A 134376-nucleotide genomic window follows, 5' to 3' on the forward strand; every position below is an offset into this window, starting at 1 on the left:
TTTCAATTTAATCCTTTTCAATTAATTAGCCATCCAAGCGTTAAAATTTTCTAACTAAACTTTAATACTAACTCAATGACACTCCATAAATATTTATAAAAATATTTATAGCTCGATTTTCAACTTTGAGGTCTCGATACCTCATTTTTGACCCGTTTGACCTAATAAATTCTTTTAATTCACTAATTTCACCATTTCACAAATTCTTCTAAATTCTTACTTGACTCATAAATATTAAATTACTATCTTGTTCAATCTTATTTGTCGAATTTAGTGATCTCAAATCACCATTTCCGACACCACTGAAAATTAGGCCGTTACAATGAATCCTCTAAACAAAATTACCATTTTACCCCTAAACTTTTAATTAATGACGATTTCATCCTTAAGCTCAAAAATAAAATTCTTGCAATTTAATCCTTATTTCCAGCCGTTATTCTCATACAAATTAATAACAACCCATGAATTCTATAAAATATCAGAATTTTCCATAATTTCAACACTTTTCAATTTAATCCTTAAAACATATTTTTCCCCGATCTCGAACTAAACTAATAATTTCATTCAATTTTGTAGTTTCAAATAATAAAATAATCCATTTCATGCAAATTGGTCATTTTTAACATTTCTACAAAATTACCCATAAAATTTTAATTTTATTCAATTTAGTCCCTGAGCCTAAAACATGCAAATTAACCATACTAGCTGAATATTCATACATATTTTCCTCCTCCTCCTCTCCATTCCACATCCTTTATTTATATAACATGCTATAAGTAACATTATTAATAATTTCACTATTTACTTATATGTATATTCAAAACTGTCCATTTGCGTCATAGTCATTAAATTATTTATATCTTGAGCTGTAGAACTCAAAATTAAGATCCGATAATTTTTTATGACACTAGACTTACGTATCTTCTTACCATAAAATTTTCAGGAGTTTTGGTTTAGCCAATAAGTACATTTTATTCTTTAAATTCACCATTGTTCTGCTGTCTGACAGTTCCGACCCTTATTTACTAAAAATTAATTATCTCATTGTACAGGATTCAAATGATGTTCTCGTTTGTTTCTATTGAAAATAGACTCATTCAAGATTTTAAAAATATAACTTTAAGAACCTAATTATTTTTATCCAATTTTTTTATGATTTTCCAAAGTCAGAATAGGGGAACCCGAAATCATTCTGACCTTGTCTCACTAAATTTATTATATCTCACAATTCATGATTCCATTGCTTACATCGTTTCTTCTATAAGAGACTAGACTCAATAAGATTTAATTTTATATTTTGTTCATCCTCTAATTAGATTTCACAATTTATGGTGATTTTTCAAATTAACCTACTATTGTTGTCCAAAACTGTTTTAGTGTAAGATGTTTATTTACCATGTTTATAACACCCTTATTTTCTTTCTCTACACTATTTCTCATTACCTTCTCTTATTTTCTCTTCACTAACATATCAAGAACATATGACCATATATAAGAAAACTCTACATTAACATCAATTTCATGCTTTTTCAATAATATTAATCTTAAAAATGTATCGAAATCTTGGTGTTCTTACCTTGTTCCATTGATTTCAATCTTAAACTTGATTTTCTCTCTCCTCCAGCTTCTATTTCTTGAATCTAACTTAATATTCTAGCTCCCCATAGCCTCCTTGTGATCTTTCTCTCTTGATGGCTATGGAAATTCTTTTGATTTCTAGGTAAAAATGGTAGATTTTCGGTTAAAGGACCAAATTATAAAGAAAGTAAAACATTTTTTCTTTCTCTCTTCTTCTCACGTTAGTTTGCATGGGAAAGATAATGGATGGTGTGTGTGTTGTTGTTATTTTTTTTTCCCACACACACACACATATATATATATAGACTAAATAAAATAATAAAATATCTTATTAAAATATTAAATAAATAATAATTATCTAATTAAATAACTATAAAATATCACCAACATCATCATTACTTTCTAGATTTCTCTCTCTTCCAATTGACCATTTTGCCCTTTGTGATTTTTTAAAACTCTATTCTTGTGTCATCACTTAATTTGGTAAAATTGCAATCTAGTCCCTCATAATTCTTCACCTATTTAATTTGGTTCTTATTTATCAATTTTCCTTGGTTTCTAGATCATTCCACCCTTAAAATATTTGCACTATTAGTCCTTCAACTTTTCATATTTACACTTTAATCTCTCAAATTTTGAGTATTTACTCTTGGGCCAGAAAAATTTTCTCACTTTTACAATTTAGTCCTTTCTTGAATCAATATGTCATAATATACTTCCCAGTGACATAAGTCAATTTTCCTCTTCTTGTCACTCTATTTCCTTATTTTATTGTATTAAGGATAATATCTTACTGTAAAAATTTTCAGGGTGTTACACTTGGCACGTACTCCTACATCGTGGCTAACCACCCTTCAAATTTATTGTATTACGCACCACAATCTCTGTACAACTGCTCATTGGTAATCGGTTTAGCCCATCATGCTTTCTTGTAAGACACTCTATACTGAAACCAACCTTGCATGTCGACAATGAGGACCAATATAGGAATGGTTGTCATATCTTTTACCAGCGGCATGATGCAGTTACAAATTGTTTTCACATCAAGTTTGTTATAGTCTTGCATCATATGTGCAGTAGTGAAGGTATGAGACCCTTCAAATCTTCAAATTTTCCACAATTGTGACCTTTCAATAAATGCAGCTCGTACCCACCAATTGCACTCTTCTGCAAACCTTCAACATTCCCCAACATATAATGTCGATGTAGATTTAATAACTTTTTAATCCACCGACACCTTTATGCTATATCGCTTGATGGAAACTACACAATTCTCCTCCTTCACAATTTGTTGGCCTACATACAACTCTTCCAATTCAGAATCTATAACCAACCAATGAGAAGGTATTATATCTGGTACTCAAGGAACTTGGACGGATGCGCCGCATCGAGATCTACGCTCAATATATGGGTCCCAAGGTCATTGCGTATGACAATGCCACGACTTGAGTTATCGATCGAAGGGGCATGTACATTTTCACCCTCATCCGCACCTTCATCATCAATAGCTTTTATTTTAAGAAAATAGTAGCTCCTACTAAAACAAATATAATTACATACAAATACATACAAACTAACATTATAAACTCCAATTTGATTTTTAAAAAACTTGCACAATTCTTCTTCTTTGTTTTTTCCCTTCCTATTAAACACATATCTTCCTTCTTCTTCTTTCTTTTTTTTTAATTTCTCTCTTAAATAAAATAAAAAACTTCAACAAAATCCAAAACATCAACAGATATAATCTTTTGGTTGAGTTGGGTTTATATATTTTGGGTGGCGGGACCACCGGTGCCGCATGACATAACAGCGACATCGCTAATAATTTTTTCCAGTCTCTGTAAAAATATTTTTTCCCCAAAAAACACACTGGTGTCGCCTGACACACTGGCCACACCCATTAATTTTTTCTTGACATTCTGCCTCCGGTGTCGCTTGATAGCATGGCGGTAACAACTAGAAAATTATATTTTTTAAACAAAATCACTGGTGTCGCCTAACACATCGACATCACCCATTAAAAAAATTCTCTGACAACCATCAATACTGCTTGACACGACGGTGGCACAATTTTTTTTCCTTTTATTATCACTGATAGAATTTTTTTTTAAAAAAATACATGGGTGACACCAAAAAAATCTTTTTTTTTTAAATGATAATTGTGTAATGATTAGAGGGAAATGGGATGGTGCCACTGATTGGTCAAGCACTGGCTTCCATAGTAGCAAATGAGTCATTTTCATATATAATTTTTAAGGTTATTTTCGTAATTAATTAATTTTAAGATTATTTTTATAAAATGTAATAATTGAGTAAAATTATCAAAAATACCGATTTTAAGAAAACTGATCGGATTGGGCCAATTTTTTTGAAAAATTACGAGATTAGGCCGAAAAAGAAAAGTGCTTCTAGCTAGAAGCATTTTTAGAATATTGGTAGGGAAATCCCCGATCAGCTTTAGCAACCACCTCAAATGGATAAGATTTCATGATTTATCAGGCATTAGGAGACCCTCGATGATCATAATGATGTACGCCCGAACGTGTTTTTTTTTTTTTTTCAATTTCACTCAATTCCACATTGAGCCCACCAACAAATTTCTTTTCAACCAATTCATATCTATCTTGGCTCCATAAATCGTGTCTGAAACCCTCCCTAAAAGTTACTTGCATACATCACTTCAATCGGGTGCGACAACTGACCAATCACTATCGGCCCATTCACCAATAACCCGAGTTGTAACTGCACATTTTCGAGTGTAATAGTACACTCGCCGCATAGAAGATGGAATGTGTGTCTTGAGTCTCTACCTTTCCAACAACGCGCTTACAAGTGTGGGTTCCAATTTACACCCCCTACCCATAAGGGTCACTTACAAAAATCTCACATCTCTCAAGTATTATTCAATTAAGGACAATGGAGGAGTAGGTAGATTACGAATATACGTTTCCAAAATTCGATCTTTCGACTATATACAAAAAAATACAAAATATTCAATTTTAGTATAATAAGAAAATATTTAAATTAAATTAAATTAAATGTAATAAAAAAATTCTTATTATTTGTAATTGATCAACCAAAATATATTTGTTATCCAAATGAATTAGAGATTTTGTCATTATTAATTTCAATAAATACTAAATAATTTGTAATAAAAATAATTTAAAATCTTAATACAATTTTAATTAAAAAAAGAGAGTTGAGGAGGAATAAAATTGAGTGAGAAATTAAGAGGGAAATAAAAGAGATTTGAGAGAGAGAGAGAGGGAGAGAGAGAGGGAGAGGGAGAGGGAGAGGGAGAGAGAAGGAAGAAGGGAGAGAGAGATGGAGGGAGAAGGAGAGGGAGAGAGAGAAAAGAAAGGAGAGAGAGAAAGAGAGAGGGGAAGGGAGAGAGATAGAGAGAGGGGAAAATGGGGAGGGAGAGAGAGAGAGAGGGGGGGAGATGGGGTAAGGAGGGAGGAAGAGAGGGAGAGAGAGAGGGAGATAGGGAGGGAGAGATATGAGTTGAGATGGAATGGAAAAAGGGTTTATATAAGAAAAAAAAGTAGTCATTAGTAGGGGTTAAATGGATAGAGAAAGGGGGGAGAGAGAGAGATATGAGTTGAGATGGAATGGAAAAATGAATTGAATTAAGGGTTTATATAAGAAAAAAAGTAGTCATTAGTAGGGGTTAAGTGGAGAGAGAGAGGGGGGGAGAGAGAGTGAGAGAGGGGGAGGGAGAGAAAGAGGGATATAGAGGGAGAGAGGGAGAGGGAGAGAGAGAGAGGGAGAAAGGGGGAGAGAGAGGAAGAAAGAGGAGAGAGGGGGAGAGGGAGAGAGAGAGGGAGGGAGGGTGAGAGAGAGAGAGAGAGAGAGAGATGAGTTGAGATGGAATGGAAAATGGTTTATATAAGAAAAAAAAGTAGTCATCAGTAGGGGTTAAGTGGAGATAGAGAGAGAGGGGGAGAGAGAGAGAGGGAGAAGGAGAGAAAGAGAGAGAGATATGAGTTGAGATGGAATGGAAAAATGAATGAAATTAAGGGTTTATCTAAGAAAAAAAGTAGTCATTAGTAGGAGTTAAGTGGAGAAGTCGTTATGAAAAACTCTTTTAATTAGAAATATTTTCCTACAAATCCGCTAGAAACGGTTTTTAAGTAAAAACTTTTTTTTTGTTATTTTGATCTAATCCTATAATTTTAGAAAAAGAGGTGATTTTTTTTTTTGTATTTTACCCGTAATAATTAGTACGTTAGAAAAAGTAATGAATGAAAAATGATGAATCGGACCCAAACACAGACTATGAGCCATCTTTTATCATTTCAACATCAAAGTGCCTTTATTTAAAAATGAACCACTTACAATAATTAGCTATCATGTATCCTACACTCTCAACATTATTATGATATGAAGATAAGTAAAAAAGGACAAAAGAACATAGTTGAAATGTAAAATATTCCCCAACTCTAATTTTCTTCCCCCATTTTCCCAAGAAACAAACAATTATTCTCTCAGTTTTACTTCCCCCCACCGCCATTCCCAAAAATTGAAAAAAAGAAAAAGAAAATACATTTAAAGATCAAATATGGAACTTATAGATGATTTGTTTTACTATATACATAACTGTGGTTTTAACCCTAATCTTTGGTTCCTCAAATCATATTCCACGTAATAATTCTGCATCTGAAAACTCCCCAATACTATAGCTGGTCCGCTATGCCCCACTACAGCCTTTCCTCCACCGACACCGCCATCTGTCACCACCGTCAAGCACGCCATCCCTTCTCCAACCACCGCGAAATAATTCTCCAGCGGCAGTGCTATCTCAGCACCGCCTTTGAAATGCAACCTCAACTCGGGTAACTCCACCGGTTTCCCCATATCCTTCACATCGAAACAAGGCCTCAACCCTGTTAATACCTCAACATCACGAGCTCTACTGTAGTTCTTAACTTGCTTCACAAATTCTACAGCTAAGGGCTCGAATATCTCACGAGCCATGAACGTGAAAGCCGAACCAGAATCCACGATGGTGCCACCATTACCATTTTTTCCAGGCGAGAGAAACTTGTGGGGAACCTTAACGCGGCGCCCACCTACTGTTATCTTCCTTAAACCAACGTAGTAATAAACTTGGAAAGCTTCTTTGCCACGGACAATGGGGTTTTTAATAAACGGTGTGTAGATTAAACCATTGGTTTTCCGATCCAAATCGGAGGTGCTATCAAGTATCAAAGTGCTGCTACTAGGAGAGTCATCGAAGCGGCGAGAGATGAGACAGTAAGAGAATTTGTGTAGCTTAAGTTGAGTAGGCAAAGAAGGAAGGCCACGGCCGAAGCCGGCAATGCCGGCGGGTTGTCGGGAAGAGAAAATAGAGCATCCGACTAAGAAATTGGACACAGTTCTATCACCGAGATTCAGGGTTTCCGATAATGCAACCCCGGCAGTGGTTCCCGAGCCATAGAGGAGGAAGTAAGGGGGACAGGCTTGAGTGCAGTTTTGGGGGGTAAGGCTGTTTCGGCATTCATCGCATTGGGTTTTGTTGGTGTGGTGGACCCATGAACACTTGGGGTTTCGGCAGCCGACGAGTCTGGAAGATGAAGATAGTTTAGGGATGAAAGAGGGGATAGTAACGTTTTGGTCGGAGGAAGGAGAAAAGGAGCAGTTTTTGCAGACATAGCGATGGGTACAAGGGAACCAAACGAAGTCACTGCCGGTGTCCATGACGAAAGGGAGGATTTGAGGTGGAGTGCCAAAGCTGAGAGAAATGGAGTAGCCTCCATAGCTGTGGGAAAAGAGTGGGGTGGTGGTGGTGGCGTCGCTGGTGGCAGTGGCGGTGATTTGGGGGTTTTTGAGGTGATGGGCTCTGGCTAAAGAGGAAGAGGCAAGGTAGCTGAGGATCTGGTACGGATCTCGAGATGGGTCATTGGCATCGAAATGTGTGAGTGTTAGTGGTAAATGCAAAGCAAAGGCGATGGCGGGGAAAATACAGAGCAAAAGAGATACGAAGCAGAGGACACGAGAAGACATGGTTTACTTGTTTTTTCTTTTTTGGCAGCAAAAAAGAGAGATTATTGTTGAAGATTCTTTTATTGGAGGGAGAGATGAGATGAGATGAGATGAGATGGCTTTTAATAATATAAGAAAGCTTGATGGCGTTAGGTTTGGGTGTTAAATTTTGGCTCAACTATGTGCGAGTTTGATGAAATAGGAACCGTGGAAGAACAGTGCATTGAATATCATGGGTGCATGTGCTGCGGCAAGTGATAGCGAAATTGAAAGCTCAGAACAATCTTGTGAAGAATGTCACGCTGGCTTTAGCTGTCTTTTTATTCACTCTCGACCTCTGTGTATATAAATACATGTACAAATATTGTGTGCAACCCAAGCACGTGGTTATAGAACGAAATCCAGACTGGGAACTTATATTTGTCACTTCCTTAAATATAAGACGAAATATTTATACGACACTAATATGACTATAATTAAGAAGAACATGTTATGTTATCATAATATATACCATTACTTTAAATTTTAAATACCATAATTAAATCGTTAACAAACCACCTGTAAATACACAAATCACAAAATCTAGCCACTATCCCCCAAATAAGCCTCAACTTGGAGCCTTGTCATAAATTAAAATCTTCTTTTTTCCTAACTAAAATTAAGATGGCACCAACCCAATTAGTTGATATAATCACCTTAAATTACGCCAAAATTCCAACTTTGACATTTACAATCCAATTTTCGCTTTGTATAAGAAGGAATTAGATAAAATGGGAAGTTTTCTTGAACTTGTTTCTAAATATGTAATATACAAACGGCAGCAACAAGGATTGAAGTCTTGGGATTTTAGTCTCTTCCCAATGTAATTTGACTCCTTGTAAATCCATCTTTGGAGAGAGGTAACTAACCAGATCATTGCTGTTTAGCCCTCTTGCGTGGTAGAAAACGTTCTCTACCTGCAGTAACTGCATCTTCACCTCTTTTATGAGGGTCACGCTTGGGTTGATCAACTGATATTTGTTTCTCCAAAGGGATTTCTTGCACTGCTGTGTCCGGAAGTGTATCAATGGTAATATTTGGCCTAGAATCTTAGAAGCGGGACTCATGGTTTTGTGGACAACTTGTTTCATCCTGGTTCCAATCAGTCATCCTAGAAGACTCCAGAGCATTTGAGTCAGGCAACGGCTCAACACTGTTGGACACATCTATCTCCTTCTCATCTCTCTTCTCACTCTTCCTTAATTCAGTATTAATTTCTGGTTTCCTTTGCATGGCCTCATTCGCCCCAAATGCAACCATTTTTACCAAGGTTGAAGTAAAAATCACTCAAGTCCCTCTTCCTGGTAACCTTTAAAACAACAAAATGACCATCAATCAGGCAAGTTAAAACATCAGTAATCGAGGAGCTGTACCAAATCAACCACAACTAGAACCAAGAAAAATGAATATTACAAAAATCATTGATGCCAAAGAACAAACACTCTTTTAATTATTATTATTTATACACAGACACAAGGGCCAAAATGTAAATCATGTGGATCAAGATTTGATTTCTTTCATTGAGTCAACTGTGAAAACTGCGAACTTTATTATCCTTTAAAGAATTAGCATTCTAACCGGTGGATGCACATGAACAACATTTTCACTCACGAACTTCAAGTTAAAAATTAAAAAAGAAAAAAAGAAAAAAGACATTAACCCTTTAAGCTAATGCTGACTGCATTTTTGCTTGTTCTAAATTAACAAAATAAGTTAAACGTGTCTAAAGAAAGTCTTGAAATTCACTCTTTAAACATCAATTAATGTTAGTTCAATGTTACAATAAAATATACCAGCATAAAAATATATACAATAATGGAAAAAGTTTTTCAACCTAACTAATTCGATGGCCCTAGCAAAGAAAGCAATTTGAATGAATAAAGGCTCTAATATTTTACCAGATGAATTTATGGTAATATATGATAGAAAACCAGCACTGGCATGTAAGAGTTAAAAAGGTGAAGATTAAAACAGTTAGATTGGAGTTGAACCAAGGTAAACAGTGATACTAGCAAGATGTAACAAATATATGAATGATAAAATTAAACACACACGTAGGCAAACAAAATAACATCTAAAGTGTGGTAAGTACTATAAAAGGTTTCAGATTTTGACATGCATTGAAAGAGGAACACTTGAAATGCGAGGATAGAATGAGGTAAATGCTGGCATGAGGGAATCTATTTTCTTCGTAGTCACGGATGTATGGAGAAACAATATGACAGAGAAGTAGAAGGAAAGCATCACATGGCTAGCAATGTTCAAGAACACTAGACCTGTAAAGAAACCTGAATCCACCTTTCTTGATCATAAAGGAAGAACAAAGAATCTAAACCATGAATTCCAGTAAATATTGCAATTCACACTCACTAAACATATGGACGGTAGGATACCTGTCTGATTAATGAACATTCAAGTTGCCCTAACTACAAGAGAAAAACAATTTCCTAAAAATGATATTACCCTAGCAAAGTCAGAGTAACACCATTATATGATCTGGAAAAGAAAAACCAAATTAAAGCTATATCTGTTCCATAGAAAGGAATAAGCTTCAAACCTGTAACTCTCAGAACAGTCGGGCACTTGCTCAGGATGCTTATGAGAGGAAAATGAGATGTAAAACAGCATATCACTTATAAGAGGAAAATGAGATTTAAACAGTTTATCACTTATATGAGGAAAATGAGATTTAAACAGTTTATCACTTACAAGAGGAAAATGAGATTTAAAACAGTTTATCACTTCAGCAATTATTTAGCTTATCAATTGGTGTCAAAATATCATCAGGTAGAACTTTTCTAGATCATTGGAAACTACTGTGAAAATAAGATGCCAAAAAAGAAAAAAACTAGTCCTGAAGCTTCTGTTTCAAAGATATACGCCCATTAGCAAAAGCACCTAAAATAACTTATTAATGCAATACACATGAATCAACAGATCTAGAACTACAACAGTTATGCTACACACCGCCAAATTTGTTAACAATTCAGTACCCAGATCTAGAAGTGACAAGTAACATTAGATGAAGCTGAAGGAAAGGCTCAACTTACATCAAATTTCTCCTCTCGAAGTTGAGGTAAGCACTCCTCTTCCATCCATTTAGCCTGCTCAGCAAGTTTTTTCTTGTAGGCACTGGTCACAAACTTATCTTTTCTGCATAAAGGTGATCCTCTTTACTTTTCTCTTTCACAAGCTTTCTCTCATACACTATCTCCTGCTCCCACTTTCGTTGCTCCACTTTTTTAACTAAATTATGAAAATATTTTGGCTGCAATAGTAGTAAGCGTTCTCATCAGTGATTAATCAATCCTACATTATATTTTAAGCAATTATTTGTACAAATTTATGTCTGTTATGTTGGTATAAAGATTTACATAAAAAGTCAAGTAAATAAACGTAATAATTAAGGTTATTACAACCGAATAATCCTAGAAACTAGAGGGAAATTTCAAATTTGTTAGAAAAATTACCTTTCGCTCCTCGCGATCTTGAATGCAGGGACGAACAACCTTCTTTGTCATCTCATCTAAACTCCATCGTAATCAAACACCAAGGGGTCTTCCTCTAGCGCTTTCTTATGTTGCTCCTCAATCTTTGAAGAGAAAGTAAAAGATACAAAAGTCTGTTAAGTTATAGATATAGCTCTAATGAAATAGGGGGAAAAAGGAAGTCAGGTGAATCTCACATCCTTGAGTGATTTGTTCTTCCTAGCTTGCCGGGAAATCTCTCTCCACGTCGTCACCTGAAACCGAGAGTGCGGGGGAGCAGCGACCTTGCCGCCGGCTTTTTCTGCAGAGACGGGGCAACTTTGGATCCTAAAGTTAGCCGGGAGTTTCATTTCTTAATCTACCTATATAATATTTAAAAGGGTAAAAGAACCTGCTCCTATCAATTCTGATATTGACTAAATTAGTCCCTCTGGAAAAAAAGTTAGATCAATTTAGTCCATACCAATTTTGAAAGTAAAAAGAATTAATCACAATGTTAATATGTTTCATCAATTGTACATAACTTTTATTGTTTAGCCCTCAAAATTTACACATTCTATTAATTTGGTTTTAATTTAATAAATTCAGTTTGTAACATTTACACAATATATAAAAATATTAAGCGGAAAGTTGTTATTATATCAATCAAAACAATTGGTGGAAAGCATTAATGCGTAATTAATTATCTATGGTTGCTTATTTTCTAATTTGAGAACATAAACTAAATTTTTCGATATCAAAATTGGGAGGGGTTGAAAAGGTGTTCTTACCTATTTAAAAGGTGAATATATATGAAAGGTCACTTTATTATAGTCATCGAATTAAATTAACCGCTTCACTATTAAATATATTAATTTAATCTTTTGTATTGTTAAAAATCAAATAAGGATAAATTTCAACAGAATTATCATTTATTGTTTAAACAAATAACATTTAATTTTTAATTGAAGTTTTAAATACTTAGAATTACTTTATTTTAGATAAAAACAACTTAATTAATTCACTTCAGAGTTAATATATAATCAAATTAAATATAAGTTTAAAATATTTAATTTTATACTTTCAAAAATATTTAATTTTTATTTTATTAAAATATAATTTAATATTACAACAATTGAAGACAATTTTAAGCATTATTTTGGAATGAATTCTTTTTAATATTAATCTCATAAGTATTTTTAGGGATTAGTGTATTTTATTATAAAGCTATGGGATTTGCTAACTGTACCATAATATATTATTAATCAAAAAATAAATATATTTATATGAAGAATTATTTTGTAATTACTTTTCTTTTTTGAAAAAAAATTTGGGTTCTTACTGTTACAACTAAGAAAGTGAAATCCAATTGGTTAATTAAATTAAGCTTTTTTAATGAATTTGTTACATTATTTTAAAAGTTAAATTCTATAATTCTGTTTTTTATTTCGTTAAACCGATTTAATAAAATGTGTTTTTATTTGTTAGAGGACGTAATTTGGAAAAAAATATTAAAAGTAATTATTTTTATATATAAATATATATAAGCATTAATAAATAATTACTATTTAAAGAAATTAAATTACATAAAATTGCAGTACTCCCAATAGATATACATAATTAATTAATTGAACATTTTTATACACATAATGAATTAAAATATTTTATATTCCTAAATTAAAAGATTTTATCAGATTACAAGGAAATTTAAAACACTAGAATTCAGAGTCTTTAACCGATAGACGTCATCTAGAAAATCTCTTATGAATATACTTAAAATCATAAAAAGATTTTATTGAATTTTCTCTTAATTATCACTATAATAATCATCAAGTTTCACAGCATTCACTTTAAAAAGTTTCAATCTAAATCGGTTTGGGTGTAAAGAGCTACAGAAGCAAAATCCTAATCCAATAGCTTTTTAAGGAAGAAATCAAATTACAGCATGTGTCTTCCTTCTGATTTAGGGTTGTCATTTATTTTATACAAATCATCAAAAGATTCATCGATTCGATCTAGAAAAAAACCATTCGTTTCGTCATACATATCATTGAAAGATTTATTGATCCCATCAAAAAAAAAGTCATTTGTTTCGTGCACATCATTGAAAGATTTATTGATTCCATCGAGTAATATGTCGAGAGAGTTTAGTTGTCGAAGGTTGAAAAATTCCAACCCTTACCCAAAAAGATTAACGGTTCAAGCAACCGAGATTCCGTTGACCAACATAAAAGAAATTTTAGTTTATTTGCAGCCACTTGAATCAAATTCCAAGGGAAATCGGTGTTTTTGACACATTGGGGATGAGATGAAATCTTAAATCCATGCTTCGTTTGGGTTTATTAGAAGGAATATAATCAACAAGATTGCTGCTGGTTTGGATGAATTTCATGCTGAAAATAGAAGGTTAGATTCAAATATCATTTAAATTTTCAGAGTGTATTAGTTGTTTAAGTTTTCTTTTAGTTGGAAATTAAAGGATTCCAATCACTCTCTCAAGAGTAAGGAAAATAATGTGTTTTTTTTCAGATTAAGTTTTTTAATAGGAAGATTAAGGTAGTAGTGATGTCAGATTTTCGAACTTTATATCAATATAAAAAAGTTATGGATGTTGTTTGGATTTTACCAGAAAATTTTCCTTTAAAGATTACAAAAATTGCTTTTAAGTTAATAAAAACACTAGTGGAGTGAATTTCAATGTAGTGTCGTATTGTTATCCAACCATTGTATTTTCACCGAGAAATAGTTGATATATGAGATATCTTGGAACCAGAGGTCCATTGCTTTGTTTTCTTATCACATTGTGATATGTTCAATAAGTATATTGTAGTGAATAATATTTTAAAGTGAAGTAGGTCGCTTATATTTATTGGGTACGCCATGGTAGGCCTTGCATTCTGGCATGGTGTTGATAAATGCATTCGCTGCTGATTTTTTTATTTATGAGTGGATGTTTTTACCTAGGACCAACAATCTGCTTTATTCTTTCTGAAGAGACGACAGTGTCTAGGTATAAAAATATTATGGCCCCACAATTCGATATATTCAGCCATGCCACTCAACTGTAGTAAAATATTTTAGAGGCACTCTAACGTGATTTTGTTTGTACTTCAATATTTGAGGCACAATTTTCTTTTAAGTAATCATTACGTTACTTCAATTGTTTTAATGGAACCTGGTTGATGTATTGATATTTGGATGTTTTTAAGCCCATTTTGAATTCCCATACGATGTTTTCTTCCTTGTTCAAGCTATTCAACAAAAAAATATATGATTTTCAATATTCTATCTAATTGTAGCAGCGTCATTGCCATTTTTCGAAACTCTTTTAACTTTTGTTAAATTAAAAATATTAATGTACAAATAATTAACATAAAAAGTAATAAAAGAATAAATGGATAATCATCATTCAAATAATTTATTATTTCTCTAATATATGAATTTATTTACTATAAATAAAATAACTAAACTAATAAAAAATACAGTCCCAATTAATAATCTAATCATTAAATATATTAAATAACAACATATAACAATTAAAATGAATTTCCTCAGGATGAAATTAAGGTTAGTAATTGCGAGAGAAACAAAGAGGATGAGGGAAAGATAAAATTGTTCTTTAATTAAAATTTAAAAAATAACATAATTTTAATTTTTTTAACCCTTGGATTTCAATGGTAACGAAAATAGAAATTTAAATTAAAATATATATATTTTTTTTTTATAAAAGAGGGTTATGGTATATAAAAATCAAACTTAAGACCTAATGTTAATACGAGTATTTAAATTGAACTTCTTTAAAAAAATAATTCCCTTAAGCGAATTAAGTTGGGTTCGGTCAATTTAACTAAACTAAAATGATAATGTTAAAGGTCTTTTAGTTTTAAGCGTCATATGCACTCTCACATATAAATTGGATTTAAGCTTCTTCTTTTTTGTTCCATCCAACTTCTGTACATATGTAATATTTATTATTAACATTTTTGGTTAAGTTAATTAATTATTTTTAGTTAAATTAATTGATAATTGGAATTTTAAAATTCTTTCTATTGATTTCTAACTGAATTAATTTCAATAATTGAATAATTAACTAAATTGATTAGATTTGATCAAATAATTTGATTTTAATTAAATTTTTATATTTTTAGATATCATTTAAGACTTCATTTCAACAATTTTTTTCATTATACCACAAACTCATATATATATATATATATATATATATATATATATTGCACGTAAGGATGACAAAATCTAAATCTCTCGTGGATTTCAAACTGTCTCGATCTGGATGGAGGAGATTTTTTTTGAAAAGTAGATGCAGGCAGAGTCGAGTGGATCTTTTCTTTTGGACATTGGGTATGGAATGGTTTTGATAATGACTTGCCCTATTCCACTATATAAAATTATCTTTTGTTTTTATATATATAAAGTAAAAGGAAAAATGTAATATAGAAAAAAATATATTTTAAGTTTAAATTTTTTAAGGGTTATGTTTAAATATTTATTTGATTTTAAAAGATTAAAAATTAAAAATAACTAGTAAAAATTAGATTGAAGTGGAGTGGGTGGGGTGAATCAAGATAAATGCATCTATAGAAATGACAATAATTTTAAGATTATATATCCATAATAGAACAAGACAGTAAGAATATGTTGTGCAATGGTAAAAGCTTAAGTGATATTGGCTAAAGAACTGAAGCACGCTCCAGTTAAGGCAGAATATGTTGGATAAACTGTACCTGTATCTTATATTATGATCCTCAACATAAAATACAGATATGATTTTATTATAAAACCTTAAATTAAACTAAGCAAACAAATAAACAAAAATAGCCTGTTCTATGGAAAGAAAGAAAAAAAACCTAGATAAATAAAGCGGAATTGTAGACCTTTTTTTTCCTTTCAGTTGCTTGCCTTTTTGGCGTTGTGTTGGCTAAAAAGATCAAGCAAGACGGTGCTCTTGCACTTGGGGCACTTAGGATCCACTTCCGATAGCATAACATACATGAGACATCGAGGACATCCCACCAGCACCATCGACATTCCTTCAGGACTACTGGGATATGGCATCATCGTCGTCGAGTCATCGGTCGGCTCCGAAGACACACATGAGCTTCCGGGTGACGAAGAAACTGATGTGTTTTGCGACACAATAACTGGTTGGTTAGCCGACCTAGGTGGTGATAAATTGAGCTTTAAATCCACTTTTGGAGTGTTGGTTCTTCGACTCATTATGTTTTCAATCTCCTGCAATTATAATCGTGTATTTTACCTGTTTGATAATTGTTCGCATCCAAAGAAACACTATCAGTTGAGAAATCAATGAAACAGTTGTCTGAAAATTAGAAAGAAAAAGGAAATGGAGAAAAAACGGAACAAAGCATAAATATAAATTCACCTTTTGGAAAATTGTAGATAACAAATTGAAGGGTTTAGAAACAAGGATGGATTCAGCTAAAAATATGGGATAGGGGAAGTGAAAGAAAATGAAGGTTGGGATTTGGATTCCCTGGAAACTAGTCCAATAATATAACATCAATTTTTAAATGAAGTTTGGGTTTGTCGAGCAGATTGATTTTGGGACCGCTCTTTAGTTATAGAGTTTAGACCTTTACATATGCAATGATTTTCGGGGATGATGATAGCCAGACATCAGATTTGATTTTCTTTATTTCTTATTTTCATCGTGGGTAGGAGAGTTTAAAACCTAAATATATGATGAATATGTTACAGAATAAAAATAAAAAGTAAATTTATGTTTTTGTTGTTGAATTTTATAAAGTCATTGAATTATTTAATTTTTTTAAGTTGTTAAGTTGTTAAAATCGTTATCATATGGTCATTTTTATTTATATTATTGTTTGCACCAATCAAAAGTTGTTCTTCTCTTTTTCTTTTTCATGAGAAAGCTTTGAATTTCACGAATATACGAATTAAAATTCAAACAATTTTTTCTTTGATTTCTGATATTTACTATTAGAGTCATTTGGATTTAAGGTATGTTTTTTTGCTAATTGATTGGGATTGATCTACTGTACGAGTCATCAAATCGTCGCTTGAAGTCTGCTACCCTAAGTTAAAAGAAGAAAAAAAAAAATTTGACAATCCAGTAACTTAAATAAAAAATTTCAAATAATTTAGTGATTTAACTGAAAACTTTAGAATAGTTAGAAACAAATTTGTAACTTAAATGGTACAATAAGAAGATTCAAATGAATAGTTTAAAATTTGTCCTAATTTATCGTATACCAATTTAAGTTAAAACTATTATTATTTATTTAAAAATAATAAATATTATTATGAAGATATATTTTATAAAAATTTCAATAAATGCAAACTGAATAGTAAAATACTAAATCTAAAGATTATTATACGAAGTAACACAGAGTCAAAAGGTGAAAAAAATATAGAATAGTTGGGTGACGAAGATTGTGAATTGGTTCCATGAATTAAATTAATAAAGAAAAAAACATTTCAAAAAATAGAAAAGGGCAGAGATGTTTGGTTGGGAGACACTAAATATTGCCTTAAATAAGGACCGGAGGAGCTGGTTTCAGTAATTTTCATTGCAATAATAATTTCCAACTTTATATTGATTTTGCAATGCCTTTATCACCATTTCCAACTTCAATTTCAGCTACTGGATTAAACAAACCTACTACTACTATAATTTCATGCTTTAATTTTATAGATGATCCTTTTTAAAATAATATTAATTTCCAAACTAAGTTTTTTTATTGAATTGATGTACCCACTAACCAAATTTTAACTCTGATTGAAAAATATTTAAAATTCATTTTTTCTATTTCTTCATATTTTGATCTATTTGATTTGCATTTTAGAATATAGATTTAATACCTCAATTTTCTTTGATCGGATCTTGACTTACTCTTCATTATTTTTTTAACGATAATATATATTTAACTTGGTATGTTTGCTGATCAAACTTCCTATGATTCCCACATTTATAAATATAATATTAATTGAAAAAGATGTGGCAATCACGAAATTCTACCATTTCTTAAAACCTTAGTCTAAAACTTTTAAGTGGAATTTAGTCATCTCCTTGAAATTATATGGATTTAATTTATTTCATTAGGTGAATTAAAATTGTTAGGTAAAGCTCCAAAAATATTGATGTTATTCATAGTGATGCTCCAGAATTGTGTAAACCCACAAAATAATATATATATATATATATATGCAAAAAAATGTACAAATATTCTTCATAATAATAAAAAGAGCAAAATATAGTTTTTTTTTTACATTTTAATTTAATGTGATGAAATTTAATTGAACTCAAACTTTGGAAAACTTGATCCTCTATATGTATATTTACGTACCAACGTAAAGCCCTTTAATTAATCAAAAAAAAAAAAAAAACTTACCATTACTTTATCTGAAGGATTTTTCTTTTCTCTTTATTCTTTTAATTTTCAATTGCCTGCTATAGATTCAAATTTTCCATGTTAATATTTAATTTCAATAGAGAAGAATATGGACCAATTAGAATTTTGACTAGCTTTGAACATTCAAAACTTGGAATTAATTATCATTAATGTAGGTTGATTGAATGAAAATGTGGCTTATGATTTTCTTGGCTTCTGAATGCAATTTTTCTTTTTCTTTTTTTTTTTTAAAAAAAAAAGAAAAAGAAGAGGGTAGATATGTAAGATGATTTGTTTGAGATAAGTTGCTATCATGAATTGATATATAGCTATCCATCCACGGGTTGATTAGTCTACCAATATAAGCAGTGTTTGAAAGCCTCCCCATTTGAATCTAACGAAGAAACAGTGTTTAAATTCCATGTGAATGTATTAAATTTTAGCTAACAAAGTCACAAGCATTACTATCATGCACTAATAGCAATCCGGTCATCATTGCTAATCTATTTCGTTTATATAATAAAATAAAATGACCAAAAGATACAATAGAGAACTCAATTAATGCACATTTTTGGTCCTCTTAATCTTCATCCAGATTGTTACATAGGTGAATGAGAGTTTATGAGAATGATTAGATTAGATGCATTATAATCATGCTTCATGCAAATGGACAAAATAAATTTGGAACACCCTAAGAAAATTGCTCATAGCATCATAAAGAATCACATCCATTCTCTGTTAAGTTCAGAGTTCTAAGTTTGGAACTACATCTTATGCAAATTCCCCTAATTTCCAACATGTTATAACACCAGATGATTAGTTAGCGTCAAAGCAGGTAAGTCAAAGAACTGTAGTCATTTAAAAATTAGGATGGACAATCTATATTGTTCAAAGCTTCAATGCTTCATTTTAAAAGAGGTGGATAGGATAAGAGGGGTTGAAAGAAGCCATATAACTTACAACTTCAAACTTGCACTTGCATGGGTAAACAAGCATTTTACAAACACCAACACACCGCAATCGCAACATATGTTTTGAGATATCATAGTCTAGTCCTCCAAGATTTGCTGCCTCTCGAGCTCAAGAACATGTTCAGTTAAATGGCTTATAGTGTCATTTGTCTTGTTATTGCCCTTGCACTGCAAAAGTTGCTGCTGAAGGCTCCACACAAGTTCCCGAAGTCTCTGAATGTTCTTCTCTTGTGATAAGATGATCTGCAACAAGTGAAAGATTAGAAGTTAATCACAAGTAGAATAGCCAGCAAAAGATATGTATCATACCAAAAATATAACTTCATTATAACTTGCCTTTTCCCAGTAGCATATTGTAAAGGAAATAGCAATGCTCATTCATGGATAAGTGAATATGTGGGACTAGGACACCATAATTAGTTTCAAAATGAAATCAAGACTATCCAACAGATGCGACAATAGATAAAAGCAAGAATCATTTTATCAACAGAAATGGAACACGCTATGTCACATTTATGGCTTTTCCTCAATGAAAAGCTTCCCACGTCAACTATGTCGAGCTTTGAAGGTAAAACCTGTGTAAAATGCCAGGTTAATCACTAAACATAACAGGTTCTCTTGAGGAAAAGATGTAGACCTCAGCAGGAAAACAAGAAGCATCAGCAATATTTCCAACAATTTATTTACTATAACAGCTGCTAAAGCCCATTAACAAGAAGTATCGGTAAACTGTCTGGATATAATGGATCATATGATCTTGAACATAAATCCTGAATATAAAGATAAAACTCAAAGAAACAAAGTGCAATGTTGTAGAAAAGAAATTGCTAAATAGGGATGGAAAAACTTTATATTTTACAAGAACTAACCTCCTACACTAGAATAAACCAACATCAGCAAGCTGATAAGAAAATGAATACAGAAAAAAGGTTTTGGAATTAAGCATATAGTAAAAACTACACATATATTACACCAATATAAAATGTGTACATTTGAAAGCAATTAGTGTCATTATCCAACTGTTTTCTATCAACAACACATAAAGTTCAAAATTTCACTTACGAACCAGAAAAATGTAAGAACTTGTTACCTTTTCCTTCACAGCTTCTTCCCTTCTGGAAATTTGTTGCTGCTTCCGAGTAACAATAGGGGTCATGTCAAAGTCGACAATTTGATGTCTCCACTCAAACTGGGAGGTCATTATGAGTATAAGCAATAGGAAAACAAGTAACATGGGTCTTGAAATCGCCATGTAACTCCCTATAAAACCTGTAATAATTAAAGGAGAAGAAAAACTCACAATCAGATTTCGTTAAAACCATATCATAAACACCCCTTCAATTAAGTGACAGTGGGAATACCGAAAATTCAACGATCTATACTTTGTTCAATCTAAGCACTTGATAAATCATGAGATGGATATTCATATAGAATACGCAGTAATTTCATAATAAACTAAACCCTAACACCTAAAAATTACCCGAAAAGCAACTCTTAACGGCCAATTTCAGCTCAAAACCTCAACTTTCTGCTTGGTTGCTGAGAAATTTAAGGACAGGACAACTCAAGCAAAAGAAGAAATTCCACTTCTACTTTTTCTATCATCCATATTAGCTAAGGGAAGTGAAAATTAATCATTTATAAGAAACTCCAAGTAGCATAAAAAAGGAAACCTTCTCAGTAAACGGCATTTCGCTTTTCCTGAATTTCCTTAACAACAAAAAGAGAAACCTAATTTTAGTATCGTCGATGAAAATACGCGACTAATTGAAAAAGAAAAAAGAAGTGAGAACAACTTACAAATTAAAGAGGATAAGAAAACCCTAAATCCATGATGGATCAGCACATACCCGATTCCTCCTGTGGAAGTTTAAGTGATATATGAAGGATCAACACATATTTTGTTTTTGTTTTTTTTTTCTTCTTTTTGAGTTTGATTTTCCTTTTTCCTAGTAAAGAATAAAGCAACTGTTAATGGCGCAAAATTAGAGTTCCATAAAGAACGAAAAAAGTTTCCGTTAATTTAGTGTTTCATATATCACTATTGTAAAGCACTAATATTAAGATAAATTGGTAAATTCAACATATAGCCATTCAACTATCAAAATTTTGTTACTCTCATTAAAAACTTTAACTGAAATATGATATGATTTACACATATAAAAATCGAAACAAAATAATAGAAAGGTTAATATATAATGTTAGTCCCTGTACTTGTAAGAATTTGAGATTTGGTCCTATACTTCAAAAAAGTTAAAAATCAATTCTGTTAAATTTTCAAATTAAAATTCTAGTTCAATTATTATTATTGTTAGTAGTGGTAGTTTCTATTAGAATTTGTTAATTTAATATCTTTATTTTCTATCAATCATATGCTATGTCATATGAGAACAGTTTAATCAAAATTCTAAGTTGTCAAATTTTGAAATAAAACACTTCTGATTTTAATAATTGAAATGAGATTTTCTAATTAAAAATTGAACTTAATTTTTAACTTTTTTAAAGTACAAAGACTAAATCTCTAATTTTGTCAAAGTAGAGGGACTAATAACAAATTTTAACCTAATAGAAAACACTAAATTTGGGCCAAATCTCTCAGGCCCACCTTTACATACTTTTAATTAATTATTAGATTTCGGCAAACTAATTATGGAGGTGAAAAGAAAATTTTAATATCAAAATAATATTTATAAAAGAAAATTTTAACAATTGAATTTACAAGCTACACATAAATAAACTTTCATTAAGTCTCAAATTCAAAATCAATCCATAGATATTTAATTTTTTATTACTTCATTTAAAAAAATCATATAAAAGAATTCCATTGAAGTTTGTCTATATTGGATGACAATCCATTGCCCCTTATTTGTGCCATTGTGTGTGCCGCTCCAATCATAGTTTGACATGTGGGTTATATTAATATTTCATTAATTATTAATTATTAATCATTATAAGTTCTGATTATATATATTTTTTAAGTGTCTAGAATTATTGATAGCACATTCTCAAGTATAAATAAGAGGATTGTGTGTTGGAATAATATCTATGCCAATCAAACTAAGATTTAATATGCAAAATAGTCCGAAAAATTGAAAAGTAATTTATAAGGCAAAAAGTTTTTAGGTTTCATTGGTTGAATTCATTGATTAAGAAAATCATCATTGTTCCCAATTATGTTCAAGTTTTGGTATTTTTTATATTTAATCTGATCTCTTTTGATTACTGTTTTGTCGGCTCCAGATGTTTGTTCATATTTCAAGAAGATGGAGAACTAATAGACATATGTGAAATGCATTGATCTTCAATATAAAAGTTTCTTTTGGGATCTTGCTTCCTGTTTTGCTGATGATGCCATTTTATTTGAAGGTGGCTGTCATGCAGATTAATGATTCGTGTTGCGAATAAAACCATGAGTTTGTTGGAGCTTCAAATAGGATTGACAAGTCTTCTTGCATGAATATCAGACTCATCTTTTTATGACTCTATTTTCAATAGTATGAGTAGACCTGTTTCTGTTACTTTGATTCTTTGCTTTTCCTGTCTTTGTTCATCATCCCTAATAACATTTCCCAAGGTTCTTCACAAAAGTGTCCGAGTTTTCCTGTTATCATAGCAGATAACATTTACTTCAAGCAAAATGTAAACTTTATCTTGACAGGATACCAGCTCTGTGTGCGTAAGCCATCTAACAAAATTGAGTAAATTGTTGAATTTGTAATTTGACCACAACAAAGAGTTGTTGTACATTCGAGAGCCTCTCACCATAAGTAGCAGTATCAGGAAGGAGTCCCTTTTGAGTCATTTCATTAGAGTTTTAGTACTTCATTTGTCCTATAAATTTTTGTAAAAATCCATTGTAACTAAATACTTTAGGTTTACAGCCATCAAATCAAAAATCCTTTCTCACCCCATCCATTTCATTCAACACCTCAATAAGCCATGAGCTCTCCTTTCAACTATACCTAGAACTCATTGTTGTTTGAGCTCATAAATATCACATATTACAAAATCCTGAAGATACTTAAAAACATTGTGGTATAAATTGATGGACAAGTCCAGAGTATTACTCTCAAGAACTCTGTCTACACTGTTGGAAATGTTTGAGAATGAAGCTATCTGCATATAGAGAATAGTCTTCCTTTTTTTTATTAGGCCTTGATGAATTTCAAGTATGAATTAAAAAGTCGATCAGTTCTCCATCTTTCTGAACTATGAACAAACATGGTGAGCTTTCAAATGAGCAATACCAAAACAAGTCAATTATTTCTCTATCAAAAGAGATCAGATTACAGAAAAAAGAAAAATAACAAAACTTGAATATTGTTGGGAACAGGATGATTCTTGATTTTTGGATGACAAATCAAACCCAGAAAAAGAAGTTTGAAAATATTTTTTTTGGCGAAGAGAAAGAAATCGCACCATCCTCTTTTGCTCTTCAAATTTGTAGGCAACTTATAATAAAATATTAATATAATCCACATGTCGAATCATGATTGGAGGGGCACACATAGGGGCAGGGGATTTTTATCCAGTTTATATATATATTTTTAAAAAAATATGTATCTGCAAAATTAAATCTCCGTAATCGAATTATGTGTCAAAATTGAACATTTTAGAACATAAAAGATGGAGGAAATATTAGATGATGCATAAGATTCAATGTCACAAGTTGTTCAACAAAGTAGCATATATCTGAAGCTTTTTACAGGCTTGGAACCCTCCTAATAAAACTGTAAGAAACAAAGCCACCAAAGTAAGGATGACAAAAGTTGCATAAATGAAGCGGAGATTGGCAGTCGACGGTGAAAACAAAGACAACAACCATTTTGGTGAGTCCCCAGACTTGGGAGATGTTAGTTTCTCAATTGACATCTCCCCAACACCCCGTTCTAACTCTGTCGATCCTTTTGCAGCCACCACATAGTCTCCTGCTTTAGGCTTCCTCAATTTGATTCTCCGGTTTGCCGTGCCCTGTAAATGGGCTACGTGGGGTTCATTCTCTTTCCTTGGCTGCTCACGTCTCCTCTGACCCGTGTCTGAACTGCTCGCAATCCTAGGCGAGATATCTGGTCTAGCTGACAAGGGTGTTTCATCAAGCTTGATTATATCATCTTTCAGTATCTCAGCAAAGTAATCTTCTTCAGCATCGGAATCCTGGAATTTTAAGCAAAAACATATCAGAATCCCGGGGGGTTTCCACAATCAAAAGTACGAAATTGAGTTCATATGCATGAATACTATGTGGTACCGGGATAACTTCTTATGAACAAACCTTCTGAGGTGTAGAAGAGTCTGTTGGTCCGATTTCATTGGAAAGTTTTTGCTCGGATTCGGATGCGGAATCGAATTGCTCAATAGAATGAGAATCGTAACTACTAGTACCCTTCTTCAAATAGGCTTTGTCCCCTTTGTAAGTGCCAGTCTGGTCAGCACCACCATTTGAGGTAGCACAGTTGCTGTCATGCATAGGTGACAACTGCGGTGCAGTCCGAGGAGCCCGGCTTGATGTGTTATTCAGACGAAACTCACTATTCTTCCTGAGGCGGCAAACAACTAGGGAATCCTACAAATTCACAAAGCAAATGTCACAAATAATTTCAAGATCAATTGATGACTAAATATCTTTCCATCAAAAACCCCATAATAGCAATCGAAATCAACCCAGAACTGCATGCATCATTAACTGCATAGATATAAGCATATTGCTTGACTACAAATATGAACTTGCGACATATTTCTATGAACTTGCGACATATTTCTCCCTGATACTAGTGCCAACCATTGTCTTCGAGTTAATTACCCTTCTTGTCTTGTTGTTAGATTATCCGACTAGTCTATTCACACAGTTTCCAATTCGAAACAGCTAGTAAATTTTGCTGTATTCGGGAAGAAAAAATGCTTCAGTAGGATAGGTTCTACAGCTTCTAAAACATATACTAGCAAATTTTGTTCATAACTTCTAACTATGTTTGTTCATTTAACTCGTCATTTTCTCTTAAGTACTCACATCTATGTCTGACAAATCCAAACATGAGCATAGAGGTATGGTCTTTCAAATATATGAAAAGATAGAACAAAAATGCAACATCTTGAGTAAATACCCTTAGATTGGAACCATCAGACATCTAATAATTATGAAGATAAATCACCTGGGACTTCCCATTCATGCAATATTCATGCATGATCCATTCTGTTCTTTCCCCTTTTGGTGCACGACCTGTGTGGAACACTAGAGTTCTTTTCGTACCAATCACGTTAGAACCCGACTTGACATTACGTTCTTTCCCTGTGGCTTTCCAGTAACCCTGTTCGGTTGCGCGTCTACTTTGTGAACCGTTTGGATACTTCCTCCCACGAGCACAAAAGAAGAACCACTCGTTATCCGACTTTATGACAGATTTGTCTGGATAGAGAAAAACTTCCAGAAATTAGTGACAACAACCTAAGGAAAAAAGAAATCTGGAAATAAAAGAACTCTACCGGAATGTAAACAATTATCTGCAGCATGCAAAAGATAATCCAGATGCTAATTGTGTAATTGCACAACAGAAACACAGCCGGATAGTGGGCATCTTAGATATCCAAATACGTAACCCAATGAAGACATTTTACCTAAAATTAGGTAATTAAGATACCATTCTCCAGACAAAAGTAGAAAACATCCTACACTTAACAGCTGCTAGCCTTGTTTGCAATTAACCAATCTCTATATCGAAGCGCAAATTAAGGTTCCATTCTTCCTGCTACATCAATTTTATTTGTGTTTTAATCAATTAATGGAAGTAATTTGAGAAATTTCAGTACATCAATCAATCCAAACATTAACGAAGAAAAAAAGTAGACTGTGCATAACTAAAAGGAAAAGTTTGAACTTCTCTACATTAAGTAAAACAGGATATGAGAAACAATACAAGTTTACAACAGACTCATACATCATAATATTGGTGAGACATCAATAAAACTCTCTCAAATTTTACGGCCACACATGATCTAAATTAGATGACAACTTGGGCCACCTTGAATTCTAATTTTGAAAACAGTGATTTTCAACTGCTAGGAAGATAAGGTGATAGTCACAGAAAGCACTCAATTCATTAGGTAAACCTCTCAAAAGTCAAAACACAGGTTTCAATGCCAGGGCTAAATTGTTTCCACACTACTTTCTACCCTATAGGTTTCATTAAACTTATGCAAAGCCATATTTTCTAAAGAACTAAAAACTTAAAAACCAGAAACAGTAGCATTGCTAATTTGGCATCAATGTTCAATTTCCTATTCATCACTTCCTCTCTCTGTGTCTCTCTTTTGTTTTTACTCTGTTCCTAATTGAAAAGACAAATTAACTCAACTACAAATTATAGGTTTACACTTTTCCTTGTTTTGCATTATGTTTTAAAAGAAAGAGAAAAGCAGCAAAATGACAACCGCATAAGTTTTTCAGTATCAGCTCAAATCATGTCTGGGTTTCTACAGAAGGAAATAGCTTTAAAAAGCAAAATTAACAGTATTAGAGTAGTGCAGTTTTCAAACATCTTCATCAACATACAAGCTTCACCGCAAGGGGCAAAGAAGAGCAGGAATCTGTAAGACTCCAATATGTGTGTGATTCTAAAGTTGTGTGAAGTAAGGAAGCAAACCTGGTAAGTCCCAAGGCTCATATCTACAAATTTCAATCTCAGGAATGACCTCAACACACTTCTCATAGCCCTCCAGCTTCTTTGTCAAGTAGTAAGAAATCAATTCAACATCAGTTGGTGAAAATCTAAACCCTGGAAACATTGAAGAAGCTTCTATAGACATCTGGGTTTCTCTTGAAACTCCTTCACCTGCCATCACCCTACCTATACTAACTTATCCTTCTCCTCCCTTTCTTTTTTTACTTCTGTGTTTGGCGTTTACGTTAAAACATTAAATGGAGCAATTTTTTTTTTTTTTTAAAAAGGTCTTGTTTCTTGGACTTGTTCTTGTAAGTCCTGTTGAGTTGAGTAGGACGTTGTTGTTTTTGGGTTTCTTTTGCTTTTTTTTTTTTTTTTTTGCTTTTGGTTTGGATAACTTTCGGCTTTCAATGAAAAATAAAGGGCAAGTTCGGAGAGGTGGTGTGCTGTCTGTGCTTTGCCTTTGCCTTTTTGGGGGGTTTGGAGGGTTTAAGGGTCTGTCTGAGTGTGGTGGGATGGAAGTGAGAGATATGTCTGATTGTAGCAAATGTGAAACTTGGGGCCGAAGTGAAAGCCACGTTTGACAGTTGGTACGGACGGCGGTCGTCACATGACATCCCACGTGGTTTTGGACTCATTCAATTTCCATTACTTTTTCCGCCTTTATATAATGTTTTTTATTTTAAATTTCCATAAAAAAAAAGGTTTAATTTTTACTAAATTTCATTATTTTTAATATAAGAATCATACATACAAGTTACGAAATTATATGGGAAAAAATAGATAATATATTGAAATTTTTATATAAAAATTTAAAGAAAAGAATAATTACGAATTTTAAATATATAAATATATATATAATAGGGATAACAGCAAATAAAGCAGTAACTGAGATTCTTTTTACTGCTCACACAATCCTTAACAATTAAGTAGTAAGTAGTGTGATGAAAAGGGTTGAATTATTTTTTATATACCGAAGTTAAAAGATTCTTCATAACATTGTGTAACTTACGAAAGGGTTGGTTCAATTTGGGGAAAGCAAGAAGTAGATGTTATATCTAAAGTGGAGTTATTTGCAAAACAACAATTAGAAATGGGTGTGTAGGCTGGATATCGGCAGGATCCAAGCTGTCCCCAAAAACAGTTTTGCAGAATTTACTCCCTATTGATTTAGTCAACTGTCACATTTCGGTTCCTAAAACCTGCCTACTTGCCACCCTCGTAAAACGTGACTTTATTCAATATCAATTTTATTGAATAACTTAAACTAAAATAATAAAAGAAATTTCAAGATTGATGGTGCTCTCTTAATTTTTATTTTGATTGAAATGAAAAGTTTGAGGGTGTAAAAATTTTGTGAGTTGTATGGATTAAATTGTAATATTAATTTTATTTTTAAAATTTTAAATAAATAATATAAATTAGAATTTATATTATAAGCTTATGCATGTAAAAGTTATAAATTTTTTAGAAAATTACATTTAACTTAAGAATAAAGAGATTTCCTTTAAAAGTTTTTCAATATTATTAAATTTTTCTGTCTATAAAAAGTTATTTTAGCTATGCAATCAACGTTCTTATTACTCTCTCTAGGAACATATTGTGAAAATCAATTTTTAACCTTCTTCAACATTTAATGAATCTACTTGATCAGTACAGAGTTTAATGATGTCATGGAACAGTATTCAATAGCCTTCTCTACTTCCATGCTATCGGTCTGGATCAAAATTTTCTCAAAATTCCTACCCAGCATAATATTCTAACCATCTAAAGTTCCTCATAGTTCAACATAAAAAACTGAGCACTTTCCTAAGCACCAATTATATCCCAAAATCCACTTTCCTCTTTGATCACGCAAGACTCTTCCTAAAGCAGCATTATCAAAATCCACCTTAATAGTACCGTCAGTATTTAACTGAACCCAATTATTCGTCCAAAGGATTACAGTTCTAACCTGTTGCCACTTGATTCCTTATGAAAGGAAGCATACAGTTTAGCCCAACTAAACGAGACTTTGACAACCTCATTCGCACTCTATTGTTTACCTTGAAAAACAAAGAGATTCTTTCTCTTCCAAAAGCGCCATGCAATAAAACCGAAAAGACTAGGCCACTCCACATCACTCAACACCAAACTATGTTGATCTTGTAGACTAATTTCAAGCCATTTGTTTAAGCTATTATAAAAAAAACCAACCTTTTCTCTCCAATGGAATTATCTGTCCCCAAACTTTCTTTACCACAAAACAATCTTTGATAGCGTGCAGAATGTATTTTGAATCATGTCCATATAATGGACAACAACCATCAATCCCGATCCCATGCCTCACATGTTCCATTTATGTGAATAACTTTTGGTTAAAATCATAAATTTAAATATAAGTATGTGGTTAAAAATAATATACAATAAACAATAAAGCCTATGATTTGAAATTAATTAATCGTAATAACATATAAAATTGATAACGTAAATATATCAAATTATCAATACTAAATCAACTACAATTATTTATCATGATGTTGTAATCAATTGTGAGTTTGTGTCAAATTGACATGTGAAACCAACTCAATTAATAACATTATACATATATACAAATGGAGATAATAAATTGTACATATTAAAATATAATGTATAAAAACATTAAAATAAAACTTTAGTTAACGATAGATTTAAAGTTTTACTAATTAAATTAGTACAAATTCAAATCTTATTATATACACATTTCTATTGGTTTTAAGAATTATATTTTAATTGATTTTAAATTTAATTTTTTAATATTTAAACAAATTTAATTTAAACATTACATGTTTTAATTGGTTGATTAATTTAATTGGTTCAATATTATATATTTTCTTGAGATATAAGAAAATAATATATATATATATATATATATATTTTAATTGGTTGAATATTTTTCTTAAAATAAAAAGTGATTTATGTGGTAACGGATTTTTATAGGTTTAATATTTGAATTGGTTCAACAATTGGTCAAATGAGTTTAAATATTACATATTTTTCTTAATGCATAAAGAAAGTAAAAATTTCCTAAAAAACAAAGTCAATATTTACATATTTAAAATTTTCAACATTTCTCTTTAAAACAATAATGGACATAATAATGCTTTTTTCCTTAATTTTAGAAATATGTATTTTGATTGATTTTATTTTATTCATATATTAATATGGATTTTTCACTAATTTTGAAGAGTTGGATGTCTATTAAAGTGAGATTTTTTTAATAGAATCCAATTTAAATCAATGGTTGTTATTGGAAGATAGAAAAGAGATTATTTCTTCTATTGGATTAGAACACGTCATTAATTGAAAAATTATATTAGTGACTTGTAACTAATTAATCCAGTTAACAAAGAGAGAGAAGATTTGCCTTCCCTGGAAAAAAAAGTGCACCTTTTAAGGCTAAATTTCCATAAACTGCCAGGAAGGATGTTCTTGGAATTTATGGTTCTGAACTGTTTTATTAATTAAAATGAAAAAAAAATGTGAGAAAAGTTCAAACTGTAATTAGATATGAGAAATCGTAATGTTGCATATTATGCGAAAGATGTTGGTTCCCACGAACGTAAGTGAAGGGTTAGGAATGGCAGCGAACAAATGGCAGGCAACAATGAAATGAACACGAAACAGTGCGGTTGTCAACGAAGAAAAGAAAGATGAAAAAACAGTTATGATGGATGAAAGAGAGGAGTGAGAAACGTTGAGAAATTTGTTTATTAAAAGCACCATTTTTTTTTTAAGTTCCAACCAATGGACTGTTATAGTTATACAAGAATTGACCCTTGTTTATATGAATATAGGTTGAGCCTTGTTTATTAAACAACCTTTGGATGGGTTAGCATAGAATGAACATCACTTCAATGATGTTCAGCAAATGCATGTTGTTCTAATGATTCAAGATGAGACTTGCGAGAATAACATCCTTAAGGCCGGCCTGGAGAAAGAAGAGGACAATGTTGAGTTATGATACAACCCATGTGAGCTGTTGGATTTCTTGTCAAAATGTATGTTGGAAAGACATTCAAATCAACACTATTTGATGGGGATTAACTCACATGGATGATGTCGACTTGATATGTAATTTATATAGAATACCAACTAACATGTTGGAAATAATTGACAAATAAAACATACAGTATTCTTTCTTTTCTTTTCTTTTTCTGTCAATTTCTTGGAGTATTATATACTGGTTAGTCTTAATCCTGTCTCAATCATTAACTTAATCTGTCTAAATAGTTCTCATTTGAGTCGTCATTATTTCATAATTGAGTCGTGGTTTGGTCATCGTTGTTGGACTTTGAGAGTCGGAATTTGAACCAAAATTAAAATTAAGATTTTGCCAAACTGTGAACTCGTAGCACTAATTTGTATCCATAAATTATATCAAATTCATAGAGTCTTGAAAGTCTATCTACAGTCTGGTTTTCTGGAAGCTTGGCAATTGATGAACATAAACAAAGTAGTTAACAGCTAATGATGAAAAATAATAATGATAAAGATGCCTCTTTTCTTAGCTTATTGAAGTTCGGCCTTCACCTCGGGTGCTTACTACCTTAGGTTGTTTCAAATCATCACCCTTCAACACCGGTGAACCGTTGCTGCAAGGCTCCTGGAAATGCATGGATTGGCTCCATTGCCGGGTCGGACTCGAAAAGCCTCCAATGGGTGCTATTTTGTTGCTAGATAATATGTGATCTCTAAGACTCTTCACTGATTTATATCTTTTTATTTCATCTTCATAATCCCAGTCTGCAGAGTCTGAACTTCCTCTTTCTAAGCAAATACTTCCCCATGAAAGTTTTTCTGATCGAGATTTCGTACCCTTATTTTCTTTTCTGATGGTAGGAATCCTCTTTGATTCACCTTCAACACGATTTCCGCAAGCATAACTCCACTTGTAGCTCTTGTCATTGTTGTCCATGTTTAATTCAATGGAGTGAAGGTCGCTATCAGCTGAGTCATCAGCTTCACACTCTTCTCCATTCACCATAATTTCACCTTTATCCACATCTTTTTTGGCTGCTTGATAGTTCCCAAAATTGATATTCTTCAAATAAGCTTCGAGCTCTTTTATCCTCTGCAGATTCGGGGAACCATTGCCGTTTTCTCCATCAATTTTGGTTCCTAGGTATGTCTCGAGTTCATTTCTCAACTTCTCGACAACAGCATTCTTCTCCTCGAAATGATGTTTAGCCTCCGAAAGCTTCATCTGAACTCGCTCCTCTCGTAAAACATCGGCAAAATGAAGCATTTCCCGTTCCTTCTCCACTTCTTCCCTCACTTTAGCTGTCTCTCTTTTCAGTTCTTCAGCTGTGGCTCGATCTTCTCCCATTCCTTTAGCTAACTCATCACAGACTTGCTCCAACATTTCCTTTGCCCTCTTCTCACTCTTGAGCTCTTTCGTTGCCTTTGACAGAGATGCATTTGTATCTGCCAATTCTTTTCCGAGCTTCTTGTTCAATCTCTCTGTTTGCCTCCGGAGTTTCTTCTCCACCTCGAGCTCTTCCGCTACGCATGCTATGGCATCACGGATTCTTTCACGCTCCTTTCTCTTCCAGGCTGCTTTTTCTTCTGCAAAACACCTCATTAGGTACTCTGTTTCATCACAATTAGATCGTCGCTCACGGATCAACTGATCAACTTCGACGCGAGCTCGATCAAGTTCAACACGTAGGGCAGATATAAGGGACATGCTGGATGAATTTCGATCTTCGAGTCCGCATACATGATTCAAAACTTTCAAGAGTTCTTTCGAAGTGGCAAGGCTATTTCGAACATCCTTTAAACGAGTTCCGATCCCAGTTATGCATCCGTGATGATCATTACCTCTAGAGTGAGCTTCAATCTGCAACATTAAGGATTCGACTCCACGTTTAAAGCAGTAAATTCTCAAGTGAAAAACTGACTGTTGGTTAGCAATTCAAAAACCTTAAGAACCACATCTAATACAAATACCTTGCTGAAAATGAAATTGTGAGTATTTCTTTGCAGATGTCATTATCAAGGTTTTATTAAAATTTTACCCAGTTAAAAAATATGAATTCCCAGAAACAAATATTGAAGAAAGACCCATTTAGAGGGGAAGAAAAATAAAAAACGACATGTAGTTGCTGAAAATGACACCTAAGAATCCCTCACTGAAAGAGAAAAGGGGGACGGAAAATTAAGCGCAAAGGAAAAAGATTTTCAAAATTGTTCCATCACCTCCATTAGACTGGCATTGCCAACAGAGTCCAAAGCAGTTAATTGAAGCTTTGGAGAAACAACTGAAGATCTTCTCTTATGAGCTTTGATTCTGGGTCGGTCCATTTTCTGTAAAATTCAAAACTTTCAGTAAGGATTTTTAGGGGGCAAAGGTCATCGAAATCTTGAAATTTAGAAAAAGCAAAAGAATCCCACCTCTGAAATAGGAGTATAAGAGGGATCAGACAAACTGGGCGGCAAACTATGAGGCATTTTGGCAACTATGGGCGGTTTTCTCCTCCTATCTGTCTTCTCCAAATCTTCCATAGCTTGTGGGGAAGGGATTTTATTACTCTCCCACAAAGTGGCGGCAAGTTTTCTGGCGGAAACTGAGACTTCTTTGGTTTTAGAAACATTCTTTGGTGAACCTTTGGAGGGAAATTCAACACTTGGGATTGCTAAAGACGGTGACTTGGTTGTAGCCGTTATCCATGTAGGAACAGGGGTGGTTGATCCAGCTCTTTTTTGCACCAAAATTGCACGCTTGAATCTGTATTTTTGGATCAACGATGACGATGAAGATGACGAGCAACCTCGTTTCCTAATCTTACACACCCTTTTACCTTTTCCCTCCACGTTTTGGTGTGGTTGCCATGACATTGTAAGTTATATATATATGATTCTCGCAAGAATTTCGCCTCAAAATCTCAAACTTGATGACCCAATGTAAAGACTTTAAAAGTATTTGCAAACCAAATATACTACAAATAATGGCAGAGGCAAAATATACTACAAATAATGGCAGAGGATCTCATAGGAATTTTGAGCAAAGAATAAAGATTTGAAGATATTTGTTTTGATTTTTAAAACGATGGAAAGTTTTAAACATGACAAGTAGAGGGAGCGAAAAAAGATGATGAAAGAAAGCAATGAGCATGGTTTGCTTTAGTGGCAAGTCCTCAACTTATTGCCTTGAATTCATCAAAGAAAGCAAAGAAAGCGGACAATCAAATATTCTTCTTCTCCTTAAGGATTTTTACAGATCAAAAGACACAAACATCAGGGAAAAAACACAAAACCAAAATGCGATTGTTGAAAGATTTGAATGAGAGAAAGACTTTGCTTTTCAAGTAAATTTGTTTTTGTCTTTTTGGCTTTCGTTCAGAAAACTTAAGAGGGAAAGGAAGGAAGAGAAAATAGTGAGAAAAGGAGGACGTGGTGAGAAAGGGTTGGGTGCATTGAGTAAATAAACGTTGAAAATCTCAACTTTTTCTATTTATTTTCGACTCCCCTAATACTACCCCAATTTTATTTTATTTTATTTTTTTGCTCATTCATTATTATCAATTTATTTTTCATTTTTTATGTTTTTATTCAGGTTTATTATTTTAGCTTAATAATTGTTATTTGGTGGGATGTATTTGATACAGTTATATATTTTAATACTTTAAAGTAATTGTGTTAATTTTTTAACATTTAATTCAAATTTTAAAGTTGATTTGGTGAAAGTTATTGCTAATATTATTATATTTGATTTTTCATGATCTTGTTAAAATAATAACTTTAGTGTTAATTGTAAATTTATTTAAATTTTCATTTAATTTGTCAAATACGTTTGGTTGAAATTATATGAATTCAAGTTTTAAGGTCAATTTAATAAATATTGTTAACTAATTATGAATTTTTCACCAAATTAACTTTAAAACACGAATTAAACACTAAAAAGTTAATATTATTTACTTGAGGTGGTACCAAAATATATAACTTTTGTCATATGCATGTATCACATTTGACCAAAAACAACACATGTATTACATTAGAAAAAGTGTCAAACTTTAGTACCAGATTATATATTAAGCCTTAATTTTTATTAGGAAAATTATGTGATAGGTCCCTATACTCTTAACAAAATTAAAATTTAATCTCTTTACTTTTATTTGTAGGAATTAAATCTATCTCCTTTTCAAATTTTAAATTTTAGGTTCAATTGTTAAGGCTATTAAAATTATTTTATTAAATTTAAGTTCACTACAACATCATTTTGAATATTTTTTTACGATTAATTTTAAAAATTCAAGATTTTTCAAATAATATAATTATATTTTGCACTTAATTTAGTACTTTAATTTTTAATTTTAATTTTTTTAATTTATCAATTAATATCTAATGGGAAAAAGATATAGCGAAAATCACTATGGATAGGGAAATGAAATTTTGTGACATTGTATTTATGAGAAAATATTTGGTATATTATCATATGTGTTTTAGATTTTTTTTTTTTTGAAAGAAATGTGTTTTTAGATTTTATAAGTACAGTTGAAGGTTTAAAAGTGTCCTATAGAATATAATAAAATATTTTAAAAATAAGTATTTAAAAAGACATATGACAATTTTTAAGATTATTTATAGAATAAAAAATATATATTATCAGTGTATTAAAATATATAAAAGGAAATTAAAATTAAAAATAATTTTATTTCTGATAACATGTGGTTTTCAATATGATTTTTGAATTTTTTTACACAATGCATGATTTTTGAAATTTAAATGAGTTTTTATTTGTATTTTCTGAAGACATTCAAATTTTCAATTATTTGAGTAAATGTATTTCAAATTAAAATATGATTTAAAAGTACCCCATTTATTAATAGTAACTTTGAATCAAACTTTGTCAAAAAAAACTTTGAATCAAACATAGAATCTATAATAATAATAATAATAATTTTGTTGTATGAATTTATAACAACCACAAATTCACAATGAATGTCGTTAGTTTTTGCAGAATTCTTTATAATTAAGAGGCATAATTGCAAAATCACTCTCAATGTTTCGGGGTTTTTTCCAATTAGCCCTTACATTTTCTTTTGTTGCAATGCCACCTGCAACGTTGCAAAAGGTTTTAAGTGAGGTTAAAATTGACGAAACCGTAAGTCAATGGTCAACTTTTTGTGCCACGTGGAATGACACTTTTGGCTCTGCTTTTGCTTTTAGTTAAAAAATATGTTAAAAACTTTTGCTTTTAGCAATATTTTATATTTAAAAAGTAATGATAAATTGGTTATTAGTTGATGACATGGTTTATGTGGCGTTTTAGGTTAAATTTATTTTAAAAATAAAAAAATAGAAACTTTAAAAAGCAATAAATATTTATATAAATTCAAAACTTAAATTTTAAAAATATAAATATCTTATATAAAATTTACAATTTTTTTAAAAAGCTTAATTTATAAAAAGAAAATTGAAAATATTACAAAAAAGTCAAACATTGACATGTCATGCCACGTCAGAGAAAATGTTGATATCTAAGATTGCAACAAAAAAATTAAGAGCTGATATGAAAAACCCTGAAACATTGAGGGTGCTTTTTGCAATTCTGCCTACTAACCTACCCCACCTCCCCCAAAAAAAAAAAAGTCAAAGTATGCGTTGAATGTTGAAATTTTGACTTTTTAGTGTGCATCAAGTATTAATGTTTGTCAAGTATATACTGCATTCCTAAAATGTTTAAATTTAGGATAAATTTAAATTTTTGATTTAATATAAAATTTAATATTTAAATTTAATATTTAAATTATATTAGATAAATACAATTATTTATCTATAAAATATGAAAACTTAAAATAATACTTTATTGATAATTGTGTTAAAATAAAAGTTGATATCTAAAATTCTATATTGGAACAAATTTTTTTGTAATTTTGAGGTTTGTCCCAATATAAAAAAGAGTGAGAATGGATTTGAAGGGAAAAAAAAACATGAAAGCAGGTGAAATTTCGTATTAAATTACATTGATATGTAAAATGGAGATTTAAAACAACCTAAATGGTAAATGGAAAGTGAAACAATTGGAGGGATTTTTTTGAAAGTAATTGGAGGCATTGAGGAGAAAAGAATTGTGATAAATGGGTTCATGGGAAAAAGTATAAAATAGAAGAAGGGGCATTTTGGAAATAGAGAAAAGTTGAGAGTAATAATTGTGGACCACACATCCAGTCAATCAATGAGTCAATAAAAATGAAAATTGAGAAATGTATTGGAAGGAGAGTTATGGGCATGACTGAGGCCGCAGGGACCCTACTAACGGCTCAAATTGTTTTTAATTTTCGTCTTCTTTCTCTTAACACATAAACAAAGAATATATCAAACAATATGTGATAGGTTGATGATTATAATATTTATCGTTTATTTAAATTACATTAATTAAGATTTTCAGCAAGTAACAAAACCCTATCAAAGCACATTCTTTTGGACCAATAATTTAATATTAAATTGCATGAAATGAAGTAAATGTTTTGCGTTTGATTTCTTTTATTTTCTTTTTGTTGGATGATAAAATTAATATTTTTATACTATTAGTAGTAACTTTTCATGGAACTGTAATAACGAGAAGAACTACCATAATGGCGTAAATTGAAGGGTAAAAGACAAAAGTGAGGGTTGAGTATGGATGCCATCCAAAGTGGGTAAGGAGGAAAGATGGCGTTGTGTTGTGTCTGTTTATTTTTGACGCAAGCGTCGCTGTTCTCGAGGTCTGCTCTGATACGTTTCCAGGATCGGATATTCAACGGCTACTTTTAACTGAAATTTTATTATTTTGCCTACCCTTATAACAATTAGAGTAACATCACAACCAACCTTTTCAATTCTGCGCTATTTATCTATTTTATATCCATTTCTTTATATGCTTTGATGATTCATCAATCCAGTTCTCAACTTTTATTTTTTTTTATTATTTTTAGTAAAAAACATTTTTATATAAAATATATACTAGATTTGAATTTAAAATATAATATTTTTAATATTTAATGTTACTAATTTAACTAAAATATCGTTTGTTTTTATCTCATCTTTTTATAAAAAATTAATTTTTATAAATAAATTTCTAAAAATCTACCTAAAAATATTTAAAAAACCATTTAAAAGTTTTAATTAAGCTACTTATACAACTTTTCGTAATTAAAACAGGTTCACCTTATTCATTTCTATTTTTCAATGCTCTATTAATTTTCAAAATATAAAATTTATATAAAAATATTATTTTTCCACCCAAGCTGTGGTGTAACAAATTCTAATGGACTTGTGATGCGGTATTAAATATTATTATCATTTTTAAACACATTTATTATATGGTTTTATTTAAAATAAAAATATTCTTATAATTTTATTTTTAAAATAAACATTTTAAATTAAATTCGTGTTCCAGTGGTATAAAAATAAATTTAGTTAACTTTTATTTAAGTATAGATTGATGGCTTATTTGAGGGTCCTCAAAAAAAAAAAAAAGCTATCCACCTAATTTTGATATCTACTAAAAGAGTCGTCGTGAGTGTCGCAATATTTTCATACTAACAATAAATATTCTTAGTAAATTGATAGATGCGTAATACGAAGTAACAAATTAAGATTATATATAAACTTAGATTTTGTATACTTTTATTCATAAAATTATTATTTGATTCAATTTTAAAAATCACTTATAACATTATTAAATTAACACCACTTTGTATACACGAACTATTATATTAACTTAATATAAAAATAAATGTATGTATCTATTTATTTGAATGTGTACAATTAAATCAAAACTAAAGTTTCACATATGTATATGAACGGCAATTCAACTCTCGTGCATATAATTGCCCAGAATCAAAGTTCATATATCAAAATGCATAATAAAACAAAATTTATGTATGAATTTGATATTTATTCCAATATCATACTAACAATAATAGTTTATTAAATAAAATCATTGATAATTTTTCATTTCTTTTAAATAATACTTTGGATATAAATGTACATTGTGCGGAATAATTTTAGAAACATATCTCTAAGACGCTTATTAATAAAATTTATATATATACATAAATGATGAATTAATACATTTTAATATCGATTTCAAAAGATGATGAATTAAAATGATGAACATGAAAAAAATAAATCATTTTGAAATTGACATTAAAATGTGTTTTGGAGGATGTCAGTAAAATCAAATCCAACCATAAAAGGTAAAAAAAAAAAAAAAAGTAGTTAAGACTTGGGTTGAGATTAATATAAGTTTACACAATGGAAAGGAAGGCAAAGAGAACAATTGTTTTAAAGAAAGAGAGGGGAAGGGGAGATTCAAAAGGAAAAAAGAACCCACAAAATATGATTTAAGAAAAGATTACAAATAAAGATAAAGAAGAAGGAGATTAGTATTTGAAGTAATCCTCATTCCTTCCTTTGAACCCAATTTGTCCAAAAGTAAGAGTGATGAACAGTCCTAGGTGCCATAATACCAACCACAACCTGCTCATTTGATCAAAACCCCAACATATGAACATTTGTTAATTTTACTCATAAAAGTATATTATATAAAAACAGATCATTGCGTATTTTGTTTTTGAATCTGGTTGTGGGATGGTTTTCCTGCCAACAAATTTTATTTTATTTTATAATATTGCTACACTGAGCTACCAGGTTGGGCTTTAAAATTCGACAAAACTATGCATTTGGGTATTAACTATTTTACTTATGGGTTAGAATTGGGCTTAAATAAGATCTAACTATTAATAGAAAACCCATCCGTAGAAAGCCCATTAAAATATTTTGTAGCAAGAATTCACTTATTTATATAATCTTTTACAAGCTAATAATTTATATATATTAACATATTTTTGTAATGTTATATGGCACTTTAATTATTTTTATACTATATTTTTTCGTGTCTAATATTATCGAGGTGAGGGAGATAAAAAATAATAATAAAGTAATTAGTGATGGTTACCAGAATTGAGAGGTAAGTGGCGGAGGTGTAGGGAAGTGAGCGAGCTCAGTTCCAATGCTTTCAAAGAAAAGGCCAGTCAAGCTCTTCCCATCGATGGCCGGTATGCTAGATGGTGCTATCCACCCAATCAGTCCAAATCCTATCACGTTAAAGTCCCTTCGTAGCCAGTCTCTCTCGAAGCTTCCCCCATGTTTAAACATCAAAATACCACCATTAATTTTAATTAAATAATCCAAAACTAACCAAAATTACTTACCAAGTAAACTTGCCCCCACAAGCACCAGCCAGCCTCAAAGGGTTCCTAGCCGTCACCCCAGATTTCAGAAACCCTGCAAGGTACGTAATTCACTAAATCAAAACGGTTTCTCTAAATATGCATGTTTAGTGTTAAAATGTCAATTAATTTCGTACATGCTAACTCGTAATGTGCGTTTTACAGCCTAAGCGAAGGTGGGTACGAACCTGAAGAGAGGCGGGTTTTCATCGGCGGGGATGACATACAGGTGGCGGTGCCACCGAGACCAACGACGGTTGATGGGCTTACAAAAGTGGCTGCCATATTTTGGCGTATGGTTGAGGGATAATGACAGATTGGTGGGTGGCTAGACTTGTGTGCTTGAAATGAGAGACGAAGATTTTTCTTTATGGAAAGCAAGAAGATTGCGTGGATGAGATATTGGTCAATAGTTTAGAGACACGTTGGAGTTGAGTGGATAAAGTGGGGTCTGCCATTGCTTTGTTGGCTCATGAAAATACCATGAACTGGATTTCGCTTTGATATTCCTATCAATTTTCTTGTGCCATATATTTACTTTCGGATTTTTCTTTTCTTTTTTTCTATAGTCTATCATTTACTCATTCATTTTACTACTTTTTCTGATTTCTAAATTTGTTTCTATCATCGTTTTTAATTTTGAGAGTTTTTTTTCTTTTTAACTCATTTCATTAAACCTGTCACTGAAATTATTTAAGTTATTACCAGAAATTTTTTAATATATATTAAATCTTAAAACCAATAAATTATTTAAAATTTTAAACCTTTTGAGTAACGATACAACACGATTTCAAAATGTTACATTTAATAATCTAGATTTAAAGACCAATTTTAAAAGGAACAAAAAAAATCAAATTGAAAAATTACTAAATTAAAAACTAAATGTTAGTTTATTTTTCTTCTAGAATTATTATTTAATAAATTTAAATTTTCAACTTAAAAATTGTAATTTATTAGTTTTAATTACATATATAATTTTATTATTGATTAAAGTTTGATGCATGGGATATAGGACTACTCATAACCCTTTTTCGATCATTAAACAGAAAGATAAATGTATTTCAAAGTGTTTGTGTCACGGGTCGTGGATTAAAACTTGTGACTATTGCGCACAAAACATTTCATAGAAGTCAATTTATTAAATGGAGCTCATTTGACTCACATGAATTGCCTCAATTCTTGTAACCCATGGTTCTTCCTGTTCAATCAAATAAATTATTAAAAATTTATAAAAATAAAAAATATATATTTAAAAAATAGAAAATCTATTCCAATTAATTTTTTTTAGTTTGGTTCAGTTGGTCTATATTAGTTTATGGGTGAACTGGTTAAACAACTATCTCTAGATCAGTATCCCTACCAATCTAATTGGTTGTTTCGGTCTGATTCTGAAAACATCAATTCTAATTGAGAAAATAACTTTTTTGATCTCATCATGTCGAGCAAGCAAGCAAGAGATGAAGTTCACAAACAAAATTATTACCATCATCTCAATCCTAATATGGTGAATTTCAAGCATAGTTTGTATTGACATATTTATAAAAATAAAAATAAAAATAAAAAGAGAAATAATGTTAAAAATATAAAAATAATTAAAATATTATTATTTAAGTTTATATGATGTGGTAAACTATTATTTGTTAGAATATTTTAATGAATATAACATTTTTTGTAAAATGGATAACAAAACAATCGTTTATGTATTACTTGTGATAAAAAAATTTAGGAACTAAAACAAGAAAAAATGAATTTAACTATTTGACTCACGGAAATATCAGTTAAAGAAAAATAATTTAAATATTATTTATGACAAAAAATTGACATACCAAAATAAATTAAAATATATATATGATTCAAATGCCGATTTATAATAACAACACAAAAAAACGTAAATAATTCCGTGTAAGGTTGGGAAATGGCGACAGCGAAGGTAGACTAACACAGGCAAAATAGCGGGCAGAAAACTAATTAATTCGGCCGACTCTTTTTCCGGGTACATAAGGAAGGCGGAGTTATAATCACATACAACCATTAGCCCACGTCTTGCAATTAATAGTCACTAGCCTTAAAACCCCGTGTCTAATTTATTTCAATTAAGTTTTAATTAATTAAATAATATCAATATTGAATTAATTTTGTTAAATAATAATTAATTACCTAAAAGTTTTACTTTTAAATTTAATGAAAATTTTAGTTTATTAATTATGAAATTGAAGTTATGATAATTGTTTAAAATTAAAATGACTTAGGTAAATCGAGGATGGATACTAAATTGATTAGTATACGTAAATACACATTTTAATTTTTTATAGGCACCATTTAAAAGCAAAATCAAAATTAAAACATTTTTCCCAAATGAATCGAATATAGACCCTAAATCAACACACTAATGGAGGTGCTAATTAAATACGTTTAAACCTAAATAAAAACAATTAATAATTTTTTAATTTATTTAATGGGTGATTAAATTTTCCACATTTTTTGGAGATTGTAGACCAGGATTGAAAATGTTATAAATGTTTAGTTTTATTTTATAAGATACATGTCACGTTCTTAATCTATTTATAAAATTTAAAAACCTCACTATATATACTTATTTCATTAATAAATAAACATGACTTAAATATCAACATAAAAAATTGTTAAAATATAGCATAGTAATAGCATGAGTAAAACTTTAACACATAAATGGTAAAAATTCAATAAACCAAAACATGATATTATATAAGAAATAATTCTAGAATCATTAGAGTGATATGTTTTTCATTAATACATAAAATTATCTGAGGTAGAATTATAGTTAACCATTAAATTTGATGAATTAAAACACCAAGATAAATTGATTTTTCTATATTGACATCTTCTTTAAAGATGGCGACTATAATTTTCTATTAGTTTATCTATGTAACCCTAATAGATAAAAAGTATTAATTTATAATGATAAATTTTAATTCAATATATCTATTAAGTAACTGAATGAACATATATGGTTTAATTTTTATTAAAGTAAATAATTTAACCACTTTAAATTGAGTAATTGAATTTTAGACTTAATTAGATTCATAAATTTTATTCTAAAAGTAAATAACTTTTAAATTAGCATTGTAACATCCCGAAATAGGGCCTAGTCGAAATAGTAGTTTCGGGACCACAAATTCGACATCAAAATATTTATTTTATGATTATTATGAGGCCTAGAATATGAGTATATGCATGTGTTAAAGTTTCACGAAGAAATTCTAAGTATAAGGTGTCCAATTGAAAATTAGGGACTAAATTGAATAAATTGAAAAACTTGGATTCTAGAAGCAATTTGTATGAATTAGCTTTAGATTATGAATTAGAAGGTCTTGGAGAGTAATTTGCTCAAATTCTAAATTTTTGGACAAAAATGGGCTTGCATAGATGAAATTTTACATGGAATGATCATTCGTATGAGTTGACGGATAATGGGTATTCCATCGAGATTTCCTAGAAACTCAATGAGATTAACATGGGATATACATATATGAATGAAATGTTGAATGATGAGCTCATCTAGTTAAATTACATGATACATGATTATGTGACTAACTCATTGATTGAGTGCATGTGATAGGAAATCATTTCATAATGAATGATTTCATGAATTAAGTATGGATGTATGCTAATTACTCGGCAAGTTTACTTTCCGGTTATTCAAGCTTACTAAGCATGAAAATGCTTACCCTTTCTCTTTTCCCTGTTTTACAGAGCTCGAGGACTCATAAGGATTGGAAGACGGTTGGAGAAGCAACACACTATCAATTAGTCAAGCTTTGGTATAAAGACACTTTTATTTTATTATAGGGGTTTGTTTGCGAAAATTACTTTCACCGTTCTTCGAGGCTTTTATTTTTATTTTATTTTTTCTCCTTTATATTGCTTAAGCTGCTTTTGAGAGAATTGAGAAAGCACTCATGTCCCTCAAGCTTCTTGTTACTGTTTAACACATGATTTATATATCATTTAGCATGTTGGTTGTATTTTATTTTGGGATTTGAAAATTTTATGTTTTAATAAGCTTTTTTAATAAATTTTAGATTTTTTGGGATTTGAAATTTTCTGGGTGTTAGAAGCAGGGAGAGGGGGAATTGGTTAAGGAAAGAAGAAGATGAATGATGAAATATGACCCAAAATAAAACAAAAAAGAAAAATGAAAGAAAATTTTGATTGGTGGAGAAGTTTGGCTTGGTCAAAAAAACTTTTATAGTAGGATTTGGTGTGCCCAGTCGAACTAATTAATTTATCCTATTTTTAACATATATGTCGATGGCGGTAGTTACTTAAAAATACAAAAAAGAAAACTTTACGATATCATTGTTTTTTCTTATAATTAAAGTGTCAAAATATTTTTGTTTAAAAAAAAAGAACCCTAGAAGAAAAGAAAAAATGTCCCATTGGACCATTGTGTCAAATTCCACCAAAGATAATGGATGAGGATCGAGTCAAGTAAAATTCAAATAAAAGTAATTTATTCCACATTAATAGGGGAACCAACAATACAACCGATGCCTTTGCCAAAGTGGGACTCGATTGTAATTTCCCGAACTGTTAGTTATTTTGCTCTTTACAAAGTACAATGTAACATTACTCTCCTACTGGATTAGCTTATTAAGGTTATTTGAGCCGCTTACTCATAACAATAATTATCTAGACTCCAAATATGTAACATCCCGAAATAGGGCTTAAACAGAACAGTGGTTGCGAAACCACAAATCTGAGGTAGAAAATTTTATTTTATTATTATTTTGAGGTTCATGATATGATTGCATGATTGTGTGAAAATTTCGTGATGAAATTCTATGCATAAAGTGCTTAAGTTGAGATTAGGGACTAAATCGAATAATTTGCAAAACTTGCATTCTAGAAGTTTTTAGTATGAAATTGCTTTGGAATATTAATGAGGAGGTCTTAAATAGAAATTTGACCAATTTATAAGTCTATGGACAAAAATTGGACATGGATGGAATTTTTGGAAAGTTTAGTAGTAAGGGCATTTTGGTCATTTAGTTATTAAAATGAATTAAAAACAAAATTAAAAGCCAATTTTTGTCCATCTTCTTCATTAGGACGAAATTTCAAGGGTTCTCCATATCTAGGGTTTGTTTCAAGCTTTCAAGCTCCATAGTAAGTGATTCCAAGCCCCGTTTTTAATGATCTTTACGTTTTTTGAGTCCCGATAACTTGATTAAGCTTATTCTAGCAATAATTCAACCTAGGGTTCATATTTGGAAAAATACCCATAGGTGAAATTTGTGTATTTTGGTGTTTTATGATAGAATATAAGGTTTTAAATTATGTTAGACAACTTGTGCTACTCGGTTTTAAGTGAAAACGAGTAAAAGGGCTTAATCGGTAAAAATACCTAATAGTCATAAGTACATGTTAGAGTGTGAATTTGATGTTGTCATAGAAGGGAAAAATGATCAGCATGTCATAAAACATGAGAAAATAGGATGAAGTTTAAATTACGAGCCTTAGGGCAAAAGTGAAAATATGTGAAAGTTTAGGGGCAAAAATGTAATTTTTCCAAAGTTTGGGTCAAGGACTGTTTTAATAAATGTGAGTATTAAATAAGCTAATTTTTTTATTATAGATCAAGAAGAACAAAATCCGGAGTTAGACCAAGGAAAGAAAAAGATAGTGGACTAAATCGATATAGTTGATCGTATTTTGTTTCGAGGTAAGTTTGCGGTAAATAAATGCAATATTCTATTATTTTATGTTAATGTTGTTAATTTCCAGCATGTGTAAATTTATTTTATGAAATTATTCAAAGAAGACTTAAGCATGAATTGACGGAGAAGAAATTTCAGAAAGTCTCGGTTGAACCTTAGAAATGTGTAGGAGACAAATGTCATGACATTAGGGTTCAAGGATACCATGTAAGACCATGCTAAGGTATGGCAATTGGTAAGGTTTCTAATGCAAGGAAATTGTAACACCTCTTAACCCCAAACCGTTACCGGAACGAGGTTATGAGGCATTACCGGACATATCAGACAACTTGCGAATAATTTACAATTAATATAACTTTTATGGTATAATATAATAATTAAGTCACTATCTTGAACTCTCGAAGTTCAAACACGTATTAAAAGTAGAACGGGACTTGTTCGAGTATTCCAAAATTTATTTTTTTTTTATAAAAATTTCAAACATTTACATTTATTTTTACCTAAACCTCCTGCAAATTCAAACCAAAACAACCAACGCCAATATTTCACATTCATATAACTATTATTTATATCATTAACAAAATTTTAACTTAATAACTCTCATAGCATCATTCAAAATTGATTAAAACTTCATTCATTTAACAACTTAATGTTCATGTATCAAAATATCATGTACTTTCCTTACTATTTCATTTAACCATCTAAATTTTATAAATCATCCTTCACTACCCAAAGTAATATACATATTCAAGTGACTAAACAACACCTATGTACATGCCACTTTTATCCAAAAGAAAATATACATCACCAAATTTGTGTTGAGTCGGGATTGTTTTGGATCTTGAGCGAGACACTTGACTTCTACTAACTGCATGCACGGAAACAACCGTGACGAGTATGGATATACTCAATGGTATTACTATAAATCGAGTCATATCAACAACAAAAAACATAAATATTAAAATACCTAACAATTAATGTCATATGTACTAATTCATAAATCAATGTATTTTCTCAAACTTAAATTTATATCACTTATGAATATACATTTCATACTTTTCTCTTATTATCACAATTCCAATTTCAATTGTAATTCTTCTCATTTCAATGCCTCAAATTCACATTTCAATTTTTCACCCTATTAACGTAATTTCGGACTTTGGCGGATACACGGATCCAACCAAACACACCAATATGGCACCCAGTGCCTCATCGGATAGTTCAAGTAATAATTGACACCAGTGTCTCATCGGCCTAGCAAGTAAAGTTGGTACCAAACACTGTAATAGCCCGATTTTGGGTCTAGTCGAACGATGGTTTCGGGACCACAAACCCGACGAAAAAAAAATTTTATTTTATTATATTTTATAGTCTATAAATTTATGAAAATATTTCGTAAAAATTTTATTCAAAATTTTGACGTTTGAGCACTCAATTTAGTCAAAAGGACTAAATTGTAAAAAGTGCAAAAGTTGAGTTCTTTATATATGAGGTGCCTAATTGTTATGAGTTTTAAATTGAAAGTCCTTATGTGACAATTATTCCTTTAATAAGTTAGTGAATGGATATTTGTTTGGTATTTTGAAATTTGGTTGAAATAAAAGGGTAATTTTGTAAATTAATTAAAATAACCTAATAAGACAAATGATAAAAGCTATCATTTTTTTCATTCTTTCTTCTTCAACCGTGGAAAGAACAGAAAATAGCAGCCATGGATGAGCTCCATTCGCCAAGCTTTTATGGCTTATATAGGTATGGTTTTTGTCCCGTTTTAATGATTTTCGTATTTTTGAGATCCCCAAGCTTAAATTTTCTATTTCTACCAATTGATTGAAGAGAAATTAGAGTTTAAAATTTACCCATTCATGATATGGTTGTGCTTTGATGATTTATAGTGGATAATGAATGTTTGATGTGTTAAATATGAGTTTTATTCAATGAATTTCGGTAAAAATGTCAAAAGGGGTTAAATTATGAAAGTTACAAATTGGTCATAAGTATGTGAATTAGTGAAAATTTGGAGTTTCCATAGAAGAGAAAATGTTCAGCATGTCTTAAACCTTATAGAAATTGAATAAAAATTAATTTACGAGCATTGGGGAAAAAGTGCAAATATGCAAAAGTTTAGGGTCAAAATGAAAATTTGTAAAAATATGATTTTAGACCCATATGAATATTGTGACTGATTGGTAGGCTAAATGTGATGTTATAGATGATGAAAATTGAGACTTGGACCTAGAACGGAAAGAAATCGATTTATGGACTAGTATGTCCTTTTCACATTTGTGGTATCGAGGTAAGTTCAGATGTAAACAATACCATGCTATACATGTATTTAAATGTTATCATTACATGAATTGTACAGATATTAATGTGTATGTAATTAATAGAAATATGATAAGACAAAGCCTTAATAGACGAGGAAAAATCCGTTTGAACCTTAGGAATAGAATAGGATACGAGTGACATGTCACTAGGAATTATGAGTCTAGATGACTAGCTCGAGAGTGAGCATTGAAATGTCATGAGATATGAGGTAGCTTTAGCTACAATTGAGGCACTTATGTGCAAAGGCTTTTCCAGTATCTAATTAGTATTCCAAGTGTTCAACGGGCAATCCAAGGAAAGAGTTAATGATGGTCTCAATGAGGTAAGTCATTGGTGAGTATGCACTCGAGTTATGTTACGAGTTGTGCAAGTATGTATACTAATCCTATGAGAATGCCTTGATATGTGATGATCTATGATGCATAATATGTGTTCTTACCATGATGGATAAAATGGTGTTGTATTAATATTATGAACAATGATCATGAATGAGTAATTTAGCCTTGACAGATTTGAGTTACTGCAGTAGTGTAACTTTGAAAATACACTAAAAATAGTGGAAAATGAGTTAGAGGCAGAATAAAATATGAGATTAAAGCTTAATGAGTCTATTTTCACATGAAAGAAACAGAGGAAGAAAAAGAATTCCATATTGTTTGATATTTGAATTCTTGTGAAACAGGGTCTGAATGAATTCGAGATCCCTGTTCTAACTTTAAAATTCACCAAAAATTGTACAAAATTATTAAGAGTTATACCTTACATGAATGGATTCCTTATTGAGTCTATTTTATGGGGAATAAACGGCATGGTCGTTGGAATTTTGTACAGGGAGAAATTCGGTTTGTAGTGTATAGGGGTCAGAGTGGTCATACCCTGAAACAGGGGAGACTTTAACTAATAAACTGTACTATTTGGCTTAACCAAAAATTCTGGAAATTTTATGGAAAAAAATAAAATAAGTCTAGATTCAGGGAAAATTAACGGAACTTAATTCGGAGTTTCGTAGCTCCAGATATAAATAATTTAGTGACCGTTGCTCAGAAAGATAGCTTGTAGTGAACTTGAAAATATGTTGTAAACATTGATAAAACAAGTTAATGAGTTGCTTATTGTTTTCATATGAACTTACTAAGCGAAAGCTTACCCCCCCTTCTTTCCCATGTTTTCTAGAGTTTCCAGGTTAGCTCGGGTTGGAGGCCGTCAGAGATATTATCACCCTATCGAGTTAACGTTATCGGAGTAAGTAAACTCAAGTGATTCGAGTCTATGGCATGTATAGGGTTTTAATGTGAGTATGTAATATTATGATTTAGCCAAAGGCAGTGGCTTGTTATTAAGGTAGTATTAGTCATGTAAATTGGCCTATGTCGGCTAATGACATTATGGACCCATATGATTATTCTTATGCATGTATGTTATTATCTCTTGTGATGTGGCTTACAACATGTATGCCTAGAGATTGAATTGAGATTCATTGATGAGCTAGTAACTAATGCAGGATTAAGTGATTGGTAAATAGTTAATAATGCTTCATGAATGGTTTGTGAGGTAATGATAGTTATGTCTAGTATGTGGTAATGATATGGGCAAATTCTATAATATTTATTGCATAAGAAAATAACTTGAGCATAACATGTTTGTAGATGTTTAAGAGCTCATTTATGCCACGTTGTATGTTATTGGATAAGTATGTATCTATGCATGTGGTGTGAGAGTGACAAAAGGCTTGATAATTAGCCTATTTCGGCCACACGGCCTGAGCACATGGGCGTGTGAAGCCTTAACGCAAGAGATTTTTCTAAGTTTTCATGAGTTCTCGATTGGGTCCCGAACCGCCTGAATGCATGTATTGGGCCTCGTAAGCTCGCATAAGGGATGATTGCATGTGAAAAGAAAAGTTTTAATTATTTGAGATTTCATGGCCTGTTTAGTATGGAAGTGTTAGTAAAGTCGTAGCACCTCGAACCCGTCCCCGGCGTCGGATGCGGGCGAGGGTGTTACAAGACCTCATCGAATCTATCCAAGAAATATAGTGACACCAGCTTCTCATCGACTCGAGGTCGAAGTATCCTGAACACTTCCAATCCTATGGCATGCCAACTATATCCGACTCAGCCCGACTAGTTAATAGGGTATTCAATTCACTTTCTCAATCCTATATCACTTTCAATTCACAATTCAAATCACCAATCATTTTTCAATCAATACACTTTTCAAATAATTACATATTCCATAATTCACTTATTCAATTCAATTTGATTCAATTTGCATCACTTTCATTTTCACTCAATATTCATATCAATTTCACATACTTACCTCAAGTCTTACTTACCATACATAACAATAAAAATTCAGCAATCAATAATAATTAAAATTCAAATTATAGTAATACACACCGTAATTCTCCGCTTTAGTCCTCGATGACTTTCTCCTTTCCTTTCGATGCTGATGCTTCAGGTTCTTTGTTGGCTACTGAAAATAATAATTTACAATCATCAATACAACATGATTCAATTTAATTCATGGGCCTAAACATGCAAATTTAACCATTTTTAATGTATATATATAATTTCACCATTAAGCTGTCTACTTGAGTCATTATTACTAAATTATTTATATCTTGAGCTACGAAACTCCAAATTAATATCCGTAAATTTTCCTTAAAACTAGACTCATATATCTTCTAACCATAAAATTTCCAGAATTTTGGTCTAGTCATTTAGTACAGTTTATTCGTTAAATACTCCCTGTTATTTCATTTGACAGTTCTGACCTCTCTACTAAAAATAAATTATCTCATTGTACAGAACTCGACCAAGGTTCTTGTTTATTTATTTTGAAACTAGATTCATTAAGGAGTTCACATATATAAATTACACTCCATAATAATTTTTGTACAATTTTTAATAATTTTCCAAATTTAAAATAGGGCATCTCGAAATCACCCCGAACCAGTCTTACAAAATTTCAAATATCTCTTGATTCATCAATTCATTGCTTACACTATTTATACTATAAGAAACTAGACTCAATAAGTTTTAATTACATATTTTTTTCATCCTCTAGTTCAATTTATAAAATTTTTAGTGAATTTTTAAAATCAGACCATTGCTACTTCCCAAAACTGTTTTGATGTAAAATGTTAATAACCAAATTTATAACACCAATTCACACCTTATTCCTATTCAAATTTCATTTAAACTCAAATTTAACTATTAAATTTTCAACATATTTTCTTAATTCCGAATTTTCCTCAATTTAGTCCCTAAAACACAAAACTTATAGTTTACTTTGCAATTCAATCCTTATTTCATTTCTAACTTGAATTCCTATCAATTTAACCCCTAATTCATCTTTTTATTCAACATGAACAATATTTAGAAATCTAATAACTTTCAAAATATCAACTTAATTTCATCAAAACTTTGTTCTAAAGCTTTTAAAACATCAAAATTAAGAGAAAAGGACTAAATTTAGCTTACCAAATAAGTTTGAAGCTTCAAAATCTCAAATTTCCCTTTTTCTTTTCTTTCCCTTTTCTTCCCCTGTTTTTCGAATGCTCTCTGTTTCTTATTCTTCTTTGTTTCTTTTTATTCTTTTCTTCATTTGTTTTATATACATATATATATAATATTATTTAATAATAATAGTTAATAATAATTTATAATTTATAATTCAATAATAATCTAGAGAAATCTTTAGATTTTTTCTTTGTTTGTGGCCTCAACTATACTAAATGGTCTATTTTCCATTTTGGTCCTCTTCATTTTCTTTTAATCTACAATTTAACTTTCATCCTTTATTTAATTTAATCCTTTTTACTAAATACTCTAAATTAAGCTAAATTTACTTAATTAAAACCTAATTAAACACACTACTAGACTCATAAATATTTTTTTAATAATTATTTTCGAACTTATTTCACTAAGACGGAGGCCTGATAACACACTTTTCTGGTGCCCACGGATTTTGGGTCGTTACAGAAATCATGTAAGACCATGTCAAGACATGGTGTAACGCCCCTAACCCGAATCCGTCACCGGAATAGAGTTACGGAGCATTACCGGAGTTACCGATTCATTTATTAGATATTTCATTAATCCGATATCTTTTCTTTTCCACGTTCAAGTCTCGTATTCAAGTCATCCGGATCTTTATAAAGAAATTTGATCGTCGTTTTCATTTATTTCATGTTATAATACATTCAACTAATGCTCTAAACAAAATTATCATTTTACCCCTAAACTTTTAATTAATGACGATTTCATCCTTAGGTTAAAATAAAATAAAATTATTGCAATTTAATTCTTATTTCCAGCCGTTATTCTCACACAAATTGATAACAACCTATGAATTCTATAAAATTTCAGAATTTTCCATAATTTCAATACTTTTCAATTCAATCCTTAAAACATGTTTTTCCCTGATCTTGAGCTAAATTAATAATTTCATTCAATTTTGTAATTTAAATAATAAAATAATCCATTTCATGCAAATTGGTCATTTCTATTTTTTTTACAAAATTGCCTATAAAATTTTACTTTTATTCAATTTAGTCCATGAGCCTAAAACATACAAATTAGCCATGCTAGCTGAATATTCATACATATTTTCCTCCTCCTCTTCTCCATTCCACATCCTTAATTTATATAACATGCAACAAGTAACATTATCAATAATTTCACTATTTACTTATGTATATTCAAAACTGTCCATTTGCGTCATAGTCACTAAATTATTTATATCTTAAGCTACAGAACTCGAAATTAAGATCCGCTAATTTTTCCTGAAACTAGACTTACTTATCTTATTATCATAAAATTTTCAGAATTTTTGGTTTAGCCAATAAGTACATTTTATTCTTTAAAGTTGCCCCTGTTCTGCTTTCTGACAGTTCCGACTCTTCTTCACTAAGAATTAATTATCTCATCGTATGAGATTCGGATAATATTCCCGCTTATTTCTTTTAAAAATAGACTCTTTAAGAATTTTAAACATATAAATTTAATCCCTTAATTATTTTTATCCAATTTTTGATGATTTTCCAAAGTTAGAACAGGGAAACCCGAAATCATTCTAATATCGTCTCACAAAACTTATTATATCTCATGATTTACAACTCCATTGCCTACACCGTTTCTTCTATAAGAAACTAGACTCAATAAGCTTTAATTTCATTTTTTATTCATCTTATAATTATATTTCTAAAATTTTTGGAGATTTTTCAAAGTTAGACTATTGCTGCTGTCCAAAATTGTTTTAGTGCAAAATGTTGATTTTCATTTTGCCCCAAATTTCACAGTTCATACAATTCAGTCCTTACCTAATTAACCCCTCAATTAAACTAATTTTCTCAATTAATACTTTTCCTAGACATTATAAGTTATTCCATAACTATTGAAATTCAGAATTTCCACATAAAACTCTAACTTCAAACTCTTTTACAATTTAGGTCCCAAACATTCACTTTCTATTCAATTCTTTCAATAAAATCAGCATATAAACAATTTAAAGCTCTAATTCTATATCAAATCATCATATACTTCCAGCACATATTCATAGAAACTTTCAATTTCTTTCATAGAATCAAGAACTAATGAATTCAACAAATGGACCTAGTTGTAAAAGTCACAAAAACACAAAAATTTCAAGAAATAATCAAGAATTGAACTTACTTGCAGTAAAAATATGAAAAACCAGCTTAAGGGAACTCTTCCATGGTGTTTTTTCTGATGAGAATGCAGAAAAATAAAGAGAAATCTAGATAATTCCACTTTAGTCCTAGCTTTATTAAGTAAATTTTGCAATTTTTCAATTTTGCCCTTAATTCCCCTTATTTTATTGGTGATTTCATGCTCTTGCCGTCCAGCCCAAATAGACCTTGGGTCTATTTTCCTTTTAAACCCTCTTTCTTTTATCATTTAAGCTATTTAATCATTTCCCACAATTTTGCATTTGATACAATTTAGTCCTTTTTGTTCAATTAGCTATCAGCACTTTAAAATTTCTTGACGAAACTTTAATACTAACTTATTAACACTCCAAAAATATTTATCAAAATATTTATGGCTCGATTTAAAATTCCCGAGGTCTCAATACCTCGTTTTCAATTTTAATTATTTTAATATATATATTAGCACATTTCACTATTTCAAAATTTTTCCTAACTTCACATTTAACTTACACTCACTAAATTAATAATATTTCCTACTCATTTGTCGAATTTAGTGATCTCGAACCACTGTTCTGACACTACTAAAAATTAGACTGTTATACATGGCATTGATAAGTTACTATAAGACAAAGGTCCCATGTAAGACCATGCCAAGGCATGGCATCGGTGAATTCATAAGGCAAGGATACCATGTAAGACCATGTCAAGACATGGCAATGGTAAGTTTCAAAAGGATACCACGTAAGACCATGACAAGTCATGGCAATGGTAAGGTACCCGTGTATCCTTAGTATTCTAAGTGGTTCAATGAGAAAATTTAAAGAAAATATCAAGGTAAGGTAAGGTAAGACGAGTTATACTAAAAAGGTAAGACAAGTTCATGCTAGAAGAGTAAAGGTAAGTACATAATGTTCATGTATGCTTGATAAGGAAAAAGGTAAGTAAAATGTATTAATAAATTTGATGAAGTAAGTAAGTATTTAAGTAAGTGAGTAAGTGAAGAAGTTTTAAATATGTCTATGACAATTAATGAAGTTGCATTAAGTAGTATCATGCCAAGTAGTAAGATGATTCTTATGAATGTTGTTATTTATTTGCATGCAAACTTACTAAGCTTAATGCTTACCTCCTTTATTTTCCTTCTTTTTATAGTTTTGTCAAGCTAACTCGTGGATCGTAAAAATACGCTTGAGGTCCCGCACACTATCAAGAGGATTATTTTGGTATAGCTAGACGTTTCATTTTGAGTATGGCATGTATAGCATCGTAGCCATTTTGTGTGTATGATCTTATGATATGGCTAATGATTGATATGTAAATGCTTGATAATGATTAGCTGTTGGAATGGCTAATCAAAGACATGTTTGGTGTTATGTATGCCTAAATGCTAGTTATTCCATGGAAATCATGAAAAAGGTGAAATTAGCACAAAATAGAATCAGACAGTAGCAGTGACGTGAATTTGAAAAATCACTAAAAATAGTATAAATGGAATTAAATGATGAATATGTTATGAAATCAAAGATTATTATGTCTATTTTCTAATGGAAGAAACAAAATAGGTAAATGAGATATATTTTATGAGATATTTAAATTTTTGTGAAACAGGGCCAGAGCGATTTCTGGATCCCCTGTTCTGAATTTAAAAATTCATCATAAATTATACAAAAATAATTAGAAGTCATTCTTTATATGTACAGATTCCTTATTGAGTCTAGTTTTAAGAGAAACAAACTTCATAGTCATTGAAATTCTATACAGAGAGATATCTGATTCGTAATATACAGAGGTCAGAGCAGTCGAACCCTGAAACAGGGGAGACTTTAACTAATAAACTGTACCAGTTGGCCTGACCAAAAATTCTAGAAAAAAATTAGTTGATAGATATATGAGTCTAGTTTCAGGAAAAATTTACGGAATTAGATTTCGAGTTTCGTAACTCGAGATATGAATTTTTAATCGAATGTGACGCAGATTGCCAGCTTCTCTGCAAGTTTTAAAAATAAATTGTTTGAGCTGTTTAAGTAATGAATTAAGTCCGTTAACACCTCGTGTTCGACTCCGGCGATGATCTCGGATACGGGGCGTTACAAAATATTTTTATTACTTATTTATATGATACTTACAAATTATAACAAAATAAAATGATGGAATTACCGCCCATGTCCATTTGACCCTTAAACAAATTTTATTAAGAGTGAGGGTAACATGGGCAAAATGAACCACCAAAACGCTCCACAGGCGGCGAAAATCGAGAAGATGCAAATTAAGTCCAAAACTCTATCCTTTCTCGTTTTCCTTTCTTTCCTCTCCCTTTTCTTTGCCATGAACTCTTCGTACTTCTCTTTCTCTCCCTTTCCCTTCCAACTTCTGCTGCTCCCCATAACCCTTTCCAAAATTACCAAACTCTCCACCCCATTCACTCCTTTCCCATCCATATCCTCCATCCTCATGCACACTTCCCTCACGTGCATCTCCTCTCCTTCTCCTTTCTCCCCGCACGTGACCACTACCCCACACGCCACCAACTCTCTCGACGATCCCCACCCTTCATCTCCCTCCATCACCCTCCCATATCGCACCTGTACATCACCTGTCAGCCAGTGTCGTTCCACCGAAACCGCTCTCTTACTAGACATATTAACTGCTTTTTCCCGGGTCGGGTCCACAACGATCCAACTCAAACTCAAGTTCTCCTCCAAATGTTTCAGCCATGTGTCATCGTTAGAACTACCGTATTTTATCGGTGACCTTGGAGCCGGATTGTCCACGCCAAGCAAATTCAGCCGAAAGGGTGTAGACAAGAACCAGCTGCTGGACGTCTCCATTTCTACGACTTTCGAATAAATGGGGTTTCCATTATAGTAAATATCAACGGCTGAGATTAATTCTGTTGCCAGAGCCAAAGAGTGCCTGACGTTAGGCTTCGGTGGTTGGAGATTAGGAAACGGAAATGATTCGGAGAAGAAGGAGCGGTAACCGGAAGGGAACGTGGAGATAACTTGTTTCAGACGTGGGTGATCGAGAGAAGGCCACGTGGAACAACAAATGTCACGCCAGAGATTTTCTTCTGTAGATAGGGAACGTAAATAAGAGGAAACACAGGCGGTGGAAGCCAGGTCGGGACCATCCAGCCGCGTGAGGATGAGAGCTCGGATTATATCTGGATGAAGGGTGGTGATTATTCCACTGCCGCCTCTAGCAATGGAAGATGAAGGCAGAGACGAAGCCATTGGGTTGGGTCTCTTTCTTTTGAAAACATTCGGTGCTTTAAAAGACCCAAGATGGGCAAACGGCCAAACTTTGTCCTAAATGCTAACTGTAGACCCTTTAAAAAAAATTAAAATACTTTACAATATGTATAAAATTAATAATTATCATTTTAAAATTGGAGAAAAAATGGATTCACTCTTAACATTCTTTAAATAAAAAAGGATCAAAATCATGTTTCAACCAACTAAATCCACTGTTATATATTAAATTTATTACTTTTACATTAATTAAAAAAACAGTACTTTTTTTTTTGTGAAAAACAGTACCCTTTATAATGCCTAAATTGTACCTAAACTAACAAAAAATATTTAATAAACTTCCAAGTCTTCAATAGCCCAACCCTTGTATCACTTAATCAATACAGATTTGACACGTGTACAAGTATTAGACAGGTGAGTTGCATGAGGTTAACATCTAACAAACCATAGTTGGAGGTTTTTGTTTCTTTTCTTCTGAAGAACAAAATTTTATATTTTTAAAAAATATAAATTTCTAAAATTTAACTTTCATTTGGGGAGGAGGCTTAGAAAACAGACCACAGTAAAAAAATTTAATGCTGTATCAATATAACAGATTTTAATATATTTGAGGTGTTGGGGATGAGCAAAAAGTTTGAACTATATTTAGGGCATGAATGCCAAGCCCAGGCCTAGTCATTTGGTCTGGTATTATATTTGCACATGCCTCTAGCGGATCTACCATTGTCGACTTCAAATTTGGTGAATCTGACGCAATTCCGTCTCCGCACTTCAAATATGCATATTTATTTTATCTTAATTACGATATTTTACATATAAAAAAATGGTTTTCATGTTATGAAACGTGTAATTACATTACTGAAATTTTACCACCTAAATAATCATTTGTCATTGGCGTGCTCCATATTTGCCCACTTGTAAAACTTTTTATTAATTATTATTAGATTTTAGTAGGCAAGCAAAAATTAGGTAAAATATATATTTTTAAAAAATATTTTGATACATTATCTGTTTAGTCACTCAAGTTTATCCATGTTCTTATTTTGGTTACTTATTTAAAAATTATTTTTTTCACTCTGTTAGATAAGTTATCAATTTTAAATCACTCTTATTAAATAAGTTGTTAATTTTTGTTACTAAAAATGGGTTCGATCATCAAAGATAATGCTGATGTGACTTAATATAATAACAAATTTAACCTCTAATGTTTACCTATTTTAATAGCTTACTCCTAATTTTGAAAAAAATTAACCCTTAATATTTGCATATTATACCAACTTATTCATGATTTCAAAATTTAAAAATATAAATTTAAAAGAATTAAAATATAAAAATTCAAACTTATTAAAACTTATAAATATATAAAATATACAAAATAAATATAAATTATATTTAAAGATGATTAAAGTTTAATATATTTTAGCACCTTCAATCCACACTTTTCATTTTCTTCTTCCTCAATCAAGGCTAATTTTTCTTCCTCGTTCCTCAAATATTTCTTTTTATATTTTCCCCTTTTGATTTTAGTTCCTCAAATCAGTTAGTTAATTTTCAAAAATAAAAAAATCTCATATCCTATCTAATTTGTTTGAATTAATTCATAATTTACAACTTTTTAGCTTGAGGTTGGAGAGAATTATGAGAGCAAAAAGGTGAGAAGTAAAAATAAGAAATGAGAATAAAAAGATGGTGGAGTGATGGTTAGATTGCCAAAGTAAATAAGATAATATTATTCTTTTATTAACTGGATTGGGAAAATTGAATCTTTGTCATTTGTTCTGGGTGTGTATTTGTTTTAAGTGATTTGCAGTGGAATTTGATTTTATATTTACCAACATTATCTAATTAATTGCCTTTCAAATTCTAAAATTTACAAATATTGTTATTATTTTTATTTGAGTAAATAATCTAAATTGACAATGAAAATTTAAATGAAAAATTAAAATCAAACTTATATAAGCTCATTATGATAAGCACATAAAATATTTAAAAGAAAGAGGAAGAAAAACTGGAGTTGATTGAGAAATATGAGAAGGAAAAGTGTGGACTTTTTGGAGAAGGAATGTGTGAAAATATATTAAATTTTAACAAATTTTAAATATATTTTTATAATTTTTTGAGTATTTTCTATATTTTTTATATTTTTAATATTTTTGCAATTTTATTTATATTTTCTTAATTTTTAGAATCATGACTGATTTGGTATAACATGTAAATAATAAGGATTAAACTTGTTGTTTTTCAATCAGAATTAAATTAATAAAATCGATAAGTATTGAGAAATAAATTTGTTGTTTTACTAAGTTGGGCCCACATTCTGTTTAATGCTGAAACCCATATTTATTATTATTTGAACAAAAGAGCGTTTCAGTCATTGCCCAACTTTATTGTTCTTTGTACTTTAATGAAATTGAGATGTTGGGCTAAATTTGGATTTATTGAACTTAAGTCCCCAGTAGAGCTGATCATGGGCTGAGCGGCCTGGCCCGGACCGAAGGCCCGCCCGAAAAATAGGAGGGTTTGGGTAAAAATATAGGACCGAAAAATGGGCTTGGGCAAAAAAATGAGGCCCGTTTAGAAAACGAGCGGGGCCTCGGGTAAGAGTTCTTTGGCCCGGGCCCGGCCTGGCCTGGCTCGAATTATATATTAATATATATTTTTATTTTATTTTTAATTATTTTAAATTTTTAATATAAATATTTTTTATTATATTGTTAATTTGTGTATTATTTTAAGAATTGTTTTAGTATTATTTTTATTTGTTTTAATATTTGTTTTTATGTGTTTAAATATATTTGATTTATTATATTTTTAATTTTTTATTTAATGAAATAAGAAAAAAAATTTAATATGGGCGGGCGGGCCGGGCTTGGGCTTAGTAATTTTATTTCGGACCGGACTTGGGCAAAATTTTAGGCCCACATTTTGGGCCGGGCCGGGCATGGGCATAGTAGGCGGGCCTAAAATTTTATCTGAGCCCGGCCCGAACTCGGCCCAAACCCAGCCCGGCCCGGCCCATGATCACCTCTAGTCCCCAGCCTATTAAATTGATCAATGAATTAAAAAAAAAAATGATGTATCCATATATGTAACTTCCTTTTTAAGGATATGCCATTCAGTTACGTCTTGGTTAATATATCTAAGTCCAATTCTTTATTTTATATGATTTAGATATGTAACTGTTTTTATAATATTTATTTAAATAATATAATTATTTATTAGAAAATTTATCATACACGTATACATATAAAAACCACGATTTAGAGCACAAAAATATGTTTAAAAATAACATATAATAAATAATAAAATTTATGATTTGAAACAAATTAATAATAATACATTAAATACATACGATATTAAAATGAAAAAATTAAATTATATTTATAAGTAAAATGAAACTTAAACATATAAATATATTAGACTAATAATACTAAATGAATACAAGTATTTATCATGGTGTTGTCATCAATCTTAATTTTGTGTCGAGTTAATTTGTGATATCAACTTAATCAACAATTTTATTAATAGAATATACACAATTGATGAATGTAATAAATTGTGCATAATAAAATTTAAATTTATAAAAATAGTAAAATAAACTTTTAATTGAATGTTAACTTCAATGTTTTATTAGTGCAATTTACTTTGGTTCAAATTAGAGATGTTTATAGGTCAGGTCGAGCAGGATTTAGACATGATATTAATATACTTTATACTTATCCAAGCTTAGTCGACATAAAATATGGGCTTAAAATTTTTCTAAACTTACTCATATTTGTAATTGGTTAATATAAGCCTATTTTAGACCCGCTTAAATTATTCTTTTAAAAATTAAAATATATTTATATTATTTTTAATTTAATATTTAATAATTTCATATAGCTTTATTTATTAAATTTTTTATATAGTCATTTTAACATTTTGGATGTTTAAATTATAGTAGTACATATTATTGATCATATAATTTTATGCGTTATAAAGTATATATATATATATATATATATAAAATAACATAATATAAAATCTAACAAATTTAAAAGTGCGTTGAACCGAGTTAAAACCTTTAATATTCAACCTCAAACTTAATCCATATTTGAAACGAAATTATTTTTTTACTTATACTCATTTTTTAGATTTAATATTTTTACCAAAACTCTTCAAAATTTTGAATGGAACTTTTGACTTCAACGAGCACTGAAAGTAAAAGAATTAAAGTAGTGGTCTGCCCCTAATTTGTGCCCACTAATTTAAAATTAACGCGGAATAAATTTGGTAATTAACTCTTTATTCAATGTCTTCTTGCTAAACCAAGAAAAAAAAGAGGGAAAGAAAGTGAAGTGCTTCTTGAATTGAAAAAGAGTGGTCCCCCTCAATCATAAAAAAAGAAAAACACAAATCTATCACTCATCTCAGGCAATCATTGGAGTGATTTGAAGAAAAACAAAATTGTCATTAGAACTAATTTCCAGTGTGCGGTTTTCAACAAAGATCCAAACACTTGGGAGGTATATATGATTTGGAAGAAGTATTTTTATGGCTACTCCCCATGGAAACATCAAGAGTGAAGAAATATGGCCAACAATTATTAAAATTAAAATTGGCATTAGCAAAGAAGATAATTGACAAGCCGTTATAATAAACTGTAAGAGAAAAGCCTAAAGTTTCTCAGCACTCAAATCCCATAAAAGAAAAGACATTTTATCTTGTTTTCTGAAAATCCTAGATGAGAATTTTGAAATGCTCAAAAGCAAAAGTAGAAGAACAGAAAAGAAATCAGAGATTAAAAAATATATTTTATTTTTACAAAAGCTTATGCTAGCTTGCAAATCCTTTGTCTTACTGAGCCTTCATCTTTTGATGAAGGTGTAATGGTGATGGGCATGACTACATTCTGGGAAGGTAGCAACCAGTAATTTCATTTTATGGTTTTAACAAGAGATAATAGATGGGTCAATGTCAAACTTTTCAAAAATCTTCAGCGTCATCTTTGTTTCTCTATCTATGCCCTTCCAATATTGAAGTCACACGTGGAACAAATAATTTTAATAACTACAGAAGTTGGAAATTAATTTAACGTTTTCCTTTTGTTTCCTTTTTAGTAGCATCCCTTCAGTTTTTCCCTCACACAAAAAACCAAATATGTACTAGTAGTGACAATTTTATTGAACAATTTTTATGAGACAATTTTATGAACCATAAAACAAAAAAATGTTGAAGCGTTTATTCTGCTGTGTCTTTTTGAATGGTTGATTTACATTTATACATGATTGGTTGATGTAATATAGGGGTAATTAGATGCCATGCGTGGTGAAACATTTTACTCTAAGAATTAATTATAAATGTTTTAGATATTTTTCGGAAAATTATAAGTAAGTAAGGTGAGACTATGTAAGTGACAGGCACTCGTAAAGGATGAACTGTTAGAGAACTTGCCAGGTTAGTAGCCAACGAGCCATGTTTTATATTATTTGTATAACAATAACAAAACTATAATCCGAAGATCCAAAGAGCAAAAGGCCAAGACTACTGTAAGAGGTTTTGGATATATGCCCTCACAGTTAATACTCAGTAGGCTTTATCATCCATTATTCAAAGATGAAAAGTATTTATTACAACGATTAAGATGCCTGCATGCAACAAAGGAAGCATCCCTAAACAGCGAAGAAGCGACGACTGATTACATTATTTCAACATCCCATCCATCATATATGATATATGATTACAGTAATGTAAGCTCATCAAGGGTACTCTTACAGACGCCAGAGTAAGAGACTTTACAGTCTTGAATCCCTTGGGGCGTGGGATTTCCTTTTTTATAGCATAAGCGAAGCTCAAGCAAGATCTTTGCTCCCTTTCCGCCTTTCTTTGTGCGGCATGCAATCTCAGGTGTTCCATTTACTGCCGCTTTTACTTTCTTTACTATCTCTTTTACTTTGTAACTCACTCCGCGTTCAAGTTTAAATGCTGCATTGCATTCGCATTTCCATATATATATATATATCAGCAAGATTTAATTCATGGGGTATATGTATATATGTTGGTCAGCGTTCAAGTATAAATTAAGTAATTAAAGTGACCTTGAACAAAGTTATTCCTGAGATTAATGGCAGCTTTGAAGTAGTCAAGAGGTTTGTCACCGTAATCAGAACACATTCCATGCTTTGTCCATTCATTGCTCCAGAATGTTTGGCTTGTCTTAAGAGATGATGTGTTCTTTAGGTCTGGCCACGCTTGCATTAGCTGCTGCACTAGGTTCCCGGTTTGCAGGATAACCTAGTTTCAATTAACCAATCCAAGATGATACGGCATAAGCAAAACTACTATAGTATATCCGTTCTATAAATCAAATAAAACAGAAGAAGATGCATAGGGGGAGTTGATCTGCACGTGTGGGTGTCAAAGTGGTGCAGGATTTGTTCTTTGCGTATGCAGGTACTCCTTTGTCATTGCTGAGTTGTGGCCATAAACCATGGATGGTGAACTCAGCTGGGATATCTCCCACACATTTCAAACTGGAATCACATGAAGCAGGTGGCCATTGTAGACTGAATTTGTAGAAGGCGAACGTAGTATTGGGGTCTGTTGAACCGAGGATGCGCCCACTGCTTAGTCGTCGCTCCTGCACCCTCACTGCTTCTACTGCGCCACAGCTGATTTCCACTAACAGACAAGCCACCATCAAACCACCCACCGCCACCATTTTATTACAATGCTTCTTCATCTTTCCTAAATTCCAGTGTTGCTTGCTCCTTCACTCCCCGCCTATTTATAAAAGTTTAGATAATCTTCTTACAATTATTTTAGTTACCATTTTCTTAAGATTTGTACAAAATTTAGTGAATCTTATTATAATGTGATAATAATATGACAAATTACTTTAAAAGATTAATAAAAATAAATATGTCAACTATTTTTTTCTTTCTGGAACTATGACCTCTTTTATTAAAAATTTATAATTTTTGGTTGTAGCCAATCTGTATGGTACACTTTTAACGGTTTCGTTATTGATGGGCCTATATACTGTACATTTAAGAAAAATCATATAAATAGACAAATTAATCACAAACACCACCACCTTGGCCATTATTATTTCTCTTGACCAATTTGGCATATCTTCTCTATGATTTATCGTGTTTTTGGTGACGTGAAACATGTGCATTTTATTCTAATGACAGACGACCATACAAATTTATATTCGAAATTACAGAAAAATTGTCGTCCTTTCAAATTCAACGCCATAAATATATAGGTAAATATACAGATAGGTATTTGATTCATTTCCCATTTTTAGCATCTCTATATCTTTTGTTTTTAGCTTCAGAGTCATTCTCCTAAATATGTTTTTTTCTTTATTATTTCTATTTTATTAATTTACCTTATTTATCTGGAATTATCGAGAAATCTATGCATAGTAGTCCCCCAAAATTTCTTCTACTAGAATTGGAGTAACTGATGGATGGTTTTATGCCAGCAAATCAATGTCTTTTAAGAATTTATCTAGGTTTTGTTAAATATGTCTTAAATGGTTGTGAAATCATGGGTATTATATTTTTTATCAACTTACCAATCAATTTAAACATTAAATGTTAATTTAAATATAACTTGAAGAATATATTTAAAATATGAATTTTTGGGTTAATTGTAATAAATATCTCTAAATTATTAGTTGAAATTTAACTTCGTTTCTAAATTTTAAGATTTTTAATCGAGTTATTAGGTCATTCCATTAGTTTAGTCATCGTGATATTAAATGTCAGTTTGAATTTGACATGAAACATTTAAAATACATTAGTCAAATGGTGAGTATGTGTACTTACCACATGAACAACTTAAATATAAAAATAGATAATATCAATAAAATTTAAGGGGTTATTTCTTTTTTCCCTATGCACACATAATTATTTATATAATAATTAGACACATGTATTATAAATATGCTTCGCATCGTATTTAAACACCCAAGCTTATTTAATATTAATATAAAAATTTAAAAATATTTGTACATTTTATATATTTTTAAAACTTTTAAAAATAGGATAAATTAAATTATATTTTAAATATTGAAGGTTGATTTTTAAAATTATAACAATTGTTGAAGATTGAATTTATTATTATACCAATTTAAAAATTGGTACATTGACATGATGAAGTGTAACCTTTCTATTTTGAATCTCTAAAATTAAAAAAAAAAATTAAATGACTATATATGTAATTTACCTTAACAAATATTAACAAAAATACAATATTTCTTGGTTTTCCTTAATACTCTACTTCATATACAAAGAGATCAATTTCAAAATTAGAAAACTTCAATTCATTTCAATAAAATGGAGAGCGTGGATACCTTGCGTTGAACCAGTAAGAATAGATTTTTTTAAAAGAAAAGTAAATATATTTGAAAATTGTGTTCAATACATTTGAATTCTCAAGATCCTCTAAATATATTAAAAACCTAATATAAATAACATGGCAATGCACAACAAAATTCAAGCTACAATAGGAAAAAAAGGTTAGTATAATTATGAAATGTATTTTTCCTGCTGCTCCTGAAGAATTTTTGCAGAAGACTTGGCATCTATGTATAGCTTGCTTACTTCCTCTAGATCAGCCTATAAATAAGTCAATGAAAACACATTTATTTCTTCCAGTAACTGTAGTTTGTAAACAATCATGAAGATGAAGAACAGTTGCATTCTATATTTAATTACCTTGCAAATGCCGTCCCGTCCATTCATTTTTGCCACGATACTTGCAGGTGATAACAACTGAACTGCATGCCTGAAGAAACAGAAACATTTAATTATATGCTTAAGATAGTGGACTGCCACTGATATTAGAGCACAAGGTAGAATTTAAGCCTGACCTTAATGATGTGCTTTGTCCAATCTCTCCTAGCAGTGCTAGACTCTCTTCATCCACGACCAATTCTTCCACCTGTGCACGGATTGCTAAAATCTGCAGACCGTAATAAGTAAAAATATAGTCATACTGTCATCTGACGCACGCTACAAGTAACAATGTTATGCTAACAATAAAGCGCATATAAACAGACAGGCCTTTAACCTGTATCATTTCAGAAGGACCGTAAATCTGTGTACGGATGATCACCAATCTGTCTAATAAGTCAACAGGTATGCCATGAGGACTATTCATATCAGTTCCCCTGCAAAACAGACATCCATTTTACACAGACTAGAACAAAATAAGCAATGGATATGAAATGGGAATTTATGATATCAGGTGAAACTTATAGAAAATATAACTCAGGCCCAAAACAAAAATAATTACAATTCATCTTGCAGAAGAGGTCTAATATATTCAGATTCTCAAATTGCATCGCATGCCTGGAAAGTCAACATGTAAAACTAAGCTAGCCCTCTAAAAGCTGCCGATATTTCAAAAATTCTGACAAAATCGATTTCACTTACCTTACATTACAAATGCCTCTATTTGTAGCGAAAATTACTATTGGAGATAGTGAGCTCTCTAAAGCACGATTCAAGTATGAAAAGCACTCCATGTCCAGCATATGCACCTGCTAACCATGATTTAGAGAACATAAACATGCATGATGTGTAAAATGCTTTGAGCATGTGCACAGGTCAAGACCTAAGAAGTATCTTAGATATACATTTGTTTGCATGCTTATTCGCATAGAAACATACATTGCATCCATGCATCTAAAGGACATATATCGTATGCTAAAACAGCTCAACTAAAGAAAAGAACAAGACCTCATCAATGAATAGAACTCCTGGTACAAGCTATGCAACACCTTCATCAATATACCGGTTAACTACCTGTCACAAACAACATTATTTCAATTAAAAGGCATGCCATCTTTCTAAGAAACAATTGAGCATAGCAGTTGAAGTCAATCCCACATCATAAGCCTGTTTCCAAATTGGACAGGAAGTCCATCTGACTCTAAAAGTTTAACCGTGTACTATATTGGTAGCTTCTAGGGAGCTGATCATAACAGGATTCATAGTAATAGTAGGATTAAACCAGAGATTAGCTGATAAGACTTCGGCTCTTAAACTGAAGATTCCAAGTAATACTATTAATGTATTGGTGAGAGAAATCACAGCAATGGTAAAACAATACTGCCTATTGTCCATAAAAATCGTCATAAAATGGACCTCAAATTTGTTTGGAAAATAATACCTTGTTTATTTCTTGTCGTAATTTGTCAGTGATTTCAGTCTTCCTGGGCTTCATCATCTGCCCCATTAGAGACAATATGTCCTGCCCCCCTTGTGGCCGTGCATTGGCAGCATCCAGATCATGGAGTGTTACATCCTAGTGATGAAGAAGATATAAGAGAAAATTTTCTTATGATTTGCAACATGGGTCCCAAAACAATTAAATTTAGAACCAAAAAGAGGCAAAGATGCCCGACAGAACCACCTTTTTAACAAATCAGCCAAATGTAGAAGGCATCAAATTTTAAATATTTTTTCCTTTCCTTTTAATCGAGTTATTACAGACTTAAGCAGATCAACAGTTCATAACAGACATCCTTGGTGAGAAAATACAGAAAGCAAATATTCACTTCTCAAATGCAATGAAGATTTCATAATGTTTGTACCACAATGCACAAAATAATATTGGTCCTTTAATGTTTACAAGCAGAAGCTTTTACCAAATTAGACAAATGTTCATGGGCTGTCCATGCCCATGAATATAGGAAACATAAGCAGAAAGGAGCAACCATAAGCGCAAATAGGAATATACAACAGCATGGTGGCATGGGGAACGCATAGAAGCCTGAGGTCAATGGAGACAAACCTGCACTATCTCCTTCTTTTTGTGAACCTCTCCTTTGGGAAGTGGAACATACTCTTCTGCTTCAAGGTCAAACTCTGTCGCAAAAGCATCACTTCTGCCCACCCTTTTGACTGCTCCACTATTAGCTTCAATATATATAACATCTCCAACAGCTACCTGTCAGTCATATTAGAAATCTCATTAGATATGAAACTAAAGGCAAAACCCTTACAGATAAGACCTAAATGTTTGAAAGTCACTAGAGGAAGGAGGTGAATAACTTAACATTATATGGTGCCTAATACAGTTTACAAAAAGCAATAATACCAAAAGCTTTTAACAATATATATTTTTTCCCAGTGACAAAGCAGAGAAACTTACGACCTTACCTTTTCCTTAATCAAGGCATCATAAATTGTAGGGTCTAGCTTCAGTTGTTTTGTCCCTTTAACAGTTTTCAATCCAATAATTACATGGCTAATGCTTTTACCATAACCACCTGTTACGCTCTCTGTTTCTTCAGGAGAGAGTTCAGTAACCTGAAACAAGACCAACCAGGCATCAGGCTCTGCAGCTATCCTGACAATCCATAGAGAAACCAATCACCTAAAACCAGGGACAAATAGATATAGTCAGCTGTAACTTGCCTCTCCTTCATAGACCTCTTTATTTTCCTTTATACGTAGACCAATAGCCCGTCGGAAGTTTTCCATCAAAACCTCGGTTTTCTTTACTTCTGATGAGTATACTTCAGATCCAACCATTGGACAGAACGGAACCTGCAAATAAGGAAGAGGAATGCATATATACCCAACATGAAAATCCCTCTGAGAAACTTGAATTCTAGAAAAGTAATAATGAAAAATGTTAAAGGAGATTAGAGAAAAAACAGGGAAAAGAAATGAAAACCTTGCTCCCAAGCTCTTGGGAAATTCCAAGTGCCAATGCTGTTTTTCCAGTACCAGGAGGCCCAGCCAACAGAAGTGCACGGCCAGCCATCTTCTTCTGCCTTATCATGTCCACTACAAGACCAGCAGCTTCTCTTGCCTCTGCTTGCCCCACAAAACCTGCAGCTAAAGGAATTGCATTTCCAGTGGCCTGGCAACAAAAAAAAAAAAGGAAAAGTCCATAAAAGTAAAATTTTGGTTAAAAAGGAGAGGCATATAGATAGCATTTCGCTAGTAAAACAGTAAGTGAATAAAAGAGAAAGATATGGTAGAGGATGTTATCCAATTAGTGTATTTCTTTTCATAGCCAAAATACATGGATAAAACCCATCTATTAAAGTTTACAATGTACGGAATATGTATATCTCATAACTTGATAACAGCCCTTGCCTTCTACACGTTGCCATTCTTTCCAATTTCCATAGTCCAATTTAATTCATGTAGAACACATAATCATCTCCAATTTGAAAATTAAATGAAACGTAAACTATATTTTTATTCACTTTAAAAATAATAACATAGCTAAATCAGAACCTAAAATCTAAACAAAAAGCAAACTTTAAGCTTAAAACCCTAGTCCCAGAAAGCTTTTTAAGGAAAAAGTGAACTTCCCATGGCTTAAAACAAAAACACAACTTCAGAATGGTCACAGCTACAACATTACTACTTGCAGAAACAAACAAGAACATAAAGCAATTAAGCTAAAAAAGGAAACAAAAAAGAGAGAGTACATCGAGACCAAGGCCTTTGATGTGAGTGTGAGTCGCGATTCTTTGCTTTTTAGCCGTTGATTGAACCTCTTCGATCTTCATTTTATCCATATGTTTTCCCTTCTGTTTTTGTTTTCCGGCGGAGAAAAAGGGCAAGGCTTTTCTTAAACCCTTCTGCAGCTTTCGTGAATTTGAAATTTGGATCCTCTGCCTTCTCGACCTAACTCCTTCTTATGCTCCCTCTTTTTTAACGCGCCACGTGGATTTTGCTTTGAATCTTTTTAATTTTTTATCAATATTTTCCTTCGACCTTTAATTTTTTACCACTTGCTAATTAGCTTCATTTTGGTAATTTTTTTTGAATTTGGTATTTGAATTTGATAATTAAATTTATTTTGATTTTTAAATTTAATTTTGTCAAAATTTAATAATATAATCAGTGTATTTGAAACACGATTAGATTAGTTGGTCGATTAATTAAATCAAGTATAGATTAATATATTGATCCAAACAAAAGGATTAAATTAAAACTGTTTAAAACCATACAAATTAAAAATTGGAATAAAAATTTATAGTTAAACAAATTGAACTGATTTAATATTTTTTATAAAATTTTAATTATTTATTTAATTATTATCGGTCTAATAGTTAAACATATCAAACAGATTAAATCATGAATTAATAGTCTAATTAATTCAATCGCTAATCTAATTATTAAAATATTATACGTGATGCTCTAATATTGTATCATGTCCAAAAATTATTTATATAATTTAAGAACTAAAAATTCTATTATAAAATTAATGAGAAAGATTATTCTCTCCTTAATAAATACTTTTATTTAACGAACAGTTGGGTTACAAACAATACAAGCAGGGAGGCTTGGATCCACTGTCCAATGGACCGAATACAACAACAACACTACAAGATAGTCCGAAATGAGGAAACTAGAGTATAAAAATTAAATTTATATATGAGAGGGACTAATAATAAATTTTCACCTTCTTTTTACGTATTTTAACAGATAAAAACAGAGAGTGAAAGTAAAGCTGATTTAACGGCGAGTAGCCGGTGCTGTTAAAGTGGGGGAAAATATTCTTTAAAATAAAAGGATGACGCATTTTCCAGTTCTAAATGCTTGGCGGCAGTGTAGATATTTATGCGTTTGCCACCAAATTCACAAAAAGAAGCCATCCCCAATGGACACTCTTTCAGGGTTTGCTTTCATCACCAACTGCAACACTTCTTCATGTACAAGATTCTCTCTCCTTCCTCCTCATCAAAGACCACCACTTTCCAGAAGAAACCCCACTGTCTATGTCTTGAAAACAAGCTCTTCTTCAGGTAACATTTTCACCCATCACATTACACTTTGGATTTTGAGTTTCATGGTTATTTTGGTTCATATTTGATATGGGTTTCTTTTCAAGTTCAAGTATGCTTTTTTCCCCGGGGAAGGGTTGAGGAGGGTTTATCATCTTGTGGTAAATTAAAGATAAATGTTTTCATGGATCAACTACCTTTTACTTTATGATGAATTTTATTGTTAGATCATAATAGTAATGGGTTCTAATTGCATTAAATTGTATCTAATTCCGCGTGCTGCAATTTCTTTATCATTCTGTCTTTGAATCATTCATATAAATAAGTGAATTCTTCTACTAGGGAATTCCCACCATTGTGTTTCAGCTTAGAGGTTAAGATTTTAGTGTTTGAGTTATAATGATAATATTTATATGACTGTGAATTGCTGATAGATAGTCATTTAAATTTCTATCCTTTTTTTTTTTTATAAAATTCAGTGAGTGAATCTGTAGAAGAGAACGTTCTGGAGATGTTCTTCAAGGATAGAGAAGTAAATGGAGATTTTGTCTCCAAAGTTTCGGACATGCTATGGCAGAGAGAGGTTCTGAAAGTTGTTGATACCGATGCCAGTGAACCAGCTGACACTGCTGAGCAATCACAGCAGGTACGAATATAGTGTTCTCTTTGCTTTCTATTGCTGACATGATTTTAGTTAAACATGTTGGTATGCCCATGCAATTATAGTGAATCTTCAACTCCCTTAGCGGAACCTCTTCTTTGTTACTGTTTTTCAGTCTCATATAAGAGGGTTGACTTGCTTTTTCTTGGGAGGAGGAGAGAGGGGATTTCTTTTCCTTGTTTGTAGTCTCTCCATGGTTGCTTATTTTCTACATATTATTTCATTAATTGAAGCCATTCAATTCACTCATGCTTTTGATCCTAAATATGTGTAGGTCATTGAAATTGATGATGATAGCGGGTTTTTGAAGCTTTCAAGAACTCAAGAGTGGTTATTAGGTGACAATTCTGCACCAAGGAATAAGAAAGCCATTGCCAAGGTCTGCTTTTTTATTCTCCCCTGTCCCCGGTTACCATTTTGCCCTATGCTCTCCGTGTTGGTAGCTCTATGCTTAAATATATTAAAATGCACTGTCAAAGTGACACACACGTGTCAATAAGGGACTATTGCTTGGCCAAACCTAATCAAGTGGTTCAGAAACATGTTAACCAGGTGGCTCTCAGGTATCATGTATAGGGCAGAATCTAATGGATTAAAGGCCTATATGTTTTGTCAGACTTGGCCAAATTTTAAAACTGAAAAGATGAAATTCACAACATTTATTAGCTTAAAAAAAAGACTTGTCAGCCTGATGAAACAGATCAATCATTTTTGTTATTAATCCTTGTGTATGAACAGGTGTTGCAGAATGACAGTGCAAGAAGGAAGAAACTGAATCTTCTAAAATATGAAGCTGTATGCTACTCATCAGAATTCTCAGTTAGTTGTAGGGCTTTATTTTTCTATATTAAGTTATTTCAGTAATGCGTCAAGGACTGGAAAACTGAAAAGATGTTTTAGTTGCAAACCATGAATAAGTCTTGCATCAGACAATTGTTAAATTTTTTTTGAAAGGTGCTAATTTTTTGTCATTTAATCTTGCAGCTCAAGAGGGAATTAACACTTTTATCAGTTGGAATTGGGACAGCATGCAGTGGGTACTGTTTGATAGTGCTATCATTTCAGGTAAAATAAATATTCACCAAAACCTGTTGTGCTGTGGGGTGTGATGTATTAAATTGATGATATGAATATTCTTTCAGCACATTCTTTATCAGTTGTGCCCTGCATTGGCCATACTTCCTTCCCTTCTATGTCTAGGAGATATGGCTTCTAAAGGGGAAAAAGGAGATTTTTAGAAATTTTTACATGTATTATTATTGGTTCTCATAGAACTAAGTTTTAATATTGTGCAGGCTGCTGTTAGTTATGCAATTGGGGTTCTTCTCAGGTTAGTTTGCTACATTTCTAAATTAGGTTATTTCTGTTGAATTAACTTTAATGAGTTAAATGGGTAATTAGTCGAGGTTTAAGCCCCCATCTTTCCACATGTGTACTTAGCAGATATGTATATTTGGACTGAAAAAGTACCATTCTTATCTTATTCATAGAAGAAAACATAACATACATGATTCATCCACTGTAGTAACAGTTGGATGCTTTAATCTGAAGCACAGTGGCTTTATTCCTATTGAAATCATCAGGGGCCTAATAAAATTTTTATCCTCAAAAGTCAGTTTTACATGGAATTCAACTTTACTGACTTGGAAAAACCGATTATTGTCTGTTGATGATATCTTTTAATTGATCAGAATTTTAGTGAGCTCAACTTATGGACAAATGTTGCTCGTATTCTAATTTCTTGAGCAAAGGAAGAAGGGAGATACTGTATCATTATTGTTTTTGTCACCCTTGTTAGTCTTTTAACCTAGTTCATTTTCTCAACAGTTGCTTATACCTCCAGCTCTTATACCAACATGCGGACGGCCTATCAGAGGAAATGGTTCCTCAGATTTTCAAGCAAAAGAAATCGAAGAAGTATCTCTACAAACTCCTTTTTTTAATCTCTCTTTTCGTAGTAGTTGTAAGTGAATCCTTTGTTCTCTTTGCTTGCCTTCAACAATATTCGTTTTCTTAATTTCAGAATAGGAATAAGAAGTGAGGACTTGCAAGACTTCTTTGAGAGAACAATTAAGGGTAGTGGCATTGCTCTTTCTTCTCCCAGACTAGTGATCCCTGCTGCCGTATATGGATTGTGGATCGTGTCGCACAAATTTTTGGCCAATGATTTCTTTGATTTCCAGGTAGCTTTTAGATGTTTTTCTTTTTATATAATAATAAGCTGACGTGCAATGTCCTGCCTACAGTTATTGTTTATGTTGCTCTGACTCTCCAAAGACCTTTCAAATGCATGGAAAAAGAAAAATTAAACATAACACTTACACTTGAGTCCGATTAACATAGGATAATGGCCTGTTTGTGAAATCCGAAAACAGTCATGGCGACAAGTACTTTGTATTGTCATTTATGGTTTTTGGTGCTTGTTCTTCGCAGCTTGTGCCTGCAATGCTTGGGATGTTTGCATACAAGGCAGCTGCTCTTGTTCAAGTATACAGAGATAACGAAGACCTGCAGTTTGTCTTTCCAGAAAACGAGGAACAGTCAAATAAATGAGTCTCCAATTTTTTGCGTGTTTTGATCCAATACTTCCAACACTACCTGGTTGGTGCCATACAGTCTGGAATTCGACCACCTTTTGATGATTCAAACAAGAAAACCATCCAAACAACTTAATAATTCAGTTTCTACATCCATGGGCTGGTTAGAGCGGATTGCAGTCGATGAATACTGGATTGCTAGCGAAGTCTTCGGTGTCCATTCAACCGTATTGATGCTTTATTGTGTATATTTTCTAAGTTCCAAGAATGAATATGATGCTCAAAATCCATGCATTATTGTAATGTGATTCATTTTGATGTTGAGCTTTTCATGATCAGTTGGCGTTTGCCGTTTGGTCATTTTGTCGAATAAAAAATGTATGGTAAACTCTATTTATCTTGGATTTTCTTTTTCAATTTTTTAAAATATTTTTATTGGACATATATTCGAGATATATGACATTTTTAAATGAAATATTTATATTTAGCACCTAAGCATTGTAAATAATTCAAATTTAAAATTAATGTCCGGTTTGATTTGTTAAGTGTATTAAAATGAGGAAATGCCTATTTATCGGATGGTAATAAAATCGCTATAAGCATCAGTGATAAAATATCGCTTGTCTTTAGTGAAAGGAAAAATATCCAACTTTTTTTTTTGAAGATATATCAAAGTTAATTAATATAATCATAATTTTCAATTTTATAAAACTGAATATTGTTTTATAAAATGAAAATATTTGAAAGAAATTGAAAAATGGAATTATTTAAAAAATCAAATTATATATTTTATAAAATAAAGAAGAAAAAACATATTAGTTAAAAAACATGCTAGAAGTAGGAGAATAAAAAAAAAAAACTATGGTAGTGAAAGTTGAAATCGGGTTAATGTTTGATATAATATCTCTAATTTTTAAAAGAATATCGATGAAATTTTAATTTCACAAATAAGTTAAATAATATCATATTTTTAATTTCTTTAAAACCTTAATTTTTATTACCTTATTACACTTCAAAGAGGTATGAATCACACATTTAATTGGGGAAGTGCTTGAAACAAATTCCATTGAAAGTTACCATTTCAAGTGTAAAAACTTCCCCCAAATTAAGACAAAGCTTAAAACTTGAATTGTTTTTTTCCCCAAAAAATTGAGGAAAACTTAAGTATTTAATTATTTTCACAAATAAATAAGTGAGTAATGTTTTTTTAAAGAAAAATAAGTGATTAGTGTTTTGTTTTGAAAGTGTGATTAGTGTTAATTAACTTACTAAGAAGTCTATTACAATGTTATTATTCCTAATTTCCTACAAACGAAGCATAATTGTTATTTTTTAATTTGTTGAATTAATCACTTCAACTTTTTTTTTTTTAATGAAAGAAAAGGAAATTACTTTCCATTATCTGATTATTATTTAATTAATCACTTAAGTAATAAACACTTGAATCACATAAAAGTCCAAGCTAATCTGACAAACCTGCATGTTGGAAATGGAATCAGCTCCACCCCATTAAACAATTACTGAATCCAAATTTCTCTTTTCCACTCTCTCCATACCCTAGATCCAATCTCTCCTCCCATGGCGCTCTCCAAGAACCCCGGTGGTCACCGGGGGATGCAAGAATCGATGTACTCAGTGATCGCTCTAGTCTTCATTTTAGTAGCTTGCGTCGAACTATGCGATGCGGCCGCCGCCATCGACGTTTACCGTCTAATCCAATACGACATGTCCGGTTCTGCTTACGGATCTCGCTTCGCGGCTCTCAACCACCACGCCGCCTCCTTGCATTTCCCTCCTGGCGCCGATCTTTCCAGAGCCGTCCTCATCATCCCTCTCCGTGAACTGAACATCACTTTTGTTCGAGGTTCACTTTCATTTCAACAATTTAATTTCTACTCTTCTGTTTTTAGTCTTCTTGAGATTAATTAAACCTTTTACTTTTGGTGTTTGGCAGAATATATCAATCAGAAAAAGCCGTTAGGAGGGTTGCTATTTTTGCTTCCTGACATATTTAGCTTTGAAAATGGAGGGAATAAACAAGTTCATGAAAAGGAGCAACTGAAAAATCTACTGGCAGAGCTGGAACAGTTACTTATACATGCAAATATACCCGTGAGTGTAACAGAGATTATATTTCTTAGGGTTAAATTTTGTCTTCTTGCAAAATTGTTACTTGCCACTATATGCCTGCATAAGTTGCCATGTTATTTAGTTTTTTGGTAAATACTATGCCTTGAGACTGAAGCTTCCTCATTTGCTAAGCTAATTTTGTTTAAGATCTGAGTTCTGTCTGTTGGAGTGTTATTTTGTCTCCGTTGATTGAGACTGAATCAAGTGTAATATTTTTCCTTAGCTTAACAATTTTAATGCATTGTTATTAACCTATACCAGCATTTTCATCATAATTGAAGTTGATTTTGACCTTGTTTGCTTATTGTTTTTAACACTATCCAATTACTTTAACATCATTCCAAAATCCTGCCAGTCTAAATGACTTGGATTCCTGTTTCTTGCTCCATGCTTCCATCTTAAGCAGATACCTGTTGTTGACTAGTTTTCATGTCAACTAATTGTTTAATTGGAAAATGAGATAAACTTTGAAATTTCTTCCTAAAACATGCCTGATATATGTAACTCCAACATCAGTGCTTATTCATATGAGCGAACTTTTTTCTATTGCTATTCTAGCATCATTTGTAAGCTTTTTCTAAAAATTAATCATACTGTGATATATGCTTAAGTCTCATACTCGTTGTTTTCCTGAAGGACATTATCATCTTATGTTCCAGTAGTGTTATCAGCTAGGGCCGACATCTGTCCTTTAGTTTTCTGTGTTCACTTTTTGTGCTCTGTGTGAAAATGATTTTTAGAATTAAATCCTAGTTAATGTTGTTCTTGTGACTCCAAATGAAACCTTTGTTACTTCTCATTTAAGGTAGGAAAATTACAAGAAATGAGAAAACTTTGCTACTTCTCAACTCTTGATTTTTTTTTAATGTCCTTTTTATGCTATAGTTGTAACTTTATTGTGGAGATCTTGTGCTGCAGTATCCTGTTTATTTCGCTTTTGAGAATGATGAAATTGATACTGTCTTGGCGGATATCAAGAAGAATGATGCGATTGGTCAACCTGCTACTGCAACTACTGGAGGGTCAGTTCATAGTTTTTTGGCTTAAAATTGATACTATATATTCAATTGTTGTATAAGGATGCTCGTTTGATGTCAGGGAACAGATCTAGCCTGAACTCTTACCTGTTTTCAACGAGGGATAAAATATTTTACCTGTTTTTCTTGTTTTATTTCTCAAAATATTGTTGAATGATCATTTTCCAGGTTGAGGCCCAAATAAGTGGTTCACTTATTTTATTCATTTACATTTCTACTTTAATCTTACACCATTTTTGCTTATTTATGTCTTCGTTATTCATTTACTTTGGTTGTAAATTTATTTGTAAATAAGTAAATATGGCTCCATCTCTATTGTGACGTGTTTTTAGTTGGTTCTTGTGTATTCTCTAGTTCATTTTGTTGTTGAAATTGGTAAGAATTCATGTTTAATCCAACTCATCTTGTGAAAAATTCAGATACAAGCTTGTTATCCCAACACCTGAACCGAAGAAAGTTGCATCTCCCACCATCACTAATATTCAGGTGTGTGTCAAATTTTATTTTATTTTATTTTTTTGTAACTTTTCTAAATGAACAAAAAGAGTTGCAACTGAATGCATAGTAGAGGAAAATCACATGGCTGCTTCTTGCATATAGTAATAATGAGACACATGTAGCATATGGAAGACAGCCACCTGGTTTTGCTTTTATCATATGAAAGAATACTAGTAATGTTTTAAAAGAAAGAACCTTATTGCCTTCTGACCTGGGAACAACAAAATATATATCATTGCTTCTTTAAAGTTACATAACTTCATTTCAATTGTTGCTCACTCCATCTGCGTATCATATGTTTGTCTTGTAAGATGTTTTGGTATCAGATATTGGTATGTTTAATTTTTCTTGAGCTAGTTTTATTGCGTGTATAATCTGGGGAATCTTGAATATGCATTAATGGTTGTTTTCTGGAAGAAGTTTTCACTCTGGTAATTCTGCTGTGGTAACAGGGGTGGTTGTCTGGCTTGAAAGCTGATGGAGATACAAATCAACTTCCAACGATTGCTATTGTGGCATCTTATGATACTTTTGGGGCTGCTCCTGTATGTATTTTATTAATTTTCAGTAAAGAAAATCAGCTTCAATTATCCAAATGAAGGCACCATAATTTTTTTTAAACATGTAGCCATTATCAGTGGGAAGTGACAGCAATGGGAGTGGCGTTGTAGCACTTCTTGAAATAGCTAGGTTATTTTCTCTTCTGTACTCAAATCCTAAGACAAGAGGAAGGTACAATTTACTTTTTGGCCTGACATCTGGTGGACCATATAACTACAATGGAACTCAGAAGGTAATTCATTTTCATTGATGAACTGAATTTTTATCATCTCTTTCAGTGGCTTATATAACTTTCTGATTAGTTACTTTTGTCATTGTTTTGGTTGCTTTGGTCATATAATTATCATATTTTGTGCAGTGGCTTCGGAGTTTTGATCAACGTTTACGTGAGAGTATTGACTATGCTATTTGTTTAAATAGTATTGGTTCTTGGGATAATGAATTGTGGATTCATGTGTCTAAGCCTCCAGAGAATGCCTACATTAAGCAAATTTTTGAGGTAAGCGGGTAACAATTAGAATAATAGGTCTTGACTGCATTATATGATGTTTTCATTCCATTGGCAAGAATCTGATAAGTGGTGTTATTGAAGGGTTTCTCTAATGTGGCAGAGGAGATGGATATCAAAGTTGGCTTGAAGCACAAGAAAATAAACATCTCCAATCCTCGAGTAAGTTGATATATGTATATATTTCAATGTTTGAACCATCTTCTGTCACCAGTTTCTGAAATTAAGAACATATCCTATGTTTTGATAGAATATTATTACAAACAACTTCATCTATGAGGAACTTATGAAACTTCAGTTTCATGTATCTATGAATGAATTTATTTTTGTGATTTTCCAAAATTGTAGCAGTAACCCCCCTTTATGATCCTGTGGCCTATCTTGCACATAAAATCTTTTCTAGAAAATGGTTAACTCATACTTGAAATATATCTGTTAAATCTGAACTTTTTGCTATCGTTGATGAAATATGATTTTACCAAATGACATCACACATGAAGGTGCATTACATCTATTTATGAGAACTTTTACGGATAGATGTAAGATTGCTCTGCTCTTGCATTTCTGCTGTTTAGATCAGGTAATAAAGCGGTTAAGCTGTTGTAGGTAGCTTGGGAGCATGAACAGTTCTCAAGGCTGAGAGTTACTGCTGCCACTCTTTCTGAAATTTCGACTGCTCCTGAACTCCTACAAGGCACTGGAGGTCTGTATGATAGCAGGTAATATTTTCAAAGTTAAGCCCTTATTATCAAATTTTCAGTTTGTGTCTTTGTGTTTGAGATTAGTTGCTGAGAGCTTGACTATTTTGCAGACAATTTGTGAATGAAACTGCAATCACTAGAGGTGTAAAGTTAGTTGCTGAAAGTCTTGCGGTAAGATCTGCAAGTATATATTTGATTTGGTGTTCTTATTGCCATTCTTGATAAAATTGTGCTTGCAATACATAACCCCTTGCCCCTCCTGTTTGTATGAGTTAGCATAAAGAAATGGAAATCTATCTTGCAATATTTATGAGAACCTGGTACCTCTTGGAAGGGAATGTGTAGACTGTGGACCAATGACATCTGTGTCTGGTCCCTACCAAAGCAATGCTAAGTGAGAGAATGACATGAATATTTATCATGTGATGCTCTTGTGTGGAATGTACTACTGTATATGCATGTGTAAGCATAGAAGCGAAAATTTCTCCCGCTGCATGTTATTACCTAGGATAAATTAACTACAATTCTCACTGGAGGAATATTATAGCATTACATGTATGCTGATGATTGCTGTGATTTAGTCTTTTGGACATTCGAGGCAAAGGACCTGCCCTTGTAGGATGGAATTGGGGGAATGTCTGGGAACATGTGTGGAAAATATGATATAGACCATGCTTTTGCTGGTCAATTTCTGGATACAGTACAATGTATATATGATCCATGCAAACCAACCAATTACTTTGCAAAGGCTTTATCTTGATCATTGCTTTTTTGTTGTTTTACACGCATAGTAAGAGTATTTGGATAGTTGCCAACTTGTGTGCAAAGACTTTTAAGTTTTAATCATTTGCTCGTGCATGAATACATACTTTTTATTTTAAAATTGTCATCACTTTTTGCAGAGGCATATCTATGGCCACCAGGGAAAAAATGTCCAAATTTTTGCAGATGGCGGTAGTTTGGCTGTAAATCCTGCTTATATACAATCTTGGCTGGATCTTTTATCACAAACACCTCGTGTGGCTCCGTTTCTTTCAAAGAATGACCCTTTTGTCATGGCTTTGAAGAAGGTTTATCTCCTGTTCCTTTTCTTGATCTTCTCCTTTATGTTTCCGTTTCTTTCTTTAAGATGATGATTTGCGCTTTAAGAATTGAGTTGATTTTCTTCAGAGTTGAATTAGGTTTAAAGAATCAAATATATGATATTTAAGATACGGGGATTGTCAAATGTCTTGGATAACTGCTCTTCCAATTGGGAGTTTGATGAAAGAAACACTTTGCTTCTATGAAAGAAAGTTGCATGTACCATTACAAAGCAAACGTAAAGAAAAAAAAGTATGTGTATTTCATTCCAGCTTGCCTCACTTCAAAACTTGTACTTTCTTTTACCAACCACATAAACTTCCAAGTATCATTATCAGTAAATATAACAGAACAAACTTTTGGATAAGGATTTATGGTAAGTGGTGAAAACACTAGAATGACTTGCCACGTGCTTTCTTTAACTTTCAGTTCTGATTGCTGTTCGTCTCACTCTATTGCAGGAATTAGCTGATCATACTGATGAAGTGAACATGCAACATGAGGTTCTTGAAGGGGTATTCACTTTCTATGATTCAACTAGTGCTAGGCTTAACATCTATCAGGTATTTACTATTGTTTGAATTAACTTTTTTTTTTTTTGCGTGTGTGCGCGCGCATGCGCAAGGATGATGAATGCATTAGACGACTGACAGATTGGTTGGGACATATATAGACAGAATTAATTTTTGTTTACCATTGCCCATTCAAATAATGACAGGTTTAATCGTGGTGTTGCAGGTTGCTAGTGTAACATTCGACTTGCTGTTACTTCTCGTGTTGGGATCATATTTGATAGTGCTCTTCAGTTTTCTTGTCATCACAACTAGGGTGACTCTTTATTCACTATTAACCAGTTGTTTTAAATCGCTAAACATTGACCTTTTATTTGCCATGTTTAGGATATTTAAGAAAAAACTAATTTAATGACGACGCTTTTCTACAGGGTCTTGATGATCTAATCAGTTTATTTCGCCGGCCCCCTTCTCGAAAGGTGAAAACAGCTTGATCGCATAAGCAGAACATTATATGCGGATGCATTTTGTACGAAATGTTCTCTAATGTAAACTTAAAACAAAATATCCCACGAGGTTCCTTGGTTTTCACTTTTTTTTCTTCTCCTTTTTAGTTTTAGTATGACGGGGGACCATTTTAAATGAGATCAATTTTAGGTGCGAGAAAATTTTTGCTCAATCCACCCAGGATTGTATTGTATTGTATTGTTGTTGGTTTTCTAGAATAATACGTAGGGGGGTATCCGTACATTTTTAATTACACGACATGGCATGTATGTTGATTTTAGATTTGTGTCTAACATATGTATGTGTAAAACTCGTTAACATAGGTGATATAAATACTGATCCACGCACATAAAGTTAGTGTAAAAATAATTAACAATCCCGTAATTTTAATGTCGCCTGCCAAGTTTTGATGCAAAAGATTAATATGAAATTTGTTTGCTTATTTTGCTTTATAAAGTGTGGCAATGACTATTTTGGACTTTCAATTTTATAAAAAATATATTTTAACTTTTTATTTAATTTCTCATCTTTTAGTCTTTGAATTTTTTTGTCAAATTATCTTAAAATGGATGAAAAAGTAAATATTTGTTAATTTTGTTAATATGGTATACACGTGAATTGACAGTGGATGAATATTAATATTTAATTAATTTTTAGAATTTTAAAAATAATTTTTATATTTTATACTTTTAATGGTTTTAATTTTAAAAATATTTTTTTTATTTTTAAAATTTTAAAAATTAATTAAATATTAAATGTTATTTATATGACAATAAACATGTATGTCATATCAGTAAAGTTAAAAAGATTATTTTTAATTCATTTTGAGGTGATTTAATAAAAATATAAATTAAAGACGGAAAATTAAATATGGATTAAAATGATTTTTATAAAATTAGAAAGCTAAATAAAATATTATACCTACATAAAAGGAAATGTTTTTTTCTCTCTCGGTTAAGTTGAAAATTATATACTGGAATTATATAAGTCAATTGATTTACACTGAAATTGCTACATACCACTAACACATAGAGATGATAGAAACCCTTAGATTGTAATAAAAGAAAATAAAAACACTAATCAACATTTAAAAAAAATTCACCATTGGATTCAAGTATAAAGTTTTATGAAGAGGATCTGTTGTTTGTGGATTTATGGTAATTGCTATTAGCTGTAGAGAAGAAAATGTCAATCTCTATTGCCTGTTGTCAAGCAATTTTCCTTGGAGTACAAAGAGACATAGTAATATCCTTTTGATTTGAAATCTTTAATCAAGCAATTAATATGAGAAGAATCAATTAACAAATCCCTAAATCTCTTGTAACGCCCTTCAGTTCTAGCCATGGAATTACTTGAAAGAAACCCTTCCAATCCACCAACAAATAAAAGGCTATCATCTATATATGTGGAATTTATTATACTTTCCAACATCTAATTATCCCCACAAATAAGAAGGGAAAGAAAATAGTGCAGGAAACTTGTGAGAATTTCATAAGAAAAATTATACTTTGATTTTTTTATAAAATATAATTTAATCTTGAATCTTTTAAAATAAAATTTTCGAGGTTGTTGTTTACTTTGTACATTTTACATAATTCCATAGTTCCATTCTTTTTTCTTTCTTAAATGAAAAAAAAAATCAATGCCGCTCAATCTTTTCAAGATTGCCTAATTAATCTCCTAACATCTTCATCCCACAATTCCAAAAAGAGATACGCAAGTTGAGATGCGACAATTTTCATAAATATGTAATTTCATACATGTATTTAGATTTTGTTACCATTTTCATAAATTATTAATATTATTATTATTATAAGATCATTTTTCATTTACTTATTATATACATTAATGATTATATTTATTCATTATAAAATAAATAAATGTGTTTACTTTTAAAATATATATCATTAAATCAAAATTAAAATTTTTTATAAAAGATTTATAGTGAACCGATAAAAAAATATATATAAAATTGATATTTATTTCAAAAACTAATCAAGAAACTAAGGCATAGTAATCCAATTAATGACCAACCAGTCCATTTGTTCAATAAAAAGATTTCGATAGGCACATGTAATGAAATATTATATATAAAATTGATATTTATTTCAAAACTAATCAAGAAACTAAGACATAATAATCCAATTAATGACCAACCAGTCCATTTGTTCAATAAAAAGATTTTGATAGGCACATGTAATGAAATTGATTGAGAAAGTGACATATTTTATAATAGAAAGCACCAATGTATATATATTTATTTGTTTTTGTTAAATATCTCAAATCATATTTATATATATGTCTATTACTTTACTCAATGGATAAAGGATCTAATTGATAGAGGAAGCATCATAAAGATCAATTAGAAAGAAAAAAAAAAGTTGAAGAATACCCAAAATCTTGGGGCATTTTCCATGGCCATATTTGAAAGAGAAACAAAAAAGAGAGGTAAAAAGCATATGCTTGAGGAATTAGAGAAAGCCCATGAATTTGTAGTATACTATAAACTGCTATATGCTAGTATTAAACAAGAAACCAAATATTACATCAAACTCTCCACTTTTAATTAATACACATAATTAATAGAAATTACATAAAATCTTACGAGTCTGCACTCACAAACTATATTATATATATAGCAGCGAAGAACTATATAAATATATATATCACACGTCTTTCTCACAAATACTATTATGACATTAATTACTGCTATTACACTATCTCTAATCCACTGAGATACTCATCAAGGGATACCGATGATGGGGAAGAAAGGAACATAATAGCTGGATGGTGCAAGTCCCCACTCCGGGGGTAGTGGCAGATCGACGGTCTTGGATGAACCGATCCCCTTTTGAGCTCCACATGACTTGGCATCAACGGATGCCAAAGGGCATGAAGTGGAGAAAGCCAGTGGAGTGGAGAGGGTGTAAGTATTGAGTTGATGTCCCACCTTCACAACCTTGGACACCAGGTTTTTCTTCTTACTGTATAGCTGGTTTGGTCCACCTAGGAGCTTGGCAAGGCAGTTAGGGTTTGAGATGCCTGATGGAAGCTGGACCTTGAAAGAACCATTTTCTTCAGTGGTTGCAGTGGCTAGTTTCTTCACTTTCTCACACTTCACTGCAACTTGGATGCCTGCAATTGTAAAGCCTATATGATTAAGTAGTAGGACAACATTTAAAAAACAACTCAAAAGAGGGAAAATTAGAGGGAACCTGAGAAGTCATAATTATGAGGGCAGTCGAAGCAGGAGATTTTGGCAGTGAGATGTTGGCAATTTGAGAGTTGAACCCTAGTAAGAGCCACTAGGAACAGCACTAGTGCAGAAATCATCCCTAAAGGAAGTGCCATTTTGATTTTCGTAAGCCAACACAATGTCAAGTGTGTGTTTTTCTTTAGAGTATGAAGAATTATGGGAGAGGGCATATATTGTTGCTTATAAATGCAAGGGGGGGAATTAGCTAAGACCGTATTTAATGAAAGGAAACCAAAGGCTGAGTTGGTAGTTGGTGCTAATTTACTGCAGTAACGAACTAACACGAGAACCCCCTTATCTTGTTTTTTCTTCTTCCACAGTGACATGTGTAAATTTAGACCAACTTTAAGCCTATCTATACCTATTTTCTAAGAACAACAACAATAATAACTGTGACAAACTAACTCTCACAAATGATGTTTCTCGTGAATACTCAAAATTCCAAACATTTTAGACCAACTTTATCATTTCTCGACCCACCATCAAAAAAGTAGATTTCATAAACATAATAAAGATTATAAATGTGTAAAAAAAAAAAAAAGCATAAACACCAACATCAAGTGTAGTCAAAATGTTTGGTTAATCGTATCTGTTGTATATTATATTTATTTTCATAACCTAATGTTGAAAGAAGGTGGGTACATGGATAGTGTGGGTCCTTAGACCTTAATCTAAAGTTTTTGTTACCGATGGATGTTTCTAAGCATATATATGTTAGTGTATAGGAGGTGAAATACTTGGTTATGAATTTGTGTTGCTATATGGAATCATTACAACCACATTCTAAAGCTGTTAATAGATTTGGGGTACTTAAGAATTGACATGTATTTGTGTGTTTCTCTTTCGGTGCATTATTAGAAGATCTGATGAGGTCTCGTTGCCCTAAGAAAGTGGCTACACTTAAATCCATCCTTCTCATCTATTTAATTTCCCACTTGAATTAAAAACTAAATTTGAGAAATCAATCATCACCATTTACTATCAACTGCAATTATGCATTTCCAATACTTATCATCTAAGACTTGGGAGCCATTTTTTAAGGTGTTAAGATAAAATTATTTAATTTTAAAGGTCAATGTTTACAAAAAGAAAGTTAATTTTTAATGGGGTCAAAACTTTTTATTAAATTAATGGCCATAAATTACAATTTAAGGATAGAGAAAAGATTGTGATTAAATTTGATAATTGAATTCCAAAATTTTTAAGAGTAATTGTATAACCTCCATATTCATTTTTAAACCTTGGAACTTGTCAAACATTTAACATCAAACAACCAAAATAAAGAATTTAATAGAACCAACTACTACTACAAATATTGCCAGTTTTGCCACTCAATTTGCAAGCACAACTTGTTTCACTATGACTCTGATTGAACCTTAAACGGAAGAGATGGAATTTAAAAGTTGAAGTTTTAGTTATTAGGGATGAGTTCCATTCGCTTTGATTTAGTTTTTTAGATTTTTTCATTTCTTCATAATAATTTGATTCAATTTCTTATTTTTATATTATTTTTTGGACTTATTTTGACAAAATAAATTATAGCTTTTGGATATTATTTTGTAAAATTTTCAAGCCTTTTCATAAATATTTCTAAAATTTATTAGTAAATAAAATAATCTTTATATAAAAAATTTAAGCTATTTTTTCTAATTTAAATATAAAATATTTATTTTACATTATTAAAAAATAAAATTCAATGATCCAAATTGGGTAAATTATAATTTTTAACCAAAACTATCCAAACTGAATAATTCAGATTAATTTTCGATTTCTCAAATTTTATTGATATTTAAAAATATGAGAAATTAACCCAATTGAAAAGATTATGAAATATATTATATGATGATAACCCAAATGGGATATACAAATGTAAATATATAGGAAGGGACTACAAATTTTTTGTGACATTTAATAAAGCCGTACAATGGTAGGTTGGTTTTTCATATAGCACCTTAATTGCCAATAAATGAAAGAGATGGGAAGAAATGTAAAACCCTAATTTCAGTTTTTAGCTTAGCCCAGGGGCGAAGAGATTTAATGCTCATTAATGTAGTCTATATTTTTCAACCTTGAGTTTCGTTTTTCAACATCAAAATAAGTCAACATTATTATCAAAGATCTAACATTTCGAGATTCATAATATATAATATATCTTTGAAGATGGAGTAATTTTCAAAATGTAGCATTATGTTTACAATTTCAATTATATCTGGATTTTCTTTTTATTTTTTAAAGTGTTTTGTTCTCTACATTTTGTTTGTTTAATTTGAAATTGGATATATATCCAATTTAGTTTCGAATAATATGCATTTTGAAAACTCAAAACCTTCTAGCTTGACATGGCAAAACTTAAGCATTGAATATATAGAACTAGATTTGGAATTTTGGATGGAAGAAGGGCCAAGGCAATTGGGAACCCTTCTGACAACAAGCTAAGCCTTTGAATAAATGGGGTAGGGTACCTCTGCCCTGCAATTCCACACTTTCTGATTCTAATAAATATTATTCACCAACATTTATTTATTTATTTTTTTACAATTTTTTTATAGGTTAAATAAGATTATGGATTAGAGTTGCCGTTTGAGTTTTAATTCGATTAGTATGAGTATTGTTGAAAATTCAACACTAAATTAATATATGTCTCGTACAATAAAATGAAAATAAAGGAAAAACGCTGACGATCGAGTTTCAAATTGTTGATGAAAAAGATAAAAGAGATAAATTCCATAGCCCAAAAAGAAAAAAGCGCTTTATTAGTAATTTTTTTCTGGATTGTCATGAGAAAATAAGAAAGCAGAGTTGAGCATTGCATAACTTCTACTGTCATAAATATGTAGACTGTCCAACTACTAATATTTAGGTTAATAAATTTATTAACATAATGGTAAATATTAAAATTGGAAGTTATTATTTTAATAAATTTAATTTATTATCCTGGATAATTCTCAATAAAATTAAAAAAACATAATTCTAGTATTTTACCTTTTGTAACTAAATATATAAAATTACTAACTTACCATACACATTGGGTTCGGGGTTCCGTAGTTCATGTAAATAATCTCTCCAGTTAATATCAAAGACATTTAAAGTATATATGCCTAACTTATCACTACATTAATTTGCTTGCAAATATTGATTTCCATTTTTACAAAAATGATACTACTTTCACTTAGTTTCTAATTTGAGTTTAGATTTCTTCTTTCGGGCTTGTACATATATAATTATTTATTGTCCCTTGTAATTTTTTTTTTGTCAGCTCAAATATGAAACTTTCACGTCCTAATTACTTAGTACCTTATTTCTTAAATTTCAACACCAAAAAGTTGATGGATTTTTAATTCCAACGTAAATAGTGTAGATGAGAAAGCATTAGTATGAGTTAATGACCTCTCCATGAATAAAAATACAAGGAGCTAAGCAGTTGTGGAGTGGAGGATTGGTTGAGCTAGTTGTATCTCAAGTAGATTCTCAAAAAATTGCCCTATATATTCAAATATTCACTAGACTGAACAGAAAAAAAAAGTTATTATTGCCAAATTGTCACTTATAGTACATTATTTGAGTGTGAATGTTATGATGCATAGATATTGTTCACATCAGTTGGGACAATAAAATCTGAAGTGATGTCTGCATCTCCAGCTAATGCAATATGGGCAATAAAATCAAATGAAGAACTTGAGGGTGGAAGCCATGGTTGAAACTTTGACGTACATATGTCACTCTTTAACTTCAAGACTGAATGTGCCGGATGAGGCATTTATGTGGCATGTATAGAGTTATGTTTACGCCATTGGTGGAGGCTATTTTCCAATGGTGCCTGCTAGGTGAAAATCACCAAGGATTTTGTACTTGTAGTTGTTGGAACTTCGGAATGTCCTTTGTCTTGTCTAAGGCATTGTTCCTCATCACCCACGAAGCAGTTAAATGAGTTAAACACCTTGTGCACATTGAAGTTGTTTTCAGATTTAAGTTGCCTTGTTCGCGAGATCCAAATTAATGCAAATACGTGACAACATGCAAAGGAGCGAGATTAAAGTTTGCTAAGCTTTATTAATGTCAAATTCTCTCTTCTTAATTCTACCAGGCGTGGAATAATTTTGGGTGAAAATTAAAAATAATATTAACATCGCTGAGTTCTCACTTATGTTAACTTGGATTCGAATGCGAATATATCGAAAATGGATATGCATTCCATATAATTATATTCAGTTTTTTTAAGTATTTAGTGAGTCTTTGTGAGTTATTGTAAAATCATATTCTATCCATATTCAAATATATGTTTAATACAAATATCATATTCAATAAGTCTAAACAAAATAAATTTTTGCCTATCATGCTTAATTTGCAAATAAATAAAGTGTGTTTCTTGTAACATTAAGTGAATAATTTTATCTTCAAATATAGAAACATAAGTTTAGTTCAAAATGTGACAGAAACTTTTAGAGAGAAACAGTTGTCTATGTGAGGATATTTATATTCAGGCACATATTTAAATATTAAGTTACGAGGTGATTCTAATTTAAATATATAAAAGAATCCAAAATATTTGAATATATGCATGTAAACATATACGTAGCTACCCTCGTCTTGTACTTAGTATTATGCCCATGTAAATTCAGCGGACAAATAGAGTCTTGGGAAGTGACAGTGTGTAATGACCCAAAATTCACGGGCATAAAAAAAATATATTATCGGGCCTCCGTCTTAGTGAATTAGATTCATAAATAATTATTAGAAATATTTATAAGTTTAGTAGCGTGTCTAATTACATTTTAATTAGGCGAATTTAGTTTAATTTGGAAAAATAGAAAAAAGGATTAAATTGAATTAACGATAAAAGTTGAATTATAGAACAATAGAAAGTAAAAGGGCTAAAATGACAATTAAGCCAATTTGTTTTAAATTATATAATTAATGATATATAAATATAGTTTATATAATATGAATTTATGATAATTAAAATATAATGATATTATTTATTAAATAAATTTATGCCAATTGTGTGGATATGATAAAATATATGTGTAATACTTGTATTTATACAATTGTAAAATATATGTAAATTTTTTAAATAATAAGTAAAAGATATTTATTAATTATTAATTAAATTATTATATTATAAGATTTTTATTTAATAAATTAATTAGATTAAGACAAATGGATGGTATACAATTAATACAATTTATACATGTGTAAAAATTATATTAGTACAATTGTAAAATAAATAATTAAACTACTTATTATTTAAGTTAAAGATATTTATTAAATTAAATAATTAAATTATATGATTTTTGTATAATAAACAAATTGAATAATGACAATTGTAATAAGAATATTAGTACATTTGTTATAAAACAATTTGTTTACTTAATATTAAAGTAATAGATAATTAGAATTAAATTATTAATATAAAACAAATAAATTAAAGTAAATAGAATAAAACGAAAGTAAAGGAAAAAGAAAACAAAAAAAACTAACAAACAGAATAAGAAACAGAGAGCATTCGAAAAACATGGGAAGAAATGGGAAAGAAATGAAAAGGGAAAATTGGGATGTTAAAGCTTCAAGTTTGTTTGGTAAGCTAAATTTAGTCCTTTTCTCTTAAATTTGATGTTTTAGAAGTCTTAAAATAAGGTTTTGATGAAATTAATTTGATAGTTTGAAAGTTTATAAGCTTTTAAACAAAGTTCATGTTGAAGAAAAAGATGAATTAGGGATTGAATTGAAAAATTTTAAGTTAGAATTAGTAAAAGGATTAAATTGTAAAGTAAGCTATAAGTTTTGTATTAGAGGATTAAATTAAAAGAAATTTTAAATTAGGGTTATATTATGAATACTTGATAATTAGGATGAATATGGAAGAAAAATGAATAGAATTGAAGTATGAAATAAATGAAACAAATAAAAGAGTCAATTAGGATTAAATTTAAAATTTGGCATAAATTGAGTAGAAATTTAATTAATTATTTAAATTAATTCTGTAATTAATAATTTAAAATGTTATTATTATTTTTATTTTCGTAGCTAAGAAGGAAAACGAGGCATTGGCATCCAAAGGAAAAGAAAAGATCGTTGAGGAGTAAACTCGTATTCCGGGTTTGTATTACTATAACTCAAACTATTTATTAAATGTATATTGAATTTATAGTTATGGAATAATTAAGATAAGGTAAGTATTATATTTGAAATTAAATATGAGTATGTGGGAAAATTAATTTGTATATGAATTAAGATAATAGATGTTTGAATTGATTGAGTATTGAAAATTTTTGTGGAAATGAAATTGAAATTGGAAAAGTAAAATAATACCCTATTAACTTGTCGGACTAGATTTGATACAAATGGCATGCCATTGGATTTGTGATGTGATGAGCATTCAATTTGTGATGTGATGAGGAGATTTGTAGTTCGGCCGAGAAGATGTTTCTGTTATTATATACTTCGGTTTATCCGAAGAGGCATTTAATGCCTTATTGGTGTGTTTGGGAAGATATGATATATTGGTGTGTTTGGGAGGCTATATTATACTGGTGTGTTATGGAAAATTTATAATATTCCGGGTGTGTTTGGGCTGGATATTCTGGTGTGTATGGGTGGAATCAACGTATCTGTCAGAGCCGAGTCTTGTTAATAGGGTAAATAATTAAAATGAAATTTTGAAAATGAGATTAATTGTTTTGGCACTATTGAAAAGTATGAGAAAGAATGTATGAGTTAAATTATGAATTGAGTTAGTATATGAAAATGAAATATGAATTTAAGAGTTATGAAATAATATAATTATATATATAATTAGTTTAAATGATTATAAAGTTTATGGTTGATGTTTGTAATTTATTAATGTTAAATAGTTTTGATTTATAGTAATACCACTGAGTATGAAATACTCAAAGATACTGATTGTTTCATGCAAGAGTCATTAGAGTTTGGATTCGGTCCAAGATCCAAAACAAACCCGACTCCAACAAGAAGATTTCGGTGATGTATTTCTTCTTTTTGTTAAGTGGCATGTACTAGATAGTTGAATATGAATTATGTATATACTGTAGAAGCCCAAATTGCCCGGGCCCAATTATATGAAAACCCAACCAAACCTCTAAACCCATTAAAACCCTTAACCCATGACCCATTTACATCTACCCAAACCCAATTCAAAAGCCCATTAAGCCCCCAAAAAAAACCTAACCCAAAAAAAAAAAAAAGAAAAAAAGAAAAGAAAAACCTACCAAAAAACCTAACCCAAAAAAAAAAAAGAAAAAAAAGAAAAACCTAACAAAAAAAGATAAAAAAACCTAGCCACCTAACCACTTTCCCACTTGCCCCATTTTTCCTCCCATTGTCTACCACCACCACCTACAAAATAGAAAAAAAAAAAAGAAAATCATGTAAAAGATGGCTATAAAAAGCCATTCAAAAATCATGTAAAGAGGGAGGAGGGGGGATTTTACAAAGATTGGAAAAAAAAACATAAAAATCCCTTCAAATTTTGAACACAAAAGAAACATCAATAAAAAGGTTGCATCTTTTTCTTTTTTCCTCTTCTTTCGAATTTTTTTTCTTTTTTTTTGTATTGTTTTTTTTCTTTCTTTATATATACATATATTGTTAAAAAAAATTTAACTTTTCCGGCCACCGTGGGCGGTGGCCGGCGGTGGTCGACGACGGGCGGCGACCGACGATCAACCGGTGACCGGCCCCCCTTGGCCGGATTTCCTTTTCCCCCTCCCTTCTCTCTTCTTTCCCCCTTCTTTTTTTTAGGTATTTTATATATATTATGTATATATTTTTTAATGCCATTAGTTATATATTTCTTATGTATATATTCTTAAATACTATTATATACATATATATATATATTTTAAATACCATATTGTGTATATATTATTATTACAAATTATTACTATTGCTAGTATTATTATAACTATTATTATATTAGTGTATATTTTATGTACATATGTATATATATATATATTTTGCACATATCATTATTTTATATTATTGTTGTAAATTTTTATGTATATATTTTTTAGGTACGTTTCCTAATATTTTCTTTTATTGTAGATATTATTATTATTATTATTACATACTTTTATTATATGCATATATATATATATGTATTTTATGTACATATTATTATTTTATATTATTATTACCAAATATATCATTTTTCCTATTTTATTATTAGTACATGATTTGTTTTTATTTTGTAAATATCATTATTATTGTTATTCTAATATTCTAGTATTCCATGTTAATATTTTTCATTAATGATATCATTTTTTTTATGTCCTTTATCTATTTTAATTTCTCACTTTAGGAATATTTTTCTCATGTTTTAATTAATTTCAAAAATAAGGCAATGTACCGATTTAATATTAAGCCATCGATTTCATCGCTATGTTGGGTGAAATTCATCGGCTTGTGTTAAAAAACGGGACACCCTTTCTAAAAGAAATCGAAAACTAAAAATTCTCATTTTTCAATCGGATCACGATTAAATATTATATTGAACTCGTATTTTTGAAAATCAAGTCAACAAATGTTTATGAGATACCAATTTTGGGCGTCGCGAGGTGCTAATACCTTCCTCACAGAATCGACTCGAACCCCAATTTTTCTCTGGACTTTCACGTAGACCTAAATTTGGCCTTCTTTTTATTTTAAAATAATTTTATTAGGTGTCCGATCACACCTATAAAAAAGGATCGGTGGCGACTCCCTTTGTTAATAAAATCGAAAGTTGGTTTTCAAATGTTTAATAAATCGCCACAATTAGCGACCAAGCGAAACTAATTTTTTTTTCGCTACATATACATTTAAGTTAAATGATTTTGGTTGTATATAAATGATTATAATGTTTTGGATTATGAATATGATATAAAGTTATGAAATGGTAAATTTGGTATTAAATAATTGAAATGAAATAAAAGTTATTAATTATACATATAACTAACATGTTATATTGTTTAAACTAAGGTATTAAATTATTATTTTGATAAAAATTGGATGTATTTTAGTATATACCTAATCATTGGTTGGAGTATTGATATTGAATTGTTTTGGGTTTAAAGTTTGGAGGAGGTTTTATGTAAAAATAAGCAGAAATGTTGTCGAAAATTTTATAAAAAAAATTACAAAAAATTTTCGGAGAATCCCAACAAGTTTCGTTTCACTTTTAGTTTACGTTTTGGCTTTAAATGTTATTTTATTTGTGAATTATTTTATAAATTATCTAATATATTTGATAATACCTCGTAACTCTATTCTGGCGACGGTTAAAGGGTAATACACAATGCCTGCATTTCCACTCCCAAAAGCAGATACCGCCAAAGCTGGATTATTTGCATCAACATTGTACTGAAAGTGGACTAGTCCCTTGGGGAAGACGAACAGATCACCAGCTTGTAACGACTGCGTGAAAAGCTTGTTGGTTGTGTCCACGAAACCGGGTTCCAGGCTTCCGGCGACAAGGAAAAGGAGCTCGGCGGTCGGGGATGGGTGTGGGGAGGGTTAGTTGAAACAGCTGGGAATTGAAGAACAACATACGAACACTGTGCCCGTTTAGTGCTGGGAATTCCGCCATGCTTGCTTTCAAGATTGTAAATTTCGTGGGGAAGTCTTCACCGACGAGGACTCGCATTCCGGTGAATGTAAAGAAGTTTCCATCGGCATTGTTTACATCTTGTGGGACTAAAAAATCAGAGGTGATGTCTGCATCTCCGGAAAGGACCACTTGCGGCTTGCGCAATGGTAAACGAAGATAACATGACGAAAAGGACTTTCAGGCTGACTATTCTTGAGGCCATGGTCGAAAAAATCCTGGTCTGTATAGTTTTCAATTAACACCAAATGTGCTGGTGAGTTGCTTCAACTTCTTGAGAAGGCTTTATTTATAGATTTGTGTTTATGTGATTTCTTGAGAAGGCATGTACGCATGTCAGGTTATTTGTCTGGGCCAGATTAGGTGAGATTGGTTTTTACAGAATAACTCATTACAAGTGGAACTCGATCATGTTATTTGATTAAAATAAAATAGTACCGTTGAACACAACAAGGACCAAGAACATAAAAACAACATTTAACCAAGAATAATAAATAAAGAACATATATAAAGAAAAGAAACAAAAAATCAAAGGCAAATCAACCAAAAAGGAAGGTAGAGCGGGGTTTGTTTTTTAGATGGCATGATTCCCTAATCTCCCCTTGTGAATCTGTAAGAACATCAACAGCTCCCAACTTAACCATTGCCTGCCCGAACCTGGCAAGGAAGTCATTGCCGTTGGCTAAACTGGCGACTGTGTTATTGGTCAATGGGTCCAAGGCTAACGCTTGATCAATCTGAAGAATTCCTCTCCCTAGCCTTATTTGCTTGTAGAAGGAGTTGTCCACAATGAATGTACTCGCAAGATTCTGGTCAAGACTTACAGGGGTTCTGTCGGCTGGTGAGTTTTGCGGACAGATTATTCTTAGTTTCATAACTAATAATGGATCCATAGTCGGGTCTGGTTTCCCTGTGTTGTCAAAATTGTAAAGACGGTCTCGAAACAAAGAACAATTTGTAAACCCAATTGTGTGACCACCTACATGCCATCAAGTTACAACTTAGAATTAACACATACTGAACAATTAAAGAATGCAGTAAGTTCAAGTAAAACAAAGGACATATATATACCAAGAAGTAAAACCATATCTGTAAGACCAATCCCTTTTTTGGAAAATGCATCAGCAGATTGAGAAACCGAAAACCTTGGAGAAGGGAGATCTACATTCGAAGCCAAAGACACGAAACCATCTCTTCTTCCCGTTTGAACCTCGTATCGCCCTCCTCCACTCTGCACCAAAACAAACCAAACTTATCATCAAATTGTTTCAGAATTTTGGAAAGAAATTAAAGATGTTATTAACTTGTTACCAATTGTACAGCATCTCTAGCAGCAATGGCGATGATATCAGCACAAGAAACAACTCCTGCACAGGCTTCTTCAAGTAATCCCTTCGCTTCATCAATTACATCATAACCACTGACACTTAGATTTGGGGGCGCAGTTTTCTCACTGGAGTCACCGTCTAGCAGAATCGATGCATCACATCCCTTTCGATTACACAAAATTCAACTGTTTCAAACCCATTTTCTTAGCAAATAAAAAAGAAAGAAAGAAAATTTATGCAGATATATATATATATATATATAAATGTGGTTGCTTACGTTGACAAAGCAATCATGGAAAAATAAACGAATGAGACCAGCTGCGACTCTTGGTTTGTCGTTGAATCTTCGTTTAACTACTGAAGCAACAATGGCCTCAACATCTTGTGAATTACATTTACCCTTGTAAAATCCTTGTTGAAGAGCAGCGTCACATTGGCCTGTGAAATTCACAAGGATGAAACTAAATGCTAGAGAAAACGCAGCTGCTACCACTGCTGCTGATATCTTCATTTTCTTTTCCTTCTTCTTCTGTGAATTTCCAAATGCAGATGAGATGAAGATATCCATTTTTATAAATAGGAATCGAAACTGGCTTCTAATTCTACAGGAAATTTAATGGAGGGCACGACTGGCCCTCAAGCAGCGGCCAGCTTAGCTTAGTTCCGATTTGTTGTCTTTATAAACGTGCACTCATGTTTCCTTTAACCAAAACATGCAAAATGGCGTTCCATGGAGTTGAACAAAATCCGGCAGTTTCAACATTAGAGATTCCATGGAAAGAGTTGCTTTTTTTGGAAATTTTCAACGCCGGCATATTTTTAAAAGGTGCATATCCAGTACATACAACGACCCCATTTATGCGAAAAATAATAGAATAATTCATTGAACTTCAAATATTTATTTCGTCCATTTAAACATCGAGCCTTCAATCAAACAAAAAATGATGATTAATTTTATTAATTTCCGTCCAATTAAGGTTTAATGATTAGGTGAAATTGTTTGGTGCTTGCCTGATTGGAATGGATGATCATTTAATTTTAGTTTAGGAATTTTTACATTTAGGCCTAAAACAATTGGTTGGACCCACTTAAAAGGATAATGGTCGGATTTGGATCAAATTGAAAAATGGACATATGTTAGGTGAGATTGAACTTTGCTTACATAAAATACACAAGATTATATATTGGGAAAGAAATCAAATTCAGATTACGTGTTAATTAACAAATGATTAAATCAAGTAAGTTTGACGGATGCTTCTTGATACCGCATTTCTTTTGATTAATTACCATAATGCATAATAGATAAAGTATAGATATTTTTTAAAGGACAGGTGTCAATGTAAGAACCTTTTGGACATCAAATTAATTGCACTAAATATCTTCAAATTATGACTATCATTTTAAATTGATCTTCAAACTTTAAAATATTCTAATTAGATCCTCAAATCTTCCATGTTATATCAATCAGGTTCTTTTGTTACTAAAATTGTTAATTTAACCGATAAATGAGACATTATATCTTATGCGACGTAAGTTAAAATGAAAATTTTAAAGAAAAGTTTGATATAGCATCAATAGTTTAGGGATGTAATTAGAATGTTTTGAAGTTTAGGAGCTAATTTAGAATAAAAGTAATAGTTAGCGTAATTAACTCTTCTTTTTATCTATAGTTGTATAGATTGGTTGAGTTTTAAATAGGCTAAATGTTAAATTTGGGGCCAAATCTTTTAAGAATTGCTCACACAAGGATCAAATATTTCAAAATGGTCTACTTACCCTTTATAAAAGTGTTCAAATGAAGGTCAAATCTTTCAAAACGGTCAAATAAAGACCTAATCTTTTTGAAAGTGTACAAATAAGGATCAAACATTTTCAAAAGTGTTCAAATAAGGGCTTCTCAAATATCGTATATCATGTTTCAAATTATATTCTAATTGCTTTCTTTTCTTTTTAAGCAATATTTAATGTGTTTTTATCCTAAACTCGTTAACATTTACCTAATTTTTCTACAAATTGGACTGAAATACATGAAAAGCCCTTATTTGAGTGCTTTTATAAATGTTAAACCCTTATTTAACTTTTTAGAAGGTTTAGTCCTTGTGTGAGTAATCTCTAAAAGGTTGAACCATAATTAGAGCATTTACCCTTTTAAATAAATATATTTGTAATTTAAGTACTAATTTGACAATAAAAAGATTTTTTTAATCTAAATTTAATTATAAAATATTAATAGTATAGTAATAAATTTAAAATATTTTAATATTTTTGGAATAGTGATCTGGACTTATTGGTTAACCCTAGCCCAACCTGTACTTGGGCAAGAAATTAATTATTTTTCAAATATTAATATCAGATAAATTAGGTTAAATATTTAAATTAAAGCTCAATCTTTTAGGAGTTGTTTATGTAAGGGTTAAACTTTTGAAAATACTCATAATAGCTCAATTAACTTTTATAAAAATATTTAAGTAAAGACTTTTCACACCAATTCAGCTCAATTTGAATAAAAATAGGTGAATTTTATATCGTATTTAGAATAAAACTCATGAATTTTGAATCAAATTTTGCTTGAAAATAAAAGAAATTTAATAAAAACATAATTTAAGACATGCTTTATTAATGTATTTTTAAAAGTTTTAATCCTCATTTAAACACTTCAAAAGATTTAACTTAAATATTTTTGCATATATTAAATCCTTATGTCAACATTTTAAAAGATTTGGGCTTCTGTAAGCTAAGCAGTCATAAACTCTAATTTAAACATTTAAACAGTTTGGAAGGCCACCACATCCGGTGCTTGTAGAGACGTAAGTACTCAATAATCGGGGTTGTGTCAAGTTTTTGAAAATAATCCATGCACAGTCCCGAATTTGATTTCACCTAATCCAACAATCTGGTTTTACTGTCTATATATAAAATATGATCAAATTTAAATAAAAATAATTGTTATTATTTAATTTTAAATGTGAACAGACCATCTTCTCCATAAACAACAGTAATTGTAACTCCTTTTACATTATATTATCTCATGTTTTCTCAATCAGATTAAAATTTAATATTTTAATCATTATTTTTGGATACCCTTATCATTGGTAAAGAAAACATTCATAATCGTGTATAAAAATATCAATGATCATACCAGCAGCTGGTATCTCAATTTTACTTAATGGTATAATTTCGATTATGTAGTAACTCTTAAATCTCAATTATTCAATTTAATCCTTATTTGACTTTTCTCCAGAGTTTAAAATTTAATTCACATTATTTTAATTTTGACTCCAAACTCTTTCGCATAATGGTATAATTTCGATTATGTAGTAACGCTTAAATCTCAATTATTCAATTTAATCTTTATTTGACTTTTCTCTAAAGTTTAAAATTTAATGCAAATTATTTTAGTGCAATCTTTTCTTTTCTTTTTTAAAATTTTGGACTCCAAACTCTATCGCATAATTTTTTACTTGGCTCTTACTCATGGTTTAGCACCCTGGATTGCATTTCCTCAGGCTATTTATTCTTTTGCCTTCTTTCGCACCTTTCTTTCATTTTTTAAAATTTATTCTCAGATTATTTAATCCATTCCACCAATTTGTTCTCGGTGTTTCGAGAAGGTGCGGGGACGGATTAGGATTAGTATTAACTTTTGAAAATAAATTATATTAGTATCTACATATCAAAATGATTTTTAGAAAGAATCTACCAAAGAATCTACCACATCCATGTACTCGGGTTTTTTACTTCTTGTTTTTTTTTTTATCAAATCAATTTACTAACCTTTAACTTTAGAATGATAGTTTGATATTAGTTTTGAGGCTTTTTCTGAGTTGCAAGCCTGTGTTCAACCGCAGGAGAATGATAGTTTGATAGCGCGGTTTTGTATTGAGGAATTTAAGCGAGCTGTTTTTGAGATGAATCCGGACAAGGCCCCAAGGCTGGAAGGGATGAACGTGGCATTTTGTCAGAGATGTTGGCCAACGATTGGTTCGGATGTGTTCAGTCAGTGTTGTGCTTGGGTAGAGATGTGTGACTTTCCTGCTTCAGTTAATAACTCTATTAGTTTTGATCCTGAAGATTGTTAACCCAAGTAACATGAAAGATTTGCGCCCTATAGCTTTGTGCAATGTTTTGTATAAAGTCTTGGCCAAGGTTCTGGCAAATCGGCTAAAGGGTTTGCTCGCTCGGGTAATTTCAGCAATGCAGTCAACTTTTGTGCCAGGTCGACTAACGACTGATAATATTTTAGTTGCCTCTGAATTTATTCATCATATGAAGAACAAGGGATGGGGTCGTGTAGGAGAGCATGCTTTGAAGATCGATATTAGTAAGGCCTATGACATTGTGGATTGGAATTTTTTGCGGTGTATGTTAGCTAAGCTGGGGTTCCATGACAATTGGATGGGGCTTGGGCCGATTTGTCCGAAACGGGGTTTAAGGCAAGAGGACCCGCTATCCCCGTACCTATTTATTATTTGCACCGAAGGTCTGAGTTTCTTGTTACGACAGGCGGAGCTGAAAGGAGATTTTCATGGGTTACATGTCTGTCGGAGCAGTCTGGCTACTTATGAGGCACCTTCTGGTCAAGCCATCAATTTTAATAAGTCGGGTATCATGTTTTCTTCTAATACTAAGTTGCCTGATCCGGCTGTGTGTGCTGTTTTGGGTGTTAATGCTTCCATTGGCCATGGGCGTTATTTGGGGCTTCCATCGCTGGTTGGGCGAAATAAGAAGCAAATATTTTCGTTTGTTTGCGAGAGATCAAGAGAATTTTCTGTTGGAAGAACAAATTGCTTTCGAAGCCGGGTAATGAAATAGTCTTGAAGACAGTGGCCGGGCTTTACCGGCCTCTTGTATGAGTGTGTTCCTTCTCCCTTCTAACACATGTGATGCACTCCATAAAATGATGAATTTTTTTCTTGTGGGGTTCGGGGAGTAATGAGCGCAGGAAACTTCATTGGGTATCTTGGGAGAATCTATGTGTTCCGAAACGATTTGATGGTCTGGGTTTCCATAACTTGCACTGGTTTAATCTTGCTATGGTTGCTAAGCAGGGCTGGCGGTTTATTTCCAGTTCGAACTCTCTTCCGGCTCGGGTTTTCAAGGCTAATTATTTTCCACTGTGCGACTTTTTAGATGCAGAAGAAGGGAGTAATCCTTCGCTCATTTGGAAGAGTATTATTGCAACCAAAAATTTTCTTTTGAAAGGGGTTCGATGGCATGTTGCTGACGGAAATTCGATTTTTGTTTTTAAAGATCCTTGGCTTAGGGGTGCTAATAATTTTTCTGTCGATTCAACTCCACTCGAAAGAATGGAAAAATCAAAGGTTTGTGATTTGTTTAGCGTTGATGGGTTGTCATGGGATCGGAATCTTATTGATGGTGTGCTATCTCCAAGTGATGCGGCTCGTGTATATCAGCAGCCTATTGCGCAAAACAAAGTTGCGGATAGCCTCGTTTGGCATTTTACTGCTGACGGGGTGTACTCGGTTAAGACGGGGAATTGGCTTGCTGTGGGTAGTGATCATGGTTATTTTAGTCGTTTTGTGGAGGGGCATTGGTCCCGTATTTGGAAAAAGTCAGCTGCTCCCGAAAATTAACTTCACTTGGCGATGTTTGAAGGGTTTTCTCCTATGCAAAGCTCGTCTAAACGAAAAGGGCATCCCTATGGAGAGTTGCTCTAGGTGTGGGGATGTGGAGACGCTGGATCATGTCTTACTGAGATGACCAAAAGCGGCAAAAGCTTGGTGTTTAGCAGGTTTTGATATCGTAAACTCCACTTTATCACTGCAGAATAATACTATGGACAAAGGGCTTGCTATTATGTGGAGTTTGTGGTTCCACCTAAATCTGTTCTGTTTTAAAGATAAGGATATATCTGCAAGAAATATTGTATACTTTGCTTTTAGGTTTCATTTGGAATGATAGAAACCGTTGACTTTTTTTGAAAATTTAATTAATTGAGAAGTAATTCAAAAGTTTGGTATGTGAAGTTTTATTTTTACCTTGTAATTTAATTTTTTTATTGAGAGTTAACTTTTTCATGAATATGACAATCATGAGATAAAAAGTGGAAAAGTTAATTAGATTAAAAAGTTAAAAAATATTGAGATAAAGTTAATTATATTTTATATTGTTTAAAGTATTGGTCTATTAATAAAGGTAAAAAAAGTATAGATTACCTCTTTCCTCTCGCTTCATTTTCTCCATTACTTCAATCGATTTTTCAGATTTTTATTTTATTTTATTTTTATATGTATATTTAATTATTTATATAGTTTACAATTTACATGTTATCTTTATTTTCTATTGTTTTTCTCTCTTTTCTTTTGGTATATTAACTGAAAATTAAATTTTGTTATAATTTTTATCAATATTTACAAGAAAAAAAACAAAAATTAAGGTTTAGGTTCAGCTTACTTATTTAATCATAACCTTTTATATAATTTACTTTTAAATTATTTATAATTTTGGTCAAAGCAATACTTGGAATTTTTTTTTATATTCCTATGTATTAGTTTTTAGCTAAAAGAAAATATGATTTCAAGTATATTTTAAATTTATTTTAAAATAAGTTTATATGCATTATTATATTTAGAAATATATATGCAAGAGGAATTTGAACAATTTTACTTTTAATTAAAACTATAAATTAAAATATAATTTAAAATTATCAATTAAATTTTATTATTAAATATTTAATTAAAATAATTTTTGTTAAAATATATAATCTTTTATTTAATAAAGATAAATTCATAAATTATTATTACATTTTTAAGAAAGTGTCACTAATCATATTTCAAGTTCCATTAGAGGAAAGCACCAAACCCCAGCTTAATGTGTTACAGGAATGGGCAGATTCGCAGACTGTTTTTGCTGCTATTGGTGGAACGAACGGAGGTGCTGCCGCGGATGATCGTTGTTGGACAACGCCGACTGTGGGGTGGATTAAATGTATCGTGATGCTTCTATCTTTGAAGAACGGCGAGCGACAGGCTGGGAGGCTGTCATTAGGAATGCCGCGGGGCTTTATTGAGCTGCTGAACAAGACGTCGTGAGGGGTCTCTACCTCCTCACATTGCTGAAGTGGTCGCGATGAGAAAAGCATTGTCGTGGCTACCTCATCTGGCCTATGATGGACTGATTATTGAGTCGGATGTTTGTTTAAAAGTAGTAAAGGCCATGGTGAAGGACTCCATGATATTTCGAAATTTGGTTTAATAATTCAATATTACAAGGCTCAATTTCAATCTATATCCTTCTGTTGAATTAAACAATCGGCAAATAAAATGGCTAATACGTTAATAAGATAAGCTTTAGCTCATGCGGATTACATTTGTTGAGATTCTTTTTCCACATACATTTCTCGTATTTTAATTTCAAATATTGATTTTATTTTCGATGCGAGTTTAGATTTTAAAAATAGGTGTATGAAATAAATATATTAACTCGATATTAAAATTATCTATATTTTATTTTAACTTGATTTTTTAGCTTTATAAAATTTCTATTTAAAAAACAACATTAGAATAGAGACTGAGACTCGTATATATTATACATGATTTGAAAGATCTAGATATGGTGGACACGAATGCGGTTTTTATTTAAATACTATACATTCTTTTTTGGGTATAAAACAAGAAAGTTGAATACGCAAGGTCTGTTTTCAAAGATAAGTACAAGTCTGACTTGACTTGATTTCTTGAGATCGGGCCAACCTTATTATGTAATTCAAGGGACTTTTCTTTTATGCTTTGCTTGATTAAATGGCAACTCGGGCCAAGCATGCACTGACGATTGTGGGTGGCGAATAGGATAAAGACGAAGAAGAATAATATATATCCAACTTTTCATAAAGGTGACAATGATGCTTTCTTCTGGTAAACTAGTGGATGATTTATTCTACGCAAACCGACCGAAAACTACTTCACGAACAGTATTTATTTATATATATATATATATATATTCGATGAAACAGATAAATTTGCAGCGATTCAGATGCATTGGTTTCATTTGGTAGAGTAGTTATGATGATGATGGAAACTGGCTTCAACCACCTGAGATTCCCAGCAACTGTGCTCTTTTTGCTGCTCTTCCTTCACCTTCACCTTCACCTTCTTCTTGCACTTCCTCTAAATTCCATGGTTGCACATGGTATGACTGTTCAGTTGCTTTAGTTTTCATATCCAGTTTGTTTTTCCTGCTTTCATTCTGTTTCACTAGGAATTTATTTAGGTTACTGTTTTTGGTTATAAATTTATCAATTTAATTATTGAAATAGTTGGAAGATAATGTCCTTTTACTTAATTTCATGCTTTTTTTTATTTTCTTTATTATAAAATAAGATAATAATGAATTGTTTTTCTTTTACTTACATAATTAAAATAAGATTCAGATTTAAAATTTCAAAATTAAAATTAAATTATGTTACTTCATTTATAATTTTATCTACATATAAATATTTAGCCTAACTTTCAATATGTTTGATTAATGGTTCAAAATATGAAACTAGAACTTTTCATTGAAGAAATTAAAAGAAAATCTTTAATTAATTTATTGTCTCTCCAATAAAGTAAATATTCCTTGCAGTCTAGTGTAGCATGGCATTTGCAACATTTTATGTGCATTTGTTTCTTTATTTTGGATGTATAAAGCAACTTTGCCCAGTGTTTTAAATTTTTTTATAAAGTTAAGATTAAATAAAATAAAAATTTTATCTGTTAATTCTCATTAAAAATTAGTATTAGTAACTAATTAAATTTTAGTTCGGTTGGTATTGATATTATTGTTAGTCTAAAAGAATATAGGTTCAAGCGCGTTTATTTTCTTATTTAAGGTTTAAAGAAGAGTTATGAATAATTTTATATATTATATTAAAAAATTTATATTAATAACATTTTGAATTTTAGAATAATGGGAGAGTATTGCATTTTTGTAGACCTCAATCATGAAAAACAAAATAGTAAAGAGGCAATGGAGGTAAAGCAATTTTCAATCCCGGATGAAGCGATCAAAGTTGTAAAAAAGCGGGGTGGTGGGGCAGCAGCTGGTGCCCACGGTGGAGGAGAACATGGCAGTGCAGGTAATGGTGGTGGGGATAATGGCAGAGGATCAGGAGGGCAGATTCCGGTTTATGCTGCCGGGGCCGGGAACCATAACCGTGACCATCTACACCATGGGTCTACGAGTGGCACCGTGAACTACATTGGCACGAGTTGCTTGCCTTTAATACTGTTTTTGTTTTTTTTTATTTGTTTGTTGTATGTAACATGTATTTAGTTTGATTGGTATTGTTATTGTTGCAAATATAAAAAGATGTAGGTTTAAGCGTGCTAAGCGAATTTATCCTCTTGTTTAATAGTTAAGAGGGGTTATATCTTATGCATTGTATAAAAAAAATAATGTGATGGTTTTTTCTCTAGTTAATAAATTAGGTGAATACTCACATGTATTTGTACAAAATGTATATTATATTACATTTCGTTGGACAAAAAAATATATATTATATTTGCGATAAAGAAATTAAGAAAGATTAAGATAATTTGAAGTTATCTATACTATTATTTAATACTTGACTAAGTTGGTATCATAAGTCAATTAGACACTAATATCTTTCCATAATTAAAATAAGTAAAATCATTTGGGAGTACTTTAATCTTTTTATTTTAACAAAAACAATAAAAATCTGCATATGTTGATATTTGAATCCGCACCAATTCGATTATTAAAATCTTAAATTTACCATTCAATCAAAACTTCCTTTAAATATTTTTATGCTTTTATTTTAATATGCACGATTTATTACATTCATCAATTATATATATTAATAATGTATTTAATTGAGTTGATGTCATAAGTTAACTCGACATGACTTCGAGATTGTATATATATTAATTTCATTTGTTATTATTAATTAGTTTCAAACTATATATTTCATTATTTATTATATGTTGTTCTTAAAACATATTATGCTCTAAACTTGTGGATTCTACATGCGTGATAAGATTTATAATATAATTTAATTTTCCTAATTCTTGATTCAGAGTCAAACTTTATATGCTATGAATTTTCTTTTAACAAATTATTATCTAACGAGACCTTGGCTCAATTGGCAAAAGTGGAGGCCCTAAGTATTAAGTACCTAAGTTTGATACCTAGCATGCACAATTATATGTTTAAGACTCCGAGTCTCATTATGTGCAATTAATTTAAATGAGTTTTAATTCAATCAATTTATTGGTTTTAATCTAAAATGTATCAATTTAATTCTATATTATGACCACTAAAACAATTTATTTATAATTTTGATACTTGTTACTACTAAAATCGATATTTATACATTTCTTACACTAAAAAAAAAAAAGTTAATTGGAAGGAACCGAATTTTCTTTTAAGCTAATGTTAATCCTAGTATCAAACCTAAAACAAAACGATTTAGAGAGTAAAAATCGAATTATTTTATCAAAAGGTATGAAAATGAAAAATAAACCAAGGTGAGTAAAACAAAATATAAACAACTAAAATCCAAACATAAAGGTATGTCAACAACTGTGAACAAAAGCACTAGCAGAGCAGAGCATATCATCGTTACCCTGATCACTAGGTTTAATATATAGAAACAATAAAATATTTTCTGTACAAAATTTGGGGATTCAAGTTTATCCAATCCATACTGTAGCAATAGTCAAAATACAACTTCTACACGAATCTAAGGATGATATGGATTAGTCTGGGACTCTCTATGGAATCAAAAATCCGCTTCTTCAACCAAACGGCCCGATGGTTTCCTCCCTGCCTAGCAACCAAACTGAAACCGGACCCACTCCCTGCAAATCCTATATATAATAACCGCTGCCTATACAATAACACCCAGCAACCACGTCTTGCTATTTTCCACAAAATTCCAATTTCTTACTCATTCACCGCTTCAGCTGCTCGGTAAGCAATTGCTTTTCGTTTGTCATTTAATCTCACAAGTTGTTTCATTCTTGGTTTTAGTCGTTATGACCTTGCTTTAGGATTCAATGAAATGAATAGAAAACTTGAAACGGAAAAGAAAGTCTGGGTTTTAGTTTAAGATGATTATAGATGATATTTTGGGTATTTAGAACATGTTTGACTTCCGCTCTTACATGGTTTACTCACTGAGCTCTTTGAAGTCTTTAGAGTTTTCTTTTTTATAGGACATGATGTTGATATTTGATAGCCTTAATTTGAAGCTGATATGAGTTTCAAGTTTTATGAATCCGGATTTTTTGGTTTGAAGTTGACCATATTCTGTCCTTGCTTTGAAAGCAATTGACTAGGCTTGATGGTTACCTGATTGATGGTTTCTGATACGGTGGCTGTAGATATTATAGTCAACTACTATGGCAACCAGGATGGGCTTTAGATACGTATCTCGCAGGTTCTTGACTAGTGGGACTGGGAAGATACTCAGTGAGGAGGAAAGGGCTGCAGAAAATGTTTTCATCAAGGTTGTTTTATTCATTTATCAGTTGCTCATAAATATCATTGTTTTGCTCTCTTCCTCATGTTCTTCATTCACCAAAATATCCTACACCATGACTATTTGCTTTGGTTTTCTATGTTGTGACTGGTTATTACTGGGCTAACAAAAAACTTGTATTATTGCAGAAAATGGAGCAAGAGAGATTGGAGAAACTTGCTCGCAAGGTATGCTTACATTGTTGTGTTATATTATCTTCACCTGAATTTTGTGGGTTATGGATTAGATGCTTAGGAGGGTTCTTACTGTTTTTATTCCCACAAAATATTTTACAACGGCTAATATACATGCACAAATACTTGCCACTATGCCTTTCCCATCGACTGCCTTATGCTTCATTTTGTCTACTTCACTCTGTTTGCTCAAGTTGAATGCTGTTGGTGGCTTTGCTCCATGTCATGAAATGTATAATGTTTACGTATGTGCTGTAGCTGTCCAATTAGTAGTGAATTCTCCGTGGAATATTGTTTGGACTTGTTCATTATGGTAATTTTTTGCTAGGTTATGCTGATTTACAAGGTCATGTGATAGTTTAATGACTGAGGTGTTTTTTAATCCTTTCCCTTTTTTGATCATGATAATCTGCCATGTGCAAACTACAAAATTCAAGCTCTCTCTGTAACAAATAGTGGTTAACTATTTGACAAATTGTTGAAATATTCAGGGACCCAAACCAGAGAAGCCTGATGCAGGTTCAGGGGGTAGTGTGACCGATGCTAAACCTAGTAGCTCTACCTCAACAACAGGAGCATTTACTGAGAAAGTGTCAACTGACAGGTATCGGATCTATGCAGTTTCTGCTGGTGTTTTCACATTTGGCTGTGGTCTGGGATGGTATCTCAGTTCTAAAGAAAAAAATCAAGAAGTACACGTCTGAGGGTCAATGCAATCAGATTTGGGAAGTTGAGCATGCCATGTATAGTTTTCCCCATGCCCTGTCACGTAGGGGAGTTGAAAAATAAACCATAAGTTTGTAAATAGTTTATGCTGTTTCCTTATCTGATAACAGGTGTATTTTATTCAATACTTAGTAAAAAAAATCCAGGCAGTGGGCTTTCTAAATGGATTTTTAATGAATCCAAGGTATTAAATGATGTTTTTTAGGCATCCATTTTTACATTTAGCGTATAGCTATCTTTGTTGTGATAAGATAATGGAAACATTGATAGGAACTAGAAAATAGGTTGTGATATTGAACTATTATTAACATGATTAGCCTTTGTTCATGGTCAATATTTTGATAAATAACATAATAAACTATATTTTCCTATGAAACAGGAGGTGATGTTAAACTATTATTAAGATAAACAGCTTCTGATAAGGTACTAGTAGAGGTAACAAAATAAACCCCGAATCCAAAAAAACTTGACCTGAAGCTGCTTGCTTGCCATCACTAGTAATCTTTCTTAAACTAAGGAAAATAGCTCCTTAATAAGTGATAAATCACTGTCGAACATCCAGAGATAGCTTTCAGGATCACCCCACAATCCAGAGATACAGTTACTGTCTACTAAACTCAAAAAAGGTTACTGTCTACTGATTGGCATCTAAATTGGAGTTAATTTTCACTGTGTCTATTATATGTTATTTTCTCTTACAAGAACAATTTACTTACCTGGACTTCCTTTTCTGTCTAAATGCTTGCTTTCAGGATGCAGGAACCTGCTGAAGAGTTGGCACTGATCTTGGATTCTAAAGGAAATCTCATGTCCTTGATGAAACAGGTTTGTGGAAAAGTGAATGCTTCATCAATTCAATATGATATAATTTGTTCATATGAAAGCTTAAATGTAAAGAACTGCGATCCATGATTGTACAGAAGGTTAACCAAACCACTCATCACACCGAAAAGATACATTAAACGATTCACAAGTTCCAAACTGAACAGATTCACAGTAATTATTCAAAGTATCTTAGGCCCCAGATGATGTTAAGAGTATCATTCAACGCCATGCTTCAACACGTTCTATCTTTGAATCTATGCAGCTTAAATTGCTTATTCCTTTGGTCTTGTCATCAAGGTTGGTTATCTGAGGTACAGATTGCTGCCCGCTGATTTTGTCAGTTTCCTTCTTGAGACTTGAATTACTTGATTGACCAATATTGTTCTCTCCAGTATTAGCCAGAGTACCAGGCTTCAGACGGTTGGCTACAATGGCATCTGTTTCGTTCATGAAGGTTTCAACCACAGCTGCAGTCTCATCTGAATGATCTGCATCAGGGACTAGACCTTTGACAGTCGGTGTTGAACTGTGATCTTCATTTTTCATCTCATTGTTCAGACTATATTTCCTGAAACTTTCACTTAAAGGTTCTTCAGCTATGAAGGACAGCTCTTTCTCTTCATTATCCTTTCCAGTATCTTGACTGCAGGAGATTGAAGGGCTCTGATCTCCATTATCATCAAAAGGCTCCAAATGTATGGCCGCAGCTGGCTCGACCACTGAATCCTCTCTTTCTCGCAGGGTCCTTACGATAAGTGTCTTGAGGAAGTTCATCACTTGGACCGCATACATCAGTGCATTCAAGGGATCTGCCATCTGCAACCAAAATAAGCGATAAGCGGCAGCCAGCAGTCAGCACAATATATGCAAGTATGCATGTATGTGTGTGAAGATTAAAAGAAGCTCACCTGAGTCATGTTTGGTGCAAAAACCATAGCAATATTGCGTGCGTTCATCTTGTTTAGATGTTGTTGTTGAACGACATCAGCCATGAGATTGATGGCCCAATCGAGTAGAGCAAATTCTGTTGGGGGTATAAATCTTGCAAGCTCAGCACACTGCTCTTCAGTCTGGCATTCCATTACTTGCTCAGGAGATAAAGAATCCAAAACTCCTCTTGGAAGTTCTCTGAACCAAGCCTAAGCATAATCGACAGCAAATTAGTATATTAGGGTTTGAAGAACATGAAAGTAACTTCAAAAAGCATGGCCATTTCTCCTCAGATGCATGTGGATTTGCAAGTGGGATTGAAGTGCTATTTTCGTACCTTGATTAATCCTGCCAAACAATGTACGTCAATACCTTCTGGAACCACTCCGCCATTCAGTTGCTCTCTAACATATTCCTCCTGACTGTTTTCTGCATTAATTCGAAAAATCCCTTCTGCCTGCATGTATGAAGTCTATGGTAAGGGCTTGGGGCTGAAAACTTAGAAACCTTCTTGAGAATTTCCAGTCATATAGATAAGAGAGAATGTTGAAGAATTGGATGTCCTCCTATGTTGAGCAATAGCAAAGATAAGATGAAGTATGAAAATAAGAAAGAAAACCTGCAAGCCTCCTTGAGCATACAGACGTCTTTGCATTAGCAAAAGTATTGTTGGAACGATGTTCCCTCTGGAGTCATACGACAACTGCATGGATTCTGTGGAAACTCCAAAAACAGTTGTACTGCAAAAAGAAGGAACAAAAACACGAATTAAGAGATATGCTGATCTCGGATGTCTGTTTTTTTTCTTTATTTTTTTTTTTTGGGGGGGGGGGTTCCTTTCTCTACATGCCATGAATGCCCTACAAGGCTACATGAAGAAACAGTAAATGGAACTTCCAGTTTCATAACAATTGAATTTGAATATTCAATATATGGTGCGCAGATAGAGTTTCCGCGCAGCATCAGTGGAATATTGAACCCTTTTAACGCATCATACAATCAATTGTAATTAGGCCTTTTTTTACCCCAAAGATAGCCGTGAAAATTATCTATTCCCATTGACCATAAATTTACCTAATCTTTTACTGCAGATTTTCCTTCTAGATTGATCTTGAATGTGTAACTTCGAGAGAAGACACCAGAAAGGGGAAAAAAAAAAAAAAAGACACGAGAGAATCATCAAGAACTACAGGAAATGATTTCACCAGCAAAGCTTGAAAACAATGACTACAATGATGGAAAAAGGAATGGCAGAGAAAATTTTGTTCTCTTATAGCTCACCTAGTCACTTGACTTGTTCCACCACCAAAAGCTATAATAGCTAAAAGTAGGAGGGCATAAATGTCTATGGGTCTAACAGGGTACACAATAAGAAAGGCCTCAACGCGATGACATTTCGAATTTTGGTACCCATTAGAAAATAAGAGGCATTTGGAGAACAAATTGCATTCATTGATGAGGAAAAGTTGGGGCTCTGTTACTAGAAACAGAAGCTTCTGATTAGTTAAACTTTCCAGTAGAAATTCAAATCCTCCTTTTATAGACATTTCAAGTCAAGCCATATCTAGTATACGTGTTTTAAAATTCTCATATCACATATAGCCGATGGAATTCCTTATCTATATTATATCCTCCAAGGAAAGCATATGGTGAAAGCACAGAGCAAAGCTTATTAAGCAAAAAAAAGATGGAACAACATAACTGTGTCTCTTTCCAGATACATGCATTTACCTAAGCATTTCTAAGAACTTTATAAGCCAATACAGCAGCATTGCATAAAGCATCAGAAGAAGAAATTATAAAAGGCCAAAGGTACTGTGAGAACACAAACTTTAGACACATCTATAGACATAAAATGAAAACATCAGCTAGTAGCATAAAGCAGAAAGAATGGAAGTTGGATGTAGAGAAAGGGGAAAAGACAAAACCTTGCACTGGGAGCTCTTCTGGGGACTTCAGGCTCAAACTCAACAGGCAAACCCAAGAAGCCATTGAACCTATCAAAAGTAACATGTGCTACATGTCTGACATTGGTTGGCCAACCGATCTCCATAGCACAAAGCTCCCTTCTTTCCATACTCTTACAAGCAGCCAATGATTTCCTGAAAAGGGTCACAACCAAAGCCAACAAAGACAACTCTTCTTCCTCTTCCTCTCCTTCTGGGTCACTGCTTGTTATAGCATTGACAGAGTCATTTCTTTCCCCATGAGCGCAGGTTAAGGATGTCTGCGGTGCATAGGATAAAACAGGTTTAGAAGAGGAAGTGTTAGTGCTTTGAGGTGAAGGGAAATGAAGGACATCGGTCATGGTTGGCAATGACAGTTATGCTTATTTGGAATATTAAAAAAAAATAGAGAAAATGAAAAATGATTTTTTTTTTTTTTTTTTTTTTTGAGAATCAGATTGCGAAGGGAGAGAAGGTGGAGTTGGATTGAAGTAAAAGGGTGGTTTCAAACGTGAGAATCATTAACTGAAATTCACAAATAAAATATTATAGTATTAGAAGTTTTCTTCCCTCCTCTGTTGGGTGTTTGGTTTATGGGATTTTGGAGCGTTGAAGAAGCCAAATTTGGTGGGAAATGAAGGAAAACAGTAAATAATGATTATAAAAATGGCAGCTTGAGGTAGAAGAAGAAGAAATTTCCTTTCTTTCCAGGAAAAAATCCTATGTTTAAAAAAAATGTATATTGTGTATGCTGATTTATGGGCCGATTTATTGCCTTGATTTGTTTGATTAAATAATTACCTGAAAATTGAATTCTAATAATAATGACCGGTAAAATCCCTGATTTGTTGGCTTTTGAGATTAATGAACTGGTGGGGAAAGATTAAAACAACATCCTATGAATTATTGAATGTGAGCATCACCTCAACATATTTTAGTGTTAGCATTTATTTGTTGTGGATTTATATGCTTTTCTCATTATTTGTGTTAGATTTCAACTATTTCTTTTAAACATTTTAACAAATTTATGTTTTCTGGTTATATTACATTTTGCCTACCATATGATTTTTTTTATTTAGTAATAAAACTTTGTTTTTACTTTATTTTTATTTTATTTTATTTTATTTATAATTTAAATCTGATGATCCGATTAAATCCATGAATAGTAAAATCTAGGAGATTCTATCTTTAAAATAAATAGTAACTAGATCATATGTTTTTTTTTTTATGTAAATGGAAAGCTGATTGTGGGATGAAATTAAAATATATGAAATTTCTCGATTTTAAAATTCATATAAGATTAAGGTTTAATCAATTATTTATTTTTATATTTTTTTTAAAGAAAAGAAAAGAAAAGAGTTGGAGTGTCTTATTCAAAATGCTTATTAATTAGAATAAGTTGAGAGTGAGTGAAGATCGTATTTTTCAAATTTAATTTAATGGTGGCTTACAATTTCAACAATCAACTAGTCAACCTACTTTTGATGCTCTTAATTCATTTATTCATCTTTCAATCTTCAAATTAATATTTACCTACCTATGGGATATTGACATTTACCATTTCATATTCACCAAATTTATGTATACATTTTATTTATTCAAATCATATTACTCGACTAATTTAAAACAAACAATATATATCAGTGATGAAATTCCGAGTTTCTTTATTATTTGAACCACATCCTTTTTTGCAATCATCTTTCTTATGTAAGTAATATATTAAAACCCTTTTTACAGCTAGATTGAAGGGTGTAAAGGGTAAATAGTACTTTTGTTATTTCCTTAGGAGTCAATTTAATGATTAACATTTATATATATATATATATATATATATATATATATTTTATTTTGTAGGTTGAGGATATTTGGTAGATTGATCGTTAGAATAAGATTTTATATCACCATATCCACATTCGTAACATTTTATTTTTTGGAAAGAGAATTTTTAATTTATTTTATAAATAAGATTATATAATTTGAAAAAATAACAAATATTTATTGTAAGCAGTAAAATTTATCAATATAATAAAAGTTTTAACCTTAATATCACTTAATACAATGAGGAAATTAACTTTAGATAATTTAAAACAAGGAGCAAAAATCGACAAAAAAAATTAAATATTCACTAAATTAGAGAAGACGACTGACGATACTAATTCTAAAACTACTTGCAAAAATAAGGAAATTTATTTATTTGTTGTATATGTCAATTTTATTAACTAAAAGTTACAATAGTGTAAAGAAAGATTAACTAACGGATAAATTATTATTAAGTTAAAAATTCAAGTGCCATTTTTTATTAATTAAATTTTGACAAAAATCCACCTTATATAAAATATCAGAAACAGTTATTATGAGTTGAGTTCCTTTTTCAAAAAAAAAAAATAGAGAATGATGAACAACATCAGTCTTTGAGTTGATGGCGGCTCCTTCAGTAATATTTTCAATTTTCTTTTTTTAATTTCAATCCACTGCAGTAGTGATTTTAATTTTAGTTTTCAATTTCTACTCACGTTTTTAGCATGCCCAATATCTCAAGGTAAAACTATTTTGAAAAAAAAAAATTATTACTATAGAGCACAATGATTTGAGATGTAGAGAGGATAAGCCATTTAAGGATTAACATTTTATACATTATTAATGCGGTGGGTCACTTGATAATGTTCTCTTAATTGACCAGAGCTCATCACCGACTAGGTTTGATGATGGTATGGTTAGGATAGAATGTTTAACAGTTTGATTAAGGTAATGCATCTTTGGTTTGTTTTTAAATTCTTCGAGTATTGTGGTCACTATCAAATTATCTTTCTCCCCCTTAGGGATTATTGATTATTTTACAAATATGACATTTGAGCATCAGTTTGTGATGCCTTATTTATCATCTGTACTATGTGTTAAAATATTTGCATTCTTATCTTTCATGGTTTCTATTAATAAAAGTAATTGCTTAAAAAAAAAGTAAAATTGATATTACTCTTAAATCCAATCTTAACTTGGATAATTTACCAAAAGCTTTTTATTACAAAGCGATAAGTGTTATTTTAAGGATAATTTTATATTTTCATCAAAAATTGAAAAATATTTATAAATGATAAAATATAAACTAAAATTTATTATTTTTAATAAATTAATTTTATTATTTCAACCAAAATCATATTTAATTATTATATTAAAATTTTAAATTTATTACATAAAAATTTTACCTGTAATATTGTTATATATTTTTTATCGACATGTCATACGAGTTGAAAGAGTAAACTATAAAAATAGTCACTTTTGTTTGCTTCACATTACATTTTAGTCACTTATGTTTGAAATGTTACGTTTTAGTCACTTATGTTATCGTTTTGTTACGAAGTGGTCACTCTACCGTTAAGGTCCATTACCTCTCTAACGGCGGCCCTACGTGGCAGTCCAAATGGGTTTTAAATACCTACTTGGATGTTCAGTTGTTGGGACAAAAATAAGTTTTTAATTAAATAAATTTAATTTGGACTGTCACATAGGACATTCAAGTTGGCATTTAAAACCCATTTGGACTGCCACGTAGGACCGCAGTTAGAGAGGTAATGGAGCTTAAAGGAAAGTGACCACTTCGTCACAAAATGATAACATAAGTGACTAAAACGTAACATTTCAAACATAAGTGACTAAAATGTAATGTGAAACAAACAAAAGTGACTATTTTTATAGTTTACCCGAATTGAAATGCAAAAGGCTATTAATTAAGCGTGCTCGCCACCATTTGGCTTTAAGTTTGACGCGTGACAGATTAAACCCTAATTTTATGGATTAGTGTTTAATTAGTGATGCCATGCCATCCCTTTAATTGATTTTGACACCACCTACTTGCCTAAACATAGTGGATTAGATTACTACCCGCTCAAAATACTAATTAAAAATCTAAAACTGTAATTTTCGGTATTTTTAGTTTTAAATAAAATAAATAAAGAGAAAAAAAGCAAATAACGATAGAAAATGAGAGATTAAAATTAGTATTTTATTGACCAATAAGAATATTTATAATATTTCTCTAAAGTCTATATTCATAATTATAAAAATATAAATAATATAAGACTCTAGTTTTAATAAACATTAAAACTCTAAAATACATTAAACTTATATTAATTTTAATAGACATTCACTTAATAATAAAGTATTCATAATAAAACTATATTCTTTGATATATTAATTATGATTTATTTTAGTTTTATAAATAAATTTAATAAATTATCACATATATTATTTATCTTTTAATACATTAATCTTTTTATTTTTAAAATAAGAACTCTAAATTATTGTAAACAACAGAAAACAAAAAAGCAAAAATAGGAAAAATTAAAAAGAATGTATGAGACGATTTAGTGTTTGTCGAGCTAGAAAATCCAACAACGCCGAAGTTGCTTTTGAAAATTTAATCGGTAACAACATTATTTATTTCTTTTAAATTTTGATAGTAAGTAAATTAATATTTTAATAAAATTAATTTTATTTAGTCTCTATCAAATTAAAAAATGATAAACTAAAAAATTAATTACAAAATTAATATTTTCTAATAATCATACATAATTATTGATGTAATAAAAATTAAACTATTGGTGTTTACATATTTTATTAATTTGATGTTGATTTAAAAATTTAAAATGTATAAAATTTTAAAATTATATGAAAAATTCAAAAGCATATATTATAAAAACTTTAGTTTTAAATATATATAATCATAATTTATAAACTTTGAAGGAAATTTATTAATAAAATTTAAAAAAGAAAGAAAAAGCACATGTTATTGTTGTCTCTTTTCACAAAGCATTTATATGGTATAGGATAAGGTAGGAAGGGTTAATGGAAGCAAATCTGATTGCTACTTTATGACTCCCTTTCCCTTTTTCATATCTTATATCTTACATCATAGTAATTTTAAATATGATACATCAAAATATTTCATATCTCAAAATTGCATGAGACAATTAGGAAAAATACTGTTATTAAGAAAGGTCGGATTTTTAATAAAACCATTAAACATTGTGGTAAATGTTTTAAGACTGTTAAAAACACTAAGGTCTCTCTTTTAGATATGATGAATTCTATGGTGATTTTAATAAATTTCCAGATTGATATCGAGCCTAATAAAATTGTGACGGTTCCGGATAGCAAGTATCGTAGTACTGGAACTGCTTCTAAGCAATAGAGTTGAAATGAAAACTTAGTTGTTTTTCTAAGTAATTTTATTGCAATGTCTTTTTAATTTTAAAAAAAATTAATATCTTATAACTGAGGAGTGTTTTTTTTTTCCCTTTTTTTTAAGGAAATCTCCAAGTTTTCATTAATTAATTTTGCAGTTCCTTTGTTTCTTAATTTAAAATAATTTATATTTGAAGTGATTGAAGCAAATCAAAGTGTTTGCTTAATAATGGAATCATTACCCTTTAGAGACTGCTAAGAAGAAGCGAGTTTATGTTGTTTAATTCTTAATTAAACAAAAGTTGAAGTGGAAGTTAGCAAAAGTTGAAGACTCATGGTCAGTCTATTTCCATATAATGTTAACCTTTTAAGCAAGCAAGCAAAGCAACTTTTAAGAATATATAATGAGCAGAAAAATACCCACCAACTCATTGGAAAGCTACTTCGCTTTCAACTCACCATCACTTCATTTCTCATCTAAATCTGGTTTGTTATATTGCAATTGGTTCTGGTATTAGCTAAACAAATCCAATGGAGGGTCACTATTTTGGAGCTTTACTATTTGGTTATACCTTTTACTGCTTATTTTATATCAAGCTGGTTGGACTTTCCTATGCATGCATCACTCTATGTATTTCTTATTTGGTTATGCAGGAAGGAACACAGGAGCCATCACTTCAATACATTCCATTTTCTCAGTTCAGATCTTAAATAAAGTCATTTATAATTTGAGCCCTCTCCTAATTAAGATTTTAATAATTATTATATTTTTAAAAATTTAATTACATATATATAAATATTAATATATAATATTTGTATATTACTTTTCGGATTAATGAATATAAACTATTTAGCTGCATCAACATTGTAGCGACGTAAAAATTTAGCTTTACTTGGTCGCTAATTGTGGCAATCTATTGAAAACTTGAAAACTGAAATTTGATTTTAAAATAAACAGGGAGTTGTCACTGATCTTTTTTTTTAGGGTGTGATCGGACGCCTATTAGATTCTTTTATTTTTAAAACAAAAAGAAGGCCGAGTTTAGGTCTACGTTAAAATCCAAAGAAAAAGTAGGGTTCAGAAGTCGGTTACGAGCGAGGAAGGTAGTAGCACCCTCGCGACGCCCAAAATTGGTATCTCATAAACATGTGTCGTCTTGATTTTCAAAAATACGAATTCAATATAACATTTAGTCGCGATCCAATTGAAAAGACATGAAATTTTAGTTTTCGGTTTTTGAGAATGATATACCGTTTTAACACGAGCCGAAAAATTCCATCCAACATAGCGATGAAACTTACGGTTTAATGTTAAATCAATACATTGCCTCACTTATTAAAAACAAGAATAAGATTTTCGAAATAATGCAAAGCAAATTGATGTGAAATAAAAATAAATAAAAGAGCCAGAAATATATGGAAGCGAATAACAAATATGACAATAATGAAAAAAAAAAACAATAACAATGCATGCGAGATTAAACGTAATAATAGTATCAAATACGAGAAAACAATGAATATATATAATAATAATAACGGTATTAAGAATATGCACGCTAAAATATATAAATATATATATATATATATATATATATATATATATATATGAATAGTAGTAGTGTCGAAATATACTATACATAATATTCAAATATATACATGAAATAGTCAAAATATATATATACTACTTATATAGTCAATATATACATGATGTATAAAAAATTTAAATCTTGAAAGATGTATGTACATAGTAACACTAAAATACACGCATAATGCATACCTATATAATATATAATGAATATGTACAAAGTACATTATAAATACTAATAACATGAAGAAAATTATATACATTGATAATACTATATAAATACATGTATATATATTTTAAAATGAATACATAATAACATTAGAATAAAATAATAATTATAGTAATAACTATAAGGATATATGAAAATAATACTATATATAAAAATGTATACAAAAACTATAGAATATATGTACTAATATTAATAATAAATATAGTAGGAATAAAATAAATGTAATAATAATATACACAATATGATAATAAAACATGCATATACATATAATAGTATCTAGGAATATATATATATATATATAAGGTGATATGGAAATATGTACATAGAATAGTATATATAAAAAACTAATAATATTGAAAATATTTATATATATACATACATAATATATAAAAAATGCATATATAATATAACATCAAAATATTTACATAATATATACATATTGGAAATAATAAAAAACCTATTACAATACTACATGGATATATACCTATATATATATATATATACTAGAGATATATACATACATATGTAAAACATAGACTAAGATTAACAACAATAGTAATAAAGATAAAAATATATATATACATAAAATAGTAATAATATATATATAACTAATAAAAATAAAAATAAAGAAACATGTATGATATGTATATAAACCTATATATATATATATATTTTTTTTTATATTAGAAATGATAATAAAAAAAACTATTCAGACGCTATATAGATACGTATATATATATATATATATAAAATAATAATGATGTTATAATATATGATGGTATTAGAAATGTACATAAAATAGTATGAAAGATAGATAGCTAATAATATTAAAACATATACATAATAATATAATATTAAAAACATATATATATATATATATTAATATGAAAAATGCATGTGTATATATGATATAGTATTAGAACACTTATATAATATACAAATATAAATACTTTTAATGTTTAAAAACTTAGTAATTATATTACATAGATACATTATAAATAATATATACGTAATATATATATATAGTAGTAACTATAATAAATATATATTAGTAATAAATATAAAATAATAGTAATAATATATAAAAAGAAAATAAAGACAATACGAAAATAAATTCAAATCTGAAGAAAGTACTAAATTTAAAATAAAAACAAAGTTTTGGGGTAATTTTAAAAATAAAAACAAAGAGAGGGACTTATTTGAACACGGGCAACACTAAGGGGGGCTAAAAATGCAATTTTTCGAACTATTTTAAAACGCACAACAGTAAAGGGACTAAATCGAATCACGCAACAACTTTCAGGTCCAAATTAAAGTAAATTAAAACTTGATTGTAATTTAAAAAAAAAAGGCGGAAGGGCTAAATGCGCAATTAGCCCTTCCGTTCAAAAACACGCGGACCCTAGGCCGGAAGGGTCGGGTCGGATCGAGTAAGGCCAAAACGACGTCGTTTTGGGGCTTAAGTATAGCCCCCAAAACGACTCCGTTTTGGAGGGCTATAAATAGGCCTAATTTCAAAAAAAAAATCATTTGTGAGGGGAAAGGAAAAAAAAAGAAAAAGAGAAAGAGAGAAAAAGAGAGAGGAGGGAGAGGGGAGGGATTCCGGCTGGGTGCCGGTCACCGGTCCGTCACCGAACCTTCACCGCTTGCCAAGTCTTACCACCGTGCACAAGATGTAGGAGAAGGTAAAACTCTAATTTTTTTCTTTTTTTTCTTTTTTTCTTTTTTTCTTTTTATTTGTTTTCTTTTTATATTCTCGTATATATATGCTTGAATGAAAAATACTAGTAGAAAGGAGTCACATTTTGCCTCTGATCTGATTTGATTCTCGGATCCCTTTTGTTTGTTTGAAATACGACCTATGTATGTTTATTGAAATCTTAAACTCTCTTTTTAGTTGATGTTTACAAAGAAAAAAGAAAGGGAAAAAGAACCCTATTTTCAGTTTTCTATTCGGCTTTTATAGCCTGTTTTGTTACATTGTCTTGCTGCTGTTGCGTGTTTGATGTGCAGGTGGTGGTTGGCGACGGTGGAGTAGGTGGTGGCAGAAGATGGGCGATGGGACATTGCGGCGCTGGGGTGCTCAAGGGTTGTTGGGGGCAGAAACAAGTGGGAGCTGATTAGGGTTAGGTTTAGTGGGCCATTTGGGTTTGGGCTAGTGTTTTATGGGTTTGGGTTTAATTGTAATTGGGTTGTTTTGTATTGGGCTGAATGGGTAGTTAGATGGTTTAGGCTTTAGTTGGGCTAAGTTGTATTGGGTCTGGTAATTTTTTGGTTTAAATTGTAAATGGGTTTAGGGGTATTTAGGTTAAAAATTGGCTTGTAACAACTGCCCCTCTTTGTTCATTGTCGTGTAACGAGAATAGAGCAAAGACATAGAGAAAAGCCAATTTTGCCTGGTTTTGCCGGGTCTTGACTTCTTTGGTGCCCTTCTTTTCTCCAGGTAACCTCATTTTAGTCCTCTGCATCTTGTAGCTTTGTATTCAATCCACTGCATCTTCTGATATACGCCTTGTAGCTTCGATCTTTTCCAATGTAGCTTCAAGGATATGAGATTTGTGGTTTCGATCTGCTTCACTTGTAATTTTAGAAAGATAAGATCTACGGCTTCAATCTGCTCTTCTATCGTTTCAGTGAGATAGGGTTTGTGGTCTTTTCTTCTGTAACTTTAGAAATGCAACATTTGATATCCTCGATCAGCTCCACTGCAACTTCAGGGAGACAAGACTTGCAACTTTGACCTACTTTACTGCCACTTCAGGGAGGCCAAATCTGGTGTCTTCCGTCAGCTCCAATGTTTATTCTTTACTCGGCATGTGATCTTGAGCTCAATTCATTTCTCGCAATATGAATTGATTCTTTAAAAACAGACATTAAAACAGAACTTGAAAATAGCTCAGCACGTGAGCCAAGGCTCAACTCACCTCTCGCAATATGAGTTGGTCTTTTTTGAAACTTAATTTGAAAAGTAGATTTTGAAAAAACAGAAATTAAAAGACTCAACTCACCTCTCGCAATATGAGTTGATTTTTGAAAAACAAAAATTAAAAACAGAAATTGGAAATACCCCAGCATCCTGAGGCTTAACTCACTTCTCGCAATATGAGTTGATTTTTGAAATGTAGAAATTAAAAACAGAATTTGAAGGACAAATTTGAAAATACCTCAGCATGTGGCCCAAGGCTCAACTCACTTCTCGCAATATGAGTTGATTTGGAAAAGTAGAAATTAAAGACAGAAATTGAAATTATCTCAGCGTGTGAACCGAGGCTCAACTTATCTCTCGCAATATGAGTTGATTTGGAAAAGTAGAAATTAAAGACAGAAATTGAAATTACCTCAGCGTGTGAACCGAGGCTCAACTCACCTCTCGCAATATAAGTTGATTTGGAAAAGTAGAAATTAAAGACAGAAATTGAAATTACCTCAGCGTGTCCTGAGGCTCAACTCACCTCTCGCAATATGAGTTGATTTCTGAGAACAGAAATAAAACATCAAAATACCAAAACCTGTCATTTGGTAGAAATCAAGTATCTTTTCCTTTGATTCAGTATAGCTATCATCACATCCTTTTGCTCTACTGAAGTACCTATATATGTCATGCATGATGTTATCATGATACGCACATGTGTCTTAAATGCCTTTATGCCTACATGATTATGCTATGTGCCTTAGGCATGTTTGTCGTATGTCCTTTTTCACCACGAGTTTTCATGATCTGCGTTCATTGCTTTGACTCCTGACTTTCTCTTCAAGCCTCGTACCAGTCTCCAAGCTCCACGAGTAATCAACAATTCGCAAATATCACCCTTTTGTCCCTGGTTGAACTTTGTCCTTGCTTTGAGGCTCTTGTACTAATCAAATTCTTATCCGGGTAATACTTAACATTTGTTTTGTTTAGAGCATGTCATTTCACTATTTATCATGTAAATAAACACATAATGAGATGCATAAAAATGGTTAGGTAGGGGCAAAAAGGCTACCTCACATTTATTTATTTCAAATGTAGCAAACAAAGAAAGTTAATAGTAACAAGTGTTATAAAGAGAAGAGGGGTCGCATTCAACGAATACAAATGCTCTAGATATTCAACGCATGAACTCTTTCACATTCCTCAATCAGGAATCTTTTCGAGTATGGCTTCTTGCGTGGAAAATTTCGAGCTTTCAAAAAATGCTTCAAACATTATAGTCTTATTGTTTGACCCACTATTCGACCGCCTTATTCTTTAAGCCCGGGTTTGCTTCATTAGAATGCCCTTTCGTGTTTTCATCCTAATCTTTTGTGTTAATCAAGACGCCCTTTTCGGGTTTTCACCTTGATCTTTTTTTTTTTAAGATGCCTTTTCGAGTTTTCATCTTTATTTCCTTTTTTCAAGCATAATATTTCTTCACAGCGTCTAAGTTCACTGGATTCAGTAACTCCTTCCCATCTATCTCGGTGAGAATCAAAGCTCCACCCGAGAATTCTTTTTTTACAACGTATGGTTCTTCCCAATTTGGTGCCTATTTTTTTCGGAAGTCTTTTTGTATTGGGAGAATCTTTCTCAGCACGAGTTCTCCTTTGTGGAATTCTCTTGGCCGTACTTTCTTGTTATGGGCTACGATCATTCTCTTCTGGTACATCTGTCCGTGACAAATTGCCTTTAAACGTTTTTCTTCGATAAGATTTAACTGGTCATATCGAGCTCGAACCCATTCTGCTTCTTCTAGTTTCGATTCCATTAAGACTCATAGAGAGGGGATCTCAACCTTGATAGGTAGCACAGCTTCCATCCCATAGACCAGAGAGAAAGGAGTTGCTCCCGTAGATGTCCGCACAGATGTGCGATATGCGTACAAAGCAAATGGTAGCTTCTCGTGCCAATCTTTATATGTCTCGGTCATTTTCCCAATAATCCTTTTAATATTCTTGTTGGCCGCTTCAACAGCTCCGTTTATTTTCGGGCGATAGGGTGATGAGTTATGATGCTTTATTTGAAACTGTTCACACACTTCTTTCATCATCTTGTTGTTCAGATTCATGGCGTTATCTGAAATGATTCTTTCAGGCAAACTATATCGACAAATGATTTCTTTTTTCAAAAACCTACAAACTGCAGTCTTTGTCACATTGGCAAACGAAGTGGCTTCTATCCATTTTGTGAAGTAATCAATAACCACAAAGATAAACCGGTGTCCATTAGAAGCTTTTGGGAAAATTGGCCCTATAACATCCATGTCTCACATAGAAAAAGGCCATGGAGAAGTCATGACATGAAGGGGCGAAGGGGCTACATGGATTTTATCACCGTAAATTTGGCATTTGTGGCATTTTCTTGCAAAACTAATGCAGTCGCTTTCCATCGTCAGCCAGTAATAACCGAGTCTCATAATTTTCCTAGCCATAGTGAAACCATTGGCATGTGTCTCACAAATTCCTTCATGGACATCTTCAAGTATTTTTCTAGCTTCAACAGTATCCACGCATCTCAAGAGCACTTGATCTTTTCCTCTTTTATATAGGATATCCCCATCAAGAACAAATCTCGTTGCCATTCTTCTGATTGTTCTTTTGTCGTTCTCATTTGCTTGCTCGGGATACCTTTGATTCTTGATGTATTCTAAGATATCATGAAACCATGGCCGTCCATCTGGATCTTTTTCAATGCTGAAACAATGTGCAGGGACTTCATTTATGCTCATTTGAAGAGGCATTATTTATGTTTCTCTGTTTGCTTTAATCATTGAAGCCAAAGTGGCCAGGGCATCAGCTAACTGGTTTTCTTCTCGTGGGAAGTAATTGAATTCTTTAATCAACCCTGCCACGAGATCACTGTATTTGACTAATTTTGAATCTCTCACGTCCCAATCTCCACGGATCTGATAAATCACCAATGCTGAGTCTCCGTATACCTCTAAAGTTTGGATGTTTCGTTCAATTGCTGCACGATGTCCCATGATACAGGCCTCATATTCCGCTATGTTATTGGTACAGAAGAAATTCAGCCTGGCAGTGAACGGATAATGGTTCCCTTCTGGTGATACTAAGACTGCTCCAATCCCGTGCCCCAATGCATTCGACGCACCATCAAAGCTCATATTCCATGACTTCTCTTTTGGTGACTCGCATTCATTTTTCGTGATGCACATCAAGTCTTCATCTGAGAAATCAAATCTCAATGGCTCGTAATCCTCTGTTGTTCGAGTTGCCAAGAAGTCAGCTATTGCACTTCCTTTTATCGACTTTTGGCTCACATAGACGATGTCATATTCTGACAGTAAGATCTGCCCATCGTGCCATTTTTCCTGAGAGTGCAGGTGATTCCATCATGTACTTTATTGGATCTAGCTTTGAAATTAACCATGTCGTATGATACAACATATATTGCCTGAGTCTCCGAGCTACCCAAACCAGAGCGCAACAGTATTTTTCTATGGACGAATACTTTGCCTCATATTCAGTGAACTTTTTGCTGAGGTAGTAGATCGCCCTTTCTTTCTTTCCTGGCTCGTTATGTTGCCCCAGTACGCAACCCATTGAATTTTCGAACACTGTCAGATACAAAATTAATGGTCTGCCTGGAATTGGCGATACTAGTACCGGGGGATTAGACAAATACTGCTTTATCTTGTCAAAAGCCTCTTGCCATTCCCCGTTCCATTCTCCGGGATTATGTTTTCGGAGGAGTCGAAAAATTGGATCGCACTGGTTGGTCAATTGAGCAATGAACCGAGCGATGTAGTTCAACCTCCCTAAAAATCCTCTGACCTCTTTTTGCGTGTGTAATACCCTAAAAATTTTTACAGTAAGATATTTTCCTTGATATACTAAAATAAGGAAATAAAGTGACAAAAAGGGAAATTTTGAGTTATGTCAATATTGAGAAGTATATTATGATATATTAATTTAAGAAAGGACTAAATTGTAAAAGTGAGAAAAGTTTTGTTGCACAAGAGTAAATATTCATAATTTGAGGGGTTAAAGTGTAAATATGAAAAATTTGAAGGACCAATAGTGTAAATAATTTAAGAGTGGAATGATCTAGAAACTAAGGAAAATGGATGAATTAGGACCAAATTGAATAGATGAAGAACTATGTGGGACTAAATTGCAATTTTACCAAATTAAATGATGACTCAATGATGGAATTTTAAAAGATAATGAAGGGCAAAATGGTCAGTTGGAAGAGAGAGAAATCTAGAAAGTAATAATGATGCTAGAGATATTTTGATATTTTATAATTATTTAATTAGATAAATATTATTTTATTAATACTTTAATAAGATATTTTATTATTATTTTATTAGTATATAAAGAAAGAAAGATGAGAAATTCTCATCCATATTTTCCCATGCACTAACGTGTGAGAAAGAGAGGAAGAAAGAAAGTTTGCTTTCTTTACAATTTGGTCCTTTTACCAAAAATTCACCATTTTCACCAAAAAATCAAATGAATTTCCATAGCTACCAAGAGACAAAAATGTTAAGGAGAGCATGGGGAGTTAGAATATCAAGTTGGATTCAAGAAATAGAAGCTGGAGGAGAGAGAAAATCAAGTTAAAGATTAGTATCAATAGAACAAGGTAAGTATATCAAGATTTCAATATGTTTTTAAGTTTATTATTATTGACAAAGCATGGAAATAATGTTATAGTAGAGTTTTCTTACATAAGGTCCTATGTTTTTGATAGGTTAGTGAAGAGAAAATAAGAGAAAGTGATGAGAAATGGTGTAGAAAAAGAAAATAAGGGTGTTATAACATGGTAATTAATAGCTTGCACAAAAACAGTTTGGACAGTAGCAGTAGACTAGCTTTGAAAAATCACCATAAATTTTAGAAATCGAATTAGAAGATGAAAAAAATATGGAATTAAATCTTATTGAGTTTAGTTTCTCATATAAGAAATAGTGTAAGCAATGGATTTGTAAATTTTGAGATATAATGAATTTTGTGAGACAAGGTCAGAATGAATTCGGGTTCCCCTGTTCTGACTTTGAAAAATCATAAAAAATTGAATAAAAATAATTAGGGGCTTAAATTTATATTTATAAAATCCTTAATGAGTCTGTTTTTAATAGAAACAAACAATAATATCATTTGAATCCTGTATGAGGAGATAATTAATTTTTGGTGAAGAGGGGCAGAACTATCAGACAGCAGAATAGGGGTAACTTTAAAGAATAAACTGTACTTATTGGCTAAACCAAAAATTCTGAAATTTTTATGATAATAATATATATGAGTCTAGATTCAGGAAGAATTATCAGATATTAATTTGGAGTTCTATGAATCCAGATATAAATAATTTAGTGAGTATGATGCAGATAGACAGCTTGAATATTCATAAAAGTAAATAATAAAAATTATGGATAATGTTACTTACAAGTGTGTTATCTACATTAAGGATGTGGAATGGAGAGGAGGAGGAGGAAAAATATGTATGAATATTCATCTACCATGGCTAATTTGCATATTTTAGGCTTAGGGACTAAATTGAATAAAAGTAAAACTTTATGAGCAATTTTGTAAACATTTCAGAAATGACCAAATTGCATGAAATGGATTATTTTATTATTTAAATTACAAAATTGAATGAAATTATTAATTTAGTTCAAGATCGGGGGAAAACATGTTTTAGGGATTAAATTGAAAAGTGTTGAAATTATGAAAATTCTGATATTTTATAGAATTCATGGATTGTTATCAATATATATGAGAATAATAGCTGGAAATAAGGATTAAATTGCAAGAATTTTATTTTCCGACCCTAAGGATGAAATCGTCATTAATTAAAGTTTAGGGGCAAAATGGTAATTTTGCCTAGAGCATTAATTAAATGCATTAGAATATGAAATGAATGAAAATGATGATCAAATTTATTTATAAAGATCCGGACGACTCAAATATGAGACTTGATCGTGGAAAAGAAAAGATATCAGATTAATGAAGTTATAAACACAAACAAGTAATGAGGTAAGTTCGTGTAACTTGAATTATATTTTTAAATGCTTGAGATTGTATGTTATTTATGTGAATATGATTTGAATGTTCATTGTATGAAAATTTATGAAACATTGATAAATCTGATAAAAGGAGAAGAAATCCCGGTTGAATGAAAGGAAAATTCGATGGATCTCTGAAAAGGAATTGACGGTAAAAAGGATCTAGCCCGACGGTGATCCTATCCCGATATAGCCCTCCGAAGAATATGTGTAAAATGGATTTAGCCCGAACGGGTAATCCGAATTAGGGTCTGAATTTAGCCTGGACTGGTAATTCAGATCCAAGCTCATTAGAGTAATTGTTGTTGCAGGGGATTTAGCTTGGACTAGTAATCCCGACAATACTCTATGAGTTTATATTACAGGGGATTTAACCTGGACTGGTAATCTCATTGTAAGGATGAGGTGAGCGGGAGTGTGCTCTCTGATATGAAATGTGTAAGACCATGGTTGAAAGATACCATGGCAACCTGTGTGTAAGAGCATGGTTGAAAGATACCATGGCAACCTGTGTGTAAGACCATGGTTGAAAGATACCATGGCAACCTGATATGAAATGTGTAAGACCATGGTTGAAAGATACCATGGCAACCTGATATGAGATGTGTAAGACCATGGTTGAAAGATACCATGGCAACGTGACATGAAAAGAATAAGACCATGGTTGAAAGATACCATGGCAACATGACGAAAATGAGTAAGACCATAGTTGAAAGACACTATGGCATCACGTCAAAGATAAATAAGACGTGGATGGGGACGCTATAACATCTGTTGAACAATTGATATTCGTGTAAAATGTATCAGATGACGAATGGTTATATGAAATGGTTGTGTGAAATATTTACAAGAACTAGTCATATAGAAATATATGTACAAAAGCGTTGTATGAAATAATTATGAAAATGGATAAACGAAATAAGTATAAGTACATGGAATATAATTTATGTTAAGTTTGATATAAGCTATTACCGAATAAATATACATAAAATATATGGAAATGATGAAGCATAAAATATTGATATAATGAAATGAATGATATATGCTTGTGAAGAAACGGTAAGAGCATGATATGTTTCATGACATGTACATATATGATTATCTTTGATATGTTGATACAAGGAAATTATGTAATTGACACTATTATTAAACTCAAGTGCGACATGTCGAGAAAATAGATATATCAATGTTGAATTTATATGAGATAGGTGCAAGTATACTAACAATGTTGTTGTTTGATGCTTATACAAGTGCCAAACTGTTGATTGAATGGTAATATATTTATTTTATATGATGCATTGAATCGGTAAGTATTTTAATTTTTTTAAGTGATCTGCAAATGGTAGTAATGCTCCGAAACCCTATTCTGGCAGTGAATACAGGTTAGGGGTGTTACATCGTGCGCGGAGGTGGTAACTCTTGAATGGCTTTTATTTTATCTGGATCAACTTCAATGCCTCTCTCGCTGACAATGAAGCCAAGAAATTTTCCTGAGGTAGCCCCAAAAGTACATTTGGCCGGATTGAGCTTTAGCTGGAACTTTCTCAGTCTGTCGAACAACTTCTTCTGGTTCACTACATGCTCTTCTTCCCCTCGGGATTTAGCAATCATATCGTCGACATAGACCTCTATTTCTTTATGCATCATGTCATGGAATAATGTCACCATAGCCCTCTGATATATTGCCCCAGCATTCTTTAATCTGAACGGCATTACCTTGTAGCAGAATGTTCCCCACATTGTTATGAAAGTAGTTTTCTCCATATCCTCGGGGGCCATCTTGATCTGATTATACCCCGAGAATCCATCCATGAAAGAAAATAATGGATGCTTTGCTGTGTTATCCACCAACGTATCAATGTGTGGCAAAGGAAAATTATCTTTAGGAATTGCTCGATTCAGGTCACGATAATCCACGCACATTCGTACTTTACTGTCTTTCTTTGGTATCGGGACTATGTTGGCCACCCACTCTGGATATTTGGAGGCTTGCAGGAAGCCAGCATCAAATTGCTTCTTGACTTCCTCTTTTATTTTCAACAACATCTCAGGTCTCATTTGTCTTAGCTTTTGTTAAATGGGTTTGTATTCTGGCTTTAATGGGAGCTTATGAACCACTACATCTTCATCCAATCCTGGCATGTCTTGATATGACCATGCGAATACATCTTTGTACTCGAGGAGTAAAGCAATTAAATTATGCCTGGTACCCCTTAAAATGGAAGTCCCAATCTTCACCTCTTGCTTCCTTTCTTCAGTTCCCAAATTTATTGTTTCAACAGATTCTTAATGAGGCAGAATTTGTTTATCCTCTTGTTCCACTATTTTTAGCAAGTCAGGAGACGAGACATAGTATTCAGCATTTTCTTCGGCTTCGAATTCTCCTAAACAAATAGCCTTCTCAAAATCGATTTCAGGACTCGTAACGGGTTTGTTCATGCCATTGATATCTGAGCACCTGAAAGTTGAATGGAAGAGGAAACTATAGAGGGGTATCCAAGTATTGGAATCAACAAACGAAATGCTATGGCATGGCATGAGGCAAATGTATAGATAGGCTATGAAATGAGAAAATGATTATGAAATTAGTGATAATGCGAAAGGTCGTGACAAAATGCATCTTCATTGATATTCATTTAAATAATAAAGAGCGAATGCAAGCTCTTACAAAAGAATTCTATTATATCTAAGGAAACAATAGAGGGTTAATGTTTGAGCATTACTTTGAAGACTTATAAACTACAAGAAGGTCATCGGCAGTCCAATTGTTCAACATGAAACCAGGAGGACAAGGGCGTATCATTGAAATGTCTTTACTTGCCTCATTTCCTTTGTCAATGACATTTATATTGACATTCTGAAGCCCCCTTTCAATTAATAACAGCATGCTTTGTGTATTATCCTGTCAGAGGTAAATCATCCCTGCAGATGTAAATATTTTTGACAAAGGAATTTACGTTATTGGCTCCCATTCCAATTCTCGGCCTAAGGTTCTTGCGATCCTTTTTTCCTGATCTTTCTTCCATTGTTTTCTTCTTTGACGCATGTCCGGCTGGAACCCCAAACCTTATCGGGCCCTGTGGTGCACTGGCTTTAGAGCCCTGACTATATCTTGCAGTTACCTTCCCAAACTTTTCCTTGCTCGGGCTCCCTTTCCTACAGTCAACTTGACACCCATCCTGGTATTTCTTGATAGTTTTGGCTCGGGAATTCTGTTTCCCTCAGAGACGAATGTGGCATTGACAAATTCAAGAGATCGGAAGGAACATTCCATAGCATCTTTACTCACTTCAATGTATGGTGCGTCGGCAAAAATAGATGCTACAATGTCTTCTTCTCCCTCGACAGTGACCAAACAACCATCCATGATAAATTTCACCTTTTGATGGAGTGATGATGGGACTGCTCTAGCAGAATGGATCCAAGGTCTTCCCAAGAGACAATTGTATGATGGTGTAATGTCCATAACTTGAAATTCAACATCGTATATGTAGGGACCCACTTCTAGAGGGATCTCGATTTTTCCCATGACTTCTCGTCTTATTCCATCGAATGACCTTACTGTAGAATGGCAAGGCCTTAGATAGGACAAATCCATCGGAATCTTGGAAAGTGTGGCCAAAGGCATGACGTTGAGTACCGATCCGTTATCGATGAGCACGTTCGGTATTATATAGCCCTTACAGCGGGTTGTGATATGCAATGCTTTCACAGAGCCTCTACCATTGGGTGGTATTTCATCATCACTAAAGGAAATGAAATTATCTGTGTTCAAGTTATTCACCCACCTGTCTAGCTTTTCAACAGATATATTGTTTGCCACATAAGCTTGATTCAACACCTTTAATAAGGCGTTCCGGTGCAGTTCTGAATTTATTAGCAGAGATAATATCGAGATTCGTGCTAGCTGCTTACTCAATTGTTCTACCACGTTGTACTCACTGTGCTTGATAAATTTTAAAAATTCCTGTGCTTCCTCCTCGTCCACAAGCTTTTTAGCTTCTTGTTCAGGCACAGTTTCATGCTCATCTTCGGTCACGTGCATCGGTGCTTTTATTTTTTATTTCAAGTCACTGTTCTTCTTCACTGGTTCGGCCTCTTTCGAATAACATCTTCCACTACGAGTGAAATGACCTACTTCTCTAACGCTTCCAGTCATGGCTTTGGGTTTTTCATCTTCAGGTGTGACGATACTGACGTCATATTTCCATGGTACTGCTTTATTGTCCTTGTAAGGGAAAGGAGATGGTATCTCGATTATCACTTTTGGTTTCACCGGCTCCTTCTTCGCGTCATAATAAATTATTAACGGTCGATCGGCGCTATACGGGAAACCTGACGATTGATGGTCAGAGGCGCATGTTTCTCCTCTATCGGCCTCTTTGCCTTTATAAAAAAAATCCCAATCTCCTTATTATCCATCATATTTTGCAGTAATCTCCTGAACTCTTCACAGGATTGAATGTCGTGCCCCTCAATACCATGGAATTCGCAAAAACTTTGACCTTTTGTATTTCTTCCTTTGAATACTCTGTTAAGATGACAGAGCAACCCCTTTTCAACTAGCACCTCCCAGATTTTCTGCAGAGGTGTTCTTATTTTAGAAACCTATCTTCTACTTGTTGTTTGTCCTCCTCTCCCACTGCGCTCACATTCCCTTTAGCGTGGTTTGGGAATGGGTTCCCGGACGTACCGTCAGTGCCATCAAATCGCAGAATACCAGCGTCGATGAGTTCTTAAACTCTCCTTTTGAAAGCCAGGTAGTTTTCCGTAGAGTGCCCCTGGTTCTCGGCATGGTATGCACAACTAGCATTCGGATCGTACCATTTCGGGTATGGAGGTTTTAGGGGTGCCATGTAATAGGGAGATATTAATTGCTTCTCCAAGAGTTTTGGGTGCAATTCCCCATACGACACAGGAATAGAGGTGAATTGCGGTCTCTCGGGATTAGGCCTTGTTGGTCTTGGTTCATTTCTGGGTTGGCTTTGAGCGGGTAGAGTGTTTTGTGGGAATGTAGGGACGGGCCTTTGGTTGTTCATGGCGTATACAGGGTAGGAAGGAGGTGATGCTTAGTAGTAAGGGGTCTGAGGAGGATAATAGAAATTCGAAAGAGGATAAATTCGAGGTCGGGTTTGGTTTGGATATGGATTAGGGGTATAACGGCTTCTTATTCCCACCATATGGGCTTCTGGTTCTTTTTTCTTCATGGGCGTTACCCTTCTTGAACTTTCTTGACCTTTCATTCTACCGCTTCTGATGGCATTCTCAATAAGTTCTCCGGATATTACGATATCTGAAAAATCCTTTGTAGCACTTCCCACCAGCTTGTCATAGAATGGTGCTCTCAGAATATTGATGAAAAAGACTATTATCTCAGTCTTAGTCAGTGGAGGCTCTACTTGGGCTGAGGTATCTCTTCACCTTTGCGCATACTGTTTAAAAGTTTCTGCTGGTTTCTTTTCCATCATTTGTAGGGTCATTCGATCAAGCACCATATCCGATACATGCTTGTACTGGTCATAAAAGGCTGACACCAAGTCCTTCCAAGATCGGATCTTTTCCCTACTAAGCTGGTTGTACCACCGAAGAGCCGATCCTACTAGACTATCCTGAAAACAATGTATGAGTAGCTTGTCTTCATTCACGTAACCAGTCATTTTCCGGCAAAACATGACAAGATGCGCCTTTGGACATCTCGTGCCATCGTATTTTTCGAAATCTGGTACTTTAAATTTCAGAGGCAGAACCAGATCGGGCACCAAACTGAGCTCTTTGGCGCTCAGTGCAGAGAAGGCTTCAGTACCCTCTATTGCTTTAAGTCTTTCCTCTAAGCTCCTATACTTCTCTTAAACCTCGTGATCACCGGTTTTCAACTTGGCTAATTCTGCTGGATCGTCCAAATCTGGAACGAGTGGATCAGCAGGGCTAGCCCTCGGGTTTGATACAAACATTCCTTGCCCTATGTGTGCAGGTGGCACCGCCCGTTACTCCAAGTCTGTGGGTTCCCCTTGGGTGTACCCTCTTTGTATTGCGTGGGCATGCAGCGGAGTGAATCTTGGGGGATAGAGCGGATCTTAACTGTGATTAACTCTTGACTGAGGTTCCTCGACGTCAGGGCTCTGCATGGGTCCCTTTTCTTTAACTAAAGCTGACATCATTTCCATCATCTTGGCCATTTGATCCTTCTGTTCGAGTGATTCTTCTCGAGATCTCACCATTAAATCTCTTGTCTCTTGTTGTGACTTGGCCAACTGCTCTTGTAAGTCCCTTTGGACTCTTTCCATTCTTTCGATTCTTTCATTAATTTCAGCCTCCATTGCCCTAGCTTATCGATGCGTTCTATAC

At 31.8% G+C, this 134376-nt stretch overlaps 15 protein-coding genes, 2 long non-coding RNA genes and 2 pseudogenes across 21 annotated transcripts; 6 read left to right on the forward strand and 13 right to left on the reverse strand.

The window, feature by feature from the left end:
- Positions 1 to 5866: 5866 nt before the first annotated feature.
- Positions 5867 to 7990, reverse strand: LOC108450263 (probable aspartyl protease At4g16563). Its single transcript, XM_017747808.2, has one exon. The coding sequence runs from the start codon at positions 7582 to 7584 to the stop codon at positions 6166 to 6168; it is 1419 nt and encodes a 472-aa protein (XP_017603297.1). The 5' UTR covers positions 7585 to 7990; the 3' UTR covers positions 5867 to 6165.
- A 63-nt stretch (positions 7991 to 8053) lies between these two features.
- LOC108451399 (uncharacterized) lies at positions 8054 to 11447 on the reverse strand (annotated as a pseudogene).
- A 4347-nt stretch (positions 11448 to 15794) lies between these two features.
- Positions 15795 to 16374, reverse strand: LOC108451398 (protein GL2-INTERACTING REPRESSOR 1). The gene has a single exon (XM_017749094.2). The coding sequence runs from the start codon at positions 16302 to 16304 to the stop codon at positions 15975 to 15977; it is 330 nt and encodes a 109-aa protein (XP_017604583.1). The 5' UTR covers positions 16305 to 16374; the 3' UTR covers positions 15795 to 15974.
- Positions 16375 to 19140: 2766 nt separating this feature from the next.
- On the reverse strand, positions 19141 to 27623 carry LOC108451397 (uncharacterized). Its single transcript, XM_017749093.2, has 7 exons — positions 27069 to 27623; positions 25581 to 25834; positions 24704 to 24994; positions 24097 to 24585; positions 21282 to 21399; positions 20522 to 20700; positions 19141 to 19674 (listed from the first exon to the last, which is right to left on the reverse strand). Exons 1-7 carry the CDS (start codon positions 27262 to 27264, stop codon positions 19510 to 19512), a joined length of 1692 nt encoding a protein of 563 aa, XP_017604582.1. The 5' UTR covers positions 27265 to 27623; the 3' UTR covers positions 19141 to 19509.
- Positions 27624 to 31465: 3842 nt separating this feature from the next.
- On the reverse strand, positions 31466 to 34528 carry LOC108450095 (uncharacterized). Of its 2 annotated transcripts, XM_017747555.2 has the most exons (3): positions 33501 to 34528; positions 33306 to 33413; positions 31466 to 32946 (listed from the first exon to the last, which is right to left on the reverse strand). In XM_017747555.2, exons 1-3 carry the CDS (start codon positions 33942 to 33944, stop codon positions 31612 to 31614), a joined length of 1887 nt encoding a protein of 628 aa, XP_017603044.1. In that variant the 5' UTR covers positions 33945 to 34528; the 3' UTR covers positions 31466 to 31611. The 2 variants fall into 2 exon arrangements, with proteins under 2 accessions (XP_017603044.1, XP_017603045.1); XM_017747556.2 differs by lacking the exon at positions 33306 to 33413.
- Positions 34529 to 39308: 4780 nt separating this feature from the next.
- On the reverse strand, positions 39309 to 40691 carry LOC108452029 (photosystem I subunit O-like). The gene is made up of 4 exons (XM_017749758.2): positions 40513 to 40691; positions 40307 to 40379; positions 40051 to 40230; positions 39309 to 39572 (listed from the first exon to the last, which is right to left on the reverse strand). Exons 1-4 carry the CDS (start codon positions 40607 to 40609, stop codon positions 39476 to 39478), a joined length of 447 nt encoding a protein of 148 aa, XP_017605247.2. The 5' UTR covers positions 40610 to 40691; the 3' UTR covers positions 39309 to 39475.
- Positions 40692 to 48221: 7530 nt separating this feature from the next.
- On the forward strand, positions 48222 to 49880 carry LOC128293154 (uncharacterized). The gene is made up of 2 exons (XR_008283237.1): positions 48222 to 48319; positions 49525 to 49880. It is a non-coding gene; the product is annotated as an uncharacterized LOC128293154 (long non-coding RNA).
- Positions 49881 to 56205: 6325 nt separating this feature from the next.
- Positions 56206 to 57261, reverse strand: LOC108452438 (F-box protein At2g27310-like). Its single transcript, XM_017750228.2, has one exon. It carries the CDS (start codon positions 57259 to 57261, stop codon positions 56206 to 56208), a length of 1056 nt encoding a protein of 351 aa, XP_017605717.1.
- A 5737-nt stretch (positions 57262 to 62998) lies between these two features.
- LOC108451396 (ribonuclease MC-like) lies at positions 62999 to 63979 on the reverse strand. Its single transcript, XM_017749092.1, has 3 exons — positions 63716 to 63979; positions 63357 to 63552; positions 62999 to 63243 (listed from the first exon to the last, which is right to left on the reverse strand). Exons 1-3 carry the CDS (start codon positions 63977 to 63979, stop codon positions 62999 to 63001), a joined length of 705 nt encoding a protein of 234 aa, XP_017604581.1.
- A 1694-nt stretch (positions 63980 to 65673) lies between these two features.
- LOC108450320 (ruvB-like protein 1) lies at positions 65674 to 69948 on the reverse strand. Its single transcript, XM_017747883.2, is given in 12 exon segments — positions 65674 to 65888; positions 65988 to 66057; positions 66143 to 66234; positions 66343 to 66442; positions 66708 to 66814; positions 67014 to 67079; positions 67447 to 67581; positions 68071 to 68226; positions 68439 to 68588; positions 68697 to 68828; positions 68959 to 69147; positions 69728 to 69948. Coding segments are annotated over 12 exon segments (1377 nt in total). The 5' UTR covers positions 69818 to 69948; the 3' UTR covers positions 65674 to 65798.
- Positions 69949 to 70711: 763 nt separating this feature from the next.
- On the forward strand, positions 70712 to 74624 carry LOC108450658 (uncharacterized). 2 transcript variants are annotated; one of them, XM_017748377.2, is made up of 9 exons: positions 70712 to 71050; positions 71509 to 71675; positions 71965 to 72069; positions 72429 to 72485; positions 72675 to 72755; positions 72986 to 73020; positions 73518 to 73607; positions 73714 to 73873; positions 74124 to 74624. In XM_017748377.2, exons 1-9 carry the CDS (start codon positions 70819 to 70821, stop codon positions 74241 to 74243), a joined length of 1047 nt encoding a protein of 348 aa, XP_017603866.1. In that variant the 5' UTR covers positions 70712 to 70818; the 3' UTR covers positions 74244 to 74624. The 2 variants fall into 2 exon arrangements, with proteins under 2 accessions (XP_017603866.1, XP_052884577.1); XM_053028617.1 differs by lacking the exon at positions 70712 to 71050 and adding an exon at positions 71315 to 71402.
- A 964-nt stretch (positions 74625 to 75588) lies between these two features.
- LOC108489952 (uncharacterized) lies at positions 75589 to 82117 on the forward strand. Of its 2 annotated transcripts, none has more exons than XR_008283311.1 (14): positions 75589 to 76091; positions 76182 to 76339; positions 77276 to 77379; positions 77814 to 77880; positions 78345 to 78437; positions 78521 to 78685; positions 78812 to 78952; positions 79046 to 79123; positions 79568 to 79680; positions 79773 to 79833; positions 80565 to 80732; positions 80833 to 80997; positions 81207 to 81308; positions 81484 to 81501. XR_008283311.1 is itself a non-coding variant. In XM_017794720.2 (14 exons), exons 1-14 carry the CDS (start codon positions 75806 to 75808, stop codon positions 81749 to 81751), a joined length of 1689 nt encoding a protein of 562 aa, XP_017650209.1. In that variant the 5' UTR covers positions 75600 to 75805; the 3' UTR covers positions 81752 to 82117. The 2 variants fall into 2 exon arrangements, 1 of the variants encoding a protein (XP_017650209.1); XM_017794720.2 differs by lacking the exon at positions 80833 to 80997 and adding an exon at positions 81689 to 82117 and having other exon boundaries at positions 75600 to 76091; positions 81484 to 81573.
- Positions 82118 to 84253: 2136 nt separating this feature from the next.
- LOC108451824 (uncharacterized) lies at positions 84254 to 85288 on the reverse strand. Its single transcript, XM_017749515.2, has 2 exons — positions 84980 to 85288; positions 84254 to 84899 (listed from the first exon to the last, which is right to left on the reverse strand). The coding sequence occupies exons 1-2, from the start codon at positions 85188 to 85190 to the stop codon at positions 84508 to 84510; spliced, it is 603 nt and encodes a 200-aa protein (XP_017605004.1). The 5' UTR covers positions 85191 to 85288; the 3' UTR covers positions 84254 to 84507.
- Positions 85289 to 94248: 8960 nt separating this feature from the next.
- Positions 94249 to 94927, reverse strand: LOC108451395 (germin-like protein 9-3; annotated as a pseudogene).
- A 91-nt stretch (positions 94928 to 95018) lies between these two features.
- Positions 95019 to 96859, reverse strand: LOC108452398 (peroxidase 60). The gene is made up of 4 exons (XM_017750180.2): positions 96227 to 96859; positions 95933 to 96112; positions 95693 to 95852; positions 95019 to 95600 (listed from the first exon to the last, which is right to left on the reverse strand). The coding sequence occupies exons 1-4, from the start codon at positions 96515 to 96517 to the stop codon at positions 95161 to 95163; spliced, it is 1071 nt and encodes a 356-aa protein (XP_017605669.1). The 5' UTR covers positions 96518 to 96859; the 3' UTR covers positions 95019 to 95160.
- A 4206-nt stretch (positions 96860 to 101065) lies between these two features.
- Positions 101066 to 103197, forward strand: LOC128293234 (uncharacterized). The gene is made up of 2 exons (XR_008283365.1): positions 101066 to 101701; positions 102792 to 103197. It is a non-coding gene; the product is annotated as an uncharacterized LOC128293234 (long non-coding RNA).
- A 638-nt stretch (positions 103198 to 103835) lies between these two features.
- LOC108452433 (uncharacterized) lies at positions 103836 to 105405 on the forward strand. The gene is made up of 2 exons (XM_017750224.2): positions 103836 to 104097; positions 104882 to 105405. The coding sequence occupies exons 1-2, from the start codon at positions 103971 to 103973 to the stop codon at positions 105220 to 105222; spliced, it is 468 nt and encodes a 155-aa protein (XP_017605713.1). The 5' UTR covers positions 103836 to 103970; the 3' UTR covers positions 105223 to 105405.
- A 1047-nt stretch (positions 105406 to 106452) lies between these two features.
- On the forward strand, positions 106453 to 111077 carry LOC108453573 (uncharacterized protein At2g27730, mitochondrial-like). 2 transcript variants are annotated; one of them, XM_053028505.1, is made up of 5 exons: positions 106453 to 106881; positions 107239 to 107420; positions 107581 to 107619; positions 108117 to 108229; positions 109104 to 111077. In XM_053028505.1, exons 2-5 carry the CDS (start codon positions 107313 to 107315, stop codon positions 109261 to 109263), a joined length of 420 nt encoding a protein of 139 aa, XP_052884465.1. In that variant the 5' UTR covers positions 106453 to 106881; positions 107239 to 107312; the 3' UTR covers positions 109264 to 111077. The 2 variants fall into 2 exon arrangements, with proteins under 2 accessions (XP_052884465.1, XP_052884464.1); XM_053028504.1 differs by having other exon boundaries at positions 106454 to 106881; positions 107295 to 107420.
- On the reverse strand, positions 109178 to 112791 carry LOC108453572 (rho GTPase-activating protein 5). The gene is made up of 5 exons (XM_017751747.2): positions 112035 to 112791; positions 110726 to 110846; positions 110444 to 110563; positions 110085 to 110315; positions 109178 to 109992 (listed from the first exon to the last, which is right to left on the reverse strand). Exons 1-5 carry the CDS (start codon positions 112412 to 112414, stop codon positions 109396 to 109398), a joined length of 1449 nt encoding a protein of 482 aa, XP_017607236.1. The 5' UTR covers positions 112415 to 112791; the 3' UTR covers positions 109178 to 109395.
- Positions 112792 to 134376: the final 21585 nt, after the last annotated feature.

Source organism: Gossypium arboreum, chromosome 5 (assembly GCF_025698485.1).
Source record: "Gossypium arboreum isolate Shixiya-1 chromosome 5, ASM2569848v2, whole genome shotgun sequence".
Classification (NCBI taxonomy): Eukaryota; Viridiplantae; Streptophyta; class Magnoliopsida; order Malvales; family Malvaceae; genus Gossypium; species Gossypium arboreum.

What these genes read in the sequence shown, in the direction of transcription:
- LOC108450263 (XM_017747808.2), bottom strand. Translation starts at nt 7,584, where the DNA reads ATGTCTTCTCGTGTCCTCTGCTTCGTATCTCTTTTGCTCTGTATTTTC.
- LOC108451398 (XM_017749094.2), bottom strand. Translation starts at nt 16,304, where the DNA reads ATGAGTCGAAGAACCAACACTCCAAAAGTGGATTTAAAGCTCAATTTA.
- LOC108451397 (XM_017749093.2), bottom strand. Translation starts at nt 27,264, where the DNA reads ATGGCAGGTGAAGGAGTTTCAAGAGAAACCCAGATGTCTATAGAAGCT. An exon ending in GCATGAATGGGAAGTCCCAG is followed by an intron (nt 24,995 to 25,580) that starts GTGATTTATCTT and finishes GTGAATTTGTAG; the next exon opens with GATTCCCTAGTTGTTTGCCG. An exon ending in ACTCTTCTACACCTCAGAAG is followed by an intron (nt 24,586 to 24,703) that starts GTTTGTTCATAA and finishes TTAAAATTCCAG; the next exon opens with GATTCCGATGCTGAAGAAGA.
- LOC108450095 (XM_017747555.2), bottom strand. Translation starts at nt 33,944, where the DNA reads ATGTCATGGCAACCACACCAAAACGTGGAGGGAAAAGGTAAAAGGGTG. An exon ending in CTTATACTCCTATTTCAGAG is followed by an intron (nt 33,414 to 33,500) that starts GTGGGATTCTTT and finishes TGAATTTTACAG; the next exon opens with AAAATGGACCGACCCAGAAT. An exon ending in GCAATGCCAGTCTAATGGAG is followed by an intron (nt 32,947 to 33,305) that starts GTGATGGAACAA and finishes TTAATGTTGCAG; the next exon opens with ATTGAAGCTCACTCTAGAGG.
- LOC108452029 (XM_017749758.2), bottom strand. Translation starts at nt 40,609, where the DNA reads ATGGCAGCCACTTTTGTAAGCCCATCAACCGTCGTTGGTCTCGGTGGC. An exon ending in GAAAACCCGCCTCTCTTCAG is followed by an intron (nt 40,380 to 40,512) that starts GTTCGTACCCAC and finishes CGTACCTTGCAG; the next exon opens with GGTTTCTGAAATCTGGGGTG. An exon ending in TGTGGGGGCAAGTTTACTTG is followed by an intron (nt 40,231 to 40,306) that starts GTAAGTAATTTT and finishes ACATGGGGGAAG; the next exon opens with CTTCGAGAGAGACTGGCTAC.
- LOC108452438 (XM_017750228.2), bottom strand. Translation starts at nt 57,261, where the DNA reads ATGGCTTCGTCTCTGCCTTCATCTTCCATTGCTAGAGGCGGCAGTGGA.
- LOC108451396 (XM_017749092.1), bottom strand. Translation starts at nt 63,979, where the DNA reads ATGGTGGCGGTGGGTGGTTTGATGGTGGCTTGTCTGTTAGTGGAAATC. An exon ending in AACTCAGCAATGACAAAGGA is followed by an intron (nt 63,553 to 63,715) that starts GTACCTGCATAC and finishes AATTGAAACTAG; the next exon opens with GTTATCCTGCAAACCGGGAA. An exon ending in CAGGAATAACTTTGTTCAAG is followed by an intron (nt 63,244 to 63,356) that starts GTCACTTTAATT and finishes AATGCAATGCAG; the next exon opens with CATTTAAACTTGAACGCGGA.
- LOC108450658 (XM_017748377.2), top strand. Translation starts at nt 70,819, where the DNA reads ATGACGCATTTTCCAGTTCTAAATGCTTGGCGGCAGTGTAGATATTTA. An exon ending in GAAAACAAGCTCTTCTTCAG is followed by an intron (nt 71,051 to 71,508) that starts GTAACATTTTCA and finishes TATAAAATTCAG; the next exon opens with TGAGTGAATCTGTAGAAGAG. An exon ending in ATAAGAAAGCCATTGCCAAG is followed by an intron (nt 72,070 to 72,428) that starts GTCTGCTTTTTT and finishes GTGTATGAACAG; the next exon opens with GTGTTGCAGAATGACAGTGC.
- LOC108489952 (XM_017794720.2), top strand. Translation starts at nt 75,806, where the DNA reads ATGGCGCTCTCCAAGAACCCCGGTGGTCACCGGGGGATGCAAGAATCG. An exon ending in ACTACAATGGAACTCAGAAG is followed by an intron (nt 78,686 to 78,811) that starts GTAATTCATTTT and finishes TATTTTGTGCAG; the next exon opens with TGGCTTCGGAGTTTTGATCA. An exon ending in CTAGGCTTAACATCTATCAG is followed by an intron (nt 81,309 to 81,483) that starts GTATTTACTATT and finishes GTGGTGTTGCAG; the next exon opens with GTTGCTAGTGTAACATTCGA.
- LOC108451824 (XM_017749515.2), bottom strand. Translation starts at nt 85,190, where the DNA reads ATGCCCTCTCCCATAATTCTTCATACTCTAAAGAAAAACACACACTTG. An exon ending in TCATAATTATGACTTCTCAG is followed by an intron (nt 84,900 to 84,979) that starts GTTCCCTCTAAT and finishes TTACAATTGCAG; the next exon opens with GCATCCAAGTTGCAGTGAAG.
- LOC108452398 (XM_017750180.2), bottom strand. Translation starts at nt 96,517, where the DNA reads ATGGATATCTTCATCTCATCTGCATTTGGAAATTCACAGAAGAAGAAG. An exon ending in TCCATGATTGCTTTGTCAAC is followed by an intron (nt 96,113 to 96,226) that starts GTAAGCAACCAC and finishes TGTAATCGAAAG; the next exon opens with GGATGTGATGCATCGATTCT. An exon ending in CTAGAGATGCTGTACAATTG is followed by an intron (nt 95,853 to 95,932) that starts GTAACAAGTTAA and finishes GTTTTGGTGCAG; the next exon opens with AGTGGAGGAGGGCGATACGA.
- LOC108452433 (XM_017750224.2), top strand. Translation starts at nt 103,971, where the DNA reads ATGATGATGATGGAAACTGGCTTCAACCACCTGAGATTCCCAGCAACT. An exon ending in AAATTCCATGGTTGCACATG is followed by an intron (nt 104,098 to 104,881) that starts GTATGACTGTTC and finishes GCATTTTTGTAG; the next exon opens with ACCTCAATCATGAAAAACAA.
- LOC108453573 (XM_053028505.1), top strand. Translation starts at nt 107,313, where the DNA reads ATGGCAACCAGGATGGGCTTTAGATACGTATCTCGCAGGTTCTTGACT. An exon ending in TGGAGAAACTTGCTCGCAAG is followed by an intron (nt 107,620 to 108,116) that starts GTATGCTTACAT and finishes TGAAATATTCAG; the next exon opens with GGACCCAAACCAGAGAAGCC. An exon ending in GAGAAAGTGTCAACTGACAG is followed by an intron (nt 108,230 to 109,103) that starts GTATCGGATCTA and finishes GCTTGCTTTCAG; the next exon opens with GATGCAGGAACCTGCTGAAG.
- LOC108453572 (XM_017751747.2), bottom strand. Translation starts at nt 112,414, where the DNA reads ATGACCGATGTCCTTCATTTCCCTTCACCTCAAAGCACTAACACTTCC. An exon ending in GTTTGGCAGGATTAATCAAG is followed by an intron (nt 110,316 to 110,443) that starts GTACGAAAATAG and finishes GATTATGCTTAG; the next exon opens with GCTTGGTTCAGAGAACTTCC. An exon ending in TTGCACCAAACATGACTCAG is followed by an intron (nt 109,993 to 110,084) that starts GTGAGCTTCTTT and finishes TTTTGGTTGCAG; the next exon opens with ATGGCAGATCCCTTGAATGC.